This window comes from Euleptes europaea, chromosome 13 (assembly GCF_029931775.1).
Source record: "Euleptes europaea isolate rEulEur1 chromosome 13, rEulEur1.hap1, whole genome shotgun sequence".
Taxonomy (NCBI): Eukaryota; Metazoa; Chordata; class Lepidosauria; order Squamata; family Sphaerodactylidae; genus Euleptes; species Euleptes europaea.
Genome location: NC_079324.1, coordinates 2,429,382 through 2,570,414, shown reverse-complemented (window position 1 = coordinate 2,570,414; position 141,033 = coordinate 2,429,382). Strand labels below are relative to the sequence as shown.

At 48.2% G+C, this 141,033-nt stretch overlaps 1 protein-coding gene across 1 annotated transcript; it reads right to left on the bottom strand.

Annotated features, from left to right (window-relative positions):
- Window positions 1-39,998: 39,998 nt before the first annotated feature.
- NALF2 (NALCN channel auxiliary factor 2) lies at window positions 39,999-137,630 on the bottom strand. Its single transcript, XM_056859715.1, has 3 exons — window positions 137,043-137,630; window positions 58,170-58,341; window positions 39,999-40,519 (listed from the first exon to the last, which is right to left on the bottom strand). The coding sequence occupies exons 1-3, from the start codon at window positions 137,628-137,630 to the stop codon at window positions 40,113-40,115; spliced, it is 1,167 nt and encodes a 388-aa protein (XP_056715693.1). The 3' UTR covers window positions 39,999-40,112.
- Between the last annotated feature and the right edge of the window lie 3,403 nt (window positions 137,631-141,033).

Sequence of the window (141,033 nt, the reverse complement as noted above, 5' to 3'; positions counted from 1 at the left end):
TATATATTGGTGTGAACATTAATATATGATTATTTCTTGGAGCCAGCGTGCTGTTATTTTGTATAGCAATTTCATAGTTTCAGCATAAGTTTTTGTTGTTTTCGATAGCATACTCTAAAACATGTCAGCATATCTCGGAGTAGGGCTCAGTGTTGTATACATTTTTAGAATTGCATCTTAACATGCTTGCTAGATCAGAATCCTTACTGCCCTAGGGTTGCCAACAAGTATGTGGCTGGCCATTTCCACATGGCAAGGCTCCTCTGTATTCTCAGTGTTGCTGCTGCAGCTCGTCTTCCACTTGGCTCCTGTGCCTCCGCTGTTTCTCCATTACTGTCCTGGAGTTACCCCTGCACACATGCCAGTTTCATCTTGGATGGTGGTGACCTCCCAATGCCATCACTGCTGACACTGCTCCGCCTCACTGTGGCTCCATTGGCTAATAGACTTCCTGCCTCAGCAATTTTGAATGCAGAAGGGAGCCCCCTGATTGGTCCAATGTGCCCAGATCACCATAGTTTATACATGCATCCTAGACCAGGGCTTCTTAAACTTTTTCCACTCACAACACTTTTACGCCTGAGAAATGTTTTTCCGCGGCCTCGGGTATATAGGTATATAAAATAGGTATACAAATAAAACATTTACTGATAATAAATCAAATTTTTAGCGACCCCCACATTCAGTTACGTGACCCCCATATGGGGTCATGACCCACAGTTTAAGAAGCTTTGTCCTAGACAAAAAGGATGGCCATTTATGCATGGCTGTTTCCTCACGGTCACCCTGCCAGCTACTTTAGGGCTTTGCCTTGATTATGCATGCATTTTCTGACCATCAGAGGTCGCCTCACCCTCCTCGCACATTTCCACACATCTTGCCCATGTTTTCTGGCTTCGTGTTAAGCCAGAAAACCCGGGCAAAACACGCAGAAATTCAAAGGGAGAGTGAGGCGACTTCTGATGGTGGGCATGCATAAACAAGGCAAAGCCCTGAAGCAGTAGGTGGGATGACCGCGAGGAAACAGCCGTGCATGATGGCTGATAAGTTCTATAAAAATAAATACATAAACCAACCCCCCACATCCTTTCAGATTAAAAAAAACACATTTTAACCATTTATATAACGATATATTCATTCCTTCCATCCTGGAGCCTGATATAAACATATCTAGATAAACAATAAGGAAATTAGTATTTTGTTATCTTGATTGACTGAGAAACTAGGAAACTGCCAGTGTAGTATTAAAATCCACCCCTGTTAAAAGAACCCTCAAATTATCCAATTCATAAACAGATTCCAAGATAAAAGGCTTTGTCCCACCTGTCTCTCGCTTCGTTGAGCAGGTCGCAGCTAAACAAGGAATGCTGAAGAGTGTCTATTTCACCAGAACTACACTGGCATACTCTCTCACAATATGGTACCCTATTTAAACGACCCATTAACTCTCCTGATGGAATGGCATTTAGTCTAGCCAACATAAATAATCATCTGTATCGTGGGATTGTTAGAAAATCAAAATACATTGGGAGAGATTGCTGCAAGTTTAGACATAGGCATAGAGGAGAGCATACTCTTAAGTGCTCTTATTGTAGTACTTCTGAAATCCAGTTTTTTCAAGCAGCTCAGGATTGAAGAAAGAGCTGCCGACGACCCACGATCCTTTAGGACAGAAAGAGAGATTCCTAAAGACTGGATATGACTTCATTTGGAAACACATTGGAGAGTATTGCTACTGGTGTTCATGTGTGAATTTTGTTAATAGTTGTCAGGCCTGCTTTCCACTGCTCTCAGCAGCCTGTCAGACTGTGACTGTTTTAGTTTCGATTCCACCAGGTGCCTCTCAAGGTCGAACTGGCTAACTGCTGAATTCCTGTTCCAGCGCTATCTCCCGTGGGAATGGCTCCTCGGTAGAGGGGGGGGCGCCTTGACCCGTTGTGACTAATACTTTCCCTTATAGACCTGCACTGTGCTCCCTATTGCCATTCGTGCCAATGTAACTGTAAGCTCTGCATACCTGTATGTTTTCCATTAAATCAGCTCTCTTTTGGACTCCTTGTCTGTGGATGCTGTTTGTGGGATTACCACGGGGACAAGTGCTCATATTTTGGCACAAATCCCTTCTCTATTTTTTCCCTGTCTGGCTGGAGCCCTGGAGGGTTCGCCGGGGCCTCGGATTGGAGCAGGGGACGTGCTCTCCGAGTGAATTGCCTGTGGCTGGAGCCCTGGAGGGTTCGCCTAGGCCCCGGGTGGGAGTAGAGGCGACGCTCCCTGGGTAGGGGGTTTCTGGCCGAAACCCTGGAGGGTCCTGAACCTTGGTACCCTCCGTTGGAACTGTCGGAGTACCCCGACGACCCTTCTTTGCTAGATGACATTCTTGCTGAGGCACTGCGGACGGATGCGGAGATCGATCGCCTGATTGTACTCCTTTGAGTTCAGTGGTGTCGCCTAGCTGACACGACCCCCTGGACGGACCCCGACGCAGATCGAAGTGCCCAGCATGAACTCCTCGTTGTGTGTCCTACTACGCAATCATCGCTGAACTAGGCCAAAACCTGTGCGAAACCAAGGCCTGGTTATTAACTGTTCGTTACTGGCTTAAACTATATTTTAGAGCGGAGCAAGGTTCCCTTTTATCTTTCTTATTAAAAGAACTTCATAATACATCCTGGGACAACTTGATATTGACTAAAATAAGATCAATCGGAGTCTCTCTTGATGACTTGGTTCCATTTACAGAGGAGCACATTTTTAAAATAATCAAACATCGTCTTTTAGATATAGAGTTACAATGGATTTAGCAACTTTGACCCGTTTGCTAGCAGGGTTAACTATACGTGAGAAGCAACAGGAACTGGCAGTGGCCCCGATCCGCCCCGATCCATGGCGGGGGCACGGGTGGAAGAAGTCCCCGTCCCAACCGCTCCTGATCCCAACTTGTGCTTGGCAGAAGCACGGGATGTCGTGGCCTGGATGGCCTTGCAGTTTGTGGGACTGACCTCGGCCACGGCCACGGTGGCCGAACTCACGAATCTTCTAACCCCTGGGTTTGGGACAGACGCTGCTGCTCTGGCTGTTCGGGTTCAACAGTTGTTGGACCTAAAAGATTCCTCTGAACTCCTTCTACTTTAGGAGAACGAAGCTCTCCCGATCGTCACCACGGCGATTGCCGCCAAGCTCGAGGCCGACCAAGTGCTCGCAGACCGACAGCGAGCCGAGGAACAGTTGCGGGCAGCGGATGCGGTGGTGGCTTAGGCATGGCCTTCGCAGGAAGAGGAGCAACGTTTGGCCGCCGCTCGAGCCCTCGCGAACACGGATGTGCGTCCCAAAGACAGCACCGGGTTTGGATTTATCCCCTCGTTTTCCCCGACTTTTGGTTCATCTCACGACACACAGCGCGCATGTCGGCGTGCAGGTCGCTTCACTGAGCCGGACTACTCGGATGAGGAAGACCTGTATGGTGAGGAAGCCCACTGGGCTACTGATCTCCGGGTCAGCCAGTCCCGTCGCACGGGGGGAGCTGGGGACGAAATGCGTCTCTTGCGGGGCCAAAACCGGGACTTGATTGATCGTGTGGCCCATCTACAGGACCAAATGGAACAATTGCTTCGAGAAAATGAATGCTTACAACAAGCCCAAACTACCCCAGTCCAACCGATACCAACTCAGCCGACTTTGCCGGCTCCACGACCGCAGCTTCCGCCACTGGGGGCACCACTTCTCCCCCCTCCGAGACTTCCAACTCAACTGGTTCCCGGAGCACCAGTTTTGCCGGCCCCTGGAGCACTGGTTTTACCGGCCCCAGGAGCACTGGTTTTGCCACTTCCAGGGCAACCGCCAGCGCCCCTTCCCATACAATGGAAACAACCTCGGTTGAGAGTGACCTACGATGGCTCAGTGGAAGCCCTACCCTGTTTCCTACACCAAGTGGACAGTTATATGCGGGAACAGGGACAGCACTTCCCCACCGAAGACAGTCGGGTGCGCTTCGCTGCCTCCCTCTTGACTGGAAAAGCCGCCGACTGGATGGTCCTCCAGTTTGACACTCGGGCCCGATCCATACGCTCACTCAACGAGTTCATGCGAGCGTTACGGCGTCGTTTTGAGGACCCTTTCCTAGGATAAAAGGCCAAGGCAGCCCTCCTACAACTTCGACAAGGCTCTGCACCAGTGCGGGAATTCGCGGACGAATTCCAGAGGCTCGCCAGTAAAATAGTGGACTGGACCGAGGCTACCTGAATACATTATTTCCGGGAAGCCTTACATCCTGAGATATTAAACTGGGCTTATATGCAACAAGACCCAGACACTCTTGAAGAATGGATCTTATTAGCCGAGGAAGTGGAGAGTCGTCGCCAATTTCACTGGCCCGCCGTCGAGCCAGGGAGAGGGGCAACCAAAAGCCCCCAACTAAAGCCGCAGCTCCTACACTGTGGAGACCTGCTCTACCCTCGCAAGACCACACGTCTCAGTTGCAGAGGGGAGCCTGTCTTGTTTGCGGAACCATGGGCCACTTTGCAGCCACCTGCCCGCTTCGGCCAGGCCTGTTGGTCCCTTCTCGACAGGATGGACCTCCCCGGAATCGGGGGCAACCTCAGCGCAAAGGCACCGCGGCCAACCGTAGCGCTGCTCCTGGACGGACCGCACCATCAGCTCTCCATGTCGGAGAAACGCCCCACAATCCTGCACCAGCGAGCCCATCGGGGTCCCGGATTACAAGTGCCCCACTTGGGGACAACTCGTCATCTTCGGATGAAGACAGGGACTGGGACTCCCCTGCTTTGAATCTCGAATCTCCTCTGGATCTGTCAAAAAACAGGCAGGGTCTGCGGTGAGTGGAGCGACACTGCGGCCCCTCGCAGCTGTTCCTGCAAAACCCAAAGCTCTGGTGAAGGTGAGTGAGGTCGAAGAGACTGTGTATGTGGACGTAGTGTTACAGCACCATAAAGGGGGCTCCCAGTTACAAGTTAAAGCACTCATAGACTCTGGGTGTGTGTCAGGCCTGTGTTTCAGTTGGTTTCGTTTTCTCACCGACTCTCTCCTCAAGGATAGTTTTGCATTCCTGGTCTTTTTGAAGCCTGCAGATGTCCGTGGGAGCAGCGGCGTCTACTTACTGTTTGTAATGTGTTCGAAATAATCTCATGAGACTGTACTGCTGAGTGCTTTTTGCAATGCTTTATATTATCAAGTGCATGCCAGTTTCCTCTATTGCTGTCTTGGGCTCTCTATGCTCTGCTTACCTATGCTACCATTAAACCAACTTCTTTGGACAACTTCGTCTCCTGCTGTGGTTAGTGGTTCTCGATAGGACAAGTGCTGACATTAAGACATTATCCTCCTTCTTCCGACGAGGATAATCAATGGAATTCTCCAGCCCTAAATCTGGAATCCCCTCTTGACCTGTCAAAAAAAGGGTACAGTCTGTGGTGAGTGGAGTGTCCCCACAGACCCCTGCGGAATCTCCTGCAAAACCCAAGGCTCCTGTTATGCTGAATGAAGTTGAAAACACTGTTTATGTCGACGTAGTGTTACAACACTTTTAAAAGGGCCCCCAATTACGTGTCAAGGCACTCATAGACTCCGGCTGCGGACGCACTTTAATCAATGAGGCCATGTTTGCAGCCCTAAAAGTCAAGTCCGAAGACCTACCGGCTCCCGTCCAATTCACTCAAATGGACGGTAGCCATTTTAGAGGGGGGCCAGTCGACCGTCGCACACGGGGGGGGGCGATGGGTATCGGTTCCCATTGGGAGCAAATAAACTTTACCATAGCTCCCATCCGATACGAAGTCGTTTTGGGGATTAATTGGCTCAAAGGACACAGTCCCTACATAGACTGGAAGGCTGACACAATGACGTTTACCAACCCTAAATGTGAACAGCACCGGCGTGAGGTCGCGGTTGTACCTCCACCCAATCCAGCCTTAACCCCCCGATACTTTGTTGCTAACCCCATTACCTGAAGTATACCAGGACTTTGAAGACGTTTTTGATGTAAAAGAATGCAATGCCTTGCCCCCCCACCGTACCACGGACTGTGCAATCGAAGTAGTGAAAGACTGCACTTTGGCTAAAAGCAAGATTTACCCTATGAGCGTTTCCGAACGTGCTGTATTGCGAGACTTTTTGGATAAAAATCTTGCTCGAGGGTTCATTCGACCGTCAACCGCCCCCAACTCAGCCCCTGCTTTCTCTGTCCGTAAAAAGGAGGGTGACTTGCATTTGTGTATTAATTTCCGAAAACTCAACGCGGTTACCCAAACCAATGCCTACCCCATACCGTTGATTTCAGATATCTTGGGACAATTACGAGAGGGGCGCATTTTCACCAAATTGGACTTGGTTGAAGCGTATTACCGGGTCCGGATTTGTGACGGGGACGAACCCCTCACAGCCTTCTCTAGTTGCTTCGGAATGTATGAATTTCTCGTGATGCCTTTCGGATTAAAAGGGGCTCCGGGGGTCTTCATGCAACTCATTAACGAGATCCTCCATGATTTATTATATTGGGGCATGGTGGTTTATCTTGATGATATCCTTATTTACTCTAAATCCATGGATGAACACATTACTCTGGTCAGAGAAGTGTTACAACGTCTCCGTAATAATCAACTCTATGCAAAGTTATCTAAGTGCGAGTTCCACCAAGAACAATTAACTTTTTTGGGATACATAATTTCCCATCAGGGCCTCAGTATGGACCCTGCCAAAGTACAATCTGTACTTGATTGGGCTCCTCCCTCCACCCGCAAACAAGTGCAACAGTTTCTAGGCTTTGCCAATTTCTACCGTGGTTTCATTCCCAGCTTTGCTCAAGTGGCACTACCAATCACCGATCTTCTTAGAACTAAGGGTAAAGGGGTCTCTGCTACGTTACCCACCGCCAAGGTGCATTGGACTGAGCAATGTCAAACTGCTTTTGCAATCCTCAAGCAGCTTTTCACTTCTGAACCTGTACTGCAACACCCCTGGATTCCCTTCGTACTCAATGCCTAGCCGAGTGCACTGCTCAGACACTACCCCCAGGCCTGCTGGAACGGGGTGGTTGTTGGTATAAAGACTCAAAATTTTATGTGCCTAAAATACTTCGGAGAGAGATCCTGCAAATGGCCCATGGGGCTAAAACGGCAGGGCACTTTGGTTTCCTAAAAACCCTTCACTTGCTGCGCAGACAATTTTGGTGGGTGGGCATGTGTACTGATGTGGATTCCTTTGTTCCCAGCTGTCCCATTTGTGCCACTGTCAAACGGTCCCAAGGCAAGCCCCCAGGACTGTTACAACCACTGGAAATTCCCTCCAGACCCTGGGAAGTGATTGCCATGGATTTCATGACCCACCTCCTACTCAGTGAAGGGAAAACTGTACTGTGGGTTGTTACTGACCTGTTTTCCAAACAGGTACATTTGGTTCCGTGTGCAGGTATACCCTCCGCCCCCAAGTTGGCCCGCCTTTTTGTGTCACATGTTTTCCATCTACATTCCTTTCCGTGTAAGATAATTTGCGACCGCGGAAGTATCTACGTGGCAAAATTTGGAAAACCTTTCTCAAGTTGGTGGGGGTGGAACATGGTTTATCTAGTGCTTATCACCCCCAAATGGATGGGCAAACTGAGCGTGTCAATGCTGTTTTGGAATGTTATTTACGTTGTTATGTCAATTACCAACTGAGACACAGGCCTGACATTCAAGCAGATAAGCATCGCTCTCCCAGCAAAGACTTTCAGATTGGTGACTTAGTGTACCTTTCCACCAGGAATCTACGGTCTACCCAACCATGTAATAAGCTCAGTGCCAAGTACGTGGGGCCATATCCCATTACCCAAATAATTAACCCCGTCACTGTGGAACTGGCTCTCCCTAAAACCTTGAGGCGTATCCACCCTGTCTTCCATGTCAGTCTCCTCAAGCCTCATGTTGGCTCCACAGATTGGCACCCGGAACCGCCTCCTGAGCAGCCTGTGATGGTGCGGGGGGAGGAGCATTTCGAAGTGTCAAAGATTTTGGACTCTCGTGTGCGTCACGGTTCTCTGCAGTACCTGGTTCGTTGGAAACACTTCCCCCCTGCCTACGATGAATGGGTTCGTGCATGAGATGTCTCCGCCCTACACTTAGTGCACGCCTTCCACACCGCCTACCCTCATAAACCATCCCCCTTGCAGAACGGGAGGGGGCCCTAAGGGGAGCAGAATGTCAGGCCTGTGTTTCTGTTGGTTTTGTTTTCTCACCGACTCTCTCCTCAAGGATTGTTTTGCATTCCTGGTCTCTTTGAAGCCTGTCCGTGGGAGCAGCGGTGCCTCTGTGCTGTTTGTAATATGTTCGAAATAATCTCATGAGACTGTACTGCTGAGTGCTTTTTGCAATGCTTTATATTATCAAGTGCATGCCAGTTTCCTCCATTGCTGTCTTGGGTCCTCTATGCTCTGCTTACCTATGCTACCATTAAACCAACTTCTTTGGACAACTTCATCTCCTGCTATGGTTAGTGGTTCTCGACAGGGCAAGTGCTGACAGTGTGCCCGCTCCCTGATCAATGAAACCACTTTCAAAGCGCTCAAAGCCAAGTCAGAGCCCCTGCCAGCTCCCATCCAGTTCTCCCAGATGGATGGCAGTGACTTTAAAGAGGGTCCAGTGGATCGTCGCACTCACGGGATGGCAATGGGCATCGGCCATCACTGGGAACAAATTGACTTTACCATGGCCCCTATCAGATACGACGTGGTATTGGGAATTAACTGGCTCAAAGGGCACAGCCCTTGGATTGACTGGGGGGGGCTGGAACTATAAAATTCTCTGATCCTAATTGCGATCAACACCGTCTCGGGGTAGCTATTGCACCTCAGTCAGCCTCGGCTTTAGTTTCAGACCCCCACTCGTCCTTTCCTCTACCTGTTGAATATTGAGACTTTTCGGATGTTTTTGATGTACAGGAATGTGATGTACTGCCCCCCCCCACCGCCAAACAGACTGTGCTATTGAAGTGGTGGGAAAGGAAAAACTGCCCCAAAGTATGATTTACCCCATGAGCGCTACCGAACGTACCGTGCTACGTGAATTCTTGGACAAGAATTTGGCAAAGGGTTTCATCCGGCCGTCTATCGCCCCTTCTTCGGCCCCTGCCTTCTTTGTGCGCAAAAAGACGGGTGACTTGCGCTTATGCATCGACTTCCAAAAGCTCAATGCAGTCACCCAATCCAATGCCTATCCCATCCCTCTGATCTCGGATCTCTTGGGACAATTAAAGGAAGGGCGTATTTTTACGAAACTTGACTTGGTAGAAGCCTACTACAGAATCAGAATTCGAGAGAGCGATGTACCTCTCACTGCCTTTTCCAGTTGCTTTAGCATGTATGAATTCTTAGTGATGCCTTTCGGATTAAAAGGGGCCCCGGGGGTCTTCATGAAATTCATTAATGAGATCCTACATGACTTGTTGTATAGGGGCGTGGTGGTTTATTTGGATGATATTCTTATTTACTCTAAAACTATGGACGAACACGTTGTCTTGGTGAGGGAAGTATTGCAATGCCTCAGAGACAATCAGCTCTATGCTAAGGTGTCTAAGTGTGAATTTCACACTTAAACAGTTAACCTTCCTGGGTTATATAATTTCGCACCACGGACTTACCATGGATCCTGACAAGGTGCAGTCGGTAACCGATTGGGAACCACCCTCCACCCGTAAGCAGGTTCAGCAATTTCTTGGGTTCGCTAACTTCTACAGGGGGTTCATCCCCAACTTCGCTCGAATCGCACTCCCCATCACGGATCTCCTTAAGACTAAGGGAATAGGCAATGCCGCCATGTTGCCCTCAGCCAAAATCAACTGGACCCCCAGTGACAAACCGCCTTTGATACTCTCAAGCGACTGTTTACCTCTGAACCCCGATCCTGATCAGATGATTATAGTTCAGGTAGACGCCTCAGACGTGGCAATGGGGGGTGCACTTTTACAGCAGGGGAGGGATGGTCTTCTGCATCCACACGCTTACTTCTCTAAGAAGTTTGCGCAATCTCAGCTCAACTGGCCAATTTGGGAAAAGGAAGCGGCTGCCGTCCACCATGCCCTTACGGTGTGCAGACAGTTTTTGGAGGGGTCTAAAGTCCCTTTTGAAGTGTGGAGTGATCACAAGAACCTGGAGGCGCTCACGGGGGCCCGGAAACTGTCCGCAAAACAAGTTCGCTGGGCGGACTTCTTTGCTCAGTTCTGTTTCGCATTGAAACATGTGCCGGGGAAACAAAACGTCCTGGCTGATGCTCTCTCCAGACTTCCCCAATATCCAACCAAGGTTGAACGCCCCACGGAGTCCCTGTTCACTCCTGCTCAAAGGGGTTTGCTGCCCACTCTAGCAGTCCAAACCCGATCGCAAGCCTGGCTCCCACCGCAACCCCCACAAGGGGGGGCACTTCAAGCCCAACCACACCGGTCAGCCCGACCGCACCACCCCCCTCGCCTCCTTCACCAGCCCCACCGGCACCCAGTCACTCTGACAATTCAGCCGTCCAACCCCCCTCAGGGACGTCCCCTCCCTCCACCACAGAGCCCACACTGCCAGATGTTTTCCAATAAATCAGCTCTCTTTTGGACTCCTTGTCTGTGGATGCTGTTTGTGGGATTACCACAGGGACAAGTGCTTACAATAGTAGAAAAGAGTCCCTTTAAGCCTCATTTATGCACTAGCTAATATATCTTTTTAGGTTTGAATTGGAAAATTGGAAACGCATTCTCAGAATTTCTCTTTGCCTCTGTGTCCTACAGTCAGTTGGAGTACATGTTGTTCTGTGTTTATTTTTCCTCCTGGCCACCTTCATTCTCATTTCGTTCATTCCTCTTTCCCATTTATTTCTTCTTTTTCCATTTCCAAGGTAATTTGTCTTATTAAAAAATGCTCTTAATTGTGCTCCAGGCACCATGTATGCAAAATCACCCTTTTGCATTGTTAATGCAAAATAACTGCCACCATAGGTACTGCATCCATAATTTCTGGAAACCATTGGAAGTCACATCCAAATTGACAGTATTAATGAATCTAGAATTCAAATATACATTGAAAACTTGAGTGGAGGAACATCCACCCTTTTAAACCCCTACTCTCCTCCTCCTATATCAGTTCTATGTACAGGTACCACATTGTGTCAAGAAGTCACAATTCCATACACTGCAGTCTTGAATATATGCACACAGATTAGAATCCCCAACCCTGATCCTATAAATATCCAAGTCTCTCTTCCCTACTTGTGGGTGCAACTAGGCTGTTGTTGCCCCTGTTGCCTTCCTGATGGCCTCACTGGTCCCTCTTTAACTTTCCAGCTTGTTCTGAACCTTCCTGATCCAGCACTCCTTGCCGGGGGTGGGGGGAAGCCTCCCATTTCCCCGGCCTCTTCTCTGTTCACACCCCAGCCTTCCTCAGACGCACACACACTCGTTTTGACATGCTTCAGTTGTGACTTGCATTGACACATTTTGCTAGGGTTAGGTAGCCTGAAGGCATCTCTTTAGTAGCCATTTCTATGCTCCAAATCTCTGTTATGCTATTTGTTTATTCAAAATATTTATATCCTGCATTCCAAGGTCCTATAGAATATGCAAATACACAGATGGGCTATCAAAAGCATCCATCAAATCCCTGACAACACACTAGCCCAAGCCAGAATTGTGGGGGTGGGGGAGAGAGAATCCCAAGGGGCTGAAGGTTGTGCCAGTGTCATGGCTCCACTCCAGATAAGGAGTTACTCTCCAGCAGGACTCAGGGAGTGGAAAAACGCTGGTGGGAAAAGCCCCTCTCCCCCTGTAGCCGCTCCCCTTTAAATCGCAACTGCAGCAGCTATGCCGCAAGCTGGGGTGCGCACGTGAAGAGCAGGAGGGCTGATGGGCAGGTGCTGGTCGGGGCTTTCTGAACTGATGCATGGCTGGACAGGGAGGCTGCTTGAGCACCTCCCTTCAGCTTTCCGATGCTGTACGATGCACGTTGTTTCACAGCTTGTTCCCTGCCTTTCTGTCAGGTACTCAAAGCAGTGGTCATGCACAACAATAAAAAAATGCTCAATGTTTAAACTATAAAATGCATTAATTTACAAACAGCAGACAGAGCAATCAAAACTATCCCCAACACCAACTGCCAATTGTCAGGCAAAATGGCTGCTGAGTACTGAATGGAAGAAACTCTGTTCTGCATCCCTGTAGATTTAACTCATGAAATGGGAATACGTAACAAATGCCTAACAGATGACCCCCAGTAGGGAGAGTAGGGTTGCCAACTCCTGGTTGGAAAATTCCTGGATATTTGGTGGTGGAGCCTGGTTTGGGGAGCCCTCCCCAGGCTCCACTCCCATAATCTCCAGGTAGTTCCCAAACCAGAGCTGGCAACCCTACTTATAGTCCTGCCAGCCCACTTTTCAGAAAATTTTCACAGCCTCTTACAAAGGATGGGGAATGGAGCTGGGGAGAAAGGGCTCACCTCCCAGGGCAGAACTGGGCTGAGCCCCCAGGTATACTTTCCAGTTGCTTTCTGCTCCAGATAGGAAGTGCAGAGCCAGCGCACCATAGCAGTCAGGACCTCGGCAGGTCAGCAGGCAACACTGAGGTATGTGCAAAATTAACAGATAGATTTGGCCTGTTGGATTTGTGAATGCTAATCTTTTGGTTCTGATACCTGGACTCTTGCAAATCTTATTTTAAGTTCTAGGGAACAATCTTAAGCATGATTCAGAAGTAGAATTGGCAAAAACCTTTTTTTAAAAAAATAATGTAGTTCTTTTGCTATGTGATGGATCTGATTTCAATTGCTGGTTCTGATTTTATTTGAAGTTGCATTGGATACTGTTGACTGAGAGGTGAGGCAGACAACTGACCACTGTGCTTTGCCCATCTTGGCTTCTGGTCTCTATTTGGAGAAGACTGTCTGGCAGGTTCCTGAGGATGGCAAAAGTGCTTCCTTGAGGGAGGGGTTACTCCCATGGCTTTGAAGGAGGTGGTCATGAGACCATGCCTTAAGAAACTCTCAGTTGAACCAAAAGACTGAAACAATGATTAGCGCCTCCTCCCAAGTGCTGCTAGAGTGCTCAAACCGATGTAGGTCTTGTAGGCAACTTGAAAACATCTGTACTTAATAGACACCTATCTTCCTCTCTCCTGACTCTTTCAGCGTATTTTGCCGGTTTGAAGAACTGCAAGTAGAGAAAGGCCTTCACCAGAGCACGCTAAGACATTTTACTGCTCACAGTCTTGGAAGGCTGTTTTAATGGGATCCCATACAGGAAAAGAGTCTACTCCTGTTATCAAAAGTCTATTGAGGATCTATTTCACATCACATTCCAGTGTCCAAGATAGGGAGGTAAATGTAATAGATTTTTGCAGAACATAAAATCCCGCTTCCCAGGATGGTCAGATCAGGAGAGATTAGTTATATTACTGAATGATAGAGACAAATTCATCCCTTTCCAAATGGTAAGATTTGCTGCCTCCATCAGTGAAGGATAAAAAGAAGATGGGACCACACTGACTGTCATATGTCTGACCCATGACGTTTGGGTCACTTGTCATCTTTTATTTGTCTCTGGTCTGTATGGTCTTACTTTCCTTTTATTAGATATATATATTTCAACGATGTGTTTATATTTTAATACACTCTGGAAAATGTCTAATTCTTTAAATTATTTTACTATTTTAAAATTTATTTTGGTGGAATTTCCACCTTATTCTGTATTGTTGCTATGGCTTTGTTTGCTAATGCAATAAAGACTTGATGATGATGAACCTGTCTTATCTTTTTAATGCTATCACTATGTCCACTGGCAGAAAGTTCCACTGTTTAATTATTTCTTAATTGAAGATGCATACCCTTTTGTTTGTCCTGAATCTGTCACCCATAGATTGTCCATAGTTGGCTGCTCGTTGCTGGGTGTCCCTGAGTTCTAACAGTATGGGACAGGAAGAAAAAATATTCTCTCTGTGCATGTCCTCCATTTTATAAACCTTTAACTTGTCGTCCCCCCATCATCCTTTTTTCTGAACAAAAGTCCCAGACTCCTCATAGAAAGGTTCTCCAGCCCCTTGAACATCTTATTTTCTACTCTTCTGCATTTTTTCCAACTCTGCAGTATGTTGTTTGCCATGCAGTGACCAGAACTTTATGCATTGTAAGAAATGAAGCCAGATCATTTCGCTATACAAGTGCACCACAACATTTGTCATTTAATTTTCTATTTCTTTCCTAATATTGCATAGCATGAATTTTGCCTTTTTCACAGCTACTGTGCATTGAGTCGACATTTTCACTGAACTATCCACTAAAACCGCAAGATCTCTTACCTTCTCAGTCTCTGCCAGTTCAGACACTGTCAGCATATATATAAATAACATATTTAATGCAAAGCGGTTGCACAGGGTTGGTGTTCAGGTTAGTGAATATGACATTTTCTTAGAGCTTTAATATGCTGTACAGAATAAGCGATTTGCTTTGCTGTTTCCCATTCTTTGGGGAGAAACATCAGTGCCACCCAGTGGGCTATGATAAGAACCACAATTGAGAATGTTTCCTGAATACACCTCTTTTGCCTTTGCAAAAACTGGAGGCAAAGTCTCAGGACATTTATTCATGGAAAAATTTGCCACTCGTTAGATGCAGTTTACTGCTCCGAAGTTTAAAAATGCTCTTCATGGGTGTGATTTTACAGGAGATACTGCAAGGCTGATTTGAGTGGGCTTATGCTTCTGGATGCTGTATGCTTCTGGATGCACACCTTAACGTGGTGAGGGGGTTTGTGTGTGTCAGGGAAGCTGAGAGCAATACCGTAAGGGGTCTAGACTCTATCAAGAGACTAAACTCCTAGCAGAGTCACTTAAGACGGAATGGTCATAGCTGAGACACCAGACGAAGATGCATCCACCCCCTTAAGGGATCAATGGCCACACCCACAGAATAGAACAGGCAGTTCCAGTGGGGATGGGGGCAGAGGAATCCCTGAAGGTTAGCTACTGGGCAGCAGGAGTAGTGGAAGGCGACACTGGCAGAAGATCTTTCGTAGACAACGGCAGTGCCACTATGGCTAACCCTGGTTAGTACTGCGCAGAAGAAGGCACTGGTAAACCACTTCTGACCAACCTTTACCTTGAAAACCCTATGATGAGACAATCCAAAATGAAACAAGATATAGTGCTGGAAGATGGACCCCCAGGTCTGATGGCCCTCAATCTGCTACTGGGGTAGAGCAGAGGACAAGTATGAGTAGCGCTGTTCTTAATGATGCGATTGGACTAAAGCCGAAAGGACGTTCAGTGGTTGACATGAATAGATACAAAAGGAAAGTCCAAAGCTGTTCAATGCATATAATAGGAACATGGAATGTGAGAAGCATGAATCAGGGTAAGCTTAAAATTGTTACGAAATGGAACGTATGGACTTTTCAGTCCTGGGAGTAAGTGAATTAAAGTGGACTGGATTAGGACATTTTCAATCAGAAAATTACAAACTGTTTTATTCAGGGAATGACAAAAAGAGAAGAAGCGGAGTTGCTTTAATAGTGAGGCAAGATGTAGCAAAGGCAGTCAGGAGCTATAATGCAAAGTCTGAATAATATCAATCAGACTTCAGGGAAAGCCTATCAACATAAGCATCATTTAAGTTTATGCCCCAACTACAAATGCTGATGAGGAAGAAATTGAAAGTTTTTATGCCAGTGTTCAGGAAGAAATTGATCACACACCTAAACAAGATATGCTGATAATCATAGGTGATTGGAATGCAAAAGTAGGAAACAAAGCAGGATCAAATGTTGTTGGCAGATTTGGGCTAGGAGCATGGAATGAAGCAGGAGAACGCCTCGTAGAATTCTGTGAAGACAACAATCTGTTCATTGCAAACACATGTTTCAGGCAACCAAATAGACGAGTGTATACATGGACATCACCAGACGGCCAGTATAGAAATCAAATAGATTATTATAGAGCTCTAGCCCTGCGGCAGATTTCTGAAACAGATTTCAGCAGACGGCAAATCCACGAAAGCAGTTTTATTGGTTAGAATCGACAGGTTTCAGAAGCCATATTCAAAAGGACACTAGTAAGGGGCAAAGGCAAGTGAGGGGAGCAGAATGTCAGGCTGTCTGTAAACACCTCGTTTCGCCTTGACTTCAAGGCTGTTTTCTGGCGCAGCTGCCAGTTGCTTTGCTTAGCTTAGCTTCCCAGGGTCTGAGGTCCGTGGGAGCTTGGTATTTCCAGACTGCCTCTGTAATCATGATGTGACTGTAGTTCTGTGGTCTGTAATTCTCCATATAACCAAGTGTACCCCCATCCCCCTTCGTTCCTGCATTTTGGTCTCTAAGCTCTGCATACCTGTTACCAATAAACCAACTCTTTTGGACTTTTGTATCTTGCTGTGGCTGTTGGAATTCAGTGAACACAAGTGCTTACATTAAGGCAGGAACCCTTCTTTTATTCTGACTGGCTGGAACTCCGGAGGGTTCACCTGGAGCTCGGATTGGAGTGGGGACGGTGCTCTCCGAGCTGTTTGCCCGTGGGCTGGAGCCCTGTGCGGTTCGCCCGGGTCCCAGGTGGGAGTAGGGTTGCTCCCCGGGTGGTTCCTGTCCAGAGCCCAGGAAGGCACCCATCCTTGGTTCCTTCTGTTGGGGACAGCGGAGGATGACCCCGACCTGATTCAGGACGTCTTAGCTGAAGTACATCGGACGGACGCTGGTTAGGGCTCAGTGGCGTTCCCTAGCCACGACTGTCCCTTGGACGTCTGAGGTCGCAGACTCCAGTGCCGACCAAGATCTCCATACGTTGGACTGGTTGGTGGAGGACGCTCGTTTGGCAGCAAAGGATTTACAACTACTGACTAGTTTGTTAGTGGGATTAACCTCGAGAGACTCGCAGTTGGAACGGGCGGGGAGCCCGATCCATCCTGCCTCACCTCAAGACATGGCAACCCCAGCTGCGCCGGACCCCCAAGTTTGCCAAACAGAAGCAAAAGCGGTGGCAATGCGGGTGGCGGCACTCTTTCAAGGAGCAGCCTCAGCCACGGTTTCGGTGGCTGAAATCACAATGCAACTGACCCCCGACTTTGGTACTGGTGCAGCGGCCCTGGCAGTTCAGATTCAACCGCTGCTGGATCTTACTGATCCCTCTGAACTCCTGTTGGTGTTAGAGCTGGAAGCTCTACCACTGGTTACTGCAGCCCTCACCGCCAAACTCGACGCCGATCGGATCTTGGCCGAACGCAAGAAGGCCAAGGATCAGGCACGACAGGCGGAGGCTGCCGCAGCCAAGGCAAGGGAAGAAGAGGAACAACGTTTGGCTGTCGAACGTGTACGGGCCGGCACACGTCCTCGGGACACCGGGGGTTTTAGAATTCCTTCGTTTTCCCCGATGTTTGTCCCGTCTCGTAGTGTACAATGCGCCCGTCGGTTTGCGGGAGAAGTGCCTGATGATTTCGACGAGGAGGACTTGTATGGTGGGGAATCACTCTGGGCTTCCAATCTCCGCGCCAGCCAGTCCCGTCGCAATGGCGGTGCCGGAGACGATGTGTTTCTGTTACGTACCCAAAATCGGGATCTGATGGACCAGGTCACCCATTTACAGGACCAGATGACCTAATTACTCCGCGACAACGATTAATTACAACCGGCCCAAACCGCACCCGTTGTCCCGATTCCAGGCTCACCACTGCAGCCGCCACAGCAGCCGCCACAGCAGCTGCCACAGCAGCCGGCGGCACCGGTAGGTCCTCCTGGTGGAGGACCCGTTGCACCAGGACCCCCTGCCTGGCCGTTGCTATCGGGTGCACCGGGAGTACCAGGGGCACCGATTCCGGGTGCACCGGGAGTACAAGGGGCACCAATTCCTGGACTCCCACCTGCACCCCCAATCCCATGGAGGCAACCCAAGTTGAAGATTTCCTATGACGGTTCGGTTGAGACTCTGCCCCGATTCCTGCATCATGTAGATAGTTACATGAGGGAGCAAAGACAATTCTTCCCTACTGAGGATAGCTGCATCCGTTTCGTTGCCTCCCTAATAACAGAGAAAGCGGCTGACTGGATGATTCTCCAGTTTGATACGCGGTCCCGCTCCATTCGCTCCCTCAACAATTTTATGTTTGCCTTGCAGAGGCGCTTTGAGGATCCCTTCATGGGAGAGAGAGCCAAAGTGGAACTTTTGCTACTCAGGCAGGGCTCCTCTCCAGTTGGGGAATTCGCGGATGAATTCCAGCGACTCGCGAGTAAAGTAGTGGACTGGCCCGAAGCTACCCTTATCCACTACTTCCGAGAAGCTTTGCACCCGGACATTCTGAACTGGTCTTATATGCGAGGCTACCCAGATACCCTTGAGGATTGGATTTTACTGGCAGAGGAAGTAAAAAGCCGCCGGTGATTCGTTTCCCTAGTCCGAAACCGGACCAAAGAGAGGGGCAGTCAGAAACCTCCCCGCAAACCTTCGGCTCCCAGCCCGCGGAGACCAACACGGCTCCCTCTGGATTGCGAGTCTCGATTCCAGAGGGGAGCCTGTCTCGTTTGCGGTACTATGGGCCACTTTGGAGTGGCTTGTCCTCAACGTCCAGACCTTGCTCGACCGGACGCACTGCCCCGAGCTCGGGGACGACCTCAACGCAGAGGCACCGCGGTCACCCGCAGCGCAGCGCCGGGACGACCCACACCCTCTGCACTTCATGTCGGGGAACCGTCCAGTCTCCCTGCGCCTATTGACCCCACAGGGTCCCGGATTACAAGTGCCCCATTGGGGGACAGCTGTGAGGGTTCCCAACCCCCCTGTGCAGTTTCCATAAAATCACTTGCTCAGACGGTCATGCAGAAACAAGGAACTTTATTGAAAGCTTCAGGTTAGTCAAGGCCCTACAATTCCAAAGTTGCAAGTGTTAGCAATTTCACAAAGGCAGAATTATAACCCCTACAGGGGAGCAGATGTCAAGTACATGTTATGGGAACTACGAGATAATTGCACATTGTACAGGAACATCAAAGATCTCAGGAAGCTCGTTACTGCTATCTACACACCAAGGCCATAGCTGGTGGGAGGGGGTCGGGGAGAGCAAGGGAGGAGGAGGATGGCGGGAAGAGACATTCCAACCTGGGGCCTGCTGGACGCAGCGCCTGAACCAAAGAAAGGCAAAAGGCCTGGACTGCTTTTACGAGCTTAGGCGGGAGCACACAAAGCAAAAGCTGACAGACCCTCACATTCTGCCCCCCTTAAGGCCCCTCTCCCCCGAGTCCAGTTGGACGAGGCTTGTCAGGATAGGCAGAGTGAAACTCTCGAACCAGACGGGGAGCCACAACATGGGGAGCAGCCACCCATTCGTCATGAGCGGGCCCTAGGTGTTTCCATCGAATCAAATAGAACAATTTCCCCTTTTTCAGCTTAGAGTCCAACACTTTAGAAACCTCGAGGTGCGACTCCCCCCCCCACAACCGTAGGAATTTCGGACTTAGGGAGGGGATGGAAGTGAGGGGCAGCGACGTACGGTTTAAGCAGGCTGATATGGAACACCGGATGTACCCCTCGGAGAGACTTGGGGAGTTCCAACTCCACCGTGACGTCGTTGATGACTCGGGTGATGGGAAAAGGACCCACATATTTGTCACTAAGCTTTTTGCAAGGCCGAAGTGACCGTAGGTTTTTTGTGGAAAGGTAAACCTGCCCTCCCACCTTGAGCTCCCACCCCGGGGACCGATGTTTATCGGCTTGGTCTTTGTATTTGCGCTTGGCCCTTTCCAGGTTTTTCTGCAGCCAGGGCCAAGTAGTCTGCACCACCTGTATCCAATCCTGGACTTCCTGTACCCCTTCAAGCTCAGGAGTGATGGTAGGAGAGCCAAAGGGCCCAAAGTCTTTTCCATAAACCACATGAAACGGACTAAAACCTGTGGAGGACTAAACGGACTAAAACCTTATTATAGGCGTATTCAGCAAAAGGCAGTAGGTCTACCCAGTCATCCTGGTGGTAATTAACATAACACCTTAAATAACATTCTACCACAGCATTGACATGTTCGGTCTGACCATCGGTCTGGGGGTGGTAGGCTGAAGAAAGTCCTTGTTCTTCCACCCCCATGACTTTTAGGAAGGCCCTCCAGAATTTGGCAATGAACTGGGCCCCTCTGTTGGAGAGGACCTTCCTCGGGATCGAATGATGCTTCACCACGTGATTAACAAACAGTTTAGCCAACTTTTGGGCCGATGGTAGCCCCGCACAAGGAACAAAGTGAACCTATTTGGAGAATAAGTCTGTTATCACCCACAGTACAGTTTTCCCCCGACTTGGGGGCAGATCAGTGATAAAATCCATGGCGATTACTTCCCAGGGCATGGTCGGGGTCTCCAAAGGCTTTAAGAGTCCAGGGGGTTTTCCCATTCGTTTTTTGGCAGTGGCACAAATGGGGCAGCTGCGCACGTATAACTCGACATCAGCTCTCATACCTGGCCACCAAAATTGACGCCGCAATAAATGCAAAGTTTTTACAAATCCAAAATGTCCTGCAAGTTTGGCCCCGTGGACCATTCCCAACACTTCCTTTCGGAGTACTTCAGGGACATAAAGCCTATCCCCCTGCAACCAAAAGGAACCTTGTTGGTCGAGATTTGCGGGGAGGATCTGCTGGTCCGCCTCCCTCAGAGAAGCGTCCTGGAGCCGCTGTTGAAAAGCCTCCGGAACTCCTTTGAGGGGGGGTAAATCCTGGCGGCGGGACTGGGACCGGGTGGTTACGGAAAGTCCCGAGACTTCCCCTCTCTGTTCAGGGGTAAACAAGGAATCTACAGGCCGGTCAAAGTCATTGCGATATTGGGGGAGCCTGGAGAGAGCATCCGCTAACGCATTGTCCTTCCCTGGCACATGTTTAAGGACAAAGCGGAATTTGGCAAAGAATTGCGCCCAACGAACCTGTTTCGCGGTAAGCTTTCTAGACCCCTTCAGGGCCTCCAGGTTCTTGTGATCGCTGCAAACTTCAAAAGGAATTTCTGCCCCCTCCAGGAAATGCCTCCAAATGGTGAGGGCATGTTTAACAGCTGCGGCTTCCTTCTCCCAAATGGCCCAGTTGATTTCAGATTGGGAGAACTTTTTTGAAAAATAGGCACAAGGTTTCAGCTGTCCGTTCTCGTCCCGTTGCAAAAGCCCCCCCCCCGGCCACGTCCGAAGCATCGACCTGGACCACAAACGGCTTTTCACAATCGGGGTGAGCGAGAACAGGTTCGGACGAGAAAAGCCGCTTGAGAGTATCAAAAGCCTGCTGGCAGTCCGAGGTCCATTGCAACCTAGCAGAGGGCAAGGTGGCTCCCGCCCCCTTCCCTTTCATACGCAGGAGCGAAGTGAGAGGGAGCGCTACCTGGGCAAAGTTAGGGATGAAGTTTCGGTAAAAGTTTGCAAATCCCAAAAACTGCTGCAAATGCCTACGGGTGGTGGGGGGGTCCCACTCCATTACCGCCCGAACCTTCTTGGGATCCATCTCTAAGCCCTGGTGGGAAATCACATACCCCAGAAAAGTGATGGAGGGTTGATGGAAATCACATTTAGAAACTTTGGCAAACAGTTTGTGCTCGCACAGCTGCTGAAGCACCTCGCGCACCAGTTGTACGTGCTCTTTCATGGTTTTTGTATAAATGAGGATATCATCCAGGAAAACCACCACCCCGCGGAACAATAAATCATGAAGCACTTCATTAATCAATTGCATGAACACACTCGGAGGCCCCGAAAGTCCGAACGGCATCACTAAATACTCAAACATTCCAAAGCAACTTGAGAAGGCAGTTTTTGGTTCGTCTCCTTCTCGTATGCGGACGCGGTGGTAAGCCTCCACCAAATCCAATTTGGTGAAGATCCGGCCTTCCTTCAATTGTGCGAGAAGGTCTGGAATGAGAGGGAGGGGGTATGCATTAGACTGAGTGACAGCATTCAGTCTACGGTAATCAATACACAGTCTTAAGTCTCCCATCTTTTTCTTGACAAAGAAGGCGGGGGCCGAGTACGGTGCTTTTGACGGGCGGATAAAGCCCCGCGCTAAATTGGTGTCCAAATATTCCCGCAACACAGCCTTTTCATTTGGACTCATGGGGTAGACCTTCCCTTTGGATAATTTGCCATCCCCTACTACTTCAATGGCACATTCCGTTTCCCGGTGAGAGGGCAATTCGTCGCATTCCCGCACATCAAATACATCGGCAAACTGGGAATACTCGCTGGGGAGCTGAGGCAGGGAAGCCTTGGTAGAAGGGGCCCCTGTGAGGGCGGCTGCGGGAGCTTTGAGCGCTTGGTCTTTATCATGGAATTCACATAGGTTGCGGGGAAAGGTGAGTGTCCGCTCGATCCAGTCTATGGAGGGATTGTGCCTCAGCAACCAGTTCATCCCTAAAACAACGGAAGCGGCAATGGGAGTGATGGTAAAATAAAGCCGTTCCCAATGTTCCCCTATGGCCATGACGACCGCGGCGGTGCGGTGAGTAACAGGCCCCTTTTTAAAGTCACTGCCATCCATCTGGGAAAAGCGGATGGGTTCAGGTAGCCGCCTTCGCTTAATCCACAGTTGTCGGGCAGCCTCTTCGCTTATCAGGGTGCGGGCACAGCCTGAGTCAACTAGGGCCGTAAATTCTAACATGGGCCCCCCTTTTGGTAACGAGAGATTGACTTTTACATACACATTGTCTTCTTGATCGCTTACCATTAGCGGAGCTCCCTGCACAATATTCGGAGCGGTCTGCTGAAGTCAAAAATACTGTGTATGTGGATGTTGTGTTACAACATTATAAAAAAGGCCCCCAGTTACGTGTCAAAGCACTCATAGATTCCGGCTGCGGGCGCTCTTTAATCAATTAGGCCACTTTCGCAGCTCTTCAAGTCAAGTCCGAGAATCTACCAGCTCCCGTCCAATTTGCCCAAATGGACGGCAGCCACTTTAAAGGGGGTCCGGTCGACGGTCGCACATGGGGAGTGGCGATGGGCATTGGTTCTCATTGGGAGCAGATAGACTTTACCATATTCCTATCCGATACGAGTTCATTCTGGGAATCAACTGGCTCAAAGGGCACAGTCCCTCCATAGACTGGAAGGCTGATACTATTACGTTTACCGACCCTGTTTGTAAACAGCATCGACACGAGGTCACGGTAGTCCTTCCACCCGCCTTGGCCTTAGCCTCCAATGCCCTGCCGTCAACCCAGTTACCCGATGAATACCGAGATTTTGAGGATGTTTTTGATGTGAAAGAATGCGATGCATTGCCCCCCCCCCCCACTGCAGAACGGACTGTGCGATCGAAGTGGTGGGAGACTACAAACTTTCTAAAAGTAAAATTTACCCCATGAGCGTTTCCGAGCGCCCCGTACTGCGAGACTTTTTGGATAAAAATCTTGCTCGAGGGTTCATTTGGCCATCAACCGCTCCCAACTCAGCCCCCGCTTTCTTTGTCCGTAAGAAGATGGGTGACTTGCGCTTTTGCATTGACTTTCGAAAACTCAATGCAGTCACCCAAACTAGCGCCTACCCCATCCCGCTGATCTCGGATATCTTTGGACAACTTAAGGAGGAGCGCATTTTCACCAAACTGGACTTGGTCGAAGCTTATTACCGAGTCCAGATTCATGATGGAGACGAACCCCTCACAGCCTTCTCTAGCTGCTTCGGAATGTATGAATTTCTGGTGATGCCTTTTGGATTAAAAGGGGCCCCGGGGTTCTTCATGCAGCTCATTAATGAGGTCCTCCATGATTTGTTATATCGGGGCGTGGTGGTTTATCTCGATGATATCCTTATTTACTCTAATTCCATGGATGAGCATGTTGCTCTGGTCAGGGAAGTGTTACAGCGTCTCAAAAACCTTAGCATAGAGTTGATTGTCTCTAAGTGTGAATCCCACCAGAAACAATTAAGCTCTGCACACCTGTTACCAATAAACCAACTCTTTTGGACTTTTGTCTCTTGATGTGGCTGTTGGAATTCAGTGAACACAAGTGCTTACACATAGTATATATGGAAAAGCAAAAGGAGATAACTGGTAACCTAGGCAACCCCCCTCCCAGAGGCAGGAAGGAGCACTTGGCGATTCCCACAGTATGGGAATCTATGAAGATTAAACATGGGGCACAGACTGGCCTTGGACAGAACAGCACAACTGCACCTGGGAACAGCACAATCGCACTACTGCATACCATCCTCATGGCTTGCTCCTGACATTCTGCACCCCTAAAGACCCCCCCCCTCACCCTCCCACCATGGGTTTGTGAGGGTAGGCTGCATGAAATTCTTGTACTAAGCGGGGGGCGGAGACATCACAGGCGTGCACCCATTCATCCTGGGCGGGACTAAAATGTTTCCAGCAGATCAGGTACTGAAGGGCACCGTAGCGAATCTGAGAATCCAGTATTTTAGCCACTTCAAAATGCTCCTCCCCCCCACCATTTCAGGCACTTCGGGTTGTGGTTCAGGATGCCATTTTTGGGAAGGAACAAAAGGTTTTAAAAGACTGACATGGAACACAGGATGGATTCTTCGTAGGGACCTGGGCAAGGAGAGTTCCACAGCCACTGGATTAATAATCCGGGAAATGGGGAACGGACCTACATACTTGGCACTGAGTTTATCACACGGGCGGGTGGATCGTAGGTTCTTGATGGACAAATAGACAAGATCCCCCACTTTGCATTCCATACTGGGGGAGCGATGTTTGTCAGCCTGAACCTTGTAACGCCATTTGTCCCACTCTAGATTTTTAACCAGCCATGGCCAGGTTGTTTGAATACAAAGTACCCATCCGGCCACATCCGCTCCCCCCTCCTCCTCAGAAACATCAATATGACCAGCGGGGCCAAACTCTTTACCATGGACAACCTGGAAAGGGCTGAATCCTGTGGATTGGTGAACCGCATTATTATAAGCATATTCAGCAAAAGGCAACAGGTGTACCCAATCATCTTGATGGTAATTTACGTAACAGCATAAATAGCATTCCAACACCGCATTTACCCTTTCAATCTGACCGTCCGTTTGGGGATGGAAGGCACTAGACAGTCCTTGTTCTATTCCGACCAGTTTGAGAAAAGCCTTCCAGAATTTGGCCACGAAAGTTGACCCCCTGTCCATCACTCCAGGGGAGTTGACTCCAGGGGAGTTGACAAGAAGGTGTGAAGGAAGGCTGGCCAAAGGAGGAGTGAGGGAGGAAGAAGAGTTGGTTTTTATATGCCGACTTTCTCTACCACTTAAGGGAGACTCAAACCGGCTTACAGTCACCTTCCCTTCCCCTCCCCACCACAGACACCCTGTGAGGTGGGTGGGGCTGAGAGAGCTGTGACTGGCCCAAGGTCACCCAGCTGGCTTCATGTGTAGGAGTGGGGAAACGAATCCAGTTCACCAGATTAGCCTCCGCCGCTCATGTGGAGGAGTGGGGAATCAAACCCAGTTCTCCATATTAGAGTCCACAGCTCCTTAACCACTGCTCTTAACCACTACAGCATGCCGGCTTCGAGTGGAAGGGGAAACCACAGTGGGGATGGTCGGGGGGGGGGTTGGACAGAGAGTCCCAAAGAAACAACTATTCACAAATTCTGCCATATTTTCCTTTGCTGTGGGGCCAGGGCAAAGTTCCCCATAATAAAATGGGTTCCTGAAAATGTGAGGAATGCATGGCAACCATGAGGTGGTCCCAGAAAGAAGCAAACTTTATGAATAACTAAAAAAAAAAAAAAAAAAAAACCCACAGGGCATTCCCACTGGAATCATGCAGCTAATAACCAAGCATAAATGGCCTCAGAGTCAAGGCTGAAGTCGCTCTCTGTGTGAACCTGACAGGAATTTCTGCACATATTAACTTGAAAGTAGTTAGTTTCAACTCTAGAATACCTATCTTTGCAAGCCAGTTTTGGCTGTCCATTTCCAAGCATGAAGCCTCTATTAAAGGTACAGGACAATTTTTTCTCATGCCTGTTATTTAATTGATCAACTCAAAAAGCTGTCAAACAAGTCTGGATCTGCCTGTTGCTCAGAAGCCAACTCACAGCTGATCAGAGGAACATCTGGGAGACAGGTTCTTGTCCACCACGATGGGTGTGTTAGGTGCCGTCAAGTCGCTTCCGACTCATGGCGACCCTATGAATCAATGTCCTCCAAAATGTCCTATCTGACAGCCTTGCTCAGATCTTGAAAATTGAGGGCTGTGGCTTCCTTTATTGAGTCAATCCATCTTTTGTTGGGTCTTCCTCTTTTCCTGCTGCTGTCAACTTTTCCTAGCATGACTGTCTTTTCCAGTGACTCTTGTCTTCTCATAATGTGACCAAAATACAATCGCCTCAGTTTAGTCATTTTAGCTTCTAGGGACAGTTCAGGCTTGATTTGATCTATAACCCACTGATTTGTTTTTTTGGCAGTCCACGGTATCCGTAACACTCTCCTCCAGCACCACATTTCAAAGGAATCTACTTTCTTCCTATCAGCTTTCTTCAATGTCCAGCTTTCACACCCATACATAGTAATAGGGAATATGATGGCATGAATTAACTTGATCTTGGTGGCCAGTGACACATCCTTACACTTCAGAATCTTTTCTAGCTCCTTCATGGCTGCCCTTCCCAGTCTCAATCTCCTTCTAATTTCTTGGCTGCAGTCTTCCTTTTGGTTGATGATGGAAGCAAGGATGATGTCCACCACTATCCTCAGCAAAATAACTGACTCTTCCCTCCCCTCCCAGCTGATGCTTTTGATTTTTGCATTGCAAAAGGGAAAAGAGAAAGAACTAGTTTCTCTCTTTTTCTCTGCAGTCCAAGCTAAAATTTTGAGTGGGAAGAAGAGAAGGGAAATCCCCTGGGCTTCTAGTTACCCCCCCTCCCGAGCTGAGAGATCAGAAGAACCGGCTGCTGATCCCCTTCTCTAAAAAAACTCTGCTACCCTGAAAATGTGGGACTCTACCTCCAAATATGCTTCCTCCAGAGCTCATTAAAAAAAAAACCATAGGGAAAAGCCTAGGGAACGTCAAAGCCAAAAAAAGCCGAATACCTATTTGGCTGATTTGGCAATTGGCTATTCGGCTTTGGCTTTATTCCCAGGTTTTGGTATTCAGTAAAACCAAAACCCGAATATTGCTGAAACAGCTAATTTCGGGTTTATTTTTGGTTCGGGTTTATCAATATGCACAACTCTATGCTGAACAGCCCACTAGCTAGTGAGCTGAATTTTGGAAGCCAGTGAAAATCATTTCGTAAAAGCAAAATATTTTCAGATCAGTAGCTGCAGTGTTGTAAGCTAGCTGATGTTTCCAAAGAGTCTTCATAAGGATTCCAAAAGTCTTACACACCAGGCATTACAGTAGTCTAATTTATACAACATAAGAAAATGGATAAGTTTTTCTCCCTTTCCCTGATTAGTAGAAGAGAACAGTCAGCTCAGTGGGAATGGGTTTGTCCAGAGCAAGTTGGAGCACTGAAAATTTTCTGCTACTTAATATGCAACATGTGCCAAGAAATTTGATTTAGACAAAACGTGAAACTTAGAACATTTCAGAACCTTTAAACATGGTTTAAAAAACACAATCCATCCAACCAATCCAGATATATGGGCATCTGATGAACTAGCTAACAACACATGAAGCCTGTACTTAGACTGAAAGGTGCATCTGGGTTCTCTTAATACCTTGGAGAGGTGGTTTGGCTATTGGGAAGAGGATGTTTTGTGCAGGATCCTGTTGCTGGTCTCCTCACATTTCTTTCCAGTGAAATAACCAGAGACTCTGCCTGGTCTTGATCAGGCGCTTCCTTGATTTCGCTAACAAGCTCCATGAAAGCTGAGCAAGTCAGGCTCCAGTCAGACTGGGTGTAGCTCCTTCTATCATCCTTCCTAATTAATTAACTAATTAGTATTTTACAGTTTTGCCAGTCTGTTCCTCTAGGCACATGTATGAACATAAGCCTCAGACAAAACACTACTAATTGACCTTAGGATGGCAGGTCTTTCTAAAAGGACTTTGTTTGCACAGACTCACTTATCAAGTCTGTCACAAGCTTCCTGAATCACCATCTTTAGCTGATAGCATACCACAGGCAAGGTGCTCTAACAGAAACACCTTTTTCCTCCTCTTGCTCCACTTTGTTTTGTAACACTGAGTTGATGAAACAAAACCGAGTTCATTGCCTTGTGGTGTTGAGTTGGCCCTATTGTAATACTGCTCCTGTTAGGATTTATCCTCCTCAGGATTTATCCTCTGTCACTCTCTGTTAACTTTAGTTGTTGCAGCACAATTTCCAATTAGCATCTAATTAGCATCTAGTCTTTTCTGTTTTCAGGGTAGGGTACAGCTTGAGTTATGTGTTTTGCTTTGGTTTCTGTCTTGAATTCTGGCAGGGCAGTTTTGCCTTTAATGACTTTATGACAGGCAGAATTTCAACAGATGAAGTGCTGCTCAGCCCAGTATGACTGGTGTCCACTAAGGAATTCCAAGGATACTGTCCAGACTTCCTCTAAAGCTTTTTGGATAGTTCGTTTCCAGGTGCTTCTCACGTGCTGCCTAGGATGCTGTTCTGACTGAATTCTTCCCAGTGACAGGGGCACAGCTCTCTCCTTGAGGCTTGCCCATTGGAGCCTCTCACCTGGTGATCATGTCCAGTGGCCATGGCCCCCAGCATCCTCTTCTTAGCATCCCTCATGTGTGGCCGTACTGGGCCTGGCACAGATTTCGGTTTGGGGTTCCATCAGAAACTTGGACATGCCCACATCCTTAGAATGCTTCCCAGTCCTCAGTGCAGTCAACAGCTACACAAGGCTTGAAGAGAAGCAATTACAGCGCAGAGGGGTGTAATCCCTCCCCCCACTGCCGGATCAAGAGGGATCCTGCACCGCCTGAGGCCCCAGCAGTTTTGTGCTTCTTGGAATTGTCTCTGCTGAATCCCCGTTGCACCCTCACCTTTGTTGGGCTCGTGCTACGGCAAGTGAGGCAGCTGTGCTGATGCCTTGCCAGTTGTGCTGGAAGGCAGAAAGCAGCATGCCAAGGATCTTGTAAGAGACATCCAAGGAAGTTTAAAAAAAAAGAGCGCCACAATTTCATAAGAAGATAAACAAGAGGAAGGAACCGGAGGACAAGATTGCTTCCTAGTACAAGAGTGCAAGTCAGAGTATCATCTGTCTTTGGTGAAAGTGGCAAACAATGGAACAATGTAAACCACACAATTCATGCAACATGTCAGCCAAAGCCAAATGATTTCAGTGCTCCAACTGGGCCATGGCACCTGGATTGGTGGGGGGTGGGGAGAAAGGTTCCTACTTGACAGACACCATGGAAGCACTACTGCAAGTTTTCTTTCAGTGGCATCTAGACATTTCCCCACCCCCACCCTCTTTGGATCCTGCTGTGATGTAAAATCATAATATATGAAACCCACAAAGAGGCTGGGACAGCTTGACCTCTGGTAACCTCCACAGACAGCAATTAAAGTATAATAGAAGAAGATTCTTCATGAATCCTCCCACACCCGCCTCTGACACCTCCTAGTTGGGCAAAGGGAAGCAGCCAGACAGCTGGTATTAAAATAAGTTGGCTTATTTGCAAGGGTGTGTGTGTGTGCATGTGTGTAAAAGTAGCTGTGTGGATAGAATCTCCTGTGGCAAAGCACTACAAAGATAATAATCAGGTGCCAGCCCAGGGGAGGGAGCTGCCAGACTGGAGAACCAAATTGCCACACTTGGGGAAGAGGTGTGAGAATCTGTGGGCAGGCATGCAACTGAATATGGCAAAGAGCCTGGGTGAAGGACAAAGGGCCCCCTGCCTGCTCAGGCCTCCCTCCACCAGTTCAAGCCCTCACCCTCTCTTGAGCAGTTGATGGGCAGGACTCCTGTTCGCTGGCATGAGTTCCTAGCCAGCTGGGGATGGGTGGGGGTGCCTTCCACATGCGCCTGGGTTTGTCTGCACGGGGGGGGGGGCACTTGTCTGTTGGTTCCCTCGCCTTTCCGCCTGAGGCGCTCTCACACCAGACAGGGCAGCACGCCCACAAAAGGTGGGAAGCATGGAGGGCCACTTGCACGCCCAGACCGTGTTGGCAGCACCTCGGTACAAGCTCAAGCCAGCCCACGAAGACTTTGGAGTTGACACAAAACACAAGAGAGGAGTTATCATCAATTCTTAACATTTTATTTCTTTACTGGGTTAAACAAGGAGCAGAGAAAACCCCTGATCCCAAATACAACAGAACTGAAAGCATTACAGGTACAGAGACTATTGAAACACAGAGAGTAGTAGGATAATATTTTCATACAACTGAATTATAGCATGGTTTTGTTTTGTTGTTGGTTGGTTGTTTTCCTTTTTTGTCAAACCATCTTGGAAAATAAATGTAATAAGAACTAGTGCAAAAAAGTTCTAAACATGAAGCACAGTGTATAAAATGGCATAAGAAAACTGTCCCTTTGAAGGACACGGCCGCTTCCTTATGACAGAGGAGAAAAGAAGGGGCCGAGAAAAAACAGTGACGGGAGGAGAGGGAGAGACCCAGAGAAAATAGGGAGGAGGAGAAAGCTAGAAAGAAAGAAAAAGAAGGCATTTGGGGAGGAGGAAGAATATTTTAAAGGTCAGCTGTAGCAATATGCCTCTTTGTTTTTAACCTCACCACCAAGTACTGTAAAAAGGGACTTTTGTAGGCCTCAGCTCATGGACCACCGTTAATTCACAAGCACTTGAGAAGAGTTCGGTCACAGCCTTTCCCCACAGACCTGGCTCCTGAGCGCCGCATTCCCCCCCCCCCACCCGTGCGCTTGCTGAGCTTAAAATGCAAGGCTGTGCTGTTAAGGACATGTTTGTTTAAAGGCTCTCAGAGGGACTTTAGAGAAGTAAAAAACATAAAACAAGCATTATAACACAGTTAAAATTAATACATACTTTAAGACTAAAATCCAAACTGCAGAGTGTTCTCAGGGCACAGGAAGCATGGCTTCCATTGTGACTGTCTCCTGGTCATGTTCTCTGGTTCATTTGGTCACTCCCTTCCCCAGTTTACTTGTTTGCTCCTCCATTGGAGTAGCGTATTTGGAGGCTCTTCCACAGAATCTCTTGAGCTGGCACAGGGACAAAAACCATCTATTTAGTCCTATTAAAACTGAGAATCAACTTGACTACATGGAGTTAGGACAAACTGGAGCATCATTGGCTGAAAGTCCAACAAGGTCATGAATTGAAAGCAGTGGCTGATACTTCTTGAAAGCTTACAGAATTTGACCTGCACAAATGTGGCTGTAAAATGCATGGAAACCACTTGTCAGGTTTGGTAATGGAGGAGGTTCCCCACGTGAGCCCCGCACCTTCTGTTTCAGAATGATTGCTTATTTAGAAACAACCCAACCCAGAGAAATTGTTCTGTTATCCAAAGGTCAGGGAGCCCAGAGAATACAATTCAATATGGTCCCTTATAATGCTCAGATGGGTGGGGGGTCTGCAGGTATGTAAAACAGGGAATATAACCCCAAATAGTTAAATCATTAACTTTGAAAAATAATGCCTGATACAGTTTTCTTGAACTCTGTGACAAGTTCTTAGCTATCTCTGAATGCAGAAAACTGTAGTTCTGCCCTAGCCTTTCTGCCAGTAAAAAGGTTGTCCCTGTTCACCCTGTCAGTCTAGCTTCATTCACTAAGAATTCCAGGAGTCTTTTTTTTGTTTAAGAGACTGAACATTTTCTACCAGATGGTCATTGGAATGTCTCAGTCATAGAACAGGAGTTGGGAAAGATCTAGATTGTGTCTAACAATTCATACAAGAGCTCCAACCACACAAAGGATTTTCCCAGTCTTGGCTTCCAAACTCAAGCTGGTTTGTTTGGTTTTTGAGCATCCACACACTATTGAGTTGGTTTTTGAGCATCCACACTAATCATCCACTTCCCAGGTTTCCCTTGCCTTGGTATGTTTTTTCCTCACATTTGGTTAAGGATGATCTTTCTGCAAAGAATGCAGCCTGGCCTCACCCTCCGTGGCTTGCAGTGCCTCCCTCAGACACACTGCTGAAGGCCTTTTTCAACTTTTTTAAAAATAGTAATTGCGACAGTACTATAGCATAATAACATTACTTTATATCTGATGCTGAATATGGCCCCCATACAGATAGACAGACCCAGAGAATGGGGCCAGGTTCACATAGGGATGTATTCTGCAGACCCAAGGGGGCTCTCCAGCTTTGCAGAAAAATTTGAACCTCTCCCTCGGTTGGAAGGGTTTAATCCCTCCCCCAAAGAGGGATGGAGCGCTCCCTTTGGTGGGGAGGGCAGGAGTTGCCACCTCCCCTTATGCTGGGCAAACAGGTGAAAGAGACGGAGCGCCAGAGCTGCCGGTCCGTGTACCAGGCAGGCTGGTGGGCAAGAGGAGAGAAGAGCTGGGGCTTCTGCCACATCAAACAGGCAGGAAAAGGTTGTGACACTGTAGGCAGATGGGGGGAGGGGGGTTGGAGCCCCCTGCTTTCTTCCCCGGCCCTTGAGTCACACAGCCACTGGCTGCAGCTCTATAGGTGGGAGGGCCGGAGGGCAAGCTGGCTGATGAGGGGAGGGACAGAAAGGACGAGATTCCCCCTTGTGAGTCTCTCTGGCCTCAGCTTGTAACCATCAATTGCTGTGATCCTCTGAATTCACAGTCTTATTTTTTTAAAGTAGGTCCAACACTTTTCAGTGCAGATATATAAGGGAGAGGCAACTGGGGGGAGGGTTCCCATTATGTTTCTGCAGTGAAAAGGGAAAGAGACTTATTAAAAAAAAAATTAAACTAGGAATTAAGCGGAGCTGCTAGACCATGGGAGTAGATCCTTATCCCATTATTGCACTATAGCAGAATGAAGAAGAGTTGGTTTTTATATGCCAAATTTCTCATCACTTAAGGATGAATCAAACTGGCTTACAATTGCCTTCCTTCCCCACAACAGACACCCTGTGAAGTAGGTGGGGCTGAGAGAGTGCAGAGAGCTGTGACTAGCCCAAGGTCACCCAGCTGGCTTCATGTGGAGGAGTGGGAATTCAACCCAGTTCATCAGATTAGCCTCCGCCGCTCATATGGAGGAGTGGGGAATCAAACCCGGTTCTCCAGATTAGAGTAATGGCATTTACTGGGGTTCTTTAAAGCCTGAACAAGCCCTCTGGGAGTATGGTGGCGGGAGAAATGCAAGGGAAATGGTGGGAGATGGAGGAAAGTGTGCACAAAATGTACTTATTTATTAAAATATTTTACCCTGCCTTTCCTCTTGGCTCACGGTGGCTTACAGTAATAATTAGAATATTGCAAGTTAAAACTGAAATTAGAATATTACAAGTTAAAACAAACTCCAAATACTGCCCCCCCCCCAAAAAAGATGCAAGCTGTTCATAGCTCACCTTGTGCCTTGGCAAACAAACAGGACTTGCATCGCCTCCTAAACATCTCCAGCAGTCAGCAGCACCCCTCACCTCTTCAGAGAGCCCCTTCCACACAGTGGCAACCAAGACAGAAAAGGCCCAGGTTCTGGTTCATACCAGGTGGGCTACCCTAAAAGGGGCAAAAGCCAGTAGGTAGCAGCATAAAGACCACTCTTGGCACATGAGAATATAGGGAAGGAAATGGCCCTTCAGATATGTGGTCTCCAGGCCCTGAAGGGGCCTGGAGAAGTACTCAGAAGTACTTTTCTCCCAGCTCAAACTCCTAGGAAAACCTCTGGTAAAATCTCAGCACAGATCCAATGGCAGAGGTGGGGGGGGGGAGCAGCCATGTTAGGCTCCTTCAGACAGAACCAGAGAGGACGCTGGTGCAGCTTTTATGATGAACAGGTTTAATACAGCGTAAAGTGTTCATGACTAGAGCCTGTCTTGTCAGGTGCATGATGTGAATCCTCAGCCAGCAGATATAACTGCATGAATGGATATTGGGGGGGGGGGACTGTAAATAGTGGGGGTTAAAAGGCCATGAAATGGAAGAAGTGCACTTTTTGTTTGTAAGAATGGAGAGCAAATGTAAGCCCATTAAACATGCATTCTGCCACACAGTTATGATCTCTTTCAATGTCACATATTTAATATTAAAGAAATGAAAAAGAAACAAAAATTACATCTCAGAATACTGAATGTTATTTTCCATCAAAGCATCTTGTGCTGTTTAGGAACAGCAAATTTTTATTCCGCTTGGGCAGACCCACCATTCATGTGAGGCAAAAGATTCTGAATTCTATGCCCATTCTGGTAGCTGAAAATCATGTCCCACCTTTACATGGGGGCGGGGGGCGGGGAAGGTATAGCATGTAATTGTTTAGTGGAGAGATGTATTAAACTTAAATTAGTCGATATGCATGGAAGGTGTGTTATTCTGAGTCCTACATATACAACACCACTGTCACAAGTTTCCTACACATGGAAGCAGAGCATTTCCCCATGTTTAATAAGCCTCTCCCACAGGCTGCATGCCTAGTACAGCTCTAATGAAATGCTGAGTGGTTCATTCATCAGTAAGCTTGCCCCTGACCACTGCTGACATTTTCTGATAAAGAAGGAATAGACATCCAGTGGCAAAGGTGTGGAGATGGGAAAATGCACTTATTGCTCAGAAGACCACAAGCTTGATTACATACAATCAGCTTTTGAGAAACATTTGCAATTATGATACTGCATACTAGTTTCCTTTGCCCAAAGCCATTTACAGCATTTCTTTTTTTAAAAAATAGCAAGAAAAAGAATCTCTCTGCATATTAACAAAGTAGTATAATGAAAATAATGCTACCCAACCTAAAGAGATCTGCCCAAGCTCAGGTCCAAGTATACTGGATTTCACATGGGGTCTTGATCCACGCACACTCACCTTCATGGCCCAAAAGATACCTGCAGTCTCTTCTAATTCCATTTCATAAAACCCACATGAATCAGTTCCAGGCTAATCAGTGGCTTTAGTCTTTGCAACATCCCTCAATGGCTTCAGTACAAATTCATTCAAGAAATGAATGCAGTGCCATCTTTGAGCTTTGGTAGCTAACCTCGGCTTCGGTCTCACAGCTTCCCCATGTTTCAGGTCTGTGAACATTTTACACAGAGCCATCTACAGATTTTTTCCCCTGGTACAGGGATTCTTATAGCACATGTGGAACCAGCTCCTTGTAAACTCTGTGAAACACCTGCTGATCAAAATATTCTCATGTAACAAAATACATTTCTGTCTTCTGTGATCAGATGCCATTCTCATAGCAAAAAACAAACAGATGACAATATCTACAGATGATAAGCAGACCCCCCAATTTTCCATCTAGCTGTACCTATACATTATAGGCAACTTCTACCCTGAGTCATGAACTCCAAACTGCCGACAGAAGATTCTAGGGGCTAAATCCTTATTTATTAATTTATCATGTGGTTTTCCCATTCCACACCATTCTGCATTCTTGAAATGGAATCCTACAGAAATATGGGAATGCAGCTGTACAAACATATCCAAGAGGCTGGGTTAACATCATGCTATCAGTGGTATCTTACTGCAACTCATGAGTTGAAATTGATATTCAAATTGGTAAATTGGTTAGTGTTATTGGGAGCTACATGGTCATTTTGGTACACAGTGTTGTAGAGTAAAATCATGAAATTTTAGAATCTGGTGTGTATCTGTCTCTCCCTCTCTCTAGATATATATATATAGAGAGAGAACAAAACGTGGTTCATCTTATTGAATTAATTGGATGAAGTGGTGAAATCTGAGGATTTGGAAATGGTTCTAAATCAGTGACCCACCACAAAATTTACAATTAATTCCTATTTGTAGAAGACAAGGAATACTTCCACATGGGTACAGTTCTCTGTTGTGGTCTCCACTGTGCTCAGTGGAGGGGTCCACCAGAGCGTATTCACCAGGACATCCCTTCGCACCTGTCACCCCCCCTACCCACTTCTGATTTTTTGCTAGCTTAAAAAAATTGTAAGTATATAGCTGTAGTGATATGATCCTATAGCAATATACTTACTATTGATCTTTTGAAAGCCTGCTAGCATCAGAGGGGGGTGGGCAGGCTTGAGGAGATGGGTGTGGGATGGCATCAGATGAGGGTGGGGTGAGTCGAAAATTCTCACTTTCCCATTCACAAGGTGATCAAACTCACTTTTGAGTGTGATCTTTTCAGGTTTGAGAAAAAATGCAGGAAAACCAGGAAAGGCACAGAAAGAGGACACCGGCATGGTGGTGTCAAGGGGAAGCGAAAAAGCCCCCAGACACACTGCAGTTTTGGGACAGTGGGGGAACAAAACCTCTGTGTGGAAGCTCCCTATAGCTCTCTTACATCAGAACCATTTTTTAGCATATGGCAAGAATCCACAATATTTAAAAAACAGTGTAAGAGCTACAGGGATGCTTATTATAGAGCACTTCTTTGTATAGAAATGGCCCACTTTTATCATGTTTTAGAATAATGAATTCCAGAACTATGATAAATCCAACATTTTATTTTCTATGATTTGTTAGGTTGATTGCGTGTTTGCACTTCTCCCTATTATAGTTGGACCACTAAAAATGCTTGGGTTGACATTTGGCAGAAGCCCAGGTGCCTTCAAATTTGCCTGAGCCCCCATAAAAAGGTGTTCCATTTATGGCGTAGCCAAGAGCCAGGAAGTTAATCTTTACCTATTGGTGCATGTTTCCAAAGGACCCAGTTTATATTGACAGTCAGTTCCCTTTGGCCACCAGGAATAAGGAAAACAACTTTTCACAGATTGTTCTCCTCTTTCTTTCTTTTCCACAACTTATGAAAACTCCAGAAAGTCTTTTGCTGGCACAAACATTCGAGTTCCCCCCTGCCTGTCAAAGAGGGTTTGAGAAACAAAAACGTGACTAGATGTGGTCAAGCCTTGCTAGTTGATCATCACCCCCCCCCCCCACACACACACACACCTCTGATAGCTCAACTCCCTGTCCGTTGCTTCCCGGGCCTGGGAAAACCCCAGTGTTCAGCCAGCCAGGTTTCCCAGTCTTGTGATAGCTGAAGGCATCTTTTTTTCTGAATTAATGTCACTCTTTACTTTTAGAGTGGGAAAGAGATGGTGTTCCCCCCACCACCCAGGACTCCATCCCTGAGTTTCTTCTTTTTAAGTGGAAGGAGGCAAGCCCGCAGGAGTGAGTGACTCATGCAGAGACATAAAGTGTCTCCTCTGTTGGGCTTCTGGATCAAAGCTATTCAAAGGTCCAATCATGTCCAATTCACAGGATTGCCCAGCTCCGGTGGAGGTTGAGAGGAAGGAAGGAAGGAAGGAAGGAAGGAAGGAAGGAAGGAAGGAAGGAAGGAAGGACGGAAGGACGGACGGACAGGCAGACCAGAGCAGAGCAGAGCAGAGACATGAGAGCTTCCTCTGCAGCTGGCTGCTGTGAACTTTTAAAATGAATGCTTTAAGGAGTGGTAGTGCAATCCAGCAAAGTGTCTGGGGATTTCTGCTTCAGGAACACTCAGCAATCCATCTTGTCCTCTCCCTGCCTGCATTCAGTTCTCACTTAACTTTGACCATTGTGAATGGTAACATGATAAACTTACAGATGGAGGCTTTCTTGTGTGTCAAGAGTGCTGGGTCAGTGACTGCAAGCCACACAGGGACTGGCCTGAACTCCTGGCTGATCTGCACATCCAGATGGTATACTAGGTGGGGGGGGGGCTTGTGGGAGGATGAGTGCAGGTGGAAGAGCCCAAGCAACAGATTGTGATGGAATTGTGGGAGGAAATCCTGCACAGGGATGCACCTCCTTTTTGTGGGTTTGCTCCCCATATTTCCAGTTTGGCATTAAATGATGTAACCAGCAATATAGGAAGCTCCTTCTGGACACAGCCTCATCCCAATAACGCTACCAGCCGCCTAGAGCAGATATAAATTACAAGAGGAAATAAGCATTCAGGAAGACAGGGGGTAAAGAAAACAGGGCAGCCCTCTGCAAATAAAAAGTGTCCGAATGCCAGAGAAAATGCCCTCCGCAAAGAGAGAGAGAGTTGGGGCTCGCTGGCATATGGGCACTGATATCTTGTTTCTCTGTGTGCAGTATGAATGATCAGGCCCTTTGGAAGGAATGACATCCCTGAACACCAGTGAATGAGCTGAAGGAGGATGGCAAACCAAACCCATCCTCACTGACTCTGAAGCCAGCTGTTGCTGTCCAGGATGTCAGACCTCACAAAAGAAGGCTGCTTAGCACTCCCCACCTGGAGCATGCTGCGGCTGAGCAGCGATCTCCTGGCAGCAAAGTTTCCAGGATGGGAGGTAAAAACAAAAAACCCCAACTTCCAGGTGATCAGCTGGGAGTCAGCTCCTGATCCCCCTCCCCCTTGAGATCAGAAGCCAACTCCCAGTAGATACTTTATTAGCCTGGTATTAGCTTCTGCTGGCTGCAAGTAGCTGGTAAGCAACAGGTCAATCCATCGATCAGTGGGCTGCCTGCAAACGGGAGTTGAGCTGAACTGGCGGCACCCTTAAGCCTTCATTCACCTTGTCTTACTGGACTGTGAAAAAGATCCAGCAGCTCCAGCGGTGAGATTTCTTGATCCCTACTCCCTTTTGTGCCCTATCAAGGGGAGGGCTTCTGTGGTGGGGGGAGGGCAACAACAGTACGGGCCAAGGTTCCTGTTAGAGACGGCATCCCTGACATTTCGACACACGGGTGACCCTCAGGGTCTGGATAACGGGGCCTGCTGCCTTGTCCCAGAGAGCACAGACATCCAGTTTCAAGTGGGTGGGGTCTCCCATCACTCTTCTGTTTGTCAGGCTGGCATGTTCCGGAGGACAGCACAACCTTCCATGCTGGGAAATCTCTGATGAAGTGCCCTGATATAGAATTCTCAGCATCCTCACAAAACTACATTCGATGTGTTTGGGAGACTCCCTGACACTTAAACCAGTTACAAATTCATCTACAATTCTGTGGAATGGATCCAACCATACTGTCTATCTGTGTCATCATCCATCATTCTTTGAGGTCTTGGCACTAATCTTTGCATGTTTCCTTCTTTTGGGGCTGAGTCCGGGGAATTCATTGAAAAGACCCGCAGTACTGAATCTACACAAAGACAGCAGTGGCCTGACCATGCTGCACGGATACCAAATAAGAAAAAGGAATGGGACTCCTCAATTACTGAAGGGATTAGGGCTGTGGAAACACACGTGTGCACTCCAAACAGAAACAAAACCCCACAAGGCATCTAGGGAATTGGTGCATAGGTGGGTATGGGCACAATCAGTGTTAAAAATTGAGAAGAGAAAAAAACCTTTTTTTGGGGGGGAGGAGCAGCAGTCCACTGCCTGAGATAACAGGTGTTCTGGCACGTTAGTCCCATAACTATGAGACATTCCATGAAGCTTCATGCTTCTTCAGTAATATACTTGCTTCCACCTACACCCCTCTGCAAAGTGAAGCACTCCTCAGAACGTTGACTTAGGGTGAGGTATAGACTGCAATAGCCATTTGCAGTATATTGTAGGACAAGGTTAATTGCAGCCCAACCTCAGAAAATAAGCCCTTCTGGGAACACAAAAACCAGTGTCACCAAAGTTGAAGGATATTCCTATCATGAGTCCTGACTTGACCTAGAGCATGGAGAGATATGTCTAGGAGTCATCTGCTTGTGTGGGGGGTGGGGAAGGATTCGAGCCTTAAACGTTAGTAGGAGGAGGAAAGGAGAGCATTACTTCAACATGACTAGTGTGGGCTCAGCCGGGGGAAAGGATCTCTGCCAAGCAATTTCTGTTGTTCCCAAGGGCAAGCTGCCCATTGGGTGGAAGAGATCCCCCCCTTTTTTTTACCCATAACACCACACATTACATGTGGCCAGGAGAGAAATTGTCCCCTCATGGATATTGACCTTTTCCACCTCTGCCCCTTCTCCTTGCATTATATCCCTGGGCCTTTAAGCTGAGAACAGTTAGCTTAAGGCCTGTTACTAACCGAACCCTTCTCAAGACTGAACTGCCACACCCCTGTGAACACCAGACTCTTCATCACAGACTCTTCATCACAGACACAGACTCTTCACCACAGGGGCGACCTGTGACGGGCTGCTCTGCGAGGGGGGTTCCATGTGGGGGTGGGTATGTGTGCATCACCCCCAGTCCTGTGCCTCCAATTGGAGGAATAGCATGTGCCCCCCTGGATGGGAAAGAGCAGGCATTCTGCCTGGAGGTTTACTTTCCCTTCTGGTTCACTCGTCTCTGGCCAGGCTCTCATCCATAGTGGGAAGGGCCTCCAAGCTCAGCCCCCCACTGGTGATGGCCCCACTGCTGTGCACCGTTGAGAAGGACACCATGGTGTGGAGGAGCATAAGGACGAGGACACACAGCCGAATTTTGCTGTTGCTGAGGCGAGACCCTGCAGAGACTGGCAGCAGTGACGGGTGGGGCTGGTGGTACTGGTGGTGGTGATGGTAATAGAGATGATAGTGATGCTGTTGCTGGTGAAGGGGAGTGTCATGGCGTTGCTTATGGAATGACTCTGATTCTGTGGATTTGGTGGAGGCGTTGTCGTTGCTGTCTGGCTGGCGGTCACAGGAGTCCCACTGCACATCACAGCACTTTGCTTCTGCGTTGGGAAATTGGTTTTCTAGCAACCCTGGCAAAAAAAAACAACAGAGAAGAGAAGGTGCTGAGCAAGTTAAGCCATCCTCCAGACAAATTATACATCTACTCAGTGCAGTCGGGGAAAAGGAAATATGATTAGGGATGTGGGAATTTTAAAAGAGGTTTCTAGCCATTCAAATAGAAATTATTGGCTAGGAGGTGTGTGGGCAGATCAGCCAGTTTTTCCAAGGGTTCAGATGTTGAACTGTTGGTATGATGCAGGAGGCGTGTTCTTCCTCCCTGCTAGCTCTGCTAAGACTCTTGCACCAGTAGTGATCGGCAGGGAAATCTACGGGAATCACAGGTATCCACCACACTGGTGGTTGTGGAGGAGTAGCCATGTTTGTTGTCACAAAATAAAACAAAAGACCTCCAGCGACACCTTAAAGACTAACAACGTTTATTTCAACCTACCACACTAAGCTACCTACCACAAAATCACCTACCACAAAATCACCATGATGCCCAGATAAAACTATCATCTGAAAGAATTCTAAGATGGAAAGAAAAGAGATGGGATACATTTCATATATTCACAAAGGAGTAAATGGTGGGGTTCCCCAATGGTCTGTACCCAGAATCACACTAGTTAAGAGGTGGAGCCAGCTCAGCTGCATTCGCATAGAGCCGTGTGAGAATCCTGCTAAGCCAACCCTTTCCTGAACTGCAGAAAATGACAGTGGAGAGCAGTATCCATAGCCTTTCATACCTCCAGGGATTGGAAATAAATAAAATTAGCTTGAATCCTAGTACTGGAAGGTAAAAATGATGAAATAGGTATAGCAGAGACTTTGTGGGAGCAGTCCCATGAGTGGAACGTAGCAACTGATGGTCATAAGATGTTCAAAGACAGAGGTGCAAGAGAAAGGGAAGGGGAGTAGCAGTATATGTCAAAAATATGGTCACCAGCACAGAAATCCAGAGGTGTGAACAGAGAAGCTCCATACAGAGAATCTGGGTAAAAATGAAGTGGAGAAATAAATAAAAATTATATGTGGATAGAGTCTGGTACATAATGTCAAACAAAGAAGAGGACTTTCTGCTTGGAGACAATCTCTGCTAATCCATGTTTCAATGGCCATTCTGCCTCCATTTGGTGGCCATAGTCTCTACAAATCTTTGGTCCATACCAGTTCACCACTGCTGTCATCATAGTAAGGTTTGGCCTGCCGTGCCCTGGATCTTAGTTAAAGAGTGTGTATACAAAACAAGGAGAAAGTATTACTGTCCTGTTTTACATGACTGAATGCTAGTCAGAGAATACTGTGGTCATCCAGTTTGGCCAGCCTTGGTCTGGCATGGTCAGCTCTTATTCCAAGATGTTTTGATCCACTTAAACTACAATGCCTTGCTGTGTGGTCTTCATGTAGCCTTGAATTCAAAGTACTTGAATATTACTCTGACTGCATATTTGTGCCTTGGTTTCCCTCAATAAACTTTCCTGGTCTAACTCCAGGTTTGAACTATCTAGCCAGGTGTCAGCAGCTGAAGTACTGAGTCCAGTTCAGGGCACCACACTTTTAAAAAGACTGTAGGCAAATTGGAACGGGTTCAGAGTAGGGCAACAAGGACGGGTGTCTAGAAAACAAGCTTGTGTATATAAATAAAATGGAAAAAATGAATATCATTTCAGTTAACGTAAATGGACTAAATTCTCCAAGTAAAAGAAAAAGAATATTTCATAAGCTATGCAAACTAAATTCGGATTTGATTTGTATTCAAGAAATGCATATAAAAAAAGATCATGACAAATTTTTAGAACATAAAAAACTTGGTACGGCAGTCTTATCTTCAGCATCTAAAAAAAGGGAAAGGGGTGGCGATTTACTTTAAAGAGACTAAATTTTCCATAGAAAATGCTAGAACCGACAAGGATGGTCGATATGTTCTATTACTTCAAGGGGCAAATGGACGTTAATTCACAATTGCTAATATTTATGCACCAAATCATAGTAAAGAAAAGTTTTTTAAGACCTTCTTTGAAAATTTAACTGACTTTCACCAAGGAAAGTAGGAGATATGAACAGGGTAATGGACCCTAAGATGGACAAATCAACAAGACAAAAAGGGAACAAACTACCAAGACAGTATTTCAGTATCTTCAAGACTGGAAGTTGATAGAAGCATGGCGCTTTAAGCACCCCAATAAAAAAAGATTACACTTATTACTCCAACAGACACAGTTCCTATTCCAGAATAGATCTTTACTGCTGTATATAAGAATGAAGAGCTGACAAGCAAGGAAGAAGACATTCAAGAAAATTTTAAAGAATACTATGTTCAATTATATCAGAACAATGATACTGAACAAATAGATCTTAAATCCTATGTACAATCTGCAAATCTTAAAAAAATTGAAGAGGAAAATCAAAAAATCTTAAATCAGAAAGTTACCACACAAGAAGTAAACGATGCCCTGAGAAATTTAAAAATAGACAAGGCACCAGGACCAGACAGTGAGCTATTGTAAGAAGATGGAGAACATAGTAATTCCTCAATTGCAAAAGGTATTTAATGATCTGCTACAGGAAGGTAAAATTCCGGAAACATGGAGAGATGCACATACCGTATTTTTCGCTCCATAACACGCACCTGACCATAACACGCACCTAGTTTTTAGAGGAGGAAAACAAGAAAAATATTGTTTTCCTCCTCTAAAAACTTGTGTTATGGAGGACGGCATGAGCCGGAGTTCCCCGCCCCTCCTCCCAGCTGGAGTTTAAAGACACCCCCCCCCCGGGCAGGCAGTGCAGAGGACTTTAAAGACCCCCCCCCCACTTCCCGGGACTGGCCGCTGCAGATAGAGAAGCAGATAGGAGAGAGGGAGAGCCAGAAAGAGAGAAAAGGATAGGAGAGAGGGAGAGCCAGAAAGAAAAAAACAGATAGGAGAGAGGGAGAGACAGGAGGAGAGAAACAGATAGGAGAGAGGGGGAGAAAGGAAGACAGAAACAGAAGAGAGGGAGAGCCAGGAAGAGAGAAACAGATAGGAGAGAGGGAGGGACAGAAAGAGAAAAACAGATAGGAAAGGGGGAGAGGGAGGGAGAGAAAGGAAGGAGAGGGTCTGAGGAAAAGCAGGAGGAAAGGATGCTTCAGGCTGGCGCGCGGGACTGGATCCGGCCTCTTTGCGCCGGGAAGGGAGGGAAGGGGCCTTCAGGCCGGGCGTGCGAGGTGGCAGCCGCCTCCATGCTCCAGGAAGGGAGGGAAGGGGCCTTCTGGCTGGGCGCATGAGGCAGCTGCTTCCTGGGACCGCGGGGGGGGGCAGTGCAGAGGAGTTTTAAGACCCCCCCGCGCTTCCCAGGACCGAGAAGTGCGGGGGGGGGGGAAAGAGGTTAAACTCCTCTGCGCTGCCTGGACAGGCAGCGCAGAGCAGTTTAAAGACCCCCCCCACGCACTTCCCGGGACCAGGACACGTGGGGGGGAGGTTAAACTAGACCCACCGCCCCCTTCACGGGAGTCCCGGGAAGGGGGGCGGTGGGTCTTTAAACTCCTCTGCATTGCCTGCCCAGGCAGCGCAGAGGAGTTTAAAGACCCCCCCGTGCTTTAAAGCCGCCAGCCAGCTGGGCTGCAGGAGGCCCCTCCCGCCCCCCAGCGCAGCGGCGGCGACCTAGCCGGCCCCCGGGGCGGCCCTGCTCTGCACCCCGCTGCTGCTGCCATGGAGCCCGGCCGCACAGCTTCTGGCTGCAATGCCAGAGCCGGGCCGCCTCAGGAGCTGGCTTTAAAGCCGCCAGCCAGCTGGGCTGCGGGAGGTCCCTCCCAGCCGCCCAGCGCAGCGGCAACGGGGCGCAGAGCCGGGCCGCCCCGGGAGCCAGGCTGACAGCTTTAAAGCCGGCTCCCGGGGTGGCCTGGCTCCGCGCCCCGCTGCCGCTGTGCTGGGCGGCTGGGAGGGACATTCGCTCCATAGCACGCATCGACATTTCCCCTCACTTTTTAGGAGGAAAAAAGTGCGTGTTATGGAGTGAAAAATATGGTATCTCCCTAATTCCGAAGGATGAAAAAGAGAGATAGAATCATAGAATGATAGAGTTGGAAGGGACCACCAGGGCCATCAAGTCCAACCCCCTGCACAATGCAGGAAATTCACAACTACCTCCCCACTCCACACCCCTAGTGACCAGGAGATGGCCAAGATGCCCTCCCTGAACAAGATGTTCCCCTAAATCATATAGACCAATTTCACTTTTAAATGTGGATTACAAAATTTTGCCTCAATATTAGCTCAAAGGCTGAAGAAGTGTATTACGAAAATAATACATCTGGATCAAACAGGATTTATCCCGAAAAGGCAATTAAAAGACAATGTCAGAGTTATCTTGGCCGCAATTAATTATATCAAGAACAAAAGAGAAAAAGCAGCAATGATATATTTGGATGCGGAGAGGGCTTTTGATAATGTTTCTTGGAGATTTCTGCAGGAAACGTTGCAACAACTAGACTGTGGTACACAATTTTTGAGAGCTGTGAATTCTATTTACACCAATCAAAGCGCAAGACTTCTGATCAATGGGATGCTAATGGATAAATTGATGATACAAAAAGGAACAAGTCAGGGCTGTCCTTTTTCACCACTGTTGTTTAACTTGTCAATGGAGATACTTACAAATAGGATAAGGAACGATCCTAAAATAGAAGGAATAAAATATGAAGATCAAGAATATAAAATGAAAAGCTATGCAGATGATGTGGTGTTAATATGTCGAAAGCCAGAACTTTCATTGAATGAAATTCAGAAACAAATTGATCTATTCAGCTATTACTCTGGAAATAAGCTTAACAAAACTAAAACCAATATGATTCTTTATAACGTCTCAGAAGAAGAAAGACAAGACATTCAAAATAGATCTTAATGGTTCACACCAAAGAAGAGCGTGAAGTATTTGGGTGTTAAGATACCAACGAGATCGGACACACTTTTTGATTTAAACTATAAAGAAGTATGGGGGAAGATTGAAGAAGATCTATAAAGTTGGAATAGACTTCAAATCTCATGGTTGGGCCGAATAGCAGTATTGAAAATGAATGTTATGCCAAGACTCAACTTTCTTTTTCAAACAATTCCAATTGACATAAACCCAATGCTAATGACTAAATGGCAGAGAAGAATGAATAAATGTATTTGGAATGGTAAGAAACCTAGAGTAAGATTTGCAGTGCTGCAAGACGAGAAAAGTAGAGGAGGACTGAATCTACCAAATCTCAAATTATATCACCAAGCAGCCACACTGGCTGCACTGTCAGACTGGATTATCCGCCCAGAAGACAGAATGACAAGATTAGAAAAAGCTGATCAAGGATATGGATTTCTTCAACTACTTTGGACCAAAAAACTGTAACCAAACTTAAGAATGTACACACAGAGAATTTACCAATACAGATGATGAAGGTATGGAATTTACTTAAAAGATTTCTCAGTCCCTCACCACCAGGAATGATGTCTCCTATTGAAGCATACACAGACTTTGCAAGCAGGATCAAAAATGGTTTACTCACTTATAACGACCTAGTTAAGAAAGATGGACAAACAAAATCATTGCAAGAACTTCAGAAAGAAAATGTAACAATCTCTTCGTTTACATATCACCAAATAATTCATGCATTAAGAAAGGACTATCTACAAGGATCCAAACAAAGAAAATTGACAGAATTTGAAACTTTGATCACGAAAAATCAGGATCATCTTCTGTCAAATATATATAAAATATTGGTGGCTACAGACACCGCATCTGAACAAGTAAAGACATGTATGGTGAAGTGGATGCAAAACTTTGGGGAGATGATTCCAATGCAAATTTGGGAAAAACTGTGGAAAACAGATATTAAATGCTCAAGATCACAAGCAGTAAGAGAGAATTGGTACCAAATGTTTTTTAGATGGCATTATGCTCCAAAAGACCTGCAAAAGATGTACAAAGCAAACCAGGCTAACTGCTGGAAGTGTTCAGAAACAGAAGGAACATATTTCCATCAACGGTGGACATGTAAAAAAATTCAAACTTTTTGGAAAGTCATACAAAAAGAAATACAAGAGATGTTGAAAACGAGCTTTCAATCGGAAGCTAAATATTTTTTATTGGGAATAATTCCAACTCAAATATCTGTAAAGTATAAAGAACTTTATCAATATGCAATGACGGCTGCGAGACTGTTAATAGCACAGAAATGGAAGGACGAGGACACACCTGATTTAAAGTTGTGGATTACAAAAATGCATGAATATGCAATGATGGCAAGACTTTCGGCCATATTGCATTATGAGATGACCGAGAACACACGCAAAGATGGCAACCATTTTATGAAAGATACTGATGCTTTGATGTTCAGAAATATGTTTATTAGACAGAGTTATTAAGAATAAGAATTGATGTAGTATAAGAAAATCGTATTAAACTTAGGAAATAAGACTACTAATAGATTAGAGATACATTCTATGTAGATGATGAAACAGTCCGTGCGCCGGTGAAAAACAATGAATGTAATTCTATTTCCCTTTCCCTAATTTCCCCTTTTCCTTTGTACATAATAAAAAAATATTATATAAAAAAATAGAAAACAAGCTCTACAACCACAAGGAAAGGTTGAAGGAACTTTGAGTGTTTAGCCCGAAGAAGACAAAATGGGGGTGGTGGACACAATCTTCAAATAACCTGAAGAGCCCTCCAGAGGGCAAGACTAGATCTAGATTTACAGGAGGGTAGATTTTGACTGAACTTTAAGAAAAACTTCTTAATGCTACCAGTGGTTGACAAAGCAGTCAATCCACTCCCCCTCAATGGAAACTTTCAAGCAGTCACTGGACAGCCATCAGTCAGGGATACTTTGGATTTAGTTTTCCTGCATTGTAACAGGATGTTATGCTAGGTGATTCCAGCAGGGTAGGTGCGCTAGACTGTGGTGATAGGACGAAGGCTGATGGCAGCTTAAAGGGGACCAATATTTAATCCTTCTTTTGTTCTGTTGGACTAGATGGCATCTAAGGCTCCTTCCAGCTCTTTGATTCCATGTAGGCGAGGCAGTGGCAGCCCTCCTTTCTTCTAGCATTTCCAGTTCCTGCTCATCACCTCATTCCCTACCTTTTAAGGGCCAACTACATGTGATGACATCTCATGGCTGCCGCAAAAACGACGACCCCATTTTACAGTCATTCAAAAATTCTGCCAGGGCACAATCCTTGCCAGGCCCACAACACAGTGCTTCTTCCCCCCACACACACCTTTTCAAGTGCTAAAAATAGTACAGTGTGGGGGTGCTGCCATCTGGGCACTTGATAAGGTGCTGGGGGCACCCAAACGTGTCTCAGTCTGCTGCACTGGGGGCCCAGTCAAGACTTTAGAATAGTGGTGGCAGCCATGAGGACACCATCACTTCTCATTTGGCCCTCAATCATTCATTTGCATCTCCATGTTGCTGTCCTGTACCCCCACTCTAACCACTTCTCAACTTGCAATTCAGATGTTTCTTTGGCACTATCGGAATACTCCCTTGTTTCTCAGAGGTGTCAATGGTTGTTTATGCATGGGTACTTTCACTCGGGTTCACTCCACCCCCACCCCCCAGCTGTCTCTGTTGTTCCTTGGAGTTATGAATGAGTTTCCCCTCCATTAGAGATGACCTCGCTGCCAGCCTTCAGAAATCCCGGGACTTCCCATTCCTCCGTTAACCCGATTCTTCCCTCTCCCCTGAGCTCAGCCCGGGTGAAATCCCCATGCATAATGCAAAGCACGGGACACACAAGCTTGGTTTCTCTCACAGCCAATTACAAAGCAGCATGTCCAGAGGCGGGTATTCAAATACTTCCTGCTTCCTCGGAGCTCTGTCTGAGCAAAAGAAAGGCTTTTTTAAACCAAGGCTTGGATTTCTCCCCCCCCCCTTTTCAAATTGCTCTGTTTTTTGTTCTTAAAGTGCTTTTTTATGTGGCAATTGGGTTTAGGGGGAGAAATTTTTTCTTTCACTACAGCTAATTACAAAGCAGCATTTCAAGGGGTGGGGATTCAAATACTTCCTGATTTGAGCTTGGAGACTGCTGGTGCATAGGCTCCTGACAGGAAAGTGTGGGTCCAGCGAGCAATGAACCTCAGGTAAAACTTCCATGCATAAATGACCATTGTTTATGATGCTATACCCTCTGGCCAGTGGAGGAAGAACTAACAGAGGAAAGATTGTCGAAGGCAGGCACGGCAGTCCGAAATGCCCTCTTCTCCTCCCACTAATAATTTTCAGGAAGAGACCTTCTTGACTGTGTATTTGAACTCTAAGACCTCCAATGTAAGAGCACCTCTTTTTCCCCAAGTAATGCTGCTTGTGCTCAGAAGAAGTCATTATTACTCTCCAATATGTTTTTGTTCTTTTTTTCTGAACAGATTTTTTGTAAACTTTAATGAAAAGGGGAAAAAAGAAATCCCAAACAATTATCGCCCAGTCAGCCTGACATCAATACCAGGAAAGATACTAGAACAGATAATTAAACAGACTGTCTGTAAGCACTTAGAAAGAAATGCCGTGATCACTGACAGTCAACACGGGTTTCTCAAAACCAGGTCATGCCAAACTAATCTCATATCTTTTTTTGAAAGAGTGACAAGTATGGTAGATTAAGGGAATGCTGTAGATGTAGTGTACCTTGATTTCAGTAAAAAAAAGGTAAAGGTCCCCTGTGTAAGCACTGGGTCATTCCTGACCCATGGGGTGACGTCACATCCCGACATTTTCTAGGCAGACTTTGTTTATGGGGTGGTTTGCCAGTGCCTTCCCCAGTCATCTTCCCTTTACCCCCAGCAAGCTGGGTACTCATTTTACAGACCTTGGAAGGATGGAAGGCTGAGTCAACCTTGAGCCGGCTACCTGAAACCAACTTCCGTCGGGATCGAACTCAGGTCATGAGCAGAGCTCAGTAAAGCCTTTGATAAAGTCCCCCATGATCTTCTTGGAACAAAGTTAGTAAAATGTGGGCTGGGCACTGCTACTGTTAGGTGGATTGGTAATTGGTTGACCATCCGAACCCAAATCATTAATGGCACAACTTCATCCTGGAGAAGAGTGACCAGTGGGGTGCCACAGGGACTGGTACTATTTAATATTTTTATAAATTACTTGGATGATGGAATAGAGGATACACTAATCAAATTTGCAGATGACACCAAGTTGGGAGGGGTAGTTAATACTCCAGAGGACAGGGTCAGAGTTCAGAATGACCTTGATAGACTGGAGAGCTGGTCCATAAGCAATAAAATGGATTTCAATAGGGAGAAGTGTAAGGTACTTAACCTAGACAGAAACAACATAAGGCACAAGTACAGGATGGGAGATAGTTGGCTTGACAACAGTACATGTGAAAGAGGTCTGGGAGTCTTAGTGGACCACAAACTGAACATGAGTCAACAGTGTGATATGGAGTGTAGTTATTCTTGTGGTCACGTGTGGTATCCGCTGGGAAAACCCTGGGCACGTTATGCACTGGCTCCAACAATTTCTAGGTCCCATCTTTGGAAATATAATGTACAAGGCTATTGCCTGTATTGTGCCCTAATGACCTCAGTGGAGCAGCCTTAAAGGGATTAGCAACTCTAAAAGGATTAATATCTACTAAGCTCATCAATCCAGGTACCAGACAGCCAAATGTTTGCTCTAAGGATGCTGACTTCAAGATGGAATGTGTCATTGTCTTTCTTTCCTTTTTATCTCATTAATCATTAATCTTGGTATGCCTTGTTTTAGTTCCATTGTGTAACCACTGATTGACCTTTGCTATCCATTGTATTATTGCTTAATAAACTGAGAGATCACTGGGGCAATTCAGATTGATCTCTGGAACTCAAGACACTGTATGTGTTCTTCCCTCAAAGCACCGTGCATGCTTTCCCCAAGGCACTTTCGGGGTGCCTTCCCTTCAATGGTGGCTAAGAAGGCCAATGCAATTCTGGGCTGCATCAATAGGAGTATTGTGTCTAGATCAAAGGAAGTAATACTACCTCTGTATTCTGCAATGATCAGACCTCACTTGGAATACTGTGTCCAGTTTTGGGCTCCACAATTTAAGAAGGATGTTGACAAGTTGGAGCGTGTCCAGATTACGGCGGCCAGAATGGTCAAAGGTCTGGAATCTATGCCCTATGAGGAGAGACTTAAGGAGCTGGGTTTGTTTAGTCTGGAGAAGAGAAGGTTAAGGGGTGACATGATAGCCATGTTTAAATATCTGAAGGGATGCCATGTTAATGAGGGAACTACTTGTTCTCTGTTGCGCCAGAGACTAGGACATGGAGCAATGGATTTAAACTAAGAGAAAAGCGATTCCACCTAAACATTAGGAAGACCTTTCTGATGGTGAGGGCTGTTCGATGCTGGAATGCGCTGCCTCGGAGGGTGGTGGAGTCCCTGTCTTTGGAGGTCTTTAAGCAGAGACTGCCCTGACCTGGATGGCCCAGACTAGCCTGATCTCGTCAGACCTCAGAAGCTAAGCAGGGTCAGCCCTGGTTAGTATTTGGATGGGAGACCACCAAGGAATACCAGGATTGCTGTGCAGAGGAAGGCACTGGCAAACCACCTCTGTTAGTCTCTTGCCATGAAAACCCCAAAAGGGGTCGCCATAAGTCGGCTGCGACTTGACGGCACTTTACACACACACACAAGCAGAGGTTGGATGGCCATCTGTCGGGAGCACTTTGATTGTGGGATCCTGCATGGCAGGGGTTGGACTGGATAGCCCTTGTGGTCTCTTCCAACCTTGTAAACTTGTAAATTTAATGTATATGTATAAACATCTAAATAAATTAATACTAAGGAAATAACTTGGTGGAACTTTGGAGAACTAAGTGACAGACTGGACTGATTTGATCTCACTCAGACACATTTTGGGAATATTTATGGCTGTTAATATGATTATGATTTAATCCGATGGATTGATTAATTTAAATGTGTTTCTTATAGGTTTATCAATGTATGGGGACTAACAGTACAATCTTAAATAGAGTTAAACCAATTATTGTCAATGGAATTAGAAGGTTTAACACTACTTAGGAAGCTCTATAAATATTTTTAATAAATTTGGTCATATTTATGGGGACTGGTAAGAGGTGAGCCTGAAGTAAATATAATTTAATCACATTCTATTAAGATAATCTAAATGATATCTCAATATGTGCCATCAAGTCGCAGCAAGGGGCTTTTGGAGGCAGACGAGCAAGACAGGTAGTTTGCCATTACCTTCTTCTGCACAGTCTTCCTTGGTGGTCTCCCATCCAAGTACCAACCCAGCTTAGCTTCTGAAAGCTGATGAGATCGGGCTATACCATGCTGCCTTCCCTCCATGATACCTGAATATAGTTAATGATTAATATACTATTTCTTTCTTTCTTTTTATATCACAGTATGTCAGGGAAACAAATTAGTGTAATTGGACCAAGCAGTATTTAATATACTTATACACTGCTTTCCTGAAAACAGTAATCAAGTGGTTTAAAATAACAAAGGCATATATTATGGTGTATGTGTTTAAAGTGCCGTCAAGTCGCAGCCGACTTATGGTGACCCCTTATGGGGTTTTCAAGGCAAGAAACTAGCAGAGGTGGTTTGCCAGTGCCTTCCTCTGCAGAGCGACTCTGGTATTCCTTGGTGGTCTTCCCATGTATACTCTGTGTATTGCCTCAACAAACCTGGTTCCCACAGAAGTTGCTAGCAATAATGACAAATAATGCTAGGGCTGGGGCTGGCAGATAAGCTGGCATTTCCTAACCACAGTGCCAGCACCATACTATGTCAGTGCAATCCACTCTTCTGCAAGCGGGAGATGTAGGGTGGCAGGCAGCCCACTCCACTCCACTCCAGCCTACTTTACTGCAGACCAAACACCGCTAAGGCCCATTGCCTGTGACTGCAGACACAGTTCCAAACAACTCCCTACAAGGGGAAGAGAACGGTTGTCCTAGTGGATATGCTATTTTATTGTTTGTTCATTTATTTATTTACATAATCTCCCTCACCTTGCTGCTCTCACAAGAGCCACCAGGGTGGCTAACAAATTAAAATATACGTCATCAAAACAAATTTAAAAACCATCAAAACCAACCAACCAGCAACAACAACAACAACACATGGTTAAAACAAAACCAGAACTAAACTACATAAAATTTTTTTTAAAAAAAAACATTAAAACTCTGGGCAGGAAGGAAGAATTATGGAGGGAACCTCAAACAAACAAACAAAGAGATGGCAACAGAAGGGGAGAAAGAAGTCTGCCCTGAGGAGAGAGTTAGAAAGCCCTCCACTGCATTGCCATTCACCTAATCTCAGAAGGCGGGGGCAGCATGTTCAGGCAGGTTAATAAGGGGGCAGGCAAGCCTTTCAGGATCTCTCTCCCCCCCGCATCTAAATCTCCTGCTTGATTTTCCAGATTTCTAATTGTCATGCCTCTTTTTTCCATTCTCAGTCCTACCACTTTCAGCTCAATCCCTTATCTTTTTGGGAGGCATTCTGTAAAAAAAGTATCTCACAAAATTATTTTAATTGCTTCAGAATGTGATATTCAGCCACTTAGTCTCTAAATAGGAAGATGTCTTTTGGCTGGATCCCACTAGTATGGAACCAATATGAGAAAGTTGGAGTTTGAAATGATTCAGTTGAGGCCGGAGAAATGTTTGAGAGAAAAGAATAAAGTGCGAGAAGAGACTGCAGAAAGCTCCAGGAACTGAAGGTCCTCTAACCGGCAAGCTGTGGATGGAGGAACAACACATTAGGGCAGAGTTAGGCCGCGCTGGTGAGGAGTTACCAAAGAAAGATACCCAAAACATTCCTGAATACCACAGTGGAGATGACATAGAATGTTTCTTTGTCCGTTTTCAGAGAGCCTGCAAAGATTTTGGAGTGGCAGATGGTAAAAGAATGATTATTTTGAGGACTCAAGTGGCAAAAGAATGAACTTCTGTATGACTCTTGCCTTGAAAACCGGGGTGGGGGGGTTGCCATTAGTCCGCTGCAACTTGAAGGGAGGGGAGGGGGAAGAGCAACAAAAAGGGGGAAAATTCATCCTGACTATAGTAGAATTTGTCACAAGGTACCCAGAGGCCATTCCTCTCAGTAATACAGAAATAAATTCTGATGCTCTCTCAAGTACCTTTGCCAGAGTGAGCTGCCCCTCAGAAATGTTAACAGATTTAGGAAGCAACTTTGTCAGCATTTGAAGCAGAATCTGAGACATGAAATATCTGACAACCACTCCATACCATCTGGAGACAAATGGCTTTACTGAAAGATTCAGCACTGCCTGTGACCTTGGACAGCCGCTGCCAGTCTGAATAGACAGTACTGACCCTGATGGGCCAAGGGTCTGATTCAGTGTCAAGTGGCTTGATGTGTCAAGTGGACTAAGGCATCCAGTTCCATGGGGCCCCTGATAAAGGGCTCCCCCAGACAGCCACTGTACTTGCAGAGAGCTCTGCTGGGCCCGAAGCCTGGCTTGCGCCAGCCAGAGCCACCCTCGTGGGCGCTGGTGAGATTTGTGCCAGCTGGGAGCCACTTTTGCTGGGCTGTGCAAAACTGTGCCAGCCAGGAACCGCCCTCATGGGACCAGCTGGAATCCACCTTCGCTAGACTGGGTGAGACTCGTGCCAGCTGGAAGCCACCTTACCTGTGCCAGGCAACACTCAAGTTCAACTGGCCCTTCTTGACTCATTTCAAAGCCTTGAGGTTATACTTGATCCAACCTTATTACTGGCAGCTGCAAAAAAGGCTTTCTTCCAACTCAGCCTAGCCCATAAGATGGCCCTGTACCTTGATACGGCTGACCTGGCCACCTGGACCCATGCCACAGTAACATCGAGACTAGACTACTGTAATGCTCTGCACATTGGCTTCCCTTCAAAATCAATCCAGAAACTTCAGCTGGTGCAGAATGCCACGACTCAGCTATTATCGGGAGGTGGAGAGAGCGTGCATATTTCTCCCATTCCGCAGACACTCTGATTAGCTGCCCATTTTTTTAACCAGGCTCGATTTCAGGCATTGGCTAGAACATGCAAAGCCCTCTGTGGCCCTGGGTCCCTCTTACATCCCCCATGGTCCATGACAACAGCTTCACTGATGTCAGCAAGGTCTTCTGTGGGTGCCCCAACCTGCAAATGGGCAAAATCAACCACTGCCTGTATGTGCGTTTTCTCTCTTGTGGCCATTTCCTTGTGGAATGGCCTGCCTAAGAAGGTCGGGAAAGCTCCCCCTCTTCTGGCCTTCCACAAACTACAGTTGTTCTGTACAAAACAGTTTACAAACTTACTTGGACAAATGATTAAAGACTGTGGTCTATACCGCCATACGTAGCTTACTGTAAGTAGGATCCTTTTATGTAATTTTTGCACTGCTCAAAGTGTCATGTTAATACTTATGCTATGCTTCAGTTATTTCTGGTTGGTTCCAGACTTCTACAGTCCTAATGCATTGGTTATTGAATGTCCTACTTTGTTGATCAAACTGACTCGCTATTTGTAATCTGCCTTGAGTTCCTGTGAGAAAGATGGATTGTAAATAACACAAATACAGAAATACAGAAATAAATAGGATCCATTGGAAGAGTGAAATGCGACTGCCTGGGAAATTCAAAAATCAAAGAAAAACAAGACTGTAGCTGATGATGTCTTAAGAATCCAAAGTGAAATACAACACAGATTGTTTGGGGAGGGGGGTTTCAAAATCTATATATCTAATTCTGAACTGTGCCCCCTGCCTGCGGATACTTAAATCTGCAGATAAGAGGTACACTCTCCCCAATGGGTTTTTCTGCAGATATAGGGAACCCCCTAGGTATGCTGAAAAACCTAAAATTAAAAACTGGGGGGGGGGGGTTTAAACCTCCCTCCAGTTTTCCAAAGAGCATTTTCTGTGCATACGCTGACAATCAGCAATTGCTATGTGTATCCATGTGTATCTTCCATGTATATCTCCGGCTCGGGATATAGTAGTAGATAGTAGATAGATGATCTAAATCTGACACAGTACCATCAGTATAATAAGGAGCTGTGTTCCAGACTAAGCTGATGCCCCCTGGTCGCATCTGGAGTTCTGATTATTTATTTCTTAACTTAAAAACATTTTGTCGCCCCTTTCCACTCAATTTGGGCCCTCAAAGCAGCAAACAGTTAAAAATCTTTTAAACAGCTTTAAAAACAACAGATAGATAGAACATCCTTATATATTGATGTTACTATGTCATAGAGCATCTCTTTAACTCTCTGCCAACTTTAACTGCACCGCCCCCATCTTCACCTATATTTATTATTTACTTCATGTATCCCCCCCTCCCGTTCTCCACAACAGGGACCCAAAGCAGATTACATTGTTCTCCTCTCCTCCATTTTATCTTCCCAAACAGCCCTGAGAGATAGGTTAAGGTGAAAGTATTTAACCAGCCCGTGGTGAGTGAACACACTAACAGAGCGGGGGTTCAAACCAGTGTCTCCCAGAACTACTCTGAAACTGTACCCACCACATCACGCTGGCTTTTATAGGGTGGCTGCTGCTGAACATTGCCAAGTAGCCAGGCCTGGCCCCAGTGGTTGCTGCCAGGCCTGGCCCCAATAAGTCCTCCCTCAAAGGCCAAAACAGTCCTGGAAAGAGCCCTGGCTCCTCCCCCTTGTCTTTTACTGCTGTGGAGGGACATTTCATTCTCCCCCCCCCACACACACACACTATTGCTTTACTTCCCCCCCCCTCCCCGCTTCCATCTCTCCACCCTGAAGAAATGGAACCACTCCTTCAGGCTGGCTTGCTGGTGTGTCCGTGCCCTCATGGCCCAGGACATTCCCTATGGGTGGGTGGGTGGGGTCTGTCCATTGCTGATGTTATGCTGTGTGCAGTGATCCCGCATGATGTGGTGGGTGGGTGCAGCATCAAGGTCCTTTCTGGTGGGTGTCTGGCTTCATGACCACGGTGCATCCCTAGGGTGAAAGAAGGTCCCCCCACCTTTGGTGAGCAACACCAGAATTGACAATACAAGGCTCCTATTTTCCCCATCAATACACTAATACTGTGCAATACTAGATCAGTGAGGCACAAAACTGTTCGCCTTTATGGGATGTTATAGGAAGAGAAAATTGACCTGGCTTACATAACAAAGACATAGTTGAAGGAAAATGATGTGGTATGTCTTTCCCAATGAACACCACCTGGTTATGAGGTCCTCCACTATTCCTGCACATCTGGAGGTGTGTCTATTATCCTCCATGAGTCCTTCAACTTCTGCAGACTTCCAGTGCAAATGATCATGGGCATTGAATGTGTGCTCCTTAGGTACTTATTAGGTATCCTGCTTGTTTACCAACCACCCAGTTCCCCAGTTGGCACCCCCCCCCAGAGTTGGCAGAGATACTCTTGGATGTGGTAGTGAGACTCCTAGATGGATTGTTCTGGGGGGGGGGGGGGACCTTCAACATTCATACTGAGGATCCCTCACTGGGACTGGCTCAGGATTTTATAGCTTCTTTGATTGCCTTAGTTGGGCCTGTCACAAATTGTGACGGGCCCAACTCATGAAAGAAGTCACACTTTGTACTTAACCTTTTGTTCGAAGCCTTTGAGGGAAGGCTTTGTTTCAGGGTTGGTCGTTCAACCCGAAGCATGGTCTCCATGTCCTCGGATGGGGTGGGGTCACAGTGTGCCCTGGTCCAGCCCTGGCTGATGTGGCCAGTGTGACAACTGGTGGGGCTGGGGATTCACAGCCACTGCCAGGCCCTCTGGTATGGAGCCTGTACCCTGTGCAGCACATGGGGATGGCCATCAAACGGGACTCCCGGCATGAGTGGAGGGTCACTGTACCCTGGGATCAGCCGTGCTTGGAGGACCTCATGACAGCTCAGGAGGCAGCTACTGGGGATCTTGAAAGGCTGCTGGCTGTCATTGGGGACACGGATGGGTGGCAGGCATCGAGGGGCTGCTTTTGCAGACCTGTTAGCAGTAATCCAGGGGCTCATGCCAGCCACTGTCCCTCTGTTCCCCCCTACCACTCCACCAGCACCAGTGGATGCGGTCAGCGGGGGCACCCCTGGGTCCATCTGGTACCAGGAGGCACCCCTGCCGATGACTGCTGGGCACCCATGGGTGGCCCCATGTTCCTTTTGCCTTCCCCGTGCCACTTCCCTGGGGGTCACACCCATTGCCTCACAGAGGGCTTGCTTCTCGCTGGACCTGCTGAGGGCTGTTTCCAGTGTACAGGGTGACAGGGCCGCATCCCCCCCTTTTGTGTTGCTGCCTCCACTCTGTATGGCCAGGGTCCATGCCTTTATGGGGGTGGGATGTGTGCTACAGGCATGGCCCAGCGGTGCCTGCTCCTGCCCCTTCCCGCCTCTCTGTTCACATCTCCTCAGGGCCATGGCCCCATGGCTGCCACCTGTGGCTGGGTGGTTCCCCCTGTCTATCATAGCTGCAGCACCGCATCCCTGTGAGATCTTGTGGGCACATCAGAACAGTTGCTGGGGACACCGGTGCAGTCGCTGTCCTTGGGGCCCCCACTGCCAGGTGTTTGTCCAGTTCGTGGCTGGCCTCTGCGGGCTCCTTTGAGGGGATGGACCTGTTATGCCCTTGCTGTGCCAGCATAGGGCTGGCACACAGCGCTGTTTTCAAAGAGGCCAGAGGAGCAAGGAGGTAAGACTGGCGATCTCTTTGAGTCTTACCTGTACAGATGAAGCCAGGCAGCCCTCCGTAGATCAGTTCATCATTGTCAGGCAACACAAAGGGGCATCTTGTCTGTACCTCCAGGCAGTATTGCTTGCATGGTATCCGGCGTTGGCACTGTAGCTGTGTCACATTGAAATATTCAGAGCACAGCCAAGCCTTGTAGACAGCCTGCAAGAAGGAAACCACAGTGCGTCAGCAGATGCGGAAAAGGAACTGGAACCTCAATTTTATCAGTGGGAAAAAAGAGCAGAGATTAACAGACCAGTTTTCCATCATTTTACATACCTCTCAATATAAATTCATAACAAACGGAAACTAAAATAAACTTTGTACATGCAACTGATCTAGCTTGTAAACCGGGCCCTTGTTTAGAGTCTCCTGACCCAGCCGGGCTGATATATTCTACCATAAAGTCCAGATGCAACTACTATGACAGACTCTATGTGACGTTACCTTTGATGTCTTGGAAGAGTCAGTCGCTACAAAATGTGGCAACTTCTGTTTGGAACCAGCCACTTGGAAGACATAACTCCGGTGCTGCATCGACCACACCAGATGTCGATTTGCTTCCAGGGGCCCAATTCAAAATACTGGATTAAAGTCCTTTATTGCCATTTGTCCCTCATAATTATTGAACTGTGTCTCCTGCTGGCCAGATTTGGACTTCAGAGAGCCTTTTTCTGGCGGTGCCCTCATAGAATCATAGAGTTGGAAGGGACCACCAGGGTTATCAAGCCCAACCCGCTGCACAAAGCAGGAAATTCACAAATACCCCTCCACACCCCCAGTGACCAGAAGATGGCCAAGATGCCCTCCCTCTCATCATCTGCCTAAGGTCACAGAATCAGCATTGCTGACAGATGGCCATCTAGCCTCTGCTTAAAAACCTCCAGGGAAGGAGAGCTTACTATCTCCCGAGGAAACCTGTTCCACTGAGGAACTGCTCTAACTGTTAGAAAATTCTTCCTAATGTCCAGATGGAAACTCTTTTGATTTAATTTCAACCCGTTGGTTCTCTAGTCCGACTTTCTGGGGCAACAGAAAACAACTCGGCACCATTCTCTATAAGACAGCCCTTCAAATACTTGAAGATGGTTATCATGTCTCCTCTCAGTTTTCTCCTCTTCAGGCTAAACATACCCAGCTCCTTCAACCTTTCCTCATAGGACTTGGTCTCCAGACCCCTCACCATCTTTGTCGCCCTCCTCTGTTTTAAGATTATCCATATTGCAACTATCATGGACTTTTTCTGTGGGAGGGCTCTGGAATGGCCTAGCAGAGTGGACTTTCACTTTATTGATTTGTCTACTAACATTATTCACAGTTCGCCTTTCTTACAGGAACTCGAGGCAGATTACACAAAGTAAATCAATACAATCAACGGGATGGGACATTCCATAAACAATTCATTAGGATTAGGGTGACAGAAATCTGGAACCAACCAGAAATCTAAAAGACAGAACTGAAGCAAACAGTGCAACAATTATGTGGTATCATCCTTCTTACACTACACTGTCCATCTGCCATCCTTCTCCTACTGAAGACTTGCTACTCACAGCCACCTCTTTAGGTAAAAGATCCAGGTTTGCTGCGCCCTGCACAAATATGCAAGATGTTTTCCCATGTTAACCCGAATGTATATCCACGTGTTTGTGGGGGTGTAGTAACAACAGGAGTTGACTAAAAGACTGATAAAAAAGTAAAGACTTGATAAAATTCCAGGGTTAGACCATCAAGACCTGGAGCTCTGTTTTTCCTGAGATTTTAATGGTAGTCATCACTTCTTGAACAGCGATGTTTTCTTCCAGTGTTCAAATCTGAAAGCTCTGGAATCTTTAATGTCTGTGAGGAACTCTTCAGCATCTTGTTTGCTCAGCTCCTATGATGCATATCCAATAAACTCCAATAAATCCCTGCAAATTCCTGAAGTATAGTTTCAGTCTGGATTATAACAGAGGTATCTTCCCTGGGGCCCTGACCTGGATTGCCCAGGCTAGCCTGATCTCGTCAGATCTCAGAAGCTAAGCAGGGTCAGCCCTGGTTAGTATTTGGATGGGAGACCACCAAGGAAAGCCAGGGTTGCTTTGCAGAGGAAGGCACTGGCAAACCACCTCTGTTAGTCTCTTGCCATGAAAACCCCAAAAAAGGGGTCGCCATAAGTCGGCTGCGACTTGACGGCACTTTACACACACACACATCTTCCCTGGGAAGAATTTTGGACCTTTACTTTGCACATTAAATCCCCAAAGGACTTAGTAGCAAAAAATGTTGTGTTTTTTAATTCTTTCTGGACATTTTTTCATGCAAGGGAAGCAGATGTTAGATCAAAACTGGGATTCAGATGTCTCTTGTAGCAATTCAAGTCTTAGAAAAATGTTTGTTGTACATATCTAAGGTTTCAAATATGTATATAATCTTGAGCCTTATTATGTTTTAATGTATATAGGGTTCACTCATCAGATTTTATCTATATCAATATATAATTGTGCAAAAAATCGGGCCAATGGATTTTGTATTTCACCCACAGTGCATTGCCCCCATTACTCCTTTGTCTTCTCTTTGTCTACTGTCTGCATTGAGTATCTACCCCCCTTCTGCAGTCACTCTTTTGTCCATATGATGCTTCTTTCGCTCACTTTCCATTGCACCACTTCTTCCTTAACATTATAACAGAGGGTGGGGGTATGCTTGGTTTGCACACACAACCACTAGGTGGAGAATGGTCTTGTCTATATGTCTATACATCCCCTTGTTTTCTGCTGTCACCATTTACCCTTTAAATATAAACCACACTTTTTAGTTTATACTCTAGTAGCTTGGTTTATAGTATGTGTATGACAAACAAACATTGAGGCCATGGGATTACATGAACAAAATATAAAAAATGTTTGTTAAAGAATTAACTATTTAAAAGGATAAGAAAATTTAACTGGACGTTTGTAATGAAGGCACACTTTTTCTTTTTCTTTTCTTTTTTTACTGTTGTGTGGGAGGGAGCTGGCCATCTTTATGCTAGTTCCTCCCACACACAAAAGTTCAAATAGCCAATTTCCCTTTCTCTAGCCTCCATCCCAAACTGTGCTTCCATTGCTCCCAAGTCTTCCTTCTGGTCAGGGTCTTCCTTGGCATGTTCTGTATCTTGAAGACGCTGACTGGGCATACATGTGAAACTATCAATCCCCCCTATCCTCAAATCAGGACTCCTCTTCCTCTACTGCCTTCTTCTTTAGCTCATTTTATTGACTGCAGCTGCTGAATCTGCACACAGTCTGGCTGATTCCAACCAGGCTGATGCTGGTTTTTCATTCTGTCTCACAAGACTCTTCCACCAATTAAAGCGCACCATGTCTCAGAAACTCGTTTAATTGCTTCTAAGCTCAAGGGCAATGAAATGTGTTTATCCCTACTATTCTGCCTTAATTCTACTGTTGATTCTAAGTGTTCTGAAGTTATATCTCCAAAAGGAAAAGGCAGGTTTCTAGTCATTAGGGTGGGAATGGAAGCTGAATTCCAGTCTCCAGTTTGGCTAAGCTGTTAAGGGTCTTGCCTTAATTCTACTATGGTCTGTTGATTGTTCCCAAGCGTCTCTGAATTCTAGGATTTATGGTTATTAAGGTATTATATCACATCTTTTACCTTGAGAGGTCTGACAACAGATTGAAAAGGCTCAAGGATGAAGTATCATATAGGAAAGGCCAGAGCTGATCTGCCACCACGAGTTTGATCCACTTGCCCCAAAATGACATTTGATACCTGCCTAAACTTCATAAAATCATCCTTGTTTGACAATGTTTTCTTTAGCAATAGCTGAACAATTTCTTCTTTTAATGCTGAAACCTACCCTCAATTAAAGAGCTATGAATAATTTTAGTTACCATTTATTTATTTATTTGATTTGTATCCCGCCCCTCCCCAGCCGAGGTCAGGCTCAGGGTGGCCCACATCCTGCATGACAACGATATAATTAACATTCAATGAATTTAAAACAATACAGAATTTTTTTTGTTAAAAACTCTAGTAGAGTCTAAAAGTACATATTATAAAGGTCTAAAATTCTATATTGCACAACCCATATGATGCCATTCAAGGAGTAGAGACATCTGTCTAGTCAGGATAAAGGCCAACTCATGGAAACTAGCCTTAGCTAACTAGCAGCCCTCATAGGGTTGCACAGGAGATATGCCAGCAAAAAGCAGGCGTATCTTGACAAAAACAAAAAGGGGCGTTCCCAAGCCGAAACAGCTCGGGAGGCCGACTAACGTTGGCCCCGCCCCCGGGCTGGCACCAGAAAACCCCGGGAATGCCTCCTGGGGTGCCGGAACACCTCCCGGCTTGCTACTGTGGCCTGTGCCAGCGGCTGGCGGCTGGCGGCCAGTGGGAGGCGGCGGCGGCCAGGCCCAGCTCTGCTGTGGTGGTGGCCGGGGACTGGCGGCTGGGCCTGTACCCCAGCGCTGGGGCCACTCACGCCTGCGTGCACCTTCTGGGAGCTGGCGGTATGGGCCCCTGCACCGGGGGAGGCCTTTTCTCGGCCTCCTAAGGCCTTTGGGTCAGGCTGCTGGCGCATTTCAGGAATGTGCTGAAAGAAAGGCAAGGGTCTAGCTTACATGTAATGGCCTTCACAACCATGAGAAACCTGTCAGTTTCAGTCATGGTGGTAATCCAAAATGATCAAAGCAATTGTGACAAGAAGATTCTTTGGACACTACTGGTATAGATTCTGCAATTAAGACAGAGTTCAAATTGTGTCAAGTGCAAGCAATTTGATATGCCAAGAATGGAGAGAAACATCACATTGAACAACAGATGAACCACCTTTCAGAGGATCCAGATCAGGAACGAGTAGGTCTTAAACCACTTGGAAAAGCTCCCCATGACACAATTCAGCTGATGTAACATTTGCAAAGAAGAAAGACTTCTTCACTCCACTGCAGTCAACATCATCTTTCAATGAATTCTATGGCATGCAGGGTTACAATTACTATGAGCCTTTCACCTTTGACCTAGATATCACCCAACCTGTTTCATGATTGCTAGTTCCTCAGTAATTAGGGAAATGAGATCTATGACATATGGGGAGAGAATGGTGGTCAGTGACTTTCTCACTAGCCCCTGTCAGCCCTTTATTTTACTGTTGATGCATTATGGAAATCAAATGCATTTATAGCTCTCTGGTAGACCATCCTAACAAGTCTGCCACCCATGTGGACAAGAAGAGCCAAGACTAAATGAGTCTTTAGTTATATTGTAGCATTAACTATTTGGAGAGGCCTTAGTGGTAAGAACAGAAAACTGTTCTTTGTCTAGATACAAATGAGGGATAAAGAGAGAATGGGAAGGGAATATAATTCTATTCTATTGAAATCTTCCCAGGTTTATTCCCATCATCTCCACTAGAGGGCACCATCAATGTATTCTGCCAAGCATTCTGTTCTACAGACCTTTTCAAATCTATTTAGAGATTCTGAGAACTTCAACACAAACATAATTGTCAGCAGAACTTACTTTGACTGAGCTCCACATTTACATGACTTAAGCCTCAATGTTGTTTGATGTTCAACTTAAAAAACGTTACGCCAAGCAGCTTTGTGCCTGCATAGTAGCGGCCTGTGTTTGCAAGTCATGGACTGGTTGTGCCTCGGTTTCTAACATAGCTGCCCACTTCATGCCTGCTCTGTGGGTGAACTGCATCTTCTCAACCACCAGTGAAGAAGGCATGTATTCCCTGGGGTTGTAGATCACTGAAGTCACCCACTTGAGCAAAGAATCTCTCACAGCCTGTACTCTCTTTGTACCTGTAAACAGGGCCGCTGGGGGCGCTGGGGGGGGACAAAATTCCTGAAGTCAACTGGAGGGCTCCTGAAGCCAGCGTCACGCTTCAGTCATGGAACACATGTACTTTTTAAAAACTCATGCAATCTGCATTACAGCCATTAGGGACACAGGGAAGGCAGAGCATAGTAAACAGGAGTAATTCTGACTCTGCTGGTGGCGCCTTTCTGCAACATTTACTAGGAGGCTGAAGGAAACTCTTGCTTCTCAGGTCCTGCTAAACCCATCCACCAAGCCAGCACCGGAGCAAGGCATGACTAGCCAGGACAAGCTAAAGTCCCTGCCAGAATGAAGCCTCCCAATAAGGTTGTTACATCCAGCAGTTCCCCTTTTTAGTTCCACCCAGCTCCATAGTTTGCACAGCCAGATCTTGCAAAGGGGCAGCCCTGGTAGTGTGTGGTAACAATAAAAACTTTGTTGTCTTTTCCTTAATTTCTCTATTTTCCACACATTTCTCCTCCTTCATTTTTCTCTATTCCTTTCATGATCTGACATTCCTTCAGTCCCACTTCTAATTCTCCCCTTTATTTTTCAATCTTACAGCGCATTCCTGAAAGGAATGTCGGCACTGGGCTTAGGAGGCAACCCAGCGGAATTGCCTCCTAAAGAGGTTTTGGCACAGCCGAAACCTCTATCCGGTGCCAAAAACCTGTGCAACCCTCATAGCGTATCTTGTGAAAAGCAAAAAGGGGCATTCCCGAACTGAAAAGGCTTGGGAGGCTGACTAATGTCGGCCCCGCCCCCAGCCGGAACACCTCCTGGGGCACCAGAACGCCTCTCGGCTTGCCACTGCAGCCTGTGCCGGAGGCTGGAGGTTGGCAGAAGGCTGCGGCAGCGGCCGAGCCCAGCGCTGCTGCTGCAGCGCCCAGGGACTGGCGTCCAGCCTTCACACCGGCGCTGGGGCCACTCATGGCGGCGTGCGCCGTCCGGATGCCGGCGGTGTGAGCTCCTGCGGCGGCGGAGGCCTTCGTCGGCCTCCTAAGGCCTTTCGCCATGGCTGCCAGCGCATTTGAGGAATGCACTGTTGGTCTCAACTCTTTCTCATCTATCCTCGTTGATAACTTAGAACAGTGATGGCAAACCTTTTAGAGACCAAGTGCCCAAACTACAACCCAAAACCCACTTATTTATCGCAAAGTGCCAACACGGAGCAGTTGGGCGGCGGGGAGTCTGGGAAAGGGGGGGGGGCTTTGAACTGCTCCAGCGAGGAGCGGTTCAAAGCCCCAGCCGCCCAGAGTCCAGGAAAGGGGGGGGCTTTGAACTGCTGCCAAGGGCCCCACAGCAATCCAGGCTCCCTGCAAACACTGGTCTGAGCGGCTGTGGACCGCTGCTGACTGCCCCTTCCCCTTGGGCGCCGGGTGGGGGCCTAAGCGGGTGGGCGCTGGGGCCGCAGAGGGCAGCCGGCCGGCCGAGGGCTTACCTCCACCAGCAGGAAGCCAGGGATGATGGAGTGGCTCCTCTTGAGCTCCTGCTGCCCACCAGCCATGGCCGAAGAGGGGGGAGCTGGCTCTCCACTGGTGTGTGTGGGGGTTGGGGGTCTCCCTGCAGAAGGAGAGTTGGGGAGGGCAGCGGTGTTGGAAAGGGCTCCAGGCCAGAAGCACCTGCCAGGGCCACCAGTATTTGGGGTAGGAGCTTCCACATGAACGCACGAAGCAGCCTGCCACTGAATCAGATCCTTGGTCCATCCAAGTCGGTCTCGTCTCCTCTGACCGGCAGCGGCTCCCCAGGGTCTCCGGCAGGAAAGGGTCTTTCGCGTCCCCTCCTTGCCCGGTGCCTTTCAAGTGGAGATGCTGGCAGGGACTGCCTGCCTCGGGGCCCATCTGCCTGCCCAGCGGAGGTGCTGCCGCTGAGCCCCGCCTGGCCTGCCTGTGCGGTGCTGCTGGGTGCCCGTCTCCCGGCGGGAGGAGGAGGAGGCCCCAAAGCGGCGCCAGCCGGCCGGCCCCTCCCACCGCCGCGTGCTCCTGGCCCCGCCGGCCGGGCTCCCGGAGGGAGAGCGCTGGCAAGGCTGGGGGGCTGCCTCCTGCCTCCGCACCCGGGGGCCCCCGCCGGGAGGAGCCAGCGGGGGCCAGAGAGGCCGCTCAGCAGCCGGCGCCGGGCGAGCTCTTCCACCCAGAGGAGGCGGCCTCAGGGGGGGTCCTGGCCCCGCCTCTCTGGGCCAGGGCTGCGGCCGCTGCGGCGGGGCTGCGAGTGCCCCCCACCGATTGCCCAGGAAGCCCCCCACCCCCACCCACGGGGGCTCACCTGGGCCGGCCTTCAGGCGCCTCTACAGCCGGCACGCATCGCAGCCGCCCGCCAGGTCCCCCCTGAAACATATTATTATTATTATTACACTGTGGCTTACTTTGCATGGAGGTTGTTTGGATAAAAGGCTATAAAATACTTTGGCAAATTTGAAATGCTATTACAAAAAGTTAGAAGCTGCAGGGATTACACCTGCTTTCACAACCCAGGCAAGCTTTTCATAGCAGACATTTTAATATATTTGCCAAGGATCTGCATATAGTATCTAATGTGTACATGCCAGAATATTTAGTCTGTGTCCAAGGTTCTTTTTAATTTTAGGTATGTTTGTTTTGTATTATTTCAAACCTTCATGATGAGGTGGTAAATCTCTGTTCTCTGATACTATGATTAACAGAGTTACCCCCTCCTCTTTTTAATATATAATTTCTCCTCCTTCAGGTAATCATGATCATATTATTTACACTTCCCAGGCAATATTATTTGTAAACTCAAGGTTTTGTTTTTTTAAGAATAACATTACAACTTCATTTTCCTAAAAATTAGTGCTTACTCCACAAAAGGTTTACAAAGTTCAGTTATTGCAAAAGTTTTTCAGGGTTAATTTTAACATTTATGCATTTTTTTAAATCACCATGGTATTTAACAATAACATCTTATGTCCTTTAGAGGAGAAATTGTGAATTGCAGAATTTTAAATACCCGTCATCATCCTTGGCTTCACTCAGTTTTGTTTATAACACTCTTCCATTTTCTTCTAGTCATGAGGGTGGGGGATTGGGAGGGGCCTCACAAGAGGAGTAACCTAGGGCCTCTCTTCATCGAAATCTGGCCCTGATGCCCCAGGGAGACAAAGACGCACAGAAAATAATAATGAAAAAACAGTCCAAGGAGCCTTCAAACACTGGTTCCTGATATTCCTGGTTACTCAAATATTTCTGGGATTTTTCAAGACTTATTTCCCAGTATCCTGAAAATCCTGGATACCATTTGGACACCTGAATATATCCAGAAAATACTGGTAAGGTATTTTTCTGATACATATTTGGACCAGATATATCCAAATACACAACCCTAGCATGGAACCACGGCGGGTTGCCAAAATGCTTGCAAATGCAATGGGAAGCCTCACAATAAGCCCTAGTTTGTATGTGTTATGTCAAATCACTTCCAACCTATGGCGACCCTATGTACTAATGACCTCAAAAAATGTCCTTGCAAACTTCCTTTATAGAGTCAATCCATCTCATGTTGGGTCTTCTTCTTTTCCTGCTGCCTTCAACTTTTCCTAGTAAATAAACCTTATTTAAACCCATGTATTGTGTACTGTCTTCATTTCAGGACATGAGTGCAAACATTGGAAATTTCCTGGAATCACAACAGATCTCCCAACTATAGAGATCAGTTCCCCAGGGTTGCCAGCTCCAGATTGGCAAATTCACTGAGATTTCAGGAAGAAGCCTTGGGATGGCAAGGTTGTGCGCGACAAAGGTTTGGGAAATGAAGTGACCCCAGCAGGGTATAATGCCATACCCCAGCAGGGTATAATGTGAGAGTCCACCCTCACAAACAGCCATTTTCTCCAGGGGAATTGATTTCTGCCATCTGGAAAGCAGTTGTAATTCTGGGTGATCTCCAGCTGTCAGATAGGCTCTCCGCTGGCCCCGGATAGAAACAAGATGGTTTCCCCCACGGACAAAATGGAGTCCTCTTGTACTCCGTCCCTCCCCGTTTGCACCTGGTCTCCTGCCCAAGATCTGCAGCTCAATGGAGACCCACCCCGGTAATGGCCGATCTGATACCAGGTCCCGCAGAACAATACTGGGAGCCCGGGAATATCAGCCACTTAACGCACGCATTTTACTCTGAATACTTTTGCTCAAGTCTTTACCGGTAGTTTGCTTCGGTATTGTGTCTTTGTTTCCAATAATCCAATCAACCCCATTGTATCCACCCTATATATGTTTCAATATTCCCCCATACCTGTATGCTAGCCTTAAGTCTTTTGACCTGCTGAAATCGCTGTTCTTCTGAAATAAACTTTTTACTCGCTGTATCGTCTGGAGGAAAGTTATTGCCTGGAATGCATCAACTTGCTGAGGCCTGACACCAGCCCCCACTAGGAGGTTGGCAACCCTACTTCCCCTGGAGGAAATGGCTGCTTTGGAGGGTGGAGTCAATGGCATTATACCCCTTTGAGGTCCCTCCCCTGTTCAAACCCCACCCTCCCCAGACTCCACCCTCCAAATTACTAGGAATTTCCCAAACTGAAGTTGGCAACATAGCTCCTTCCCACCCAACAGCCCCACTACCCATCTGTCCCTCTGTCTAAGCTTTCTCTCCCCTCCCCTTGCAGCTTCTACCTAGGATAACCGTGGCCCAGTTGTGTGGTGCCGGGGCCACTGGGCTTGTGAGGCAGCACCTCACTTTCCCCTGTATCTCCCTCCCAACATTATTTCCTCTTTCCCTCCTCCTGGCAACCCCCATATCCTCTTTCCACTCCCTGTCTCACTCTCTCCTTCACAGCTGTTCACCAGTCTAACTTTTATCTGCCTCCTATCTTCAGCTATATTATTTATTTATTACATTTATACCCCATCTTTCTCCACAGTGGGGACCAAAACTGTCTCCTCTCCTCCTTTTTATCCATACTACAACCCTGTCAGGTAGGTCAGGCTGAACATATGTACTCCAAAATCACTGCTAGAGCACACTGGCTTTCTTAGGGTGGCTGCTGTTGAACAGCAGCAAGCAGACAGGCCTAGTTGAGTCATGCAGTTCGGATGGTATCAATTCACCCAGAGGCTGCTGCCAGGCCTAGAGTTGCCAACCTCCAGATGGGACCTGGAGATCTCCCAGAATTACCACTGAGATCTGTCCTTGTGGAGCAAATGGCTACTTTGGAGGGTGGACTCTACATGTGGCTGAGGCTTCTCCCCTCTCCAAAGCCCGCCCTCCTCAAACTCCACCACAAAATCTCCTGGAGCGGGCAACACTAGCCAGGCCTGGCCCCAATGCATCCTCCCCTTAAAGGCCAAAACAGGCCTGCCCCAGACCCCTTGCCTTTAACTAAGAGGACCAAGCTTGGAACGCTGTGGTTGCATCACCATGGCTACTGAGGGGATCCATTACTTCAAGCTACAGGTGCTCCTTTTACCATTTTCAGGTTTTTTTAACCCGGCCCCCATATATCTTTTTAGATTTCAGATTTTTCACATTTCCAATCACCAGATTTAAGTATTCTCTGATTTGGAAAAGCTTGTAGGGGTGGAGGAATGCCATCTTCCCCTCATGGGGGGGGGGGGGAATCCCTTGGTCAGGCCTGGCTCTCTGAGACGAGAACAGCCGCCTCTGCAGAGAGTTGGACCCAGCCATCTCCCAGTGTCCGTCAATCCATCTCATGTTGGGTCTTCTTCTTGGGAAGCTGCTCCCAGTGTCTGTTGCTGCCGCAGCCTGGCCTGGCAGCAAATACAGCCAGGCCCAGCTCTCTGTGGTGGTGGTGGCCATCCCCGGAGCAGCCCAAGGTATCCGCTGTGGTGGAGCAGACTCCCAGCTGTGGCTGCTCCCAGCATCTGCCACCACCGCCGCAACCTGGCCTGATGCCCGACCTCAACTCTACCAGGGGCAGCAGCCACTGACATTTTGAAAGAGCATTGTGTATGTGCAGACAACTGTATTGTAAAAACTGGGAGGATTTAAACTCCCCTTTTTTTAAATAGCAGATTTTTCTGCAGACCTAGGAGGTCCCCCAAGTCTGCAAAAAACCCTCTTGGGGGTGAGTGTGCCCCTATCTGCAGATTTACGTATCCGCAGGCAGAGGGGCCAACTTCAGAATTAGAGATATAGATATCTTGCTTTTCACCCCCAAGATGGGTGAACCCAAAAGTATATCACAACATAGTTCTCTTCTCAATTTTACCCTCCTCACAACCCAGTGAAACAGGTTAGGCTGAGGGATGGTGACTGGCCCAGGGTCACCTAGCAAACTTCCACAGAGGGATGGGGTATGGAATTTGGACAGGGCTCTCCCAGATCCTGTTAGAACAGTCTAAACCAGAAATTTCCTTGCCAACTCCAGCCAAGGATATTTCTGAAGATTTGTGGGTGATGGCTGCGGAGGGAAGAATCTGGCAATGGATTTTACTTAGAATCTATGGTATACCGTAAAGTTTGTCCTCTAATGCTGCCATTTCCTCCAGGGAAACTGCAGATTGGAAATCAGTTGTAATTCTGGGAGAACTCCAGGCCCCACTTGAAGGTTGGCAACACATTTATAAATGATTTGGAATTAGGGGTGAGCAGCGTAGGGGGCCATGTTTGTGGATGATACCAAATTATTCAGAACGGGGGGGAAACAAGGCAAATTGTGAAGAGCTACTCTTTAAACCATGTGAGTTGGCAACAATGTGGCATCTGAAATGCAGTGCAGGTAACTGTAAGGGGAGGAACACTGAAACAAAAAACCCCTAAAGGGGTCTGAATTTAGAGATAGATAGATAGATAGATAGATAGATAGATAGATAGATAGATAGATAGATAGATAGATAGATAGATAGATAGATAGATAGATAAAAACACACGCACACAACTTCCATGCTGGGGATTAAGAGGAAATAAATTGAAAATAAAACAACCAATATTGCAATGCCCTTTTATAGAGCGATGTGGGGCCTCACTTGGGAGTACTGTATGCAATTCTGGTTGCCACATCTCAGAAAGATATTGCCAAGCTGGGGAAAAAAGTATTTAATTTGAAACATTAGCCACTGGGAGTCCGGTAGCTTACAAGTAAAACATTATAAAAACCACAATAAAAACCACCAATTATAAAAACCCATTAAAAGCCACAATTTTTTTAAAAGTACAGAAGATTGGCTGGCTGGCTGGCAGAGGGACGAAGACAGGAAGGAAAGTTTCAAAGAAGGCTCCTGCGGTTGGTAGAGAGGCCAGAGTTCCCCTGGGAGATGGTGTTCCTGGCTATGAATACAGCTGGGGGTACCTCCTGGGACACTGGGAGTCCAGCTACCTCAAGGCTTCACCTGCAAAAAGGACTTGCAGAGGCTAAAAGACCTGGAGAAGGACCTGTGCCTGAAAGCAGGCCTGGAAATGGGCTGAAGCGGTTGAAGGCGACCACTGGAGAACTCGCCTCTTTGTTTGATGGAGTCTCAAATTAATCTCAAATTAATCTCATGAGTTAGCCTTTGCAAGTGATTTAAGCAATGTGAGCATCACTGCAACTCTCTGTTGTTGGTTTGCCTTTGGTGAAGTGGTGGGAAGATAGGGGTACCCCAGCTGTGATTTGTGTGTGTGTGTGGGGGGGCTTTTGCATGAAACAGAAGTGCAGTCTTTATGGTGTATGGATGGTCTTTGTGTTACTATGTTGCCCAATTATCCAGATGAGGTGTTTTTTGCACATGTGGTTTGGTTTAAAGACCATGTAAGGAACAGATTTGCATTACTAAGTTCAAGTGAATGTAAACCTGAAGAACTATGGGTGGAAACTAGAGATATTATCAAGGAAGAATGTGCAAAGACTATTCCTGTAGCCAAAAGAAAAGAAAAACCTCGATGGATGTCTGAGGAAACTCTTAAAATTGCCAGAGATAGACGAGAAGCAAAAGTAGAAGGTGACAGAAATAGAATCAAAAGTCTAAGTGCAACGTTCCAGCGACTAGCAGGTAGAGACAAAGAGACCTATTATAATAACCAGTGTAAAGAAATAGAAGAGAACAACAAAAAAGGAAGGACAAGAGATCTGTTCCACAAGATCCAAGAAATCAAAGGAAAATTTAAAGCACGGTTAGGCATGCTGAAAGATCAGCATGGAAATACATTAACTGAACAGGACAAAATAAAGAAAAGGTGGGAACAATACACTGAAGAACTATACAGAAAAGATGAAAGGATAAAAGATTCTTTCCAAGAAGAATCTTTTGAAGAAGAACCTACAGTTTTAGAAAGTGAAGTGAAAGCTGCATTGAGAGCAATCGGGAGAAACAAATCACCAGGAGCAGATGGGATATCAATAGAGCTATTCCAAGCCACAGAAACGGAGTCCATCAAAATCTTGACAAGAATATGCCAACAGATATGGAAAACAGAACAATGGCCCACAGACTGGAAACGATCCATTTACATTCCAATTCCCAAGAAAGGAGACTGTGAGGGTCTGTTTGCCTTGCCTTGAACAGGCCTTTGCCTTGTATGTTTCCCCCCCCCCTCCCTGGACTCGTAAAAGCAGTCCAGGCCTCTTGACTTTCCTTGGTTCAGGCGCAGCGTCTGACGGGCCCCAGGTTGGAATGTCTCTTCCCTCTTCCCACGTCCCTCCCTTGCTCTCACTGACTCCCTTCCACCACTGTGGCCTTGGTGGGTAGATAGTACTAACAAGCTCTGAGTTCTTTGATGTTTTGTACCATGCACAATTATCTCGTAGATTCCCATAACATACGTTTGACATCTGCTTCCCTGTAGGGGTTATAATTCTGTCTTTGTGAATCTGTGTTCACTTGCAACTTTACTAGTGTAAGGCCTGTACTACCTGAAGCTTCCAATAAAGTTCCTTGTTTCTTCATGACAGTCTGAGCAAGTGATTTTATGGAATTTGCACAGGAAGGTTGGGAACCCTCACATTAAGTTGCAAGTCCTTTGCCTCGTTGTCCTGCTCCTGTACCGTTCTTGGACAGCTATGGCAGGCAACGGGGATGACAACGACAAGAAGGACGACGCTGTGCCCAAAGAGCCCGACCTGGCTCCTTCGGAAGGGAAGTCGACTGGGAAGACGCCCAGTGGAGCCGATTCAGGATCAAAGATTGCAACAACTATCGGACCATTGCATTAATTTCTCATGCAAGTAAAGTGATGCTCAAAATCTTACAGCAAAGGCTGTTATCATATATGGAACGAGAAATGCCTGATGTTCAAGCTGGTTTCAGAAAAGGAAGAGGCACTAGAGATCATATTGCAAATATACGCTGGTTACTGGAGCGTACGAGAGAATTTCAGAAGAAAATCAGCTTGTGTTTCATAGATTACAGCAAAGCTTTTGACTGTGTGGATCATGAAAAGCTATGGCTGGTTTTAAAGGAAATGGGTGTGCCACTACATCTGATTGTTTTGATGCGCAACCTGTACTCTGGACAAAAGGCCACAGTTAGAACAGAATATGGAGAAACAGAATGGTTTCCAATTGGCAAAGGTGTCAGACAAGGATGTATTTTATCTCCCTATCTCTTCAAACTATATGCAGAACATATAATTAGGAAAGCAGGATTAGATTTAGATGAAGGTGGAGTGAAAATTGGAGGGAGGAACATTAATAATTTGAGATATGCTGATGACACTACACTATTGGCAGAAAATAGTGAAGATTTGAAACAACTACTGCTGAAAGTTAAAAGAGAAAGTGCCAAAGCAGGACTGCAGCTGAACATCAAGAAAACAAAAGTAATGACTACAGGAGAATTACACAACTTTAAGGTTGACAATGAGGAAATTGAAATTGTTCAAGACTTTCTATTCCTTGGCTCCACCATCAACCAAAAGGGAGACTGCAGCCAAGAAATTAGAAGGAGATTGAGACTGGGAAGGGCAGCCATGAAGGAGCTAGAAAAGATTTTGAAGTGTAAGGATGTGACTCTGGCCACCAAGACTAGATTAATTCATGCCATCATATTCCCTATTACTATGTATGGGTGTGAAAGCTGGACAATGAAGAAAGCTGATAGGAAGAAAATAGATTCCTTTGAAATGTGGTGTTGGAGGAGAGTGTTGCGGATTCCGTGGACTGCCAAAAAAACAAATCAGTGGGTTATAGATCAAATCAAGCCTGAACTGACCCTAGAAGCTAAAATGACTAAACTGAGGCTGTCGTATTTTGGTCACGTCATGAGACGACAAGAGTCACTGGAAAAGACCGTCATGACAGGAAAAGTTGAGGGCAGCAGGAAAAGAGGAAGACCCAACAAGAGATGGATTGACTCAATAAAGGAAGCCACAGCCTTCAATTTGCAAGATCTGAGCAAGGCTGTCAAAGATAGGACATTTTGGAGGACTTTCATTCATAGGGTCGCCATGAGTCGGAAGCGACTTGACGGCACTTAACACACACACGTTTGGTGGTGTGATAGGAAAGAGCTGAACTGCTTGGCAGAGTTGCCATTAAAGAAAAAACGAAACTGACACCATTAAGAATTAATGTAATTTCTATTTCTACCACTAAGGTGATATTCCTGTGTGACATTTCATCAGGGGGCCACTTGGTGAGGTGAATCCGAGCAGTGTAATGAGGTTTTCGATCTCCTTGACATTTGGTGAGAGAAGAATATTCAGCAGTAACTCTGATGAGATCTTTCAATACATCTCTGAGGAAATGTCTGCCCAGGATCATATACGAGGACTTCTGTGGAGGGCCTGCCCCAAGGCCAAAGTCGAGGAACAAAGACTGCAAGTACATACCCCAAAGTTATAGAACCACTACAGAATCCATGACAACACCACATATAGAGAGCAGTGAAATGCTGTTGTGGTGTAACTCTGCTAACTTGCTTTGACTATGAACAAAGCAGAGAAGATTCCCCAGCTTGGCTTCCTGTCTTCTTACCAGAGGAACTGCAGCCTCAGTTGGTTATAGATGATCTCTCTCCCTCACAGGCATTCGTCATATCCAGGGTATTGAGGGCTATCTTGAAAAGGTTCTTAAGGCAATCTGATGAGAGAACCCCAAATATAAGATTTCCATCCATTTCTCAGGCCTTGCTTGGCTATGAGAGCACTAATAGGTTGTAATCCTAGGCACACTTGCTTGGACATTAAAATCATTAATGTCTCATTAAAATCAGTGTGGGTTCCTTCCAAGTAAGCATAGGTACTTTAACAATAAAATAGAATCTAATAAAAGCAAAAAGAATGTTGTAGAAGTTGTCATTGTTGTTCAAGCTAACAGCAAGTAATACAAGCACACAATGAAATGTACACGTTCGCAACTGTCAGACTTGTCGATCTTCCCCTGTGTTTTGTGATATTCCTAGAAGGATGTCAGAAGTGCACAATGTGTGAAGTGGGCCTGATTCAAAAGGGAAAAGCAAGTGTGATGCTAATCTGCTTCCCATTAGGCCCAGTCTGCCTGTCAGAGTTCTAGACTTGGCAGCTCCACATGCGCTCTCCTGAGAAAGATTGATGAAGAAGCAACCGCCTGCCTGCACAAATGGCCAACAGGGAGGTGTGACTTTGTATCTCACATGGGAGTTTACCTGCAAAGAAGCCACGTGGCGTGGCCCAGTTAAGAGGAGCTGCACTGCAGATTCAGACAAGCAGGGTGATTTTTGTAAAAGGGATGTTCTGAAGTGGACTAGGTAGGCACTGCTTTGCAAAGAGTACAGATTATTCAAGGCCACAATCCCAGGCAGCTGGAAGTAGTAATACATCTGATCATCTGGCTGAACAGACAAGTGGGATTCCCCCCCCCCCAACAATGTGATTGGCTGGCACACAAAAAAAAAACCTCAAAATGCCTCCAGCTGAAGGGCACAGCAGACTTCCTCAAATTTACATGAGATCTGGGATGAACCAGGACGTTCCCTATTCACATTTCAGCATAATTACGAACTTGCTGGAAGGCCTCAGCTAAGTCCCTAAACGGCAGCAGGGTGTACTGGTCTACCTGGCAGGCCTCATTCTGGGAGAGGACTGCCCCGAATGTATGGCCCAAGGGTTCTGAGAATTAAAAGGCCACGTTGCATTAAAATCTATGCACCCTTTCCTGATGATTCAGAACAACTTATAGCAGTTTTGCATGTTGTATAAGGAGCTTACAGCAGAAAGAAGCCAAACAGAATAAAGGAAGAGAATGGAAAAAGAGGCGAGTCCATTTCAGCTTCCAGGCTGGTGGAATAAGGGAACGTGAACTGAATGGAAACATATGGGTTGCTATAAAACTACAAGTATGATTATTCTTCTGAATATGATTAAAAGGATAAATCTCAACTGATGGAGCAGCAGATGTATATGAGGTGACTCTACACTTTTTTTATTAGTTCATAGATTCTTATTTTGAAATTCCTGGCATTAGCAACAGATTTCTGCATCCTGGCAGAGCCTTCATTCAAATTAAGACCTACCTAGAACAGTCAGTGACGACAGCGAAAGAGAGACGGTGTGATTCCAGTGCTCTGTCACTGTGAAATCAGCAAAGCTCTTTCTGCACTGATGCTTAGTTTCACCCAATGTACCTCCATGGCGGAGGCCAAGATTCTCAGGAAGGCGTTGCCTGCTCATAAATGTATTCAAGATTAAATTGCAAAAAAATGAAATAAAAAATAGGAACATTTGTTGTGAGTTCCCTTTTTATATCTCCTAATTATTGGGTTGGTGGGAGGAATGTGAGACCAATCTGTGTTTACAATGAACTATTTACAAAGACTATCCAGAAGACCCAAGTCACTTTGGAGCCCTGAGACCATAAGGCAGGCAGGGACAAGACAAGCATGATGTCATTGGATTGCATCAGCCAAATACTTCTTTTGTCTCTACCTGTCTTTTGGCCTTTTCACTCCCGAGTCCTTGAAATGAAAACAGCAGCACTCCTGTCTGAGAACAGCGTGTGGATCGGTGAATGGCTGAGCTGTGAAACAAACCAAAGTCAGCTATGCTACAAAGCACTGCTGCTGTTGATGCAGAAATGCAGAAAGATGCAACAGTAACGATGAGAGGCATTTTATTAGCATGGGTCAAACCACCTTTTTTTGGTTTTGTCTTTTGGAAGCAAGTATTTATGCCTTTATTAACAGCAGCAATGGAGATTTGTACTGTGCTGCAGAGTATTCAAAGCACTTCTCATAAACTGGTATACTGTGTATTCAGTATTGTTATGTCCTGGCTGCAGATGAGGAATGGTGGTTTCTGCTTAAGACCACCTTGCTGATTCAAGACAGAGGCAAGTTACGAACAGGGTATGTTCTGATTTGTAACAGAGGATCTTAGACACATGGTAGTTTCCTGAATTCTTCATAAACATTCAGTGTTTAGAACCAGTAACCTTGCCCAGATTAGGGGTAATCAGGAGAATGGCTTTCTCTAAATGGCGCAGGGTATGTGTACGTGAGTCTAGATACTGTTACACTAGCAAGGCATTGCCTGGAAAATTCCTTTGTTCTGTGCCTTCTTTGTGAAATTAAAAATGGACTTCTGGAAGGGCAAATGTGTTGCCAATTTCTCTGCCTGTCTCATCATAGCTCTATCAATACCATTCAGCATTAAAGTTGCTTTACAGGAACACAGAAAGGTAACTGAAAATTATTACCCTCCAATCGTTAGTGGACATCTGAATATCCATGGCTTGAGATGCCATCTAAGGAGCTGAGGTCTGAACTGGGGAATTCCTGCTTCACAGTTAGCCTCTAAGGTACCGTCACTCATCACAGCAAGAGAAAACCAGTTCCTGACCTCTGCTGTGATAATTATGCACAACATGTTTAACTCTAGTCAAAAAGGGCAAGAGTCCAGTAGCACCTTAAAGACTAACAAAAATATTTTCTGGTAGCTTTCGTGAGCCACAGCTCACTTCTTCAGATACGTTTAACTCTGTTTTCCTAAGGATAGTGGGCTGGACAAGGGCTTTCCGGAGCCATACCTTACATTCCTCCCCCCACCATTACTTTTTGAAGGGAAGCCTTTTTGAGGATCTGGATTGAACCCACCTCATGAACTGCAAATGCAGGAAAACAAGAACGGTTGGGCACCCCTCCAAGGCCTGGCACAGGAGGAAGTCAAGCTAGAGGAGAGCTCAACAAGAGTTAAAAAAAAAACACAAAAGACAAGGGAGGTCTGAATCCTCCCAAAGACCAAGAGACATTTAATACATTTAAGTTCTTAATATGGTTTGGGTTTTGGAATATTATATTCTGTCCTAGTACTGAAGGTTATGGAGATGGAATTCTTCCACTAGGCTCACTGTGAACAGCAACACGATTGTATATTTCTCAGAACTGTCATTCTGACATGTGTCAGTTGTCAGGCTGCTATCTCGGTTTCGTTATTGCCACCGTCTCTGTGCTGTATTGTCTGCTCCCCAAGGTCGCATGCCTCAGCCTGGGAAAACTCAGCTCCTGGGAAACTGTATTCCTACGTGTAATCTCCCGCCTTTCCTGCCTTATAATATCTCCCAGCTAGTGAGCCTTTCATAGCTGTCATTTTATTCGTTTGCACTGTATGCCTATTTGATCAGTAAAAGCCATCTGTTTGGACTCTATATGACTTTGTGGTGATTTCTGGTTCTGTGGGCCAAGGGCTGACATTATGACAGCTATCACACATCTTCACCGTTCTCCTAGCCAGGCTGGAGCCCAGGGGGGTTCGCCTGCCACTTGGATGGGAGCTGTGCAGCTCTCCAGGTGATCTACTACCCTGGAGCCCTTCTCAGAGGACCCTACTCTGTTACAGGACTTAATCGCTGAACTTTTCCGGACGAACCGAGAGGTTTGCCGCTTGAGGGGACTGGTACACGCGCAGTGGCAATCTCTTACAGGACGTCTCTGGATGTTAACATCGGAGGATACTGATGCTCGTTTAGATCTTCAGGACTTGGATCAATTACTGGACGATGCCCGATTGGCGACTGAGGATTTACAAATATTAACTGGACTTTTGGATACTCTTATTTCTCGACAAACTCTTTCTACCATGGCGGGAGCCCCGCCGGAGGGTTTTTCCCTGATCCCGGATGCGGCCAGCTGCCAGGCTGAGGCCAAGCGAGTCGCTATTAGCACCGCTCTTCTCCTTGTGGAATGTACAAAGGACACCCCGGTAGCCACCTTGGCTCAAGTTTTGACCCCGACGTTTGGAGCCGAGGCATCCGCACTAGCGGTTCGAGTACAACCTCTGCTGGGCGGGGAACCTGACCCCATACTCTTGCTCCTCGAGACAGAACTTTTGCCGCGCATTACAGCAGAGGCTGCCCTAAGACTTGAGAACGCCAAAGTTCTTGCGGATCAGCAAGCCGCCGAAGCGGCTAGGGTCGCAAGAGAGAGAGAGGCGGCGGAAGCAGCCAGGGCGGCTGCAGCACGGAATCAGGCGAACGTGGACACGCGCCCCAAGGACTATGTACTGGGACTATCAGGTCTAACTTTTTCCCCGGCGTTTGTCCCGTCGCGTGCGACCCAACGCGCACGCCGTTTGGCTGACCGACGTCGAGACTCAGATGAGTCTGAAGACGAGGATTTATATGGGGATAGCTCTCAATGGGCCACGAGCTTCCGAACCAGTAAGCCTCATCTTACTGGTGGCCCAAGTGAGGAGGTTCATCTTTTACGAGCCCAGAATCGGGAGCTCTCCGACCGTGTTGATCGACTCCAAGAAGTAATGGAACTTATGCTTCACGAGAACAGGCAATTACAACAAACCCTGATAGCTCAGAGACAGCCCGTTCCGATACCGGGTCAGGGGGTACCCGTACAACCACCCGCTAATGTGCCTGCTCCACCCTTACCTCCTGGAGCTCCTGTTGCTCCTCCGCCCGGACCACCTGTGCAACCACCTGCTAATGTGCCTGCTCCACCCTTGCCTCCTGGAGCTCCTGTTGCTCCTCCGCCCGGACCACCCGTGCAACCGGGTCAGCCCGCGCCCGGCCCTTGGAAGCAACTCAAATTGAGGACTACGTATGACGGATCTCTTGAGACTTTGCCTTGTTTCTTGCATCAAGTGGACAGTTATATGCGAGAACAAGGTCAACTTTTCCCCACGGAAGATAGCCGGGTGCGGTACGTAGCTTCCCTCCTGACAGGCAAAGCGGCTGACTGGATGGTCCTCCAGTTTGACACCCGCTCTCGTGCGATTCGTTCCCTCAACAACTTCATGACTGCCCTGAGAAGGAGGTTTGAGGACCCCTTCCTGGGAGAAAGAGCCAAAACGGAACTCTTACAATTAAAACAAGGCTCTGCTACAGTTCGGGAATTTGCCGATGAATTTCAGCGACTGGCAAGTAAAATTGTAGGTTGGCCCGAGACCACCCTAATCCATCATTTCAGGGAAGCCTTGCATCCTGACATTCTGAACTGGTCTTACATGCGGGGCGATCCCGATACCCTCGAAGGCTGGATCCTATTAGCCGAGGAGGTGGAAAGCCGCCGCCGTTTTATTTCTCTCGTCCGTCAAAAGCACAAGGAGAAGGGCACCCCAAAGCCTCAACCCAAGGCACCACTGCTCGTCCCACGAAATCCCCCACGTCCACTCCAGGAACGTGAAGCCCGATTTCAGAGGGGTGCCTGTCTTACATGCGGAGAAATGGGCCACTTTGCAGCCGTTTGTCCACGCCGCCAGGAATTATTTCGTCCCAGCACGACAACCCGCGCCCGAGGTCGTCCACCACGCAGAGGCACCGCGGCCACCCGCAGCGCAGCTCCGGGAAGGCCCACACCCTCTGCACTCCATGCCGGGGACCCAGCCTCCCTGCCTGCTTCCAACGACCCCGCCGGGTCTCGGATTACAAGTGCCCCATTGGGGGACAGCTTTCCCTCTTCGGATGAGGAAAACCCTTGGATTTCTCCAGCCTTAAACCTGGAATCTCCCCTCGACTTGTCAAAAAACGGCTCCGGTCTGTGGTGAATGGAGCATCTCCACAGACCTCTCAGGATCTTCCTATCAAACCGAATGCTCCTACCAAAATCAAAGAAGTGGACTCCACCGTCTACGTAGATGCAGTTTTACAACAACTTAACGGAGGTCCTCAAATCCCCGTCAAAGCACTAATTGACTCCGGTTGCTGTCGCACTCTCATAAGCGAAGCCACGTTTGCTGCACTCAGAGCCGACTCAGAGGCTTTACCCGCCCCCGTCCAATTTGCTCAAATGGACGGGAGCCAATTCCAGGGGGGTCCAGTTGATCATCGCACCATAGGGGTGGCAATGGGAATTGGTTCCCACTGGGAACAAATAGACTTCACTATAGCCCCTATCCGATTTGAAGTGGTCTTGGGAATTAACTGGATTAAGGGACATAGTCCCAGTATTGATTGGGAAACAAACACTATCTCTTTCGCTAGTCCCACCTGCGACCAGCATCGGCAAAACTTTGCTCTGCCATTTCCGCCCGTTCCAGCATTAACCTCTACTGCCCCAGTACCACCGGCTCTACCCGCTGTGTACTGGGACTTTGAAGATGTCTTCGACCTTAGGGAATGTGATGCCTTACCCCCCCACCGGGCCTCAGACTGTGCGATTGAAGTAGTAAAGGACTGCACATTAACCAAAAGTAAGATTTACCCTATGAGCGCTTCCGAGCGCACTGTCCTCCGGGACTTTTTGGACAAAAACCTCGCCAGAGGGTTCATTCGCCCTTCGAATGCCCCAAACTCGGCCCCCGCGTTTTTCGTCCGGAAAAAAGAGGGCGACCTTCGCCTGTGCATTGACTTCAGAAAGCTCAATGCGGTTACCCAGACCAACGCCTATCCTATCCCATTAATATCGGATATTTTGGGACAATTACAGGAAGGCCGTGTGTTCTCTAAATTAGACTTGGTGGAAGCCTACTACCGAGTTCGTATCCGCGAAGGAGATGAGCACCTCACTGCCTTCTCTAGCTGTTTCGGAATGTATGAATTCCTTGTAATGCCGTTCGGATTAAAAGGGGCCCCGGGGGTCTTCATGCAACTCATCAATGAAATCCTACATGACCTTCTATATCGTGGGGTGGTGGTCTACTTAGATGACATTCTCATTTATTCGAAAACTATGGACGAGCATGTGACTCTGGTCAGGGAAGTTCTACAACGCCTGCGTAACCATCAACTGTTCGCTAAACTAGCTAAGTGTGAATTTCACCAAAGCAAACTCACGTTTCTGGGATACATCATCTCCCACCAAGGTCTTCGCATGGACCCCGCCAAAGTCCAAGCCGTCCTCGATTGGACTCCCCCCACCAACCGCAAGCAAGTACAGCAATTTCTGGGATTTGCAAACTTCTATCGGGGATTCATCCCTAACTTCGCCCAAGTGGCTCTACCCATTACGGACCTGCTGAAAACTAAGGGGAAAGTAAGCTCGGCTGCCTTGCCCTCCGCAAAAATCCTATGGACTGAGCAATGCCAAGCCGCCTTTCTGGCCCTCAAACGCCTTTTCACTTCGGAACCGGTGCTACGGCACCCAGACCCAAAGCAAATGTTCATTGTGCAAGTCGATGCTTCCGATGTAGCCATGGGAGGGGCTCTCCTCCAACAAGGACCGGACGGTCTTCTTCACCCTTGCGCTTACTTTTCAAAAAAATTTGCGCACGCTCAATTAAACTGGCCCATCTGGGAGAAAGAGGCCTCTGCAGTTCATCATGCACTGACTTTATGGCGGCAATTCTTGGAAGGGTCTAAAGTACCCTTTGAAGTTTGGACCGATCACAAAAATCTAGCTGCCCTCACGGGGTCCCATAAGCTATCGGCGAAACAACAACGGTGGGCGGAGTTCTTTGCTCAGTTCCGTTTCACCCTGAAGCACGTCCCTGGGAAGCAGAACGTTCTCGCGGATGCCCTCTCCCGTTTACCACAATATCCGGTAAAACTCGAAAGACCTACCAACTCTCTGTTCACCCCTATGCAACGTGGGGCCCTACCTATGCTGGCTGTGCAAACCCGATCCCAGCATCAACACACCTTCCCTAACTCGCAAGCTCCGCCAGTCCAACCGGCTGCCCAGCCGCCACCGCAACAGACCGGAGTTCCCACCCCTCCTACCCCTCCGACCGCTCAGCCGCCTGCAGTCTGCGCGCCGCCGCACGTAAGCACTAACCCTATAACTGTTTCCCAGATCTCCAGGACCGACGGGGGGGCTCCCTCCAAAATCCCCATCTCCGAATCCTTTTTAACTGTCCTTCGGGACCAGTGCCTTTTAGAACGTTCCGCTCATACCCTACCTCCTGGTGTTTTGGAACAAGGGGGGTCCTGGTACAAAGACTCAAAATTGTATGTACCCAAAGCTCTCCGGAAAGACGTTTTACATTTAGCTCATGGAGCCAAAACAGCTGGGCACTTTGGGTTTCTGAAGACCCTTCACTTGTTGCGCAGACAGTTCTGGTGGGGGGGAATGCGTTCCGACATTGACTCCTTCATCCGCAGCTGTCCCGTTTGTGCCGCTGCGAAACGATCGCAGGGCAAACCCCCGGGACTGCTACAACCTCTTGAAACGCCCAGCAGACCTTGGGAAGTAATTGCTATGGACTTCATGACTGATCTCCCTCTCAGTGGGGGTAAAACTGTGTTGTGGGTTGTTACTGATTTGTTTTCTAAGCAAATACATTTGATTCCATGTGCAGGGATCCCTTCTGCGCAGAAACTGGCCCGCCTCTTCGTGACGCATATATTTCGTTTACATTCGTTTCCGCGTAAAATAATTTGTGACCGCGGAAGTGGTTTCGTTTCTAAGTTTTGGAAAGCTTTCCTCAAGTTGGTGGGGGTGGAACAGGGATTGTCTAGCGCATACCATCCTCAAACTGATGGTCAAACTGAACGTGTCAATGCTGTACTTGAATGTTATTTGCGTTGTTATGTTAACTACCACCAGGATAACTGGGTGGAACTGTTACCTTTAGCAGAATATGCCTACAATAATGCCATGCATCAATCCACAGGTTTTAGCCCGTTTTTTGCTGTGTATGGACAAGATTTCAGTCCCATCGTTCCTACAAATGATGTAGAGGGGGAGGGGAACCCCGACATTGCCTCCTGGGCACACGCCCTCCGTACCACTTGGCCCTGGCTCGTTAGCAACCTCGACCGGGCCAAACGTAAATACAAAGAGCAAGCTGACAAACATCGCTCCCCCGGGGGTGATCTGCAAGTGGGTGCTTTGGTTTACCTTTCCACCAAAAACCTCCGTTCCACCCAACCGTGCCATAAACTCAGCGCCAAATTCATTGGCCCTTTCCCCATTACTCGGGTCATAAACCCTGTCACAGTGGAACTGGCTCTCCCCAAATCCTTGAGGCGTGTGCATCCTGTTTTCCACATAAGCCTCCTCAAACCCCATGTTGCTTCTCCACGGTGGCATCCGGACCCACCGCCTGCGCAACCCATCATGGTGGGGGGGGAAGAACACTTCGAAGTCTCCAAGATCCTTGACTCCCGTATTCACCATGGCACTCTCCAATATCTAGTTCGTTGGAAACATTTCCCCCCTGCCTATGACGAATGGGTGCGCGCACGGGATGTCTCCGCCCCCGACCTCGTCGACGCCTTTCACATTGCTTACCCGGACAGGCCAGCCCCCTTGCGAACTGGGAGGGGGCCTTGAGGGGAGCAGAATGTCAGGCTGCTATCTCGGTTTCGTTATTGCCACCGTCTCTGTGCTGTATTGTCTGCTCCCCAAGGTCGCATGCCTCAGCCTGGGAAAACTCAGCTCCTGGGAAACTGTATTCCTACGTGTAATCTCCCGCCTTTCCTGCCTTATAATATCTCCCAGCTAGTGAGCCTTTCATAGCTGTCATTTTATTCGTTTGCACTGTATGCCTATTTGATCAGTAAAAGCCATCTGTTTGGACTCTATATGACTTTGTGGTGATTTCTGGTTCTGTGGGCCAAGGGCTGACATCAGTCCTGACTGAAAAGAGGGCTGTTGCCAGATCCAAAAGCGGAGCTCTATTTTGCCTGTGACTTATTTTTTAATTGTAGTTATGTCTTGCATGTCTCCTTTCTTCAAGGCACAAAAGGGGCAAAACAGGCAGTGAATAGTCCTAGACTTGTCCGGCTTTAGTAAAGGGGCTGCATCATTTAACTCTAATACAGCCCAAGCCCCCGGATACTGATTCTAAGCCTTTCAGTGGAGGCTAAATGCATCTTAATGTCAGACTCAGGCATCCCTCCCCAGCATCCCATAAACAGACATGCTCAGGCAGGTGATCCTAAGCAATGCTAATTTATTAGGAGCAAAAAGACAGATTAAAAGAAGCTGACTGCCTCTCGCTCAGGAGAGGCTGCTAATGGGGTCTATGCAGATAGGTTACAGTATAAAAGCATTCTAGGCAAAAAAGTAAAACAAAGTGAAACCACAGTGCAGTGACGACGAGATAACGGTTCCCAGAGGATTGCAGACATAACACGGGCACATGTGTTAAACAGTATACAGGATTTGCAGCATGAGAACAAAACCTTGACTAGCAGCCAGAACCTGGCCTTGACAGGAAGCCAGCCTCTGGCCTGCAATTGCCAAACCCCTACTCCAAAGGTAGCAAAGACCTGACATTCTGCCCCCCTACGGCCCCCCTCGCTTCTCTCAATCAGGTGAGGTTTGTCAGGGTAGGTCGCGTGGAACTGGCGAACCAGCTGGGGGGCTGCCATGTGGTGCTTAGCCACCCACTTGTCATGACCCGGACCCAAATGTTTCCAACGAACCAGATAATAGAGCACCCCCGTTCGGATACGGGAATCGAGGATCTTTGACACTTCGAAATGTTCTCCCCCCCCCCCCCACCAGCACAGGGACTTTGGGAGAGGCTTCGGGATGCAACTCCAGAGAGGGTACATGTCTCTTTAAAAGACTGACATGGAAAACCGGATGAACTCCCCTCAGGGACTTAGGAAGACTGAGTTCCACTGTGACCTCGTTTATGAGCCGTGAGATTGGGAAGGGTCCCACGTACTTTTAATTCAGTTTTTTGCACGGGAGTAAGGAACACAGGTTTTTTGTGGATAGACCTGGTCCCCCACCTCAAAGTTCCAACCTGGGGAACGATGCATATCTGCCTGTGCTTTGTACTTGTTTTTGGCACATTCAAGATTCTTTTGTAGCCATGGCCAGGTGTCTTGTACAGCTTTCGCCCAGTCCGCCACCTCGGTGAACCCCTCCTCCCCTGAGAGATCCACGTTACCAAAGGGTCCAAATTCTTTACCATATACCACTTGAAACGGGCTGAAACATGTGGGTTGGTGTGCGGCATTGTTGTAGGCATACTCAGCAAAAGGCAGTAAATCTACCCAATCGTCCTGGTGGTAATTTACATAGCAATGCAAATAACATTCTAACACAGAATTGACATGTTCAGTTTGTCCATCGGTTTGGGGATGATACGCACTAGATAAACCCTGTTCCACCCCCACTAGCTTGAGAAAAGCCTTCCAGAACTTAGCCACAAATTGGACCCTGTGGTCGGAAATCACCTTGCGTGGGAACGAGTGATATTTGAAAACATGTGACACAAACAACCGGGCCAACTTTTGGGCTGTGGGCAGCCCCGTGCAAGGAACCAAGTACACCTGTTTGGAGAACAGATCTGTAACCACATAAAGTACTGTTTTCCCCCGACTGGGGGGGAAGATCGGTTATAAAGTCCATGGCAATAACTTCCCAGGGGCTTGAGGGCATTTCCAAAAGTTTCAATAGTCCGGGTGGCTTTCCCATCACCCGTTTCGCAGTGGTGCAAGTGGGACAGATATGAATAAAAGAGTCCAAGTCCGTTCTCATTCCTGCCCACCAAAACTGCCTGCGGAGTAAATGCAAAGTTTTCACAAAACCAAAATGACCCGCTACTTTAGAACCATGGGCCCGATCCATCACCTCCGCAGGGATGCAGGAATATACAGTTTAGTGTCCTTGAACCAGAAACCCTCCTTCAAAGTCATCTTGTCTGGCAGAGTATTAGCAGTGCTTTCTGTTTGGTAGGCTTGGGTTAAGGCAACCTTGAAAGGGTCTGGCAGCCCCTCTAAGGGGGGTGCTCCTTGAGCACTTTTGGGAGAAACCGGCAACTCCTCTTGGAAGGTGCCTGGCGGTTGATCCCCGGGAGGAGGGTCTTTCGCTGAGTCTGGTCCCACATTTAGGGCAGGGGATTGCCGAACCTGAGAGCAAGTCTGCATGGCCAGATTGGGCATAACCCCTCTCTGCTCTGGGGTGACGAGAGAGTCGGTTGGGTGCTCCACCTTACTCTGGTACTGAGGAAGTCGAAACAATGCATCTGCCAACTGATTTTGTTTGCCAGGAACATGTTTTAACACAAAACGGAACTTCGAGAAAAATTCCGCCCAACACATTTGTTTTGCAGTAAGCTTATGTGTCCCCTTTAAAACCTCCAGGTTTTTGTGATCTGTCCACACCTCGAAGGGAATCTTGGCCCCCTCTAGGAAATGTCTCCATACCATCAAGGCATGTTTAACTGTGGCTGCCTCCTTTTCCCAAATGAGTTAGTTGAGCTCCAATTGGGAAAACTTCTTAGAAAAATATGCACAAGGGTGCAGCTGTCCAGCTTCCCCCCCTCTGTAGAAGCGCCCCTCCCATAGCTACATCGGAAGCATCTACTTGAACCACGAAAGGTTTTTCACAATCAGGATGCTTGAGTACAGGTTCTGAAGTAAACAACTTTTTCCAAGTCTCAAAGGTTTGTTGGCAGTCTAGCATCCATGCCAACTGGGAAAACGGCAGGGTAGCTGAACTTCCCTTCCCTTTCGTCTTTAACAAGTCGGTTATGGGCAACGCAATCTGCGCAAAATTGTTGAGAAACCCCTGGTTAATATTTGTGAAACCAAGAAATTGTTGAAGTTGTTTGCAAGTAGAGGGCGGCTCCCACTCTACCACAGCTCGCACCTTTTCAGGATCCACTGCCAGTCCCTTATGCGAAATCACATACCCCAAGAAGGTCAATTTATCTTGGTGAAACTCACATTTGGACACCTTTGCAAACAGTTGGTTTTCTCGGAGGCGTCGCAAGACCTCCTTAACCAGTTTTACGTGTTCTTCATACGTCTTAGAGTAAATCAAAATGTCATCAAGATACACAATCACCCCTTTGAATAGCAGATCATGTAGCTCCTCGTTAATCATCTGCATGAAGACACTAGGGGCGCCACTTAACCCGAAGGGCATGACCAGGTACTCAAACATCCCCAAACAGCTGTAAAAAGCTGTCAGCTTCTCGTCACCTTCCCGGATTCGAACCCAGTTATAAGCCTCAACCAAATCCAGTTTAGTAAATATATGGCCTTCCTTTAGTTGGCTGAACAGATCCGGAATCAGTGGAATGGGGTAGGCATTAGTTTGGGTGACCGCATTGAGTCTGTGGAAGTCTATGCATAAGTGCAGGTCACCTGTTTTTTTCCGCACCAAAAAGGCTGGAGCAAAACAAGGAGCCATGGAGGGCTGAATGAAACCACAAGCTAAATTCTTATGCAAAAAGTCCCGGAGCACCGACTTCTCTTTCTGACTCATGGGGTAAATCTTTCCCTTTGGTAGTTTGCCTTCCCCCACCAGTTCAATAGCACAGTCCATCTTATGATGGGGAGGAAGAACATCACACTCTCATCAAACACGTCTGTAAAGGCTGCGTACTCTTTAGGCAACTGGGGGGTATAAAGACTCCCAACCCCCGCTGACAAAGCACTGGCTTTGACCGCCACTTCCCTGCAATGGCAGTCGCACTGTGGCTGAGTGAAAGCAATGGTTCTGGCTGCCCAATTTATGGTAGGACTGTGTCCTTGTAACCAGTTTGCTCCCAACACAACTGGATATTGAATGCTCGGAGCAATAGTGAAATGAAGTTGCTCCCCATGGGCCTCCACCCCCATGGCTACTCGGCCGATGCGCTTCTCTATGGGACCCCCCCCCCAAAAAAAAAAGTCACTGCCGTCCATCTGAGCAAATTGTATGGGTTGGGGCAAGCACATGGCTTTCACTTTTAAAGGCTTGAAAGTTTCCTCGTTTTCAGGGTTTGCGCACAACCCGAGACTATTAAAGCTTTTACTGATATTTGGGGACCCCCTCTATAATCTTGTAACGTAATGTCCAGAAACACCATTTTCTCCATGTCGCACACCATTTGTGGAGCTCTTGGCTTCACGACTGCAACGGTCTGCTGTGGAGCTCCAACTACAACAGACCCGGTTCATTTTTTGCTTGGTGATTCCAAGTCGTCTCCTCCTCAGACGCTGAAGAGTTGTCCGGACTTGAGCCGGCCTCCTTTGTAATCTGCAATCCCGTTGGATCAAGTGATGCTGGCGGTTGGTCCTCCTGGGTAGTCGGGGCGAGATTGAGAGCGGCGAGGCCTCGCTGCCCAGCAGTTACACTCTTCCGGCGGTCTTTACCTCCAGCCCAAGCAGTCTCCTCCAAAGGCGGGCGAGGCACAGTTGACGGCCGCTCTGGTCAGGACGGGCAAGCGGCTGCGAAGTGACCCATTCCGCCACAAACGAGGCATGCTCAGCTCTGAAAACGCTTCGCCTTTTCCGGAGGTGGGGCGGTGGGCTTCCTTGATGGACGGTAATTCCCCCTCGGGGCTGCTCGCTCCGGCCGCAAGCCCAAGTCTCGCGCTCTGCGTTGTCTAGACTGGTTAAGCAATTGCTGGCGGTTTTCCACTTCTACAGCCAGTAAAATCTAACCCTCCAAGTTGGGAGGGTCTCCTTGCATGAAATCCCAGTACTGGATTTCAGAGTTTAGCCCCTCATGGAAATATTGCACTCGTGTGGCTTCACTCCAATCTACAACTTTGCTGGCCAGCAGTTGATACTCGTTTGCATATTGCACGACTGACTTAGTCCCTTGGCACAGTTGGAGAATAGCCGTCTTGGCTCTCTCACTCTGAAAAGGGTCCTCGGAGCGCCGTCTCAGCGAGAGCATAAAGTCATCCAGAGTCCGAAGAGTATGGGAGCGAAGATCAAACTGTTGCACCATCCAACTCGCCGCTTCTCCCTCCAGCAGCGACGCCACATACCTCACGCGGCTTTCTTCCGTAGTGAAGGTAGCTCCCTGCTCTCTCATGAAACTGTCCACTTGGAGCAAAAAGTAAGGAAGTTTTTCCCCTGAACCGTCAAAGGAAGCACGTAGCTCTCTCCGAGGAAGCGGCGGATGAGGCGAGGGAACGGGCTGTCCCAGTGGAGTGGGCACCTGCGGAGCCACGGGTTGTCCCAGGAGAGCGGGCGCTTGTGGCTGCTGCAGAAGAACTGGTGGGGCTCGCAGCAGTTGTGGCGGCGGTGGTCGAACGAGCTGTGCCTGTCACACTTCTCCCACTTCCTGCCAAAGTGTGTCCATCATGCCCTGCATAGCTGTGAACCGCTCTTCCAATTTTTGGTTCTGGTTGCGAAGGCGCTGAAACTCCTCTTCGCTCACTTGCGGTCGGTGTGGAGAGGCCACCCTGGATCGCCACCTCTGTGTTACACAGAGATTCGTCCCCCACTCCGACTGCTCCTCCATGCCGGGACCCATGAACTTATCAAAAGACAGATCCCAGGGGACACCCCCACTGCCATAGTCTCTCCGGCGATTGTCACCGGCCAGTCCCCGCCACCAGGTAGTTACACTGGAAGGTTGGGTGAGAAATGTTGACAGCTGTGAACTGAGTCCAAATGCCCTGAAACTTTGGGCACGGCACCTGTACTTCCCACTGGAAGTCTAGGGGACTCTGTCAGGAACAAGGGCGCAGAGATGGGTTGCCGGGCACCTCCCGGGGCGAGTCGCCCCATTCCTAGAGCAGTGAACCCTGCAGCCTCTGCTCCTGCACGGCGCTCGGCTTCAAGCGCGGCGGTCTGCTCGGCCTCTAACTCAGCAATACATGTGGCATCCACTTCGGCCGCATCTGTCAAGGCCCTTTCAGCCACTTCCTGTAGCAGGTGTCGCAGGCCCTCCGGATCGCCCATACTCGCCATGGCTGCTTGGGCGACCTCCATCTGGATGGGACAGCCGAAGTCATCTTTTAAAATTTACTGGACCTCGGCCTCAGTAAGCGGCTCTGCTGCCAACTCCAAAAGGCGTGTCGCCGCCCCTGCAGCGGTCTTCTTGAACTCCTCTTGGAGACGTTGCACGGCTTGCTCCCCTTCGAGCCGCTCGGCTTCCTCCTGCCATCTGGGAAGGGTGTGCGGCTCCTAGTCCCTTGGGCCGCTCGGCTTCCCCCTCAGCGGGACGCGCTTTGACCTCCCCGTGGGCACAATTCGCAGCTACCAACCGGGCGAGCATGGCAGCGTCTTGCTGAGCGAGCCGTGACTCTTCCAAGAGAAGAGCAAGCCACCTGACCTCCTCTTGGGTGCAGCGCATGGCTCCCAGCCCTTCGGCCTCCTCAGCTTCTTCAAGAGTGACCCATTGAGCGGCTACTAGCCCAGCAAGCCGGTGGGCCTCTCCGTGGGAGAGCCGTGCTTCTTTCAGGAGCAAGCGCTGGAGGTCCTCCTCAGTTGTCCCCGTCAGGACGTGGGAAGGGAACACTACCCCCAGCCACAAAATCAAAAGGTAAAATGGGATTAGCAGCCTAATGTCAGATTCAGGCATCCATCCCTAGCATCCCATAAACAGACACGCTCAGGCAGGTGATCCTAAGCAATGCTAATTTATTAGGAGCAAAAAGACAGATTAAAAGAAGCTGACTGCCTCTCGCGCAGGAGAGGCTGCTAATGAGGTCTGTGCAGGTAGGTTACAGTATAAAAGCATTCTAGGCAAGAAAGTAAAACAAAGTGAAACCACAGTGCAGTAACTACGAGATAACGGTTCCCAGAGAATCGCAGACATAACACGGGCACATCTGTGTTAAACAGTACACAGGATTTGCAGCATGAGAACAAAACCTTGACTAGCAGCCAGAACCTGGCCTTGACAGGAAGCCAGCCTCTGGCCTGCAATTGCCAACCCCCTACTCCAAAGGTAGCAAAGACCTGACACTTAATTGTAGCCATGCTGCTCGTGGTGATGGAATTATTATTATAAACTATTTGTATCCGCATGAGCCATTAAAATTCAGTTTCCCTGGGGGAGTAAGTCAGTTGGAAAATGGCAGTGGGGCTGTGGAGTGAGAGAGATGGAGAAATCAGCAGGTTAGAGGGTTTTAGTAAGCTTGCTTAAACTGACAGTAAAAGGTTATAGAAATGCAGTAATTGGATACTGTATGTCAGATCTGAATATATTGCATCCAATTTTTTTTTGGGTATTTCCAGTTTCCCAGGTTCCAAATACCAGTATGGTATTCAGATTTGGGTTTTTTTGCAGGTTTCTGTTATTTTTTGTCTCCTGTGGGGAATTTTTCTGGGGAGGTATGAGGTGTTTTTAAAAGGACTAGCACCAAAATTGTAGCAGATGTGCTGGTGCCTGACCTTTAAATAACCCCAAAATTTCAAGTCTTTTGGACCAAAGGGTCCCAATCTATGGGCCCCTTCACAAGATACCCCAGCTGTCCTCCATTGTTTCCTATGGAGGACTCTCAAATGTAAAAGCTGAGAATCTCCCCACACGGGGAAGGCTACTGCAAGCTGCTGCAAACCCCAGCCAATGTAAAGCATGAGAATCTCAACCTAAGCTCAATGCAAAACATTAGAATCCACAAAAAACTACACACTTGACACAAAGCAACTCCAGCAAAAAACAAACTTTTAAAAAAACAACAGAAACACTTGAACCTGGAAGAAGCTTATGTAAAGCAGCCTGGTAAGCCAGTACCAAGCCGTGGGAGGCACAGAAACGGGGGAGAAGGGCGGGAAGAAGGGCGGGGGAGAAGGGCGGGAAAGGAAAAAAACAGTCCAGGGAGCCTGAAAATGCCAGCTCCCAATATTTCCTGTAAATCCCAAATATTTCTGAAATTTTTCAGGACCCTTTTTTTAGTATCCTGAAAAATCCTGTATATTTTTTGAAGACCTGAACATATATTTTAAAATACCAATAAGATATTTTTTGATATATATTTAGCTCGGTTATATCTGAGTGTGCACCCTTACTGGCTGGGGACTTATACTTAGTTTGTTTGGTAAATTACTTCTCAGCCCTTCTTGTATTCAAACTATGGCAAATATGTTAAAATATTTTTTCCTGTTCCTCTGGTTTTCAATAAATACTTCCCTTTATTAACTTTCCTTTGGTTTGGGCTTAACTCAGCCCTTGTGGAAGCCTGGCTCTTTGAGCAGCTATTGTGTAGATCAATGCTCTAGTCCATATGAAGGAGGCTTGTAAGATCCTTCCTAGGGACGGTAGATCCTTCCTAGGGATGGTATTCCCAGAGTGTGATTTAAAGTTTCCAGGGAATCCTCCTGTATGTCATAGTGATGCTTAATTATTTTTAGTATTTTAGATTTTATTGTATGTTAATTTGACATCTTGGCAGCCCATTCCTGAGCCTTCAGCGGCTGGGGACAGTGTAGCCATAGGGCTGCTGCGGTGCCTCCAAAGCAAGCCTTTCAAAGACTTTTTATTTATTTTTAATGGGACATTTTGTCCCACTGAAAACAGCAAGGCTGCACCAGCAAAAATCTGGCACAGCAATGGGCTGCCCTGTTGGCATACCCAGGGCAAAATGGGACAGGAAGCTGCCTACTGGCAGCTCCACCCCCCCCCCCCAGCATGCCCCGGGAACACCCCGGGAATGCCGGCGTGGGGCTTTGTGCTGGTGGGATGCTGACAGAAGGTCCAGCTGGCGTCCCTGGGCGATGCTGCTGTGGCAGTGCTGTGAGGCAAGTGTCCTGCTGGCATCCATGTCAACCTGGACTGCGTAAGTGGCACGGCCAGTGGCGACTGTGCCACTTATGCTGGTGCACAGCCCTTTCCTGACCCCCAAAGGACTTTTGTCCTTTCAGGTCAGGAATGGGCTGTTAGTGTTGCTACCTCAAGGACTCCTTTATGAGAAAGCATAGAAATGTTTTAAATAAATGGATAACTCTGTTATAAACTGGGCAGGTCACGACAACAGCATCTGACAGTTTGGAACTTATGGTTCCACTTGTCTGTTAAGAGAAATTGTGCTTTAAATAGCAGAATTGTGCTTTAAATAGCAGAATTTCTTTGCTATATGAGTCCAAGGGCAGGCCCTAATATTCTCTTTCCAGCAGTAGGTAAGCCCTACCGCTTGGGATTATGTCTGCTGATAATGAAGAGAGGACCTTTCCCTGCTGTTTGTTCTTAAAATTTGGTATTCAGAAGTTTCTGCCATTGTAAATGGGGGTTTCATTTCTCTCTTTTGCTAATAGCCAATGAGAGAAACATATTCCAAACATATTCCAAACAGGGCAAAATTAGTGAAAGTACCTGTCCTAAACAAAGGCTAACTATAAAGGAAGCAAAATCAACAGGAACACTCTTTGGTAGAATGAAGACACAGACTTAAAAGGGGAAAGCTTGAAATGCAGATACGAGCAATCTAAGTTATCCTGGGATAATAAAGCCCAAGGGCCTTTGTACTTTCCAGCTTCTCACTCAAAGCTACTGCAACAATGTTCCTGTTCGAAGAAACAGTGAGGGGTCTCTCCTCACCAGTGATGTACCGACATTGCCAGTGATGCAAAGGGGTCACTGCCAGTGTGATCAGAAGCAACGTCATTAGGATTGTGCATTCGGGTATATCTGAGCTGAAAAAAATACCCGAAAAGTATCTTACCAGTATTTTTCGAGTCTTTTTTCAGCTGAATACACATTAGAGAATCTCCAATGCTAGTCGGTTATCCTGATCCTGAAAAGAAAGAAAAAAAGAAAAGGAAAGGAAAGGAAAAAAGGGGAGGATCATTCAGGAATGTCTAATAGGGGCTGCTAAAGCCAGGGTTGCTGTGCAGAGGAAGGCACTGGCAAACCACTTCTGTTAGTCTCTTGCCATGAAAACCCCAAAAGGGGCTGCCATAAGTTGGCTGCAACCTGACGGCACTTTACACACACACATACACACAAAGCTCTCCAAGGCTGCCCTTTTCCCACCTTTGGAGGTTTCCAGGGAAACAGGAGGAGGGATGAGGTATTTCTCAGTCAAATAGCCCGTTTTGTGTTTTCCCAATCACAGCTGCTGTTTTACAGGGTTGTTTGGCTTTAAATGTGGAATCCAATAACCTGTTCCCCCCATTTGCAGGTTTCCCAGGGAGTGGTGAGGGGCGGGGGAAGGAGGCAGTTGTCAAAGGCAAATAGGATTGCACATTAGGGGGAGCAGTATTCTTTGCTCAATCACTGGAGTTGTTTCATAGGTGGTTTTCTTTCAAATTCTTCTGAGCATGGGCAAACAGCCTAAAAGCAGACACTGGTTTCAATCAGACTTCATTACAGTAAGAGGTTTCAAGAGTGCACTAAAACATCTGCTGCAGACCTGGAGGCCCCTGCTGCTGCTGCTGCCGCCCGTGAGTGCAACTGAAGCTGGATTGGAGCCTGCTGGCCTGCCTGCCTACAGAAGATTATTGAATGGTTTGAAAATATTGGTTTCTTTTTAAATTATTTAAAGTTTTCTTAGTTTTTTACATTTGTTCTTTGGGCATGGCGGTGGGTTGTGGGGGGGGAGGCCAAAGGGCAAAAGGTTTAAAAGGCCTTTTGTTTCCTTCTGTTTTGCCAGTGGGTTATTTGCTTTTGCTGTTGTGTTGCTTGTGTTCTGTTGTGGGTTAACTTGTTTTTTCTACTTTTTTGGGCTTGTGTGTATGGGGGCGGTGGGGAGCTTTGCTTTATTACTTTTTAAAAAGCTACTTAACTTTGTTTTTTTCCCCTCTTACCATTCCAATCATTTGCTTTCTTTTCTTTTTGGGGGGGTCTGATGGGGGGCTTTGCTGCTCAGCTTATTTTTTGTTATTATGTACATTTATCTCCCCCCCTTTAGCTTCACTTTCTGCTTTTTTTTGTTAAAATGTTTCTGTTCTGCTTTTGAGTTGTGGACTTGGGGTCTGTGATTATTGTTGCCTTTGTTCTTGAACATTTAGAAGGTTGGTTGGGGTGTGTGTGTTCTTTTCCTCTTGCAAGTGCCAGCACTGTAGCGCCCGGATCAGTCGAGGGAGAGACCTGGCTCATCTCTCAACTACCAGCCTCAGAAACCATCTCAAGAAACCCCATCAGATGGATCTTCTTCAAGGGGAGAGAGAGGCTGGTGGGATGGCCGGGCGGCTGCCAGCCAGCTAAGAGCTGAGCCATTCTTTGGCCACCTCTGGTGCTCTGCCCTAATAGTCTTCTGTAGGGAAGTGACATGGTTGAAGATGCTGGCTTCCACAGGCTGTTCCAGGATGCCTAGCCCTGGTACACAGTCCCTACTTGCATCATGCTTAGCAGGAATGTGTTGCCCTTGTTGTATAGGGCTGCCAGAGACTATTTGAAGGCACAGTTGCCCAGTGCTTGTGGAAGAAGCATGCAGTTGACATCTCACATTTGGACCTGCCCTCAGGTGCATCATGCACACCTACTGTTGATGGTGTACTGGTGGCAACCCAACAATGTTCTGGGGGTGGGGGGAAGCCAGCGTTAGGCAGGGTGAGGGCCACCAGGTCGGCTACTGCCAAGCTCTGCTGCATGCCAAGTTTCTCAACAAGGTACACTTGGCGAACAAGACCACTGAGAAGCAGTTCGTGGGGCGGGTAGGTGGGGACAACTCCATGGGCTTCATGGTGACCAATGGTGGCCTAGACATTAGGGCAGCAGCAGAGGCACTGCGTAGCCCACCTTCTCCACCTCATGGTTAAGGATGCCTTGGGTTTGGGTTCTGCCAAGAACCCCAGGCTGGGTACTGAGGCTCCTGATTTCTGGCATCTCCTCCAGAAATGCCGGCATCTCATGGGTCACTTCTTGTGCAGTGTGAAGGCTACCCATAAGCTGCATGAAAAGCAGGCACTGACAGACATGCCAGAGCACCACCTGATCTGCTACATCAACACTCACTGAAACTCCAGCTATGCCATGCTGGAGCATTTGGTGAAGCAGAAGAGACTCCTGACCTCCTTGATTTCGGAGATCGAGGTTGTGTGGAAGTATAGGCAGCTCAACCAGGATGAGTGATTGACTATCTCTCAGACTGTGGAGGTACTTAAGCCCTTTAAGGATTGCATGCAGTTGCTCTAGTCTGACACGGCAGTCGTGGCTCTGGTCATTCGCATGATCCAAACAGCCCATGAGAAAATGGCCACCTTTCTGGAGCCAGCTGCAAGATGTGTAGACTCGCTTCCAGCAGTGCGAGCGCTGGTTCATAGGCTGCAAGTCCTGCCTCGAACCTCTCACCAAGCAGAAAGTCTACATGTTGGTGACCATACGTGACCCACACATCAAGGGTAGAATCGTCGAGTGGGATGACCAGGTCATGTGCTGGAGAGACAAGCTCTCCTGGTGCGTTGAACGAATGCAGGCCAAGTTGTCACGAGCAGAGGAGGAGGGCGCAAAAGCAGCTTCGCTGCTCTTCATCCCCCACCTCCCATGTTGGGCAGCAGCCCTCCTTCCCTCCCCCCCTCCCCCCGCAGCAACTGCAGAGACGACCTTGGAGACGGAGCTCACTGAGCAGTGCACTCAGCCCCTCTGCGAGCGGGAGGCACATAAGAAAGGATAAGGCAGCTGCAATGGTGAGGGAGATTCTCGCAAAGCCCTACGAGCTGCAGGCCACCAATACACTGAGCTACTGGGCCATGAAAGAGACAGCCTGGCCAGACTTCTCTGCTGAGGCCCAGAAACTCCTCTTGTGCCCTCTGATGAGTGTGCAGAAGGTCGGACCAGAACCAATGGGTTGAAATTAAACCAAAAGAGCTTTCAGTGAAACATTAGGAAGAACTTTGTTCAGAGCGGTTCCTCACTGGAACAGGCTTTCTTGGGAGGTGGTGGGCTCTCCTTCTTTGGAGATTTTTAAGCAGATGGCTAGATGGCCATCTGCCAGCAAATGGCTGATTTTGTGAACTTAGGCAGATCATGAGAGGAAGGGCAGGAAGGGATGAGTCATGCTCGGCTCTCATGGCCACTTTGGGGTCAGGAAGGAATTCTCCAAGCCAGATTGGTCAGGGATCGTGGAGATTTTTTGCCTTCCTCTGGACATAGAGCAGGGGCCACTGGGTGAGTGAGGGGGTACTTGTGAATTTCCTGCATTGTGCAGGGGGTTGGACTAGATGACCCTTCGGGTCCCTTCCAGCACTATGTTTCTTATAATGTTGACTTATAACGGATGACTGTAGTGACATTTTAAAATGATATTTTTCTTCTTCAAGTATTCTAGTACAATATAAAGGCAGGATAAAGGCAGGATTTTTAAATGAACAAATTGTTTTGAATCCTACCAGCGTGGTGTAGTGGTTAGACTACAGGACTAGGATCTGGGAGATCCTGGTTTGAACCCCCCCTTTCCTCTGGATGCTTGCTGGGTGACCTCGGGCCAGTCACACACTCTCAGCCTAACCTACCTCACAGGGTTGTTGTGAGGATAAAATGGAGAAGGGGAGAATGTTGTAAGCCATTTGAACTCCCAATTGGGTTGAAAGCGAAGTATAAATGAAGTAAATAAATAGAGTTTTGTTGCCAAGACATCAAGCCTGAGATATCCTTCTGGAACACTTCACAATCTGGTTGGGGTTTCTCCACCCTGAATTATTTGGTGTCATCCATAAACTGGGCTACCTTGTGGCTCACCCCATATTCCATAACATTTATGAGTAAGAAAATGTTCCAAGGAGATAAAGTGGGATATAAATGTTTTAAATGAGTAAGTAAAACAGAAGTGGTTTCAGTACTGAACTCACTATTCCTTCATGATCACATTAATCAGTATTCTTCAGTGAGGAACCTTTGACAGAAGTTTTCTGCAAGGCCAAGTATACAATGTCTAATGGTGACTCCACCTACATAACACTCTCAAAGAATTACAAAAGTTTAGTGAGGCAGGACTTCCCTTCGCAGAAACATTCTGATTCCTCTTCACAAGGCTAGTCCTATATGTTTTGCAACCTTAGCTTTAATCAAGATTTCAATGCATGCATCCATTAGTATAGAGAGCCAACATGGTGTCATGGTTAAGGTGTCAGACTAGGACATGGGAAACCCAGGTTCAAATCCCTACTCGCGCCATGGAAGCTTGCTGGTTAGCCCTGGGCCAGTCACACACTCTTAGACCTGACCCTGGCTAGTATGTGGATGGGAGACCTCCAAGAGATACCAGCGTTGTGACGCGGAGGCAGGCAATGGCAGAACCACCTCCAAACATCTCTTGTCTTGAAAACCCCACCAGGGGTCACCATAAGTCAGCTGTGACTTGACAGCAAACCCACCAAAAACCATTTCTAATGGGGGCTCTAATGAGCTAATCTCCCCAAACCCCCTGACTTTATTCCTTTTTTAAAAAAAGGGTTAGGTCACTATTTTCCATACCCTAAAGGAAGAGGGCTAATTTATTCAACAAGTAGGATAGTTTTGATAGAAAACCAACCATTTCATATCTGAGTTCGTAGCATTTTCAAGCATGGGCCTAGCAGACCCAACAGCATTAATTTTAAGCCCCACCCCCACTCCCCCATTGAGGGATAAGTCTTGGAAGTTATTAAGATATTGATTTTACTTACTGATTTTATTCATTTATTAGTTTGGGATTAGTCAGAAGCATCGTAACCTGGCTGTTATTCTGGGATTTACTGTCTAGATGTATTTTCCAAAGCAGCAGGAGGTGCCAGAGTCAGAGGGGAGAGTGTGCCTGGCAGAGGCCAGCCAGAACAGCTCATCTTACCGTCAAAGAGGATCCGCTCGAAGAGTATCACTGCAAGTGGAATTTCTATGGAGATGGAGCCAGTGGCCCAGGCAGTCTGGACTTCCTCCTGGTTACTGCAGCCTGTGAACACACCAGACAGGATTCCCTCCCCCTTTTCCTTTCCTGGTCTAGCACCCCTTGTGTTCCCTTTTGAGGTATGAGAGCCTTCACATGAAATAATTAAATGTGCTTCTTTAATGACATTGCAACCTTCACCAAGAATTCACTTAGGAATTGGGCCTTTTAATGGGTTGCTTATCTTTTCTTTTCATCCCTCGGCCACACCTTCACTGAAGTAGTTCATATATTTTATCCCACCCTTCATCTTTATTAAGAAATTCCCTTTTGTTTTCTCTAATACCCTCTGCACCCAGGTATTGAACTAGTCCCTTAATAATGTACTAGGAAGTCTAATTTTGTCCACCAAATGTTTTTGATAACAACAGCAATGCTTTTAACGGTGGCACTTCATCCCTATTATGAATCTCCACTATTGATTGCTGCTTTTCTGTCTGGACATTTTAGCTTCTTCCTCAGGGTTGTGGGAACTAGGATGGGCGAGGTATTTTCAGCATAGATCAGAATTATTGAAAATAACGGGATGTGGCGACACGCTACCACCATCTTCTGGACGATGGAGGAACTAGCAGATGAAGTCATTGGGGCAAGCAGCAAACCACCTCTCCAACCTTGGATAAAAAGCTAACTCTCAGACTCAGGGGAGGAATGTGGGGGCCCTTCAATGACTGGGATCGGTTTGGCCCAAGGGAAGACTGGGAGGTCAAAACATTCTTGGAAAAGGGCCACATCCTCTCCTGCCACTACACCACCACCCCCAAATCTCATGGAGGGCTGAAGAGCCAGGTGGACAGCAACGAGGCAACTCCATCCTCCATCCTCCTCCTTGCCAGCCCTACCCCCAACCAAGCCAGCAAGGCAAAGGTGGGCACTGCCATGCCTCTCCTCTCCAGAAGCACTGTGCCAAAGCTGGCACAAGGTGTAGCCAGCCACTGCCGTGCCAGTGGTCATCTTCACCATGGAGCTCTATGACAGATGACTTGCAAACATCAAGCTCCACAACAGAGTTATCAGCAGCATCACCTCCATCACAACACACATTTTATTCTACAGTGACAAAAAATAGCAAGGTAAGTTATTCCCTGTGAAATAGGTACGTCTTTTCCCTCCTAAGAAATTCTACAGGAAAATATTTTACAAAAGCATAGGCAATAGCTGCAATTTACACAAGCATTTTTGCTCAGATGTGTGTCAACACATGAGCAAAACAGAGCAATTTGTCACAGGAGACACTGCATGCACTGCAGGATTTTAAACAATGGAGTGGATGCATCTTGAGTATGGATTCATCATGATAGGCCACTCAATATCACAAGGGAGCAGAAAGTTAAATTTCCTGCTTTAACTGAAGTCATTGATCTTTGGAGTGGAAAACAAGGAAACTATCTGCAACAGCTACTACCAGAATTGAACAAACTGATAAAAATAGGGCTTTCTACACCCATTGCATCCTGTATACGGAAGAGTCTTTCTGTCATCTTTCTATGGTCAAGCATGAGCCAGGCCAGACTCTTATCACACGGCTTCTACATGGACATGAATGGATCTCTCAAAAGATGGAAGTTAACGACTTTATCAAGCGGACACCACTTTGACAAAATATCCAGTGTGGAAGAATTCTAGCAAGACTGGTGTTCTTTATCTAGTTGTGATAAATTTGTAGTTTCTTTTTTTCTAAGAACCTAAGAAGAGACCTGCTGGATCAGACCAGTGGTTCATCTAATCCAGCATCCTGTCTCATACAGTTGCCAACTGGTTATTCAAGAGAACCAACAATAGGGCACAGAGGCTGAGGCCTACTCATGATGGCACTGAGATTCAGGGGTTCACTGCCTCAGAACTTGAAAGCCCCCTTTAGTCACCATGGCTAGTAATTAGACTAATAGACCTGTCCTCTATGAATTTGTCTAATCCGCTTTTAAATCCCTTTATACTTGTTTATTTACTTTATTTATACTCCACCTTTCTCACTTAGACTAAAGGTGGATTACACAGAGTAAGTTAATACAATCAATGGATGGGACATTGAATAACAAAATAGGATTAGGGTTGTAGAACCAACCAGAAGTATAAAAACAGAACTGAAGCAAAGCATAAGTATGAATATGACGCATTAAATGCTGCAAAATTCCATAGCAGGATCCTAGTTTCAGTGAGCTATACACAGTAGTACAGACTGCAGGTCCTTAATCATTTTTCTAAGTAACTTGTTGAATCATTTAGTACAGTGCAACTCTATTGGCTGTGAAGAAAAGCCCTAGTGAGGGTTCGCCTTCCCTGACCCCCACAAATTTGTGAGGGTTTTTTAATATTTCTTAAACCCCACACTTTGTCACCTTTGTTTGTGTGAGGAGAAAGCTTCCTTCCCCACTACCCAGATGAAATTGAGAGGCTGTCGCTGATTTTATTATTATGAATATGAATTGAAGTTTATTATTTACAGAGAGGTAGATAGATTGATGGCTTTACTTCAAGAGAGGCACAAAGCTTAGTTGGTTAGGAACAGTTCAAATCTTGGTTACATGCATAGTACTTAGTTTTCAGTACCGTCTCTTCAGGCTATTCAGTTAATATTCAGACTTTGTTCATTATACTCAGTGTGGACTCAGTTTACCCTAGCACAGAGAACACCAGAGAGTGGAGGTTTATCCACAACCTTTCCCACTCCTCAGATTTGCCAACACCTTGTGGAAAACAAATCTTTCCCCCCAAAACAATGAATTAGGAGGCTCCCTATTTCAGACCCAACAAGAGATGGATTGACTCAATAAAGGAAGCCACAGCCCTCAATTTGCAAGACCTGAGCAAGGCTGTCAAAGACAGGACATTCTGGGGGACTTTGATTCATAGGGTTGCCATGAGTCGTAAGCGACTTGACAGCACTTAACACACATACACACACACTATTTCAGGAGCCACCTCCCACTTTGTGACTGAAGAAAGGGTTTTCTCTCTCTACCCCAATCTTCCCTTTGTCACCACTCAGGTTTGGTTTGTGTAAGCTAGGTAATATGTGAACATCCAGGTTCTCAGAGTTTCCACACACAACTTCACAGTTGGGAGCTCAGAGCTAAAAGATCAAGAACTTCTCTCTCCCTCCAAGAAGACTCCTGTCATCTCCCCAGACTCTGCCCACTGCCTGCTGGCCTTGGATGACAGAACTCCTCAGTCTCGGAGTTTACATTTAACCCTGTATCCGTTAACAGCCCTCTTGAAAAATTTTTTTTGCACAGTGCTTGAATAAAAGTTTTTGTGGTGCTTAGGGCTCCCTGGGGGGGGGGGGCGGTTTCCCTGGGAGACCCCTTTTCCCTTGGGGGGGGCTTGCCAAAGCCTTCTGTATTTGAGCTGGAAGGGCCTCCTCGGCCTCAGATCATTCAGAGGGGGAGTCAGAGCTTTCCTCCTCAGAGACTGCCACAGGGTTCTCACACGCAGGCACTGGCCTGGCCGCCTCCTCCTTGCCTCAGCTCCCCAGCTTTATAGAGAGCCCAGGCTTGGCCCTGCCCTGGCTCCTCCCCCTTCAGGGGGCCATAAAAGGCCTGCCTGCATCCCAGGCCCTATTGCTTCAGAGAGCCCTCCAGGCCCCACACTGGCCTCCTTGGGCCCCAACACCTATCAGCTGCTGGCCAGGCTTTCTGTCGGGGCCAGAGGTGACTGGGTGGGGGCAGCCGGCCAGCAGCCTCTTCCCCGGCGAACAGAGGCATGCAACTGCGGCCCTCCATGGGGAGAGGATGAGTGGCTCAGCCAGCTCTTTCCACCCTTGTCTGAGCCTGCTGCAGCTCAGGAGGCCTCCTGGGACCTGAGGCCAGCATTGGGGGTGTTTGCTGGACAGCTCTCCAGATGGGCCAGTGGCCCTCTCGCTGCTGCTCCAGGTGGGTTGGGGGGAAGGAGAAGGTCCGTGCACACCGGGGGGGGGGGGCTGGCGACACAGGACAGTTTTGCATAGTGTGTGAAAAGCCAGGAGAGTGGGCGCCTTCCTGATCTTAAGCAGGCAGTTCCACAAGGTGTGGGCCACAACAGAGTATGGGCAGTTGGTGATTTTGCCCTTCTGCAGGTATGCTCCAGCAGAAGAACCAGGCTCCAACAAGAGAAGGCTGTTGTGGCAGGATCATAGGGGGAGAGGGTGGTCTCGCAGATATGAAGGTCCCAAGGTCACAAAGGGCTTTGTGTGTGACAGCTAAATACCTGAAATTGAGCCCAGTAACTGATGCGCAGCCAGTGGAGTGACTGCAGAATGGGAGTACTATGCATGCGCTCCATCTAACTCCCAATAATAGCTGCGCTTCATTCTGAAACCCACTGGAGTTTTTGAGCTGAGGGGAGTTACCAATTTACCACAGCAGCCAGGCAGCTATTCAGGACCTCTACCATATCACAAGGATATGTAGAGCTGGGTATCATGCACATACTGACATCAAACCCGAATGCTATAACTGATTTGTCCTAAGGACTTTACATAGAGACTTAAAAGCATGGAGGATAGGATTGTACCCTGTATAACTCCACAGGATAGGTCCCACACTGATGACAACTGGTCTCCCACAGCAACCCTTTGAGTCCCATCTGTGAGGAATGACCTGAACCAATTTAGCACACATCCCCTGATACTTACTTCTGCCTCTGAGCACTTCAACAAGATGGTATGATCTACTGTGCCAATGGCTGCAGATAAGTACAACAAGAGCAACAGGAAGGCATGGCCATCGTCACTACATCCTCTAGCAGTGAATTCTATATTTTAATCGCTCGTTACATGTACTATGGGTTGTGCCCCAGGAACAGATTAGGGATCCTGCTGGTGTACCATCCACCAAGCTTACCAGCAGGATCTCTGGCTGAGCTGATGGAGGTGGTGTTAGACGTGGTGCTGAGGACCCCGAGGATTATTGTCTTCGGATATTTCAACATACAGGCTGAGGCAGTCTTGTTCAGTCAGCCTCAGGAATCCATACTAAACCATGGGTCTGTCTCAGATTGCAATGGGCCCAACACATGGAAAAGGACATGCTGAACCCTTCTTTTCTGCACTGAGTGGCTTGCCGATGATCTGATTAGAGGGATGGTCTTTGGACCCTTGTCACGATCAGATCACAGTATTCTGAAGGCACGGCTGAGCTTGCTGCCTCCTCCCAGCACAGGCAGTGGGCTGCCTTGGATGATCTTTCCCCAGAGATTAAGGCATCCTGTTGGTTTCCAGGTGTCTCTGGGGGGATTTTGAGAGCCTCCCCAGTGACACTGTGGAGGCCCTTGTAGCTGCATGGAATGATGGGCTGGCCGGGGCCACAAACAGAGCTGCTCCTTGGCATCCTCTTCCACACTTTGTGAGACCCCCAGCTGGGCAATATGAAGCAGATTGGAAGATGACTAGAGCAACTCTGACAGAAGACCCATTAGAATATAAGAAAGGCCATGCAGGATCAGACCAAAGCCCATCAAGTCCAGCAATCTGTTCACACAGTAGTCATCAACAGGGAATGCACAACACACCCTTTCCCCTCCCCCTCCCCCACAAATTGTCTTTGTAAGCTTGTTTGTTCCATAAGAGTAAGAACATAAGAAAAGCCCTGCTGGATCAGACCAAGGTCCATCAAGTCCAGCAGTCTGTTCACACAGTGGCCAACCAGGTGCCTCTAGGAAGCCCACAAACAAGACATAAGAACATAAGAAAAGCCCTGCTGTATCAGACCAAGGCCCATCGAGTCCAGCAGTCTGTTCACACAGTGTCCAACCAGGAAGCCCACAAACAACTTGACTGCAGCAGCATTGTCCTGCCTGTGTTCCAAAGCACCTAGTATAATAGGCACGCTCCTTTGATCCTGGAGAGAATAGGTGTGCATCATGACTAGAACAGGTATGTATCATGACCAGGTATGCATCATGACCAGGGATAAATCTGACAGAGCACGCCATTTGCAGGCCTATGAGGTAGCAGTGATGGCAGTAAAGAAGACTTATTTCTCTGCCACCATTACGTCAGCAGAATCTCATCCAGCTCAATTGTTTAAAGTGGTTTATGACTCGATAACAGCCAAGTTTGACCCGGTCAGTGATGACAAGTTTTCCCTAGATGTGATGTTTTTGCAAAGTTCTTTGCTGACAAAATCTCTCTTATCTGTTCTGACTTGGAGGCCATGATGAGAGCAGAACCAGTGCCTGATGTGTCAGAAGCACCTGCTTGTCCTTTTGCTATGGACAGTTTCAGGTTGATCCTGCATGTGGATGCTGACAGGGTCCTGGGGAGTGTGGGAGACACCGCTTGTGCCAGTCCTGGCTTTCAAAATCTTGCCAGGTATTGGAGCTAGGGCTGTTGAATTAAAAAAAATTCGGTATAGTTCGGATTCGGCTGAATTTGGCCCGTTTAGATTCGGGATATGCCAAAGTCCGAACTCCCCCGCTTCGGGTCCATGCAATTTGGCGCGAATTCAAAGTTCGGGGAAAAAATTCAGCTGAATAAAGCCATTAAAAACACAACCGCGCCTTTCCGTGGCTCTGGGGGGGGCATTTTTGGGGGTAGAGGTCCCAAACTTTCAGCGGAGCTTCAAAGGACCCTTCTTGCCAGACCCCTCAAGTTTTGTAAAGACTGGGTTGGGGGGGCTGAGATATGGGCCCCGAAAGGGGTCCCCCCCACCCTTAATGTGCATCTCTGAGCAGAGCTTGCTGCCCACGCACAAAGCTCCCAGCCCCGACAAACAGCTGAGAAGTTTGCAAAGCAACACAACTGCAAAGCAACACCTTTGCAACCATGCAAAGCATGGAAAGGGACAGAGGCAGCTAGCTATGCATAAGGAGCAGGAGGGGGTGGAATTTCCCCTTTTGCATCAGACCTGGGACCAGGCAAATGCATTCTTTAAGTCACCATTTGAAAACCAGTTTTGAGCAAGCATCAAAATAGACCTAACCGATCTTATGAATGAGGGAAAACCTGAGGACACACTGAAGCCCCCCCTCAAACCAGGGAGAGAGAGACTCGAGGGGGCACACACACTCCAGACAGAACGGGCAAAAGCTCCCTTTGGCTTCCCCCCCCACCCACAGAAACTGCTCCCTCTCCACACACACACAGACTCTGCTTTTCCCCCCCCCACACACACACACACAGGAGAAAAAGTATAGATTAAAGCCCCCAAAGGAGTCTTACTGTGGCTGTCTTCTGTTCCATCAGGAGGGGCTGGGAGGAGTACTGGGTAATCCAAGATGATTCCATTTAAGAACGGGACGTTTTGCTCTGGAGATGCATACAGGATCGGGTGATCCATTCATCCCAACAGGGAAAAGGGAAAAGGGGAAAGCCCATATCTCGGGGGGCCCTGACCCAATGTTTACAAAACTTGGGGGGTCTCTTAAGAAGGCTTGTCTGAAGCTCCACTGAAAGTTTGGGGTCTGTACCCCAAAAAATGCACCCCCTGCAGGAACGGAAAGGAGCGAATGTGCACAAGTACCCCCCCACACACACACACGAGGATTTCTCTCACTCTCTCTCTCTCCCCCCCGGCCTGGCCACACATCAGCTGATTCCTCCAGTACTCAATCCTGACTGATTGGCCAGAAGAAGACCCAGCTTGGCCACCGATTGGCCGGGGGAGGAGAATGCTGCTTACTGATGGCCCCGAATTTGCCGGATTTATTTGTGAACTCCCAAACTCGCTGAATTCGGCTCCCCCGGTTTCCCGCCATTTTTGAGTTCGGTTCGTCCCGAACTAAAAACCGCCGAATCAGGGGAAATTCAGCTGTTTTTTGGTTCAGGCCGAACAGAATCGACAGCCCTAATTGGAGCCATTATTGAAAATGGTCAATTCGTCTCCGATTGAGGGGGACCTCCCTGGGCCTTTGACAGAGGCCGATATTAGACCCCCGGTTTTTAAAACCTTCACTCACTAGGGATAAGGGGGCCAATTATAGACCATGCTCCAATTTACCTTTGCTAGATAAGATGACAGAGCGTGTAGCGGCAGAGCAACTCTAGAGCTTCCTGGATGACACATCTGCCCTTGACCCACCTCAGTCTGCTTTCAGGCCTGGGTATGGTACAAAGAAGGCTTTTGTTGCACTGGTGGACAATCTTCGCTTAAAGTCAAACAGGTGATGATCTTCCTTGTTGACACTGTGTCAGGCCTGTATCTCAGTTGATTTTTTTACTTTCATTTTCCCACTGACCACACTCAAGGATTGTTGTGCATACCTAACTCCGTTTGAAGCTCTGAGAACTCAGCTCTGTTTATGGTTTGTATATTACCAAGTTCAAGCCAGCAGGCCTCATTGCTGTCACCCTTTTCCTTTATGCTCTGTTAACCTATTTTGACCAGTAAAACCAGCGTTAACCTCCAACGCCTCCTCGCCAACACCTTTGCCCGAAGCATACAGAGACTTTGCAGATGTCTCTGATATTAAGGAATGCGATGCCTTACCCCCCCCTCCGTACCACAGACTGTGCGATAGACTAAGAGCAAGATTTACCCCATGAGCGTTTCCGAACGCGCTGTGTTACGTGACTTTTTGGATAAAAATCTTGCTCGAGGGTTCATTCAGCAATCGAACGCTCCCAACTCAGCCCCGGCGTTCTTTGTCTGGAAAAAGGAGGGTGACCTACGTTTATGCATTGACCTCCGAAAGCTTAATGCAGTTACCCAAGCCAACGCTTATCCCATACCATTGATTTCGGATATTTTGGGACAATTACAGGAGGGACGCGTTTTCTCCAAATTGGACTTAGTGGAAGCTTATTATCGCGTCCGTATCCGCGAGGGGGGTGAACCCCTCACCGCCTTCTCTAGCTGTTTTTGAATGTATGAATTTCTTGTGATGCCTTTCGGATTAAAAGGGGCCCCGGGGGTCTTCATGCAACTCATTAACGAAATCCTCCATGATTTGCTGTACCGCGGCGTGATAGTTTATTTGGATGACATTCTTATTTATTCAAAAACCATGGAGGAACATGTTGCTCTGGTCAGAGAAGTTTTGCAACGTCTGCGTAACCACCAGCTCTATGCAAAGCTGTCCAAATGCAAATTTCACCAAGAGAAAATTACTTTCTTAGGGTACATAATCTCTTATCGTGGCCTAAGCATGGACCCCGTTAAAGTCCAATCAGTACTTGACTGGACTCCACCCTCCACCCGCAAGCAAGTGCAGCAATTTCTGGGCTTTGCTAATTTCTACCGCGGTTTCATTCCCAACTTCGCTCAAGTGGCGCTGCCAATCACTGACCTCCTGAAAACAAAAGGTAAAGGGGTTTCTGCAACGTTGCCCTCTGCCAAAATACTGTGGACTGATCAATGCCAATCCGCCTTTGTAGCCCTCAAACGGCTTTTCACTTCTGAACCGGTCCTGCGGCACCCAGATCCGAACCAAATGTTTATTGTACAGGTCGATGCGTCCGACGTAGCCATGGGGGAGGGGGCCTTCTCCAAAGAGGACCGGACGGTCTCCTTCACCCCTGTGCCTACTTCTCGAAAAAGTTTGCGCATGCCCAATTAAACTGGCCCATTTGGGGAAAGGAGGCATCAGCCGTCCACCATGCCCTTACTCTGTGGAGGCAATTCCTGGAGGGATCCAGAGTCCCCTTTGAAGTCTGGACCGATCACAAAAATCTAGCTGCCCTCACGGGGACCCATAAGTTGTCCGCAAAGCAACAGCGTTGGGCGGACTTCTTTGCTCAATTCTGTTTTGTTCTTAAACATGTGCCCGGGAAGCAGAACGTGCTTGCTGATGCCCTATCCAGGTTGCCTCAATACCCAGTAAAACTTGACCGGCCGACAGGCTCTTTGTTCACCCCGGCGCACAGAGGGGCCCTACCCATGCTGGCCGTGCAGACCCGGTCCCAAACTCGACCCCAGCATGGAGATCGTGCAGTAGCCGACAAAGTGTCCAGCCCTAACCAGCCGGCTCCCTCGCCAGCCCCCCTCGCACCGTCTGCATCCGGCGCCCCGCAACAACCAGTTTCTTCCCCCCCTCCATCACCACCAGCTCCTGGTTCACTCTCTCCCACGAAAGGAGGGGGGGTGATCATCTCCAACTCCTTCCTGGACTCCCTTCGGGCTCAGTGCTTAGCCGAACGCACTGCCCAAACCCTACCCCAAGGTGTTCTTGAGCAAGGTGGTTGTTGGTACAAAGACTCGAAATTATATGTGCCTAAGATGCTTTGAAAAGAAGTCCTGCAATTGGCTCATGGAGCAAAAACTGCAGGACACTTTGGGTTCTTGAAAACCCTTCACTTGTTGCGCAGACAGTTTTGGTGGGGGGGAATGCGTTCTGATGTGGACTCCTTCATTCGCAGCTGCCCGATCTGTGCCACAGTCAAACGATCTCAAGGCAAACCCCCAGGACTGCTGCAACCGCTGGAAATTCCCAGCAAACCCTGGGAGGTAATTGCCATGGATTTTATGATGGATCTTCCCCTTAGCGGGGGCAAAACTGTACTATGGGTTATTACTGACTTATTTTCAAAACAGGTACACTTGGTTCCGTGTGCGGGTGTTCCCTCCGCCCCCAAGTTGGCCCGCCTCTTTGTGTCACATGTTTTCCGTTTGTATTCGTTCCCACGCAAGATAATCTGCGACCGCGGAAGTAGTTTCGTGGCTAAATTTTGGAAGGCTTTCCTCAAATTGGTGGGGGTGGAGCAGGGGTTGCTTACCATCCCCAGACGGATGGGCAAACTGAACGTGTCAATGCTGTACTGGAATGTTATTTACGTTGTTATGTCAATTATCACCAGGATGACTGAGTAGAACTGTTGCCATTTGCAGAATATGCTTACAATAATGCTGTCCATCAATCTACAGGGTTCAGCCCTTTCTATGCTGTGTACGGTCAGGACTTCGGTCCTATAGCCCCGGTAGAAGTACCAGAGGGGGAGGGGGATCCCGATGTAGCCTCTTGGGCACATGCCCTCCATACCACAAGGCCCTGGCTGGTAAGCAACCTAGATAGAGCCAAGCGCAAATATAAAGTGCAGGCAGATAAGCATCGCTCACCCAGCAAGGATTTCCAGGTTGGTGAATTAGTGTATCTTTCCACTAAAAACCTGCGATCCACTCGACCTTGCCATAAACTCAGTGCCAAGTACATTGGACCATATCCCATCGCCTGGAACATTAACCCTGTCATTGTGGAACTGACTCTCCCCAAGACTCTCCCAGTCTTCCATGTCAGCCTCCTGAAGCCCCATGTCGCCTCCTCGTAGTGGCACCCAGAACCGCCTTCCGAACAGCCCGTGATGGTGGGGGGGAGGAACATTTCGAAGTGTCAAAAATCCTGGATTCACGTGTACGGTATGGATCCCTGCAGTACTTAATTCGCTGGAAGCACTTCCCCCCTGCCTACGATGAGTGGGTGCGTGCACAAGATGTCTCCGCCCCACACTTAGTGAACGCCTTTCACTCCGCCTACCGAGACAAGCCGTCCCCCTTGCAAGATGGGAGGGGGCCTTAAGGGAGGCAGAATGTCAGGCCTGTATCTCAGTTGAGTTGTTTACTTTCGTTTTCCCACTGACCAGACTCAAGGATTGTTGTGCATACCTAACTCCGTTTGAAGCTCTGAGAACTCAGCTCTGTTTATGGTTTGTAATCTCTTCCCGTTTTCTATGCTTTTATATTACCAAGTTCAAGCCAGCAGGCCTCATTGCTGTCACCCTTTTCCTTTATGCTCTGTTAACCTATTTTGACCAGTAAAACCAGCTTCTTTGGACCTGACTGTCTCTGATGTGGTTTTGGGTTCAAATTGGGCCAAGGGCTGACACACTGTTAGACCTTTCAGTGGCCTTTGACACAGCTGACCACTCCATTCTTATCCATCACCTTGAATATGGGGGGGGGGGTTACCGCACTTGTATTCCCAGCGATGTATTAAGAGTTTGAAAACGTTATAAAAAATACTGTTCGCTTGGCACCTTTAGCTGTGAAGACGTCTTCCAACCATTTATAAGCCATGGAATCCAAAAACCCTTTTAAAGCGATGTTTTTTACAACATTTTCAAACTCGTAATACATCACTGGGAATACAAAGTGCGGTAACCCCCATAGTTGGAAGTGAGGGACGCGGCACTTAGTTGTTTCTGTCTGAATGGACACAAAGAGTCCTCCACAGACTGTACAGAACCAACTGGGTGGGGCTTGTCTTGTGGAGTGCCCCGGATTCTGTACTCTCACCCATGCTCTTTAAAATGTATACGAGGCCACTGAATGACCTTGTCCAGAGCTTTGGGGTTGAGCATTATCAATATCCAGATAACACCCAGCTCTATGTTTAGTTATTCAAGCCTCTAGATGTCCGCCTTTGCTTTGAATCAGTGTTTTGAGACTGTAGTCTGGTGGCTAAGGCAGAACAACCTGTAACTGAAACCAGACAAGACAGCTGCAGTGCTGGTCAGAAAGGCTGCTATTCTAGAGCGACTGAATACACGTGTCTTAGATGGAGTAGAGATGGCTTTTTCAGAGCAAGATAAGAGATTGGGGGACCCTGCCTTGCTCTTTGAAAAGCAGGTTGGCATGGTGGGCAGGAGTGCCTTCTATCAACTGCATCTGGTTTGTCAACTCTCCAGTTATGCTGATCCATGCTTCTGTAATCTCATGGTTGAATTACTGCAATAAGCACTTTAGACCACTGCATTGTACTTGCACATCTAGTTAACAAGTACGCTAGGAAAACCAACACCAAGTTCTACTCTCCCGCAGCTGTTTCAGCACATGAAAAAGGTGCAGGGGGAGCAAGAGTGTCATGCTGCAGGCCCAATCAGGATCAGGCCCCTGCAGCATTTTAAAATCACTTTTAAATGGTGAGGTGTCCTCATGGTAACGACAATGAAACCATCACACACAGTTTGGCCCTCGGTCTCTGCCTGTTGAGCTCCCAGAGATGCTTTTTTGTGTCCCCTGCGGCATGGGGGTTGCCACTTCTTTCTGAAACAGCTCTGCAGCCATTAGAGGCTCCTGCATCTCACTATTCTCTTTCAACCATTTGTTGTCATGTGTATTCTGTATCTACAATCACAGCCAAAACCTGCACTGATTGACTCTGTTCTGGGGGGGTGGGAGATGGGAGCCTGGCTTTCTCTAGAAATGCTCCAAAGACTGCAGTATATTATACAGCAGAGATTCCCAGCCTGGGAGCTGGAGACCCCTGTGGGGGCATGGAATTATTGCAAGGGGTCTGCAAATCCATATGTGCACAAAGCACGGTCTTTTTTGTTGGTTTTTTTTTTGCCATTATGTGTTTTGATACTTACAGGACAATGATTTGCACATTACCTTTAATACTTTGCAGGACAATGACTCAGCTCAAGCCCATCCCCCTTCTGACTATATAGAATCATAGAGTTGGAAGGGACCACCAGGGTCATCTAGTCCAACCCCTGCACAATGCAGGAAATTCACAACTACCTCCCCCCTCCACACTCCTAGTGATCAGAAGATGGCCAAGATGCCCTCCCTCTCATCATCTGCCTAAGGTCACAGAATCAGCATTGCTGACAGATGGCCATCTAACCTCTTCTTAAAAACCTCCAGGGAAGGAGAGCTTACCACCTCCTGAGGAAGCCTGTTCCACTGAGGAACTGCTCTAACTGTTAGAAAATTCTTCCTAATGTCTAGATGAAGGAGAGCTTACCACCTCCCGAGGAAGCCTGTTCCACTGAGGAACTGCTCTAACTGTTAGAAAATTCTTCCTAATGTCTAGATGGAAACTCTTTTGATTTAATTTCAACCCGTTGGTTCTGGTCCGACCTTCTTGAGCAACAGAAAACAACTCGGCACCCTCCTCTATATGACAGCCCTTCAAGTACTTGAACATGGTTATCATATCCCCTCTCAGTCTTCTCCTCTTCAGGCTACATATTACTCTTCCTACAGGCTATATATTACTCTTCCTACACACTTGACACTTAGAGACACTGTCCTTCAGTGTTACTCCTCTGAAGATGCCTGCCACAGCTGCTGGCGAAACGGCAGGAAAGAAAATACCCAGACCACGGTTACACAGCCCGGATAACCTACAAGAACCAAAGATTCTATAACTTTTGCCATGAGTAGACTGCAGCACCAGACACCATGGGGGCAAGCCCATGTAATTACTGTAATTACTGCTAGACCCTCACATTCACAAACACACACATCTTGCTTCCAGGCACTTGTATTGTGACAGTGCCTGATAGAAACTGCAGCACCAAAAGGCAACTTTCTTCACCAATTAAATGATTTCAGGGTGGAATGTTTGCCTGCATGTTTTTGCTGATGAGACAAATAGCAGATATAGGTTCACCCCACCCCTAGAAGAATAGAAATGCTAATTATTATTATTATAATCAACATGCCAAGCCAGTTTACATTTCTGCACATCTAATATAGAACTGATCCACATATACATGCTAGTGCAGAGCTAGGAGGCGCATCCATCAGAATAACATTTGTGAAAGCTCTGGTAGTGGTGGAAAGTGCCATCAAGTCGCAGCCAACATACAGTAATCCTGTAAAGTTTTCAAGGCAAGAGACGTTCAGAGGCAGTTTGCCATTGCCTTCCTCAACACAGCAACCCTGGACTTTCTTGGTGGTCTCCCATCCAAATACTAACCAGGGCCAACCCTGCTAACTTCTGAAATCTGATGAGATCGGGCTAGCCTGGGCTATCCAGGTCAGTGTGCAATATATCTAGTGAAAGTAGAAACAGGCTGCACACTTTACTAGGACTGAACTGAAATGGTGTGTGTAGAGTGCAGTCTACAGTTTATCTTTTGGTAAATCAGGCCAGTTTACAATTTACCTTTCCTGGGTAGATGGTGTAAGACTACAGGAGTCTCTGCCCTTGACCCATTTCAATCTGGCTTCATGCTTGGGTTTGTAACCGAGACAGCTTTCTTTGTACAAGCTTCATTTAAAGCTGGATGGGGGACAGTCATCTCTGTTAGAGCTACTAGGGCCCTTTGACACTGTTGACCAGTCCATTCCTATTCATCAGTTAGAGTGCTAAGCTGGCCTTCAGTGGTTTCTTTTGTCTGATTGTACACAAATAGTTTTCTCTGGAGTAGCAGAATCAACTGGGTGGGATATGTCTTGTGGAGCGCCGCAGGGTTTCGTTCTCACACCCATGCTCTTCAATATCAATAAGATCGACTGGAGCTTTAGAATTGGCTATCATCAATATGCAGATGACATCCAGCTCAATATTTCATCATCTAATCCTCCAAATAAGACAGCGGTGATACTGGCCAGAAAGGCTGATGTTTTAGGGCAGGGGTGGGGAACCTTTTTTTCGCCAAGGTCCATTTGGATATTTGTAACATCATTCACGGGCGGTACAAAATTATCAACTTAAAAATTAGTTTCTTGGGCGGTCCTAGCAGCCCCATAGCTAACGACTTCTACAAGGGGGGAAAAGGTTCCTTTTCTCTGCAAAACAAACTCACATCCGCCTTAAATAGAGGCTATTCCTGTCCGCAGGAAGGGGCAAACCGCCAGTCTTAAATCCTTCAGAGCTAGAGATCTGCCAGGACCCACAAAGGGCCAGACCAAATGACTTTGCGGGCCTTAAACGGCCCCCAGGCCTGACGTTCCCCACCCCTGTTTTAGGGATTGGGTCCACTTGCCTTTTGCCTTGCTGCTTGAAAAGCAGACTGGTGTTGTAGCCAAGAGTGACCACCACTTTCAGGCCCCTCAGCTGAGACAGCCCAATTTGATCCCCCATCTCCCCTTGGTTTTTTTGAAGGGCACCCCCTTGAAAGTCTAAAGTGCCCTGGGGGTCCTTGGGACAAGGGTCAGAGAGCGCATCTGGCCCGCCATGTCCAGAGCACATTCCAGCATTAGAGGCAGGATGCATGAAGCATGTATATACCCCACAGCTCCAAGGCATGCATAATGTGATCATTTCCCCTGCTTCAAGTCATGTTTCGTCAAAATGGGCCATTTCCAGTTGATGGAGAAAGTATCACCTCCAATCCAGCTATTGTTCAAATCAAGTCTGATATCCAATCCACCCAGGATGTGCAAAGAAGTGGACAATTTACCTTCATTTCAATCCCCCAGTTCTTTGCCAATATGCAAAAAACACTGATCCATTACCATATCTTAGAATGATAGCATACGGGCTGCCTGAACTCCCAGACTGGACCTGGCAGCCCCATATGCAGGCACTCGACTACTGTTCTGGCCACGCGCCCGCCCCAAATGCTACGGGATGGTCGCTGCGCGCTCCGTTGAAACGGACATGGCCGCTCCTGCGAGCACCGTGCAGCCAGCAGCTAGGTGTGAGCACTTGTCCCGTGACAATCCCTGAAACAACATCCACAGACAAGGAGTCCAAAATAGAGTTGATTTATTAGGAAAAGTCTACAGGTTTACAGCAGCAAAAAGTAAGTTGGCACGAATGAGAACTAAAGGCACAGCCTAAAACCTATATGGAAGAGCATTGGTCATATCAGATAGCGGTGGCAGCCATGGCAACCCCCCGCCCTACGAGAGCAGTTCCCACAGAGTTAGCGAGAGGAATTTGACAGTTAACAGGCCCGACCTTGGGCCGCACCTGGCGAAATCAAAACATGCATAGTCTGGCTATCTCAGCAACGAGCAGGCCTGACATCCTGCTCCCCTTAAGGCCCCCCTCCCACTGTCCTGTGCATGGGCGCTGGTTTGTGAGGGTAAGCCGTATGGAACTGACAGACTAAATGAGGTGCAGAAACATCACATGCGTGTACCCACTCATCATGCGCAGAACTGAAGTGTTTCCAATGAACAAGATACTGGAGAGAACCATGATAGATACGCGAGTCCAAGATTTTTGCAATTTCAAAATGTTCTCCCCCCCCCCCCTACCATCACCGGCAGTTCAGGGAGAGGCTCAGGATGCCATTCTGGGGAAGAAACATGTGGTTTCAGCAAACTGATATGAAATACGGGGTGGATACGTCTTAATGATTTCGGGAGTGAGAGTTCCACAGTTACTGGGTTGATGATTTGAGAAATGGGAAAGGGCCCCACGTATTTGGCACTGAGTTTGTTACACGGGCGGTTGGAACGTAAATTCTTGGTGGACAAATAAACCATCTCCCACTGTATAGTCCTTCCCAGGTGAGCGATGTTTGTCGGCTTGAGCCTTGTATTTACATTTGGCTCATTCCAAGTTCTTTACCAGCCAAGGCCAGGTTGTTTGACTTGTGTGTGCCCAGTCAGCAATATCTTCACCTCCTTCCACCCTGGAGACATCAGTATGGCCAATGGGGCCGAAGTCCTGACCAGACACGGCCCAGAAGGGGCTATACCTGTGGACTGATGTACAGCATTATTGTATGCATATTCAGCAAAGGGTAACAATTCAACCCAATCATCCTGATGATAGTTAACATAACAACGCAAGTAGCACTCTAAGACAGCATTTACCCATTCTGTTTGACCGTCGGTTTGGGGATGGAAAGCACTTGAAAGACCTTGTTCCACCCCCACCAGTTTTAGGAAAGCTTTCCAGAACTTGGCTACATAGCTACTTCCGCGGTCGCTGACCACCTTGCGCGGGAAGCTATGGAGTCGGAAGACATGTGACATGAAGAGGCGGGCCAGTTTTGGGGCGGACGGGATACCTGAGCAAGGGACGAGATGCACCTGTTTAGAGAACAGGTCAGTGATTACCCAAAGTACAGTTTTCCCTTCACTGAGGGGGAGGTCAGTCATGAAATCCATTGCAATTACTTCCCAGGGTCTAGTGGGGGTCTCTAGCGGTTGTAAAAGCCCAGGAGGTTTACCCTGGGACCTTTTGACAGTAGCGCATACTGAGCAACTGTGGATGAACGAATCCACATTGGTTTGCATGCCCACCCACCAAAACTGTCTCCGTAACAAATGCAACATTTTTAGAAATCCAAAGTGCCTCGCAGTCTTGGCTCCATGGACTAACTGCAGAACCTCCCTTCGCAGTCCCTTAGGCACATACAGCTTAGAGTCTTTATACCAGTAACCCCCATGTTCAATCAGAGAAGCGGGGAGGGTTTGCGCAGAGAGTTCGGCGTGGCACCCGGAACGAAGAGAGTTCATAAAGGAGTGTTAGACCCACCCCATCTGGCATCGTGGGTACCGTGTTGGCGGGCTCCACTGCAGGAGGGGAAGCTGGCACCTCTGAGGGGGTCGAACGTTTTTGCTAACCCTTCCCCACTCTTTTAAAACCTTGTGGGGAAGTGAACTTTTAAAACCGATACTCTTTATTTTTGTCTTCACCCTTATACTAGGGGGGATGATGTTTTTCCAGTTTCTGAAATATGCTTGCAAATCAGCGGTCTATCTCACTGTTTTCTTTTGCTATAACTTTTTAAAGGGTGCAAAGTTTTTTTCCTTCCAACATCCGGCAGTCTCTGCCTAAGGTTTTTCTTTGTATCCTATGTTTATTATGAATCAATGTATATAGTTATCTGATTACAGTTCAGTTTAGCAATGTATTTTTTGAGTTTAGAAAACAATGTTTGTTTATGTATTGAAAGTTGAGCCTGGTGCATTGACTCATTCAATGTAACTGTTTTGAAAATATTTGCAAATTCAACATTGCACGCCTCCCGCTAAGATGGTCAAGTTCATTAGACAGTCCCATTTTTAATCTAAGATTTTAGTATAGTAATTGGTTCCCAAAACCCTTTGGCTTATACAATTCCGGGCTTTGGCATCTTCAATCAAGACTTCAAGCAACACGTGTAAAGTGTGTCGCCATTTCAGACGTGCATCCTCAGGCGACAAGGGGGGGAATTGATAGCATACGGGCCGCCTGAACTTCCGGACTGGACCTGGAAGCCCCATATGCAGGCACTCGACTACTGTTCTGGCCGCGCGCGCCCCCCAAACGCTACGGGACGGTCGCTGCGCGCTCCATTGAAATGGACACGGCTGCTCCTGCGAGCACCGTGCAGCCAGCAGCTAGGAAGCAGATGCAAGGGCAAACTCCAGCGAACCTGAGAGAATCCATGTTCCTGCGCAATCCTGTTCCAGCCGCAGCCATGCCGTGGAAAGCAGACCATCACGTAGTCAGTGCCAAACACCCCCCTTCCCCATTGCGACATCCAGAGCTTAATGGGCAGCCAGCAGCGATCCTGATAACAGCAATGAATCATTCCTCCAGCTATGCAGCAGCGATCCCCGAACGTTTGCAGAGATCGCACCCATTGTTCCAGAACGTTAATCACTTCAGCAGAGATCTCCCGGTTCCTCCCAAGTTGCAAAAGTCATTGGAATCAGAATAGATTTCCAAATTATCACTACCCCACCCCGGTAGCCACAAATTAATTCTTTTGTCACCTGGGAACCTAGGAGGGGTAAATCCCCTCTCCCCGCCCTCAGAAAAACAGCATATCAGGGGTGCCCCCAGCCCATTATACTACCTTAGGTCTTTCCTGGCACCTTTGCCATTACTCTGTCGGTTTGGGTTTTGCGCAGCCCGACCACGCTCCCTCCCATCTTGCTGGTCAAGTCTATGGGAACCCCTGCCCCCATCTCGGCTTTAACTTTCACTCTGTCTTAGTCTGCTTGAACTTGGACAACACCGCATCTGGAAAGGTAGATATTACACCTCATCGATACCTGCCACGTTGGCATCTGTGCTTGTATTCCTCTTTGAATTTCTTAGATATCTTGTGTGTGTGTGCAACACTGATTTGATTGAAAACTACATAAACTCTATTTAATCTGGAATCCGTTGCTTCTGTCTTTATTTAGAGGTCACAGTTATGGGCTCTGGTAGACAAAGGTTGTGATACTGCTATAAAAATAAATATTGTAATTTGCCATCTTGCTTAATAATTCCCCAAGTTAAAGGGCAATTTGGCTAACAAGAATGTCAGGTGTCATTTTTTACTCTTCCTGCTGAATTTTTATGGCGGTTGCCTTCAAACTGCCCAGTCAAATTCAATTTTTATTTCTTGGACCAACACTGATCCTGGGAAAGCCCGATCCCATGCCAAACTATGGAATTTATCCTCGTAAAAGAACTATCCCAGGTCTGTGAAATGTGCCCACATTTCTTCCACTACCTGAACATCTCTGCAACTGCTTTGCAGGCTCCTCTCTCTCCTCATTAGACTTCTGCTGCAAGGACTCACTGCCGTTCTCAGCTTCTCACTCATCTTGGATCAGGTAGTTTTGACCTATCATTGTCTCTCCCCCCTTATTCCTTTGCCCCATTCTCAGTTGTGTGTGTGTGTGTGTGTGTGTGTGTGTGTGTGTGTGTGTGTTTATTGGGAGGTAGAGGGTGGTTTTATTCTGGGTTTTACTTATGTAGTTGTATTTGTGGTCTTAAATGTCAGAGGCAGTTTTGGACGGCCATTAGTTGTGTGTCTGAGTGCTAAAAAATAAGTATTTCATTCAGTTTGAATCAGTTGGTCTCTGTTCCTTTTCTATTGGGAATATTGCACAGGAATAAAACCTCCATATATATGAGCAAAAGATCTCTTGTTTATCTGGCTGGAGACCCTATAACATGCTACGGTAATTCCCCCCTCTCTAGGTCCAGTTTAGGTAACACTACCATCTGCATCTGGTTTGCCGACTCTCTCTTTACTTAGCTCAGCCGACATGGCCCATGCTTTTGTAACTTTGCAGCTGGATTATGGTAAAGCACCCTATGTTGGGGCTGCCCTTGAAGACAACCTGGAAACTGCAGTTGATTCAAAATGCCACAGCCCAAATATTGTCAGGGGCTAGCCTCTATTAAAACAATCACATTGGCTGCTAGTTTGTTTATGGCCTTTAACACATGGCTGTATGTGAATTTATTTGTACCTGTAATATTGCATGATTTCCCCCAAAACTGAACACATGGGGAAAAGGAGCACCTGGCAAGAGCTGCCACTGCTCCATGCTCCTCCACCCCGCCATCCCCAGGAAGCGGGAGAGAGAGAGAAAGGTGGCCACGGGGTAGGGGGGTACTACTGCTGAGCGGCAGCCATTGGGCCAGCCAGGCTTCTTCCGGCGAGGGAGTCGACCCGGATGCTGAAATGCTCTGGGAAGCTCTCATGGTTGCAGAGGACTTTAAATTAAAGTCGGGCCAAACCAGCACTTTGAAGACCCAGAGAAGTTCCAGAATTGGGTGGGTTGATCACGCAGGCCATGTGTGTTGACTTGGCAGATTCACTACAAGCCAGGGAAATTACCCGGATAAACGGCCATGCATTCATGGCCATTGAGTCCAATTCAAGGTGCTGGTTAGACCCTTTAAAGCTCTTCATGGCTTAGGACCCATATATCTAAAGGACCATCTCCTCCCATATGTCCCAGTAAACAATCATAGATCTGGAATGGACCTCAAGGGTCATCTAGTCCAACCCCCTGTGCAATGGAGGAAATTCACAACTATCTCCCTCCATCACATCCCCAGTGACCCCTGCTCTATGCCCAGAGGAAGGCAAAAAACCTCCAGCATCCCTGGACAATCTGGCCTGGAGGAAAATTTCTTCCTAAACCCAAAATAATGATCCATCACCCTGGGTGTGTAAGAAAAGGCAATGAGAGCCGAGCACCGGCTCACCCCTTCCGGCCACCCGGTGCACCGACCACAGTCTTCAGGTTGAGGGCTACTGCCTGTCCCCCCCCCCCCGCCCATTAAGGCGACCTGCCTGCCATCAACCAGAGCCTGTGCCCTTTTCCACTGTAGTTCCCACTCTGTGGAACTGGATTTGTGAGGAGTTGATGGGAGCGCCCTCACTGGAAATCTTCAAGAGGAGCTGCAAGGCCATTTTATGTGCTGGGGCTTTTAATGGGATCTTTTGGAGGCAGGGTGTATCTGGGGATAATGTTTGAACTATGACTTGTAAGCCTCCTTGAGCCATGAGGAAAGGCAGGATATAAAGATTTTAAGTAAATAAATGAAAAAGAAGCAAACATTTTGTCCTCCTGAAAAATGCACTCCTTTTCTTTGGAGATTTCAGTGAGATCTTTTTTTGCTGGAGAGGAAGTGCAGAGGTGGAGTGTGCAAGACACCCCTCACACACACACCCAGCAGCAACGCTTTCCTGTGAACCTCTTTGCAGCCTCAGGTAGCTGCAGTTTCAGCATCGCCTTTTGTCAGAAAAAGACCTCTCCTTCCTGCCAGCAGCAGAGAGGCCATCTTGCGACCTGTTGGATGGGACTCCGCAGTCACATCACTGAGGAGACACAAAACTAATGCAAAGACAGGTTGAGGTGCCATCTCTCCTGCTGTGAATCAGCTTCACCTGATAATCACCAAAAAACGCTCACCGTGAGCTAAAGGCTTCCCACACAGAGGGGCGCCCTGCTTCCCACACAGATTAATGCCCCACCCGTTCTCTGTTTAGAGATAAAGCACTCACCCCATCAGTAAACAAGAAAATACATTCTGTCATTCATTGTCTCTCCATCCCAACAATAAAAACAAGTGCCCCTCTCTTGTTATAGGCTGTGTGTGTGTGAAGTGCCGTCAAGTCGCAGCCGACTTATGGTGACCCCTTTTGGGGTTTTCATGGCAGGAGACTAACAGAGGTGGTTTGCCAGTGCCTTCCTCTGCACAGCAACCCTGGTATTCCTTGGTGGTCTCCCATCCAAATACTAACCAGGGCCAACCCTGCTTAGCTTCTGAGATCTGACGAGATCAGGCTAGCCTGGGCCATCCAGGTCAGGTGTTATAGGCTAGATCTTTATTATTCTCCTTTCCCCACAACTTAATTACTTCAATTGTGTCAAGACTTTGCCAGGACCTAACCCACGAGACTGAGTCCAGGGAGAAAAGTGTTTCCTGCCTCCCCACACGCTACATAACAGAGAAGGAGGCTGCCCCTCAGCAGAGGTCAAAGCAGAGTTTTCATGAATAAGCCTTTTCCTCCAGAAGAAAAAGCCCTCTACTATTGCGATCCCCCCTCTCTTTCTCTTTCCCCCTTTTCAGCCACCTCATAAAACTAAGATGCAATTTTAGGAAACTACTAACAAGCCCAAGTAGAAGAAGGCAATTTTTTAAAATGTTCATTTTGATGCATTTTCCCGTATATTAAGGTATGTTTAAAAGAAAGGCCTCTTTCTTGCTGGCACTCCTCATTACCCATCCTAGGACACTTCTGTTGCCGTCCCTGGCTGGTTTGTCTAGACTGAATGGGTTAGAGAAGGAAGCAGCCCATGGAAAATGTATCTCATTGGCATCCAGTGTTGAAACTTTTGGGAGAAATGTTCAGAGGGGGAAATCAGCAAATCCATTTAAAATAATTATTTATTGTTAACGAGAAGATTGCCTATGTGGGAGGAAGAGTTTGTGCATTGTAAAAACTCCATAAGAGCCCTGAGCCATTGCAAACTGTGTGCACATACTGTGCATATGCACACATCCACGGGAACCCTCTCAGAGTCCTCAGTAATGGAAAGCAGGTACTAGTCTCCCCCACAACAGCATCTCCAAGAGGAGGATCTCAAATAACAGCCATCGTGACAAGCAGTCAAAGGCGATCTCTGCTAAGGAACATGGGCAGAGGGAGGAGCTGGCTGGGAAGAGCAAGTGGCCCTGGAGCAAGCCAAGCCCCTGTGGTGCTGCCAGGGTCACTGATATCAGCAGTGCAAACAGTGGGCATTAACTCACCCATGGCTCCCTCCTGGAGACAGGAGAAGACATTTGGTGGACTGACACCCACCACCATTGCTGATGAAGGGTCTCAGCCACTGAGGCACTGGCAGAGCATTGCGAGAGAGCTTGGTTATGCTTGCTCCTGGACGCCAGCAGCCCTAGAGGGCAGAGTGGCCCACTGGGAAATTTCCCTGACATGGAGTAGGGCTATTTTTCATTCATTTGGTGGTGCACAGACTTTTAGCCAATGCTTTTGAGGCAGCTTCAAATATACAAAAAAAAATCAATGAGTAAAATAAAAAACCCATACAGATTGCAGCATTATGAATAATAAAATTTCTCATAGTATAAACAAGTCATAGCTTAAAGAAATACCACTGCTAAAACAACCCAAACTGGATTAAGATGAGGCATCTAACCACAACTAATCAAAATTCCAGGGAGACAACTGAGTTTTTAGCACCCAGCCAGTTCCCGGCCAATCAAAATAGGGAGGGCATTACAGAGAGGGGAGGCCACTCCTGGAAAGGCCCTGTCTCTGAATGCATTTAACCTCAGAAGCACACAGAGCAGGACTTCTGCAGAAAATCTCTAATTGCTGGCAGGCTCATGGTAAAACAGGAGGTCCCAGGCCAGTGGTCAGCAAACTCATTAGTCAACAGAGCCAAATATCAACAGTACAACAATTGAGATTTCTTTTGAGAGCCAAAACACCTTTTAACAACCATTCATGCACGGGAGGTTTTGCCTTGGATTTGCCTCTCTCTAGATGCATATTTTCCCCATCTGCATTCTCAAAACTCTGCAGGGGGGCCTATTGTTGAGTTTTGAGGATCTGGATGGGGAAAATGTGCATCTGAGTGGCAAATCCAAGGCAAAACCTCCCATTCATAAATGGCCAATAACCACCCCATGCAGAGTTTTGAGAATCTGGATGGGGAAAATGTGCAGGTAGAGAGTACAAATCCCAAAAAGAGAGTACAAATGACTCAAACATGGCTTCGCCCCCAGGCCCCGACGTCCTCCTCCTCGCTGCCGCAGCCTGGGCTCCTTCCTTCCTTCCCTCCCCGGCCGGCATGCCGTCCGCCCATCCTCAACGCCTCAGCCTCGGCCTCCTCCGCCAGCCAAAACCAGTGTGAAAAATCCTGCCCGCTGATTGGCTGCCGCCGCCCGCCTTGTCGCCACCGGCCCTCGAGCGTTGCGTGCAAAACCCGGCTGCGCTGTGAGGGGAGGGAAAGGGGGGAGGAGGAGGAGGGCGCTTTCCAGAGCCGCATTCAAGGGGCCAGAGAGCCGCATGCGGCTCGCGAGCCATGGTTTGCCGACCACTGTCCCAGGCCATGTAGATTTTTTTAACAAGCACTCTGAACTGTGTTTAGAGTAGAGAGATAAATTTTCCAGATTTCCCCCCCCCCAGTTGGAGCAGGGGTAGGGTTGCCAGGTTCCTCTTCAGAACCAGTGGGAGATTTTGGGGGTTGGATCCTGAGGTGGGTGGGTTTTGGGGAGGGGAGGGTCTTCAATGCCATAGAGTCCAATTGTCAAATCGGCCATTTTCTCCAGGTGAACTGATCTCTATTGGCTGGAGATCAGTTGTAATAGAAGGGGATCTCCAGCTAGTACCTGGAAGTTGGCAACCCTAGGCAGGGGGACAGAATTTTTTTTGGGGGGGGGAGATGGAAATATATGCAATACTTACTTTATCAAACCTCAACTTTTTTCCTGATTTAATAACATAAAATGCCTCATGTATACCTTACTTAGCATATAAAAATGTATTATTTGGTATATTTATAAGTTTCTTCATTTTCTGTTAGAAAATTTGCAAACATACTAAATATTTGAAAGAGTTGCAAATTATGCTACCATAGAACATGTAACTTAATCAAAATTGAAGTTAAAAACAAATTATGTTGTATATAAAAGGATGTGTATTAGTTGGACAGAACCACTCTCATGCAGTCGTGTTAGGGAGGAGGAGGAGTACCAGCATATTAAAGGTAAAGGTCCCCTGTGCAAGCACAGGGTCATTCCTGACCCATGGGGTGACGTCACATCCCGACGTTTCCAAGACAGACTTTGTTTGCGGGGTGGTTTGCCAGTGCCTTCCCCAGTCATCTTTCCCTTTACCCCCAGCAAGCTGGGTATTCATTTTACCGACCTCGGAAGGATGGAAGGCTGAGTCGACCTTGAGCCGGCTACCAGAAACCGACTTCCGTCGGGATCGAACTCAGGTCAGTGCAGAGCTTGGGCTGCAGTACTGCAGCTTACCACTCTGTGCCACGGGGGTCTTACCAGCGTATTGGGACACTGTAAAACTTTATAACATTGAAAGCACTGAACTCTTTAATGGTTTATTATCATTAAAACTATAGCCTATTAATTGTTGCCAAAATTATTTACATTTAAAAACTATTTTTGAAAATGTTGCATATGCCTGCATTACATATAGGAATTATCATTATCTAATGCTATAGATTGCCTTACATAGCAATTTTCATACTACACACTATGAGTAAAAGCTTGATTTTCATTTAATTGACTCCAAAAGCAAAAATAAAAACCACAGGATTTTTGAGTGTTCTTCAAAATATTTCACAAAAAAATTGAAACAGTCCTCACTTTTTCATGTTATACATTTTGAATGAAGTGTTCTTTAAGACAAAGTTTTTTCACAAAGAGAAAAAATATTTCCTAAAGAGTATAAGATACACCCCCCCCCCCGGTGCTCCCTTGCTGGAAAAATTGAGAAAATTATCAGATTTTTTTTCATACTATATATTTGCAATGAGTGAAATGCTTTTGAAGACAAGGCTTTTCTCACTCAAAAAGATAGAATATTTTATAGGATTTTTGCCATTGGAAAAACTGAAAAAGTCCTGAGACTTCATCTGCTGTTTTACTTTTAACATGAAAACGCTTGCATTTCAATCATTGTAAAAGAAAAAATGTTTTATAAGCGGTTTCTTTTCCAGTGTTACCCAAAATTTCCCATTTTTTCCCGTTGGAAAAATTGAAAAAAGTCTTCAGGAAAAAATAGGAATTAGTTTTCCAATATTTTTCTGTGCTTGTTTCCAGGTCTTCACATCTCCAGTCCAGATGTGAAGTATTTTAGAAGTAAATAGATGAAGACCCTATAAAAAGGTGTCAGTCAGCCACCTCAGCCTGGCATATTGCCCCAACTAAAGCTTCCAAATGGTCTCTGAGGGCAGCTTTGCAAAAAACATGTTGCAGTAATCTATCCTTGTATGTGGTGTAGGGCTGTCGATTCGGTTCGGCCCGAACCGAAAAACAGCCGACTTTCCCCTGATTCGGCGGTTTTTAGTTCGGGACGAACCGAACTCAAAAATGGCGGGAAAACGGGGGAGCCGAATTCAGCGAGTTCAGGAGTTCACGAATAAATTCGGCAAATTCGGGGCGCAGCAGCATAACCGTCAGTAAGCAGCATTTTCCCCCGGCAAATCGGTGGCCAAGCTGGGTCTTCTTCTGGCCAATCAGTCAGGATTGAGTACTGGAGGAATCAGCTGCTGTGCGGCCCGGCCGGGGAGAGAAAGAGAGAGAAATTCTCGTGGGGGGTGGGTGTGCACATTCGCTCCTTTCTGTGGCTGCAAGGGGCGCATTTTTGGGGGTAGAGACCCCAAACTTTCAGTAGAGCTTCAGACGAGCCTTCTTAAGAGACCCCCCAGGTTTGTAAAGATGGGTTCAGTGGGGGCAGAAATATGGGCTTTCCCCCTTTTCTCTTTCCGTGGCTGCAGGGGGTGCATTTTTGGGGGTGCAACCCCCAAACATTCAGCATAGCTTCAGACGAGCCTTCTTAAGAGACCCCCCAAGTTTTGTAAACATTAGGTCAGGGGGTCCCGAGATATGGGCTCTCCCCTTTTCCCTATTGGGACGAATGGATCACCCGATCCTGTATGCATCTCCAGAGCGGCAAATCCAAGGCAAAACCTCCTGTGCTTAAATAGAATCATATTGGATTACCCATTCTTCCCAGCCCCTCCTGATGGAACAGAAGGCAGCCACAGTAAGACCCCTTTGGGGGCTTTAATCTATATTTTTTCTCCTGTGTGTGTGGGGGGGGGGGAAGCAGAGTCTGTGTGTGTGTGTGGAGAGGGAGCAGTTTCTGTGGGTGGGGGGGAAGCCAAAGGGGGCTTTCGCCCATTCTGCCTGGGGTGTGTGTGCCCCCTCGAGTCTCTATTTTGATGCTTGCTCAAAACTGGTTTTCAAATGGTGACTTAAAGAATGCATTTGCCTGGTCCCGACTCGAGTCCGATGCAAAAGGGGAAATTCCACCCCCTCCTGCTCATTATGCATAGCTAGCTGCCTCTGTCCCTTTCCATGGTTTGCAAACTCCCAGGTGTCAGGTGTTGCTTTGCATGGTTGCAAACGTGTTACTTTGCATGGTTGTGTTGCTTTGCAAACTTCTTCGCACCTGCCCCGCCCTTGCTCCCCGCAGCTCAGCTGTTTGTCAGGGCTGGGAGCTATTAGCGTGGGCGGCAAGCTCTGCTCAGAGATGCACATTAAGGGTGCCGGGACCCCTTTCGGGGCCCATATCTCAGCCCCCCCTGACCCAATCTTTACAAAACCTGGGGGGTCTTGCAAGAAGGGTCCTTTGAAGCTCCGCTGAAAGTTTGGGACCTCTACCCCCAAAAATGCCCCCCTGGAGCCTCGGAAAGGCGCGGTTGTGTTTTTAATGGCTTTATTCAGCCAATTTTTTTCCCCGAACTTTGAATTCGCGCCGAATTGCATGGACCCGAAGCAGGGGAGTTCGGACTTTGGCATATCCTGAATCCAGACGGGCCGAATTCGGCCGAATCCGAACTATTCCTATTTTTTTTTCCAACAGCCCTAATGTGGTGACAACATGGGAAAGTGGGGCCATTGTACTTTCAAGGAAGCAGGGAGCCGAGCAAAGGTGGAGAGAGAGAGAGCAACGTTTGCCACCAGCAGGAATTGTAGGTAGGGCTGTTGAAATTTTTTGGGGGGAAATTCGCATTCGGCAAAATTTGGCCCGTTTTGATTCGAGAAATGCCGAAGTCTGAACTCCCCCGATTCGGATCCGGGGAATTTGGTCGAATTCCCAAATCAATTCGGCCGAATAAAGGCGGGCGGGAAGGGGGGAAGGGGGACGGTGGGGGTTTAGCACTCCCCCCTTCCCGGTCCGATGCTCAGCTATTGGGGGGGGCGGGGACCCGCCCAACAGCTGAGCAGGGGGGAAGTGCTCCGCGCTGCCTGCCCAGTCAGTGCGGAGCACTTCCCCCCGTCTAAATCTCAGCTGTTGGGCGGGACCTGCCCAACAGCTGAGCTGGGGGGGGGAGTGCTCCACGTTGCCTGGGCAGGCAAAGCAGAGCACTTTAAAGACCGCCCCGCCCAGTTTCCTGATCTCCCCAGTCCAAGCCGAACCTTCTGGCATTCACTCCAGCTACTTTTGCCTGTGGGCATGAGGCAGACTTTTCATACCTGGTTTTTTTACATACTCCATGCCCTGGAGTTTTCATTCATTCTTTTTCTGATGAGATTTTCTGAGTCTTTATAGTCTTTACTCTTTAAATTTATGTACTGTGGAAGGGGGCCTTCTCCCAAAAACCAATCCAGCTATTGCTCATTTGCTTTTTTCAAATATTTCCCCTTTAATTTTCTAATTTAAAATAATCTCAAGTGCAATAGCCTAGCAAATTTGTACTGTCTGAGCATCCTGACATTGAATTATGGAGACATTATAGGAAGGGGCCATGATTCATTGGTAGAACATCTGCTTGTATTCAGAAGATCCCAGGTTCAGTCCCTGGAATCTCCAGTTAGAAGATGTGAAAGTAGGTGATGTGAAAGACCTCTGCCTGAGTTCCGGGAGAACCGTTGCCAGTCTGAGTAGACAGTACTATCCTTGATGGACCAAGGCAGCATAAGGCAGATTCATAAGTTCAGTTCTAGAAAGGAATAATATTATTCTGCAATCCCAAACCTTCTATACATCAGATTAAATAATTGCCTGTCTCTTCCACAGGAGTCAGTTGCATAGGCTGACTGTTGGCTCACTAGAAAGAAAATACATCAAAGGATTACTCCATTGCCTTCAAGGCTTTTGAGAGTGTTCAATTTTATTTTATTTTTATAAGATCTGCACGCCATGTTTCAAGAAAGGTTCTCAAAATGGCTTATAATATAATACTGCAAAACAATGCAAATTCTAAAAACAAACTGAACAGGCATAATGATTAAACTACAGTACATATCTTTTAAAAAGTAACCCTGACCCAACATCCTGTAGAATAAAAATATCTTCACTTGTTTCTAAAAGGAATTCAGGGAGGGACACAAATCAGCTTCAAGTGTTCAAAAGTTCCGGTGTGACCACAAAAATGCATGAAACTTTGCATGTGTAAAACATTAGGCTGCCTTATGCTCAGTCAGACCATTTCAGTGCAATCCAATGCACACCTCCCTGGGAATACAGTGTGACTCACCTCTTGGTAAACCTGCCTAGTACTGCACTGTTGGTCTATTGAGGTCTCCTCAGACTGGCAGAAACTCTCCACGGTCTCAGGGATAGGTCTTTCCTATCACCTGCTTCCTGATCCTTTTAACCAGGGGTGGGATGGACTAGAGGATCTTCTGCATGCAAAGGAGATCCGCTATGACTGGGCAGATGTTCTACGACAAACAGGCTTTGTAGGCTGAACTTAGAACTGGGTGTGGGTTAGGGAGAAATAATTAGGAAAGGTACTGCTTGAGATAATCAGGGCCCAGACCATTTAAGACCTCTCAGAGCAAGGCCATTGGTCTGCACTGAACCCAGCAACAAACAGACAGCCAACACAATTGCCTTAAAATACGTGTGAAGTGTTCTTATTACTGTATAACTCAACAGCACAGCAGTGGCTAGCCTTCCAGGCTGTCTGATTTTATTTACTTCACTAATATCCCACCTTTTTCCCCAATGGAGACTCAAAGTGGTTTACATCATATTCCTTTCTTCCCTTTTATCCTCATCACAACCCTTTGAGGTAGGTTAGCCTGAGAGGGTGTGACTGGCCCAAGGTCACTGAGTGAGCTTCCATGGCATGAATGGAGATTCGAACCTAGGTCTTAAAAGCATTAGCAACTGTAACAATCCAGTCTGTATACATTTATGGTGGTAGTCAGGCGTCTATGAAGCAGGTCAACCAACCATAGCTGGTAAAAGACACTATGAACCACAATGGCTTCCTAGCAATTCAAAAAACAGCCTTAGGTTCAGGAGTCATGGCAAATTAAGAACTTTCCTCTCAAGGAAGAGGGCCGCCCCTTCCAAGACAGGCATTCCCCCAGCCAGCCACTCCATTGAGTCTACCATCATCAGCTTTATCTTGTCCAGGTAGGTATTCAGTTTATTAGGCCTTAACCAGGCCATATCCTAGATCAGGGGTGGGGAACCTCCGGCTCCCGGGCCGGATCCGGCCCGAGAGATCATTTTATCCGGCCCCGGTGCTGATTCCAGGAGTTCCAGGGCCATGCCGCTCCAGCTCTCGCTAGCTAGGCTCTCTCCTCGTCAGTTCGGGCTTTGCCAATTGAGTGACTGTGGGGCCCTTTCTCCCATCTCTCCTCTCTTCCTGTAGAGACTCACAACTTCTGCCCAAAAAGTGCGCTTGGCCGGAAGCCCCCCTCCCCTTTGTCTCACCGGCTGTTTCTAGGTGAGTGGGTGGCGTGCCCTGCTCTTCCAGCTCAGTGGGCCCCTACGCGGCCCTCTCTTCGCTCTCCGACTTAAAGCTGCTTGGGCTCCCGGAGCTTATGCCACCATCTCCCCCCTCGCCTGCCTGCCACTGGCCGCTCCCTCCGCCGGCTCGGTGGGACCCTGCACGGCCCTCCCCTCGCTTTCCCCCGGGCTGAGGACAAAAGGTAAAGCTGGCTCTCCAGCCATGCCAGCCTCAAACTTTCCTCCCCACCCCCCTAGCTTGCCTCTGACCCGTGCAGCGGGGCGATCTGGTGAGTGCGTGTGTGCGTGCGCAAGAGAGATCCCCGGGCTGTTGTGCAGCCGGGTGAGTGTGTGTGTGTGTGTGTGCAGGAGAGATCCCCGGGCTGCTGTGCAGCTGGGTGACTGCGTGCGTGTGTTGTGCGAGAGAGAGAGAGAGAGAGATCCCCTGGCTGCTGTGCAGCCCGGTGAGTGTGTGCGTGTGTGTGCGAGAGAAAGAGAGAGATCCCCGGGCCATAGTGCAGCCTGGTGAGTGCATGTGTGTTTGCAAGAGAGATCCCCGGGTCGCTGTGCAGCCCGGTGAGTGTGTGCATGTGTGTGCGAGAGAGAGAGAGATCCCCGGGCCGCTGTGCAGCCCGGTGTGTGCGAGAGAGAGAGAGAGAGAGTGAGAGAGATCCCCGGGCCTCTGTGCAGCCCAGTGTGTGCGTGTGTGTGAAAGAGAGAGAGATCCCCGGGCCATTGTGCAGCCCGGTGAGTGCACGTGTGTTTGCGCGAGAGATCCCCGGGCCGCTGTGCAGCCCGGTGTGTGTGTGTGCGTGAGAGAGAGAGAGATCCCAGTGTGGGGGTGTGTGTGGAAGCCTGCCTCCCTCCCTCTTTCCTTTCTTTCCTTCCTTCACTATCCGACTGAAAGGAAAGTTATCTCGGGATAAGCAGGTTTTTTCCCCTGCCTGTGAAGCCACATAAGCAGTTTGGCTTGGTCCACGTACTGCCGGTCCAGCAGGCTTACTTCGCCCAAAACCGTCAGGTTTTCTAGGCTCCACTCGCCTGCAATTCTCCCAACTGCACGTCAGGCTCCGGAACCCTTTTTCCGGGTCTTTTGTATACCCGCTTCGTCAGTGCTGGGAGTGTGCGTTCTTCGGCAAGACGACTGCTCACCAGGATGATTCTTTTCCCAGCTTGGATTTCACTCACTGAAGCAAGTTCGCCCAGAGTTTATTTTGTTCAATTGAGGCTTTTTATTTAGCTTAAGCATATTGTGTATATATTGTGTAACATTTGGCTTAGACCTATAGTGATTTGTTTCAATATGATCAGATTGTGTGCCATCAGTGCTTACTTTGTTGCTTAATTCCAATTATTTAAGCACGAGGTTTTCTTTTGAATACTAAACCTCCCGGTGGTGGCTGGAGACCTGGCAGCCCTAGCCTCCCCCCCCCCACGCGCGCCAGGTGATCTACACCTGATATGGCCCCCGAACGAAGTTATAAGTGTGCAAATGGCCCTTGGCAGGAAAAAGGTTCCCCACCCCTGTCCTAGATATTAACTGTCCCATCCCCAGCAAAGCACACCCTCCCTTCCAATTCAATTGAAGCAAATGGGCTTAGAAGGGTGTAATTGTTGTTAGGGTTGTGTCATAACTAGAGATGTGAACGCCCCCCCCCCCAAACAAAAAAAATCTGGAAACATTGGGAGGGGAAAAAACAGTTTTCCCCTCCCAAGGCCTTTTTTCAATTTTTCTGATGGAAAAATTGGAAATGTAGGGGACTACTGAAAAAAAAACACTTCCTATTAAATATTTTCTTTCAGAATGAGTGAAATGCTTTTAAAGACAAGGTAGGCATGCTGTAGACATTTACAGCTCTTGAATCCAAGATGCATTTCTGCACCAAGAAGGATACCTCATCTTCATGAGGGAAGCATGCAGGGCTTTCTTTGCCTCTCAACTACTGCGTGCCTTCTGTTGTCCTTTTGACCTAACTTTTCCCTTGGGTGTTTGTTTGTTTGTTTATTCATTCATTATATTCTTATCCCAACCTTCCCAACTAAAGACAGGCTCAGAGCAGCTAACAGTATAAAATTACTGAAATTAAAACCATAAATAACATATATATAAACAATTAAATTATTAATGAACAATAATGGTGTCCTGATCATGGGTCCCAGATGATGTTATGATTTCCGATTCGTACCCAGCGTGGGGAGCCACAAGATGTTAATGGGTGAGAAAAAAGAGAAGAGGGAAGAGAGAGAGGGAGGAAGGAAGGAAGGGAAAATGGGAAAGAAGACAAGGAGGGAAGGGAAGGGAGAGGGGAAGGGAGGCCAGCTAAAAGAACCTGCTGTTCTCAACAGCCTTTTCACCTCTCCCTCAAACCACCATGACCTGTGTGCGCTAATTTGCTGGAGAGGGAAAACAAACAAAAAAAAGATTAGAAGGAGGTGAGCAGAAACTGCACCCAAGCTGGGCAGTGCAATCCTAAGTGGGGGGCGGGGAGGGTTGTTGTGGCTTGCTGGCCCAGCGCTGCAAGCCAAAAATGTAATTTACTGAAAACCTCGTGAAAGTACACCATTCGGTTTCACTTTTACAGGTGCAAGTTTGTGCCAGCAAAAGGGGGAGTTCCTGGAGCGAAAGGGCTCAGGGAGCTCACTAAAGACAAACCCTGCCCCCCCCCCCCCCGCGGCTTCACCAGAGAAACGCTGCTGCAGTGGCCCACAGTGGCCATCGTGCCCCTGGTGCTGCTGCCGGTGTAAGTAGCTTTGTGGTGGTGCAAGTGCCCAATTGGACAGCGCAAGAGGCACTTATGTCGCCGCAGGGGTCACACCACCTCCAAACCCTTTTTGCCCCCCTCCTTCAAGATTGAACTGTCAGAAGAAAACTGAAAGTTTAACTGAGAACTGATCTCTCTCTAACCAGCAGCCACAGAAGGAAGAAAACAGCATCTAGCTGGAACTAGATCTAGCTGTGCTGATATTATTATTGACCCTTTGTGTGATCCCTTTTCTGACCAAATAATACATTTTATGTTTGTTACCTCAAAGTTTGTGTTTTCTATTTGACTCCTATTTTTTCTACTTTTCAGATAGCAAAATTTAAGGCAGATGTGCTGAGGTAGCAAAGGGTGCATCAGCTTGCATTTTTCTCTCAAGTATTGCATATGTTTGCATTTTTGCTTGTAGAAAACTAAGGCATTTAGAACTTTTTAATTCCATAACATCAAATATTGCACTTTTATATGCCAAGTAAGTTATAAATGATACATTTTATGTTTTTAAAGCAGTCGAATTAGTTTAGATGTGATAGGACAGCAAGTATTGCACATATGTCAAGTTTTCTCAGCCTTTTTTTGAAAAACAAATTCTCCAGTTGTAACTGATGCTCATAGTGGCGCCTGACTCTGATGAACAGGTGCAGTAGAGCTCTGTATCACCAGCGTGGTGCATCTCCACTGCACAGCGCTGCCTCTCCAGGCAATCTCCCCCAGTCATCTCATGCCAATTTTATAAGCCATATGAGACAAAACTGAACTTTGAGAAAGCCTGTAGAAGGACACCGAAGAAGAACCACTGTTAGCAAGTAGTTATTAAAATCTTCAGTGGAGAGAGCGAATTGCTGTGGACCCTGGCCACGGGCAAGCGAAGACTCAGCCTGTGTCACTGTTTCTCTCTTACACACTGTCCAGATGCCTGCAAGGGCCTCATTTTTTTCATATCTCTTTGCTCCTTACAGGACCAATGAAATAGAACAAACTTCCACTGTCGATTCTGAGGCACTGACAGCAAGGGAGCAACATGATGTACAAGGCAGGGATTGTTTCACTGGAGTTCAGGTCCACAGCCAAAAATGGTGAGATGGCGGAGAGCAGTTATCTGTGTACAGTGAGGCACACAAGAAAATGAGCACAAAGTTGTCCTTTTCAGATGGCCTGCCCTGCACGTCTGTAGCCTGATGGACCACACAGACTGGTGACTGTGCTGCTCCTACCTAGGCTGACCAGAGGTGTTGGGTACTGGAGGTGGCGACCGGCAGCGGAGAGGGGTGGAATTCCTGAGCTGGATAATACCTCATTTTGCACACTCCAAGGCTGCGAGTGTGGAAACATCTTTTCCCTTTGGGCATGATGGCGGCCTCACAACATCAAAAGTTGGTGCAGCCAAGGAGTGGCTAATTCCACTCAAGGAATTTTTCTGTGCAGATACTGTTGCCGGTGCCATTGTTGCTCAATTCACACTTGAAGCTGAAATTCCATGCAGCGCCTCACCATCTCAGGCCCCTCTTTACTGCTGTGTAGAAGAGGAAAATATTCCAGCATTGACACACACTGCCAATGCGACAGAAATAGTGTGACTGTACTGTTCCGAAAAACCTTTTCCGGTTTAAAAAATTCAGCTTTTTTTTTTTTTTTTTTTTGCCCCATAGGGTTCTTAGTGCAAGAGACAAGAAACGTTTGAAGGAAGTTTGCCATTGCCTGCCTCCGCGTCATGATCCTGGTATTCCTTGGAGGTCTCCCATTCAAATACTAGCCAGGGTCAGGGCTGACAGCGTGTGACTGGCCCAAGGTCACCCAGCAAGCTTCCATAGTGCATATGGGTTTCCCAGGTGCTTAACCATGACACTATGCTGGCTCTCAAATCAGGCTTTCCCCCACAAAAACCGATATTATAATAAGTCAAATAGTCTTTAAGATGCTATGACTGTTTGTAATTGTTGCTGAAGAGTGTACACATGCTTATAAAGGAGCCACACCTTTGTAGGCAAGCATGTTACTAAATGCGGGGACTAACCACATTCCCACAAAATCACATATTCCCACCCCACCGCTCTATGGGATAAAAAACTGAAATGGTGCAGCCTCCAATTTCCCCATAATATGAATGACTCAGTGTAATCCATACACATATGTCAAAAGACTTCAGTCAAGAGAAGTCTTACAGCAGACTTTTCTCCTGTTTGTCAGTGCTTTGTACCATGGCCAGACAACCATCAGGCCCCCTAAGTTCCCCCCGCCCGCCCAGGCCAACACAAGGTTAGCACTGAAAACAATGTGACACAACTTTGAATTCAGCTACTGAGAACATGAATTTCCCCCCAGCTCTGTCTTACACTAAGGCAACTTGGAAAGTCTTCTCAAAGCAGCCCCCGAGTTAGGGTACTAATCAAGGTACTACGCTACTGTTGCTGTTGGATTTTTGAACTTGCTTCTCCCCCCACCCCTCAAAACATTTAGAGGAAAGAAAGCACATAGAAATGGTCACCAGGTATGATATGCATAGAACAGAAATGTCCCCGGCATTCGCGTGGGGTTTGGTTCACAACTACCAGTGGAGCGCACGCTTATCCTGTCTTCACACAAGAGCAATAACACCTTTGACTAGGAACAATGTGCGTGGGGCTGCCCCGGGGAAAGTCCCATGCCAACTTGCAGGGCTTGTGTGGAACTGGCGCAATAACTGATCACATGATCCCCAGTTGGAGACTGGATGTGATGCTTGGCGTCAGGACCTCAAGGAAGTCCTACCAACACCACCCCGGCACGTGGTTCTCAACCTCCTCGGAAGTTCTCTGCACCTGAAGCACGTCGAGCCCAGGATATATAACAAAGATGGATGGATACCAGCAACATTTTTTTCTAACGGCTACTCTTTTTAGAGGGACACACCAACACTACAGATGGGTTTTGGTTGGTGAAATGGAACAAGACTGGAAGGGTTAGCCTATAAACATAACACACCCACACACCACTGCCCTGATCTGAATAAGGTGCTTGCCATGAAAGTGCTGGGAAGATCCATTCAGGGATCTCCTGCTATCTCCTCCAGTTTGACTCCCAGGCATTTCCCTTAGCTGCCCTAAGGAGTGTTTGTAAGAGAGGATTCTCAAGAGAGGATTCTTTGCGGAAAGCCGGCAAGCAGAATAGAACTGATGGACTTCCCTTGCGCAGGCAGGGCCTTGGTCAGAAAATAAACACTGAAGCTACACTCAAGGAGCATCTGGTTGGCTGGGGAGGCCGGCCAGAGCCCCGCCGCACCCCCACGCCCGCCGTCGGTCCTGCTCCTGCCCCTTGGCCTTGGCCTGCAGGGGGTGACTAACTTCCTTTTCTGTCCCCCGGTTCTATTTTGCCCGCAGGCCCCACGGCCCAGGCTCTCCGGCGATGCGGGGCCGTGTCCTCCTCCTCCTCCTCCTCCTCCTCCGTGCCGGCGCCCTTACCTTGCAGTCCCGCAGGCAGGAGCGGACGGAGTAGTCGTCGGCGGGCAGGAACTTGTCGAGCAGGAGGAGGAAGTCCTGGTACTTTTCCTGAGCGTGTTGGTCGAGGCGCGCGTAGGCCTCGAGGCAGGCGGGGCAGGCCTCGCCGCGGAGGTCGGCCAGCAGGGCGTCGAGGCGGCAGTCGAGGCTCTCGGGGCCGGCCATGCCCAGCAGCAGGTCCCGCAGGGTGTAGCGGTCGCAGAAGGGCAGGCGGAAGCGGGCCAGGTGGCGCTGCCACAGGCGGGCGGCGGGCGGCGGGGGCGCGCGCGGCGGGGGCGCGGGCGGCCAGGGGGCGCGCGGGCTGCAGGCGCCGCGCAGGCCGGCGGGGGCGGGGGGCGCGCAGGGGGGGGCCTCGTCGTCGCCGGGGGGGGGCCCCCGCTCGTGGGCGCGCAGCTCGGCGGCGGCGCACAGCCACAGCTGGTCGGCCAGCAGCACGGTGAGGAAGAGCAGCGAGGCCAGCGAGCGGCGCCAGCGCTGCGCCGCCTCGCCCTCGGCGCACGGCTTCTCGGCCTGGCACGGCGCGCCCGGCGGCAGCCCGGCCCCGCCGCGCATCTTGCCCGGGGGCGGCGCCGAGGGGGCCGGGCGCGCGCCCGGGGGGGCGGCGGCGGCGGCGGCGGCGGCGGAGGAGGCTCCTGGCCGCGCCCCCTCCCCGCGAATGTCACCTGCCTCCGCCGCCGCCGCCGCCGCCGCCGCCGCCCCCCCGGCCCGGCGGCGGCCGCGGCTGTGGCGGCTGTTGCGGCGGCGGCAGCGCCATCGCGGTCCCGGCGGCCCGGCCCCCTCCGCCGCCTCGGCCCGCGCGGGGGCCCCCAGCCTCCTGCCGCGGGGCTGCTACGGGCTGCGGCCCGCCCGGCCATGGCGCCGCGCCGCCCCGCCGCCGCCGCCCGCCATGGGCCGCCCGCCACAGACCAGGCCGCGCCGCGCCCGCATCACAGCCCCCGCCCCTGGCCGGCCGGCCGGCCGCTCGCTCGCTCGCTGGGTCCGTCAGCGCCGCCGGGCCCTCCTCATCGTCAGCCCCGCTGCGCCGGCCCGGCTCGGCTCGCTGGCGCCGCCCTCCGCCCCGGCGTGGCCTGGCTCCGCGCCGCCGCTCAGTGGCCTCTCCGCCGCCGCGGCTGGCGCGCCGCCTCCCGTCCGCCGGGGAGCCTCCCGCCGCCGACGCCGCCGCGGCTCCGCCCGGCCATCCCCGCCGCCCTCAGGCCGTCGCCGCCCGCCGCGGCGCGCAGCAGCACAACACCTGGCCAGACCGAGCGGCGGGGGCGGGGCGGGGCGGCGAGGGGGCGAGGGGCGGCGCTCACCCGCCCCCCCCGCCCCCAGCTCATTGGCTGCGCGGCCAGCACGGGGGGGGGGAGCCGCGCCGCCGCGCGCCGGGCGAGGAGGGGCGGGGGCTGCCCAGGGGCCGGCGGGCGGGCGGGCGGGCGGGCGGGGGGGGGGGGGTCCGTGGTGCTGAAGGACAGCTCCGGGCCCCGCGCCGCCCGCAACACGCCGGGTAAGGCGGGGCGGGCGCGGGGCGGGGCGGGGGTGGCGAGCCGACCCGCTCCCTCGCGCTCGCCGCCGGGCGACAGGTCCGCCCGCTCCAGCGGCGGGGCGGGGCAGGGCGGGGCGCTTCCCCCGGCGGGAGTCCCGCGGGCGCGGAAGGCGAGTCCCGCGGAGGCCTCCCGCCCCGCCCGGCGCACCCCCTCCCCTCCCCTCCGGGCCCCGGGACCAGCGCGCCGGGCGGGGGAACGGCAAAGCCCGCCACGTGCGCTCGCCCCCGCGTCCCGCCCCACAGGCCGCGGCTGGGGAGGGCTGCCCGGCTGCAGCGGGCCTGAGGCGGGGGGCGGTCCCCCCCCCGGCTCTGGTGCCGCCAGCCCCCTCCTGCCTGCCTGCCTGCCTGCGGCCGGCTCGCCTTGACCTCCCTGGTCTCAGACCCCCGGGACGGGGGGGGGGCTCTCTTCCCCCGTGCAGCTCGGGGCGGGGAGCCATCAGGACCCATCCACCGGGACTGGCCCCCCCTCTTCTTTCCGGAGGAGGAGGAGGGAGGGCAAGCAAGGGCGCGGGCCGATCAGGGCCTGTGGCCGAGGAAGCCGTGGGGGGGAGGGGCTGCGGGCGCTTGACCGTCTCCCCCTCCCCCCCCACGCTTCCCAATCAGGTCGGTACAACAGAAGGAAGGGGGGCCAGCAGCTTGAGCCGGCCCCCCCCCCGCCCCGCCATGGCTTCCAGAAGAAGCAGAGCCAAACCCCGCATGGCTTCCACAGGAGGCGGAGCCAGGTGGAAGCCCCTCCCCGAAGGGGGGAGGGAACCACGCCAGGCGCTGCCCTGCTCCCCCGAACCTCCCGTGGAAAACCTTTTCGTTGGGATGAAGGCGGCCAATAACAAGCCCTGCTTTACCGTGGCCCCGCCCACTTTCTGAAATGCTTGGTGGGTGGGTGCCAAGAGAAGTACTGGCAGGCGCCATGGCAACCACAGGCACCACGCCGGGAAACCCTGGCCTGGGGGGTTTGTGTGTGTGTGTGTGTGTGTGTGTGTGTTCTGCGTGGGCCCCTTTCGCTCCAGACCTTTCGCCCCTCCCCCTTCAAATGAGAAGGAGGCAGCTGTTCGTTTCAAGGAGGAGAGAAAACCCAGGACAGGACGATTCATGCAGGTTGCTGTCTCGCAATAAAATTGTGTTGCTGCAGCAGCTTCTCTCTCAGGGCCAGGGCCAAAAATAAACCCTTGTGTCTCACAAAGGTGACGGAAGGGCATTTGCTTCAGTAACTCAGTCGTTGAACAGAAAACCGAAGCTTTCTCCTCCTTCCCTGCCCCAGTAAAACCAGACTTTGTCCAGTGTGCAGTTCTGTACACACTTTGCTTGTGTGAATCCTACTGAATTTAGAGGGAGTTGCTTCTGATTAAACATGCATAGTCTCTCATCATCAGTAGTAAATTAACGGTTCTCAATCATTTTGTTACCAGAATTTCTGAAAAACGTTACCTCCTGCAAGCAAAGACCCTGCAGCTCCTGGAAGTCACTTTTCTGCAACCAGCTGCCGTGAATCAGGTGGGGCTTGGGGTATATGCGGTTATTTACTCAGCAGTGAGAGAAAGATGTGCTTCCTTGTACACATCCTGTTACTTTGCAACTTGGGAAATGGGTCCTTGAGCTAAGATTTACGTGAGTTCTGGATCAACTGGAGACTTGCTCTGCTGATGTCCTTCTTTGTTTCAGAAACCTTGCTCTTCCTATAAGTGTGTTCAGTAGTGGGTTTAAGGCAAGAGGGCTTGTGGCAGGAGTTTTCCTGTCACTGGATATTCTTACTCTTATTGCAAACACAGTAGCAAAAGAAGAGGTTGTAGTAGGTTGGCAGCTGCATGATCTGCCTAAGTTCACAGAATCAGCATTGCTGACAGATGGCCATCTAGCCTCTTCTTAAAAACCTCCAAAGGAGAGCCCACCACCTCCTGAGGAAGCCTGTTCCACTGAGGAACTGTTCTAACTGTCAGAAAGTTCTTCCTAATGTCTAGACGGAAACTCTTTTGATTTAATTTCAACCCGTTGGTTCTGGTCCGACCTTCTGGGGAAACAGAAAACAACTCGGCACCATCCTCAATATGACAGCCCCTCAAGTACTTGAACATGGTTATCATATCCCCTCTCAGTCTTCTCCTCTTCAGGCTAAACATACCCAGCTCTTTCAACCTTTCCTCATAGGACTTGGTCTCCAGACCCCTCACCCTTTTCATTGCCCTCCTCTGGACACGTTCCAGCTTGTCTACCTCCTTCTTAAATTGCGTTGCCCAAAACTGAACACAATACTCTAGTTGAGGTCTAACCAGAGAAGAGTAAAGTGATACCATTGCTTCACGTGATCTAGACACTCTACTTCTGTTGATACAGCCCAAGATCACATTTGCCTTTTTAGTTACCACATCACACTGCTAACTCACGTTCAGTGTTTGGTCTACTGAGACCCCGAGATCCTTTTTGTACACACTACTGCCG

What these genes read in the sequence shown, in the direction of transcription:
- NALF2 (XM_056859715.1), bottom strand. Translation starts at nt 137,630, where the DNA reads ATGCGCGGCGGGGCCGGGCTGCCGCCGGGCGCGCCGTGCCAGGCCGAG. An exon ending in CCTGCCTGCGGGACTGCAAG is followed by an intron (nt 58,342 to 137,042) that starts GTAAGGGCGCCG and finishes TCCTTCTTGCAG; the next exon opens with GCTGTCTACAAGGCTTGGCT. An exon ending in GCCTGGCTTCATCTGTACAG is followed by an intron (nt 40,520 to 58,169) that starts GTAAGACTCAAA and finishes TTTTTTTGCCAG; the next exon opens with GGTTGCTAGAAAACCAATTT.